We start from the raw sequence: 144,179 nt of genomic DNA on the forward strand, positions 1-144,179 counted from the left end.
TGTAGCCTGCTATCTCAAAAGCTTTGAGGTTGAGAGGTCCTCCTTCGGTCCCCTTCTTTCCCATCACCACAAGATACACAGACTCTATCTGAACTATAGTCACTGCCTGGCTACTTCGACTTTGGCCTTTGGTACGAAAGTCCATGCTGTTGCCTTGGGCGAGCAAGTTGTCTCGGATCAACAGGCATTTGATTCCAGCAAGGGTGATTCCCTGGAGAAACAGTTTTTCTCTACCCTCTCTTGCCAGTAAGGTCTGAATTTCTTCCTGGGTGATCTGAGTAAAGTTTCCTTCAGTAAAAGAAGCTAATAACCAGGGTGGAGAGTTGGTGATAATTGCTGCATCACTGCACAACTCAGATTGTAGGCACATTTCGACACAGTCTTGCCAGATTTCTTGGCTGACATCCTCTATACTCTGCATAGGTGAAGTATGCTGTCTCTATTCGGTGAATAAAAATTTCCTAGAAGGTTGGTCTTCACAGCAAGTTTGATAATAGCTGGCTCAAGGAGTATGATCAGATAAGACTGGCAGAAAGTTCAAAAAAAAAAAAAAAAGCAGCTCAGTCTGGTTCTTAAGGCTTCTCTGAGTGGCAGGTGGCAGGTTGGTGGAGTCTTGGGTGAAGCTGTGCCCCAAGCTGACTGTTAATAATTTTGAAGCAGGAGTTACTTCACTGTGGCTTTATGACTTGCATAGTAGTCATAATTCATTACATCATCAGAACGCTCTGGTGGTGACATTCTGGGGCTGTCCTTATGGTCAGTAAGACAAGGGAAGTAAATCTACTTCCCCGATTACTATGGGAAGAACATAGCTTCCAACAGGTAAGTAGAGTAGAAACACGTAATAACTGAGTTGTAAGCTTGAGTATAAAGCAAGACAGGTGAAACTTACTATAGTAAATGGTGTTTAACAGGTAATATCATCTTTTAGAGACCTGAGCACTAGGTAGAAAGCAAAAGAGTTTACTTGCTTAGCACTTCACATCTTCTTATGGGATGACATCATCCTTTTAGCTTTTCAGTTTTTCTAGCCTTTATTTTACCCTCTAGTCTACATCAACTTTAAATTTAGAGTGATTTTCTATCATCACTTGTTCAACGGGGTATTGAGCATGTAGAATTTGCCAAGTACCTTCTTAAATACTGGGGTAGTGAATCAAATAAACAGACTTCAGGAATAATGTAACTGACTTTCCAAATGACAGAAAAGATATTATTTACTGAAAATATTTTAGGAACCTAACATTTTTTTCTGTTTTCTCATACATTGCCTGGATTTCTTACTCTTGTGAAAGTTGCTTTCTGAATTCTGACACCCCTATATTTGTTGTTAAGACATTCTTCTCTAATATGTCTTAAAGAGAACCACTATAAGGAACCACTAATACTAATAGTGTTAAAAATCTGTGGTAGTTCTGAATATTCATTCATTTAATATGTACTTATTAATTACTGCATACTAACTACTGTAAACTAGGCTTCTTTCAGAATTTAGATTCTGTCTTCATGAATATGACTTAACAGAAAGAAAAAAATAAATAACAGATGATAGATACATTTATATTTTATCAAATGACATTGACAATCTTGACAAAAATGAGGGAAGTAGAGAATGTTAGAGCTTTATTTATTATAAGGTACTTAGATAAGGATTCTCTGATACAAAGCCTTTTAGTCAATAATCTTAGATAGATAAGTGAATAAATACATGCATTTCAGAGGAAAAAAACAACCTAGTCAGGAGGAAGTAGCAAATGTAAAAGCCTTAGGAGAAATGGCAAGGAACCCAATATGACTTGAGCAAAGAAAAAGAAAAGAGTAATGGAAGATGTTTCTGAAGGTACTTGGTTAAACTACTATCTATATCTTCATGGGTTATGATTAAACATTTAGCTTGTGTTTAGAAACAGGGAGCCATTATAAGGTCTTATTCAGAATACTAACATCATTTTAGATTACAGAGTCTAAATGATTCTGTGTAGAAAAAAGACTCTACGGGGACTAGGACCAAAACATAAAGACCAACTAACATGCTGTGACAACAACACAGCCAAAATGTCTAGGCCAGGATGCAAGTTGAAAAATGATTAGATTTGGAGTCCATTGCAAAGGAAGTGTTCATTAAATCATCTGTGCTACAAATGAAATAAGAGAAAGATAATACCTCCAAGGATTTGGGTCTGAACAATTGTGATATGGTTTAATACGTGTGTAACTTCTGAAAGTATGCTGAACCTTAATCTCCAATTTGAAAATATTGAAGGTTAACTGTGATATTGCATGCTTATAATATCAGTACTTGCGAGTCAAGAAAATAGTGCATTTCAGACCCAAACAGGTTATATAGTTTGACCCTGAGTAAAACAAGCAATATCAATAGCAAAACTATTCAGAGACAAAGCCTTTAAGAAGTAAAGGGACTCAGCTAATAGGATCTAGTTAGGCCCTTTTTCTTTCTATCCTCTAATTCTACATGAGTCCTAAACATTCAATATGACCTTACTCACATGAGACCATGTCTCAAATACTAAAATCCAAAAACAAACAAAAACATCAAAAAGGGAACCTGGGGAGATAGCTCAGTTGATAAAGTGTTTATAAAACAAACCTAAGGACCCGTGTGCAAAGAAGTCAGAGATGGTTCTGTTCAATTATAATCCCAGTTCTGAGGAAACAGAAACAAACAGGATCCTGATGTGCTCCTCTCTCTGACTAAAAACATAACATGAGTGACATCTGAGATTAATTTTTGACCTTTACACATGTATGCCCATTCACATATGAACACAAGCACAAGGCTGTCTTGAAAACAGAGAAAACAGTCTTCACAAACCTTTTTCACTATCTCAAACAACTGCAAGGTAATGTTTTCATTGAGGAACTAGAAATGGGACGGTTGGAAAACTTGAGAAACAGCAGATGGCTCAGGTAGGAGAATGAAGAAACTAACCGGGAGGTGTGAAGGGGAACCCATGTTTGATGAGAGCTCTCTGGCCTTTAATGTGCTACCAAGCATATAGAATGGAACTCTTAGTTTGAGTTAATATGGTTTGAGATATAATTGTGGAACCTCTATCAAAGAATAAAAGTTGAATTTGTAAAAGAGCTGGGCAGCGAAAGAGACCAGTTGAGGGCATCGTGAGTCTGCTTTATAACAAAAGCCAAGGGAAGAAAGAATGTTGAATGAGAATATCACACAACCATGTCAAATATTGAAAACAAAATAAGTACTGAGGCAAAAGTGTATTAAGCAACTAGTATTGAATGGATATAAAAGATCAAGTGATTAAAATGATCAGGATGGTAAAGTCCTGGTGTAAAGATGGTAAGCAGATTTTTTTTCTTTTGGCATTTGAACAGTGCAGCCTGTGGGCTTCTTCTTTCATAAGACTCTTTGTAGTTCAGGTTTTAACTAGAGAGATGGCAGTAGGCATATGAAGGTAGGGAATAGAGAGAACACAGCTTCAAAAATTATTCAGTATTGACTAGCCCAAGGTTTCATCACAGAAGAGCTCTTTAGAAGGTCAGATCCTAGCATCGATAGCCTATCATCTTCTATCATGACCTTATAATTAATATCAGCAGAAATGCAAAAGGGGCTGCACTATTCAAATCTGTGGTCCATTTTGTTGTTGTTGTTGTTGTTTGAAACATGGTCAGAAACCTGCTCTGTAGTCAAGAATGATATGAACTGTTGGTTTTTTGCTTTCACCTTCCAAGAGTTGGGATGACAGGCATTTACCACCACGATTGGTTTTATGCAGAATGGAGAAAGAAACCAGGAAAACCAGGGCCTTGTGTATGCATCGTACTTTGCAGTCTCTATAATAAACGAGGTATATCTCCAGACTTAGAATCTGGAGTCTTAAGAGCTGTGCCAAATCTTGATCCAGAACCAGAACAATTAGGAGCAGAATAAAAAAGGCACCTGCCAGAAATTAAGATTCCAGCATAAGTATAGAAGTGTCATGATAAGAGCCTTTGTTAGTATCACAAGATGAGACTTTGATCAAGGGCAACACTAAGAAGCACTGGATCAGAGAAGCTACAGCGGGCTATTGCTGGCAGCATCCTTAGTCATGAACCATTCCATGATGCCTGAGGTAAGTTAAAGAGTTAACTTGGACCTGGAGTCAAGGGCTTTCTGCCAGTGTTCAGCTTTGATCTCTGCCTCACTCCCCTATACTTCTCAGAGTGCTCTTTAACACCCCTGTACAGCACCGGCATCTGTGTTTGCTTTCTGAAACTACAGCACCTTTCAGCCAAACTTCTCTGCTCTTCAGGGCTCACTTGGAAACAGCAGCAGTGGAGCAGGAAAAGGCAGTTTGAGTCCTTGTCTGTTACATACTCGGTGAGTGTTTCGTGCTTTCCTACTGGTTCAGTCTGACGCCTTACACACTGTAAGCTGGTACCTCTTATCATCTTTACCTTAGCTTCTTAAGTTGGACTGCCTTTAATAAAGATGCCTGTCTTAGGGATTTTTATTGCTGTAAAGAAACACCATGACCAAGGTAACACTTATAAAGGACAGCATTTAATTGAGGCTGACTGATGCCCTTATTACCAATTAATGTTATTTATACTAGGTTTCCTGGCATGGCATAAGGAATATTAGCATCATTAAATAGCAAAGATCCTTCAGTTCTGCTGTAGCCATACTTCTCCCAATCTATGTATACTTGAGCCACTGTATGTACCCAGCTCAAACTCAGCTTGTTTGAATACACATTTTACTTTTCCTTATTTTGTCCAGGCAAAGAGAAGGCAGTGGAACTGCCCTGTTTTTTGAATGTTAAAATATTAATATTATCTGGGTGCATAGGTGGAGGTGGATTAAAGCTATAAACTGGCTGGTAAGTACAAGAAAGAATAACTGATCCAGAAAAATAATAGTGCTTGAGACATACTGAGTGTTTAAGTATGTAGCAGGCTCAGTGCTCAGTAGTTTTCATGAATTTGGTCATCACTCCTTTAAAAAGTCCATGAAATATATTATTATTAGTAGTAGTAGTATTAGTATTATCATTATATTACTCTAAGAAGCAAGCAGAGGGCTATAGTACTAAAATGGCTTGTTTAATATAGGAGTATTCAGTTTTAGAGTGATATAAAGATAAGATTTCTGTTCAAGAAAACTTATTGGCATAATGACATATGTTCATAGATTATTAATTTATATAGCCTTTTAAACTGGACATACCCACACATTTAGTATGAAGAAAGATATTTCTTCTTCTACTCAACCCCCAACCCATGGATAAAACCCTTTCCTGATATCTAGGAATATATCAGTTTTACTCAGCCACTCCTTGTGTTTTTTAAAGACAGGGTTTCTCTGTTATAGCCCTAGCTGTCCAGGAACTAGCTCTGTAGACCAGGCTGGCCTTGACATCAGAGATTCTCTTGCCCCTGTCTCCTGAGTGATAGGACTAAAGGCATGTGCCACCATGTCTGGCTTTTTAAGAACATCAGAATGGATTCGCACAGCGTACACTCTATTGTTTGAAAGATTTGTCCTCTTCTTTCTTGTAGTTACAGATAATACTCATTGCTCTATGTGATTTGGTTTTGTTAGCATGCCACTGTTGATGAGGAAGTTTTAGATTTTAGGATTACCAATATAATTTTCTTGTGATGAATATGTTTGCATTTTGGAGTAATATGTATTCAAATAGAGTTTTTGGATAATGGCCATTGTTCTGCTAGATAGGATTAATTTACATACATTCCTATTGCCTATGTGTAAGAAAAGACCTGCCCTTGAATTTAAAATTTAGGGTTCAATGACTATTTCTGTAGTATTTCCTGTCTGTCATAAATTTTATTAACTCTCTTGTTGGAATCAGCTTACTCTTTATGTTTTCTCTATTGTCATTACTTAGTGTCATTTAGTACCAAGTTCTTAATTACCTTTATTGGAATGGAACCTTATTAAGTAAGATTTATTCTGTTATCAGTTATTGACTTCAAAGAAAATTTACTGAGATCAACTGTGCATACTTTGACACCTGGCTGAATTTATGCCTCATCTCTGATTATTAAATAGCTTTGTGATCTTGGGTATATTTAACCTCTCTATGCTGTAGTTTTTTTATGATTATTGTCATAGTTCCTATCTTGTAAAGTTATTTTAAGCATTAAATGAATTAGTTATGAGTTGTCATTGTTTATGGAAACATCCCTATTGAGGAGTGCAAAGCTAACTTAGTCATAACATCTAACCTTTTAGTTGCCTTAATTAAATGATAAGAGATACAAACCAGTAAGTCAAAGAAGGAAGTCAAAACAGAAATGAGACTGGCAAAAGAGACATGATTAGAGCTTAAAAGCAAAGAACATTTAGTTCCAGATGAGTATGAGGAGTGTAAAATGAAAGCTTTATGGAAAGAACCTGGATCTCCTCTATTTATTTTCCCTCCACAGTGTGGTTTTCTCCTTTTCTTTTTTTTTTCTTTTTTTTTAATTAGGTAATTTCCTCAATTACATTTCCAATGCTATCCAAAAAGCCCCCAATACACTTCCCCCCCCAGTCCCCCACCCACCCACCCCCACCCCTTGGCCCTGGCATTCCCCTGTACTGGGGCATATAAAGTTGGCAAGTCCAATGGGCCTCTCTTTCCAGTGATGGCCGACTAGGCCATCTTTTGATACAAATGCAGCTAGAGACAAGAGCTCTGGGGTACTGGTTAGTTCATAATAATGATCCACCTATGGGGTTGCAGTTCCCTTTAGCTCCTTGGGTACTTTCTCTAGCTCCTCCATTGGGGGCCCTGTGATCCATCCAATAGCTGACTGTGAGCATCCACTTCTGTGTTTGCTAGGCCCCGGCATTGTCTCACAAGAGACAGCTATATCTGGGACCTTTCAGCAAAATCTTGCTAGTGTATGCAATGGTGTCAGCGTTTGGAAGCTGATTATGGGATGGATCCCTGGATATGGCAGTCTTTAGATGGTACATCCTTTCTTCACAGCTCCAAACTTTATCTCTGTAACTCTTTCCATGGGTGTTTTGTTCCCAATTCCAAGAAGGGGCACAGTGTCCACACTTTGGTCTTCGTTCTTCTTGAGTTTCATGCGTTTAACAAATTGGTTTTCTCCTTTTCATTAAAGAACTTCAATTTGTTCTACCCCTACTCCAGCTTGCCATGCTTGGCCTGATGATTAGGATCATTCTGTCCCTGACTATTCCTGGGATGGGAGTCTGGTGCTAAGTAACTCCTTGAGGATTTCTAGTCTCCTTTTGGGTGTTAGTGTCAGGACATACAAGACAGCAGATCCCCCTCAAGAACCTCAAGAAGAGGGAGAGGAAGAGAGAGAGAGAGAAGAGGAAGAGTGAGAAGAGGAAAATGAAGAGGAAGAGGAGGAGAAAGAGGAGGAAAAGGAGGAGGAGGAGAAAAAGGAGAAGAAGAAGGAGGAGGAGGAGAAGGAGGAGGAGGAGGAGGAGAAGAAGAAAATTGTTCCATGTCTAATCTGATTACAACTTAATATGCCATGTTTGGTTGATATCCGTGGGATGCCTGCCTTTTCTGAAAGGAAAAGGAGAAAGAGTATGTGGGGAGAGAGGGGCAGTTTTTAGGAAAGGATTGTTAGGAGAAAAGGGAGGTGAAACTGTGGTTGGAATATAATATATGAAAGGATAAAAAAAGACAAACAAACAAACAAAATGAATGTGGATCCACACATGAAAGAAAACATGTTAACATATTTTTTATGAGTTTTGAGGACCCTTCATCCTGATGTTCTTAGCTTCTGAACTTTATTTATACATATACCAGCAGTGAATGGGGGTTCCTCCTCTTTCACATATTAATTAGCATTTGTTGTTTATTTTCTTGATAGTAGGATGTTTTTTTTTTTTAGTCAAATATTTAATGTCTTTATACATGATTTACTTACACTCATTGGTAATTATGTAAAGGTGACTTGAACTCAACGTTGCTTGGAGTTCTTGTTGTCTCTTGATAACTAATCAAATATCTCCTGGATGGTGTCCTTATTTAAGGAAATTGAATTACAAAGCACCTCAGAAGAGGTATGGGAGATTTCTAGTACATTTTACTTGAGTACATGAGTTTTATTATGTTTGAAAGGCAGAAATTACTCATGGTACAGAAGATGGGAATAGAATATGGCATTAAGATCTGCTATTATGAAATTCTTTCATTTTTTAAATTTTTAATATTTTTATTACATATTTTCCTCAATTACATTTCCAATGCTATCCCAAAAGTCCACCATAGCGCCCCCCACTTCCCTACCCACCCATTCCCATTCTTTTGGCCCTGGCATTCCCCTATATTGGGGCATATAAAGTTTGCAAGTCCAATGGGCCTCTCTTTCCAGTGATGGCCGACTAGGTCATCTTTCGATACATATGCAGCTAGAGACAAGAGCTCCGGGGTTCTGGTTAGTATATCATGTTGTTCCAACAATAGGGTTGCAGATCCCTTTAGCTCCTTGGGTACTTTCTCTAGCTTCTCCATTGGGAGCCCTGTGATACATCCAATAGCTGACTGTGAACATCCACTCCTGTGTTTGCTAGGCCCCAGCATCGTCTCACAAGAGACAGCTATATTTGGGTCCTTTCAGCAAAATCTTGCTAGTGTATGTAATGGTGTCAGCGTTTAGAAGCTGCTTATGGGATGGATCCCTGGATACGGCAGTCTCTAAATGGTCCATCCTTTCATCACAGCTACGAACTTTGTCTCTGTAACTCCTTCCCTGGGTGTTTTGTTCCCAATTCTAAGAAGGTGCACAGTGTCCACACTTTGGTCTTCATTCTTCTTGAGTTTCATGTGTTTAGTATATTGTATCTTATATCTTGGGTATCCTAAGTTTTGGGCTAATATCCACTTATCAGTGAATACATATTGTGTGAGTTCTTTTGTGATTGTGTTACTTCACTCCAGATGATGCCCTCCAGGTCCATCCATTTGGCTAGGAATTTCATAAATTCATTGTTTTTAATAGCTGAGTAGTACTCCATTGTGTAAATGTACCATAATTTCTGTATCCATTCCTCTGTTGAGGGACATCTGGGTTCTTTCCAGCTTCTGGCTATTATAAATAGGGCTGCTATGAACATAGTGGAGCATGTGTCCTTCTTACCGGTTGGGACATCTTCTGGATATATGCCCAGGAGAGGTATTGCTGGATCCTCCGGTAGTACTATGTCCAATTTTCTGAGGAACTGCCAGACTGATTTCCAGAGTGGTTGTACCAGCTTGCAATCCCACCAACAATGGAGGAGTGTTCCTCTTTCTCCACATCCTCGCCAGCATCTGCTGTCACCTGAATTTTTGATCTTAGCCATTCTGACTGGTGTGAGGTGGAATCTCAGGGTTGTTTTGATTTGCATTTCCCTGATGATTAAGGATGTTGAACATTTTTTCAGGTGCTTCTCTGCCATTCGGTATTCCTCAGGTGAGAATTCTTTGTTCAGTTCTGAGCCACATTTTTTGATGGGGTTATTTGACTTTCTGGAGTCCACCTTCTTCAGTTCTTTATATATATTGGATATTAGTCCCTTATCTGATTTAGGATAGGTGAAGATCCTTTCCCAATCTGTTGGTGTTTTTTTTTTTTTTGTCTTATTGATGGTGTCTTTAGCCTTGCAGAAGCTTTGCAGTTTCACGAGGTCCCACTTGTCAATTCTCGATCTTACAGCACAAGCCATTACTGTTCTATTCAAGAATTTTTTCCCTGTGCCCATATCTTCAAGGCTTTTCCCCACTTTCTCCTCTATAAGTTTCAGTGTCTCCGGTTTTATGTGAAGTTCCTTGATCCACTTAGACTTGACCTTAGTACAAGGAGATAGGAATGGATCGATTCGCATTCTTCTACATGTTAACAACCAGTTGTGCCAGCACCATTTGTTGAAAATGCTGTCTTTCTTCCACTGGATGTTTTTAGCTCCCTTGTCGAAGATCAAGTGACCATAGCTGTGTGGGTTCATTTCTGGGTCTTCAATTCTATTCCATTGGTCTATTTGTCTGTGACTATACCAGTACCATGCAGTTTTTATCACAATTGCTCTCTAGTAAAGCTTTAGGTCCGGCATGGTGATTCCACCAGAGGTTCTTTTATCCTTGAGAAGAGTTTTTGCTATCCTAGGTTTTTTGTTATTCCAGATGAATTTGCAGATTGCACTTTCTAATTCGTTGAAGAATTGAGTTGGAATTTTGATGGGGATTGCATTGAATCTGTAGATTGCTTTTGGCAAGATAGCCATTTTTACAATGTTGATCCTGCCAATCCATGAGCATGGGAGATCTTTCCATCTTCTGAGATCTTCTATAATTTCTTTCTTCAGAGACTTGAAGTTTTTATTATACAGATCTTTCACTTCCTTAGTTAGAGTCACGCCAAGATATTTTATATTATTTGTGACTATTGAGAAGGGTGTTGTTTCCCTAATTTCTTTCTCAGCCTGTTTATTCTTTGTGTAGAGAAAGGCCATTGATTTGTTTGAGTTAATTTTATATCCAGCTACTTCACCGAAGCTGTTTATCAGGCTTAGGAGTTCTCTGGTGGAATTTTTAGGGTCACTTATATATACTATCATATCATCTGCAAAAAGTGATATTTTGACTTCATCTTTTCCAATTTGTATCCCTTTGATCTCCTTTTGTTGTCGAATTGCTCTGGCTAGGACTTCAAGTACAATGTTGAATAGGTATGGAGAAAGTGGACAGCCTTGTCTAGTCCCTGATTTTAGAGGGATTGCTTCAAGCTTCTCACCATTTACTTTGATGTTGGCTACTGGTTTGCTGTAGATTGCTTTTATCATGTTTAGGTATGGGCCTTGAATTTCTGATCTTTCCAAGACTTTTATCATGAATGGGTGTTGGATCTTGTCAAATGCTTTTTCCGCATCTAAGGAGATGACCATGTGGTTTTTGTCTTTGAGTTTGTTTATATACTGGATTACGTTGATGGATTTCCGTATATTGAACCATCCCTGCATCCCTGGGATGAAACCTACTTGGTCAGGATGGATGATTGTTTTGATGTGTTCTTGGATTCGGTTAGCAAGAACTTTATTGAGGATTTTTGCATCAATATTCATAAGGGATATTGGTCTGAAGTTTTCTATCCTTGTTGGATCTTTTTGTGGTTTAGGTATCAGAGTAATTGTGGCTTCATAGAATGAGTTGGGTAGAGTACCTTCTGTTTCTATTTTGTGGAATAGTTTGTGAAGAACTGGTATTAGATCTTCTTTGAAGGTCTGATAGAACTCTGCACTAAACCCATCTGGTCCTGGGCTTTTTTTAGTTGGGAGACTATTAATGACTGCTTCTATTTCTTTGGGGGATATAGGGCTGTTTAGATCATTAACCTGATCTTGATTCAACTTTGGTACCTGGTATCTGCCTAGGAACTTCTCCATTTCATCCAGGATCTCCAGTTTTGTTGAGTATAGCCTTTGGTAGAAGGATCTGATGGTGTTTTGGATGTCTTCAGGATCTGTTGTTATGTCTCCTTTTTCATTTCTGATTTTGTTAATTAGGATGCTTTCCCTGTGCCCTCTAGTGAGTCTGGCTAAGGGTTTATCTATCTTGTTGATTTTCTCAAAGAACCAGCTCCTTGATTGGTTGATTCTTTGAATAGTTCTTCTTGTTTCCACTTGGTTGATTTCGCCCCTGAGTTTGATTATTTCCTGCCGTCTACTCCTCTTGGGTGAATTTGCTTCCTTTTGTTCTAGTGCTTTTAGGTGTGTTGTCAAGCTGCTAATGTGTGCTCTCTCTAGTTTCCTTTTGGAGGCACTCAGAGCTATGAGTTTTCCTCTTAGAAATGCTTTCATTGCGTCCCATAAGTTTGGGTATGTTGTGGCTTCATTTTCATTGAACTCTAAAAAGTCCTTAATTTCTTTCTTTATTCCTTCCTTGACCAAGGTATCATTGAGAAGAGTGTTGTTCAGTTTCCACGTGAGGGTTGGCTTTCTATTATTTATTTTGTTATTGAAGATCAGCCTTAGTCCATGGTGATCTGATAGGATGCATGGGACAATTTCAACATTTTTGTATCTGTTGAGGCCTGTTTTGTGACCAATTATGTGGTCAATTTTGGAGAAGGTACCATGAGGTGCTGAGAAGAAGGTATATCCTTTTGTTTTAGGATAGAATGTTTTGTAGATATCTGCCAGATCCATTTGATTCATAATTTCTCTTAGTTTCTTTGTGTCCCTGTTTAGTTTCTGTTTCCATGATCTGTCCATTGGTGAAAGTGGTGTGTTGAAGTCTCCCAATATTATTGTATGAGGTGCAATGTGTGCTTTGAGATTTACCAAAGTTTCTTTAATGAATGTGGCTGCCTTTGTATTTGGAGCATAGATATTCAGGATTGATAGTTCCTCTTGGAGGATTTTACCTTTGATGAGTATGAAGTGTCCCTCCCTGTCTTTTTTAATGACTTTGGGTTGGAAGTCAATCTTATCAGATATTAGAATGGCTACTCCAGCTTGTTTCTTCATACCATTTGCTTGGAAAATTGTTTTCCAGCCTTTCATTCTGAGGTAGTGTCTATCTTTTTCTCTGAGATGAGTTTCCTGTAAGCAGCAAAATGTTGGGTCTTGTTTGTGTAGCCAGTTTGTTAGTCTATGTCTTTTTATCAGGGAGTTGAGTCCATTGATATTAAGAGATATTAAGGAAAAGTGATTGTTGTTTCCTGTTATTTTTGTTTTTAAAGTTGGTATTCTATTCTTGTGGCTGTCTTCTTTTAGGTTTGTTGAGGGATTACCTTCTTGTTGTTTCTAGGGCATGGTTTCTGTCCTTGTATTGTTTTTTTTTCTGTTATTATCCTTTGAAGGGCTGGATTCGTGGAGCGATAATGTGTGAATTTGGTTTTGTCGTGGAATACTTTGGTTTCTCCATCTATGTTAATTGAGAGTTTGGCTGGGTATAGTAGCCTGGGCTGGAATTTGTGTTCTTTTAGTGTCTGTATAACATCCGTCCAGGATCTTCTGGCTTTCATAGTCTCTGGTGCAAAATCTGGTGTAATTCTGATAGGCTTGCCTTTATATGTTACTTGGCCTTTTTCTCTTACTGCTTTTAGCATTCTATCTTTATTTAGAGCATTTGTTGTTCTGATTATTATGTGTCGGGAGGTATTTCTTTTCTGGTCCAGTCTATTTGGAGTTCTGTAGGCTTCTTGTATGTTCATGGGCATCTCTTTCTTTAGATTTGGGAAGTTTTCTTCTATAATTTTGTTGAAGATGTTTGCTGGTCCTTTGAGTTGAAAATCTTCATTCTCATCCACTCCTATTATCCGTAGGTTTGGTCTTCTCATTGTGTCCTGTATTTCTTGGATGTTTTGAGTTAGGATCTTTTTGCATTTTACATTTTCCTTGATTGTTGTGCCAATGTTCTCTATGGAATCTTCTGCACCTGAGATTCTCTCTTCCATCTCTTGTATTCTGTTGCTGATGCTGGTATCTATGGTTCCAGATTTCTCCTAGGGTTTCTATCTCCAGTGTTGCCTCATTTTGGGTTTTCTTTATTGTGTCTACTTCCCTTTTTAGGTCTACTATGGTTTTGTTCATTTCCATCATATGTTTGGATGTGTTTTCCTATTTTTCATTAAGGACTTCTACCTGTTTGATTATGTTATCCTGTTTTTCTTTAAGGATTTGTAACTCTTTAGCAGTGTTCTCCTGCAATTCTTTAAGGGATTTTTGTGCTTCCTCTTTAATGTCTTCTACCTGTTTACCAGTGTTCCTTTGTATTTCTTTAAGTGTGTTATTAAAGTCCTTCTTGAAGTCCTCTACCATCATCAGGAGATATGCTTTTAGATCCGTGTCTAGCTTTTCCGGTGTGTTGTGGTGCCCTGGACTGGGTGAAGTGGGAGTGCTGGGTTCTGATGATGGTGAGTGGTCTTGGTTTCTGTTAGTAAGATTATTATGTTTACCTTTCGCCATCTGGTAATCTCTGGGGTTAGTTGTTGTGGTTGTCACTGTTTAAAGATTGGAGCAGAAGCTGTGTTCCACTCACCAGCAGTCTCAAAATCCTGTGGCGGGGGTCGTGGGTAGCTGGCGGTACCCCGGTGCTCGTCCAGCCGGAAGAGGCCTGTGGTCCTACTCAGGCCAGTTTTCTGCTTCCCTAACTAATGCAGTCTCAGGTCCTGTGCACAATTGGGTTGGAGCAGAAGCTGTGTTCCACTCACCAGAAGTCTTAAGATCCTGTGGTGGGTGTTGTGGGTAGCTGGCGAGTGTCAGCCGACCCTGTGCCCTAGCTATCCCGGTGCTTTTCTGACTGGAAGAGGCTTGTGGCCCTACTCAGGCCGGATTTCTGCCTCCCCAACCAAAGCAGTCTCAGGTCCCGTGTGATTGGACTGGAGCAGAAGCTGTGTTCCACTCAACAGCAGTCTCAAAATCCTGTGGCGGGGGTCATGAGTAGCTGGCGGGTGTCAGCCTACCCTGCGCTCTAGCTACCCCGGTGCTGGTCCGGCTGGAAGAGGCCTGTGGCCCTACTCAGACCGGTTTTTTCGATAGTAGGATGTTTAACTCAAGTGATATGTGATCTCAAAGCAGTTTGAATATGCATTTTATTGATGACTAGGAACATTTCTTTGTACTCTTTTGCACAATTATCATTTGTGTTTCCTTTTTGAAAACTGTCTGTTCATTTCATTAGTCCATTTATTGACTAGAAAAATATGTTTTGTTGCTTAATTTTTGAATATATATATTATTCTAAACATTAACATACTATAAGAAGTATAACTGGCAAACATTTGCTTCCATTTTGTAGGCTGTCTTTTCAATCTTTACTATTTCCATTGTTGGGAAGAACCATTTCAATGTAATATAATACCTTTTTAACAATTCTTGTGATTATTTCCTATTCTATTGGAGTCCTTTCAGAAAGATCTTTTTAAAACTTTTTAAGATTCTTCTATTCTATTTTATCTGTGAATGTTTTGCCTGCATGTATGCATGGCATCACATTTGTGATTGAGGCCCACAGGGCCCAAAGAGGGTGTTGGATACCCTGGAACTGGAGTAACAGATGGTTGTAAACCACCATGTAAATGAATGCTGGCAATTGAACTCAGGTCCTTTTTAAGAGCAACAAATTTTCTTAAGTGTTGAGACATCTCTCTAGTGTAAAAGTAACTTTTATTCATCAGGTGTAATTTCTGTCTTGGAGGCTTACTGCTGAATAAACTCACCCCTTTTAGTTTTTTTTTTCCCCCTAAACTCTGGTTGGCTGGTTCAACTCAGTTGTTTTGGCTCAAATCTACTCTCCAAGATGACTGATTCAAACTGACTGATGACTGATTCTCAGGTTCTCACTGAATTGCTCTACTTGGTCTTGAACTATCTCTGACAATCTATTCTTATCTTTTGGCTCCTCATTCTCTGGCTTTCTGTCTTCACCTACAACCTGTCTTTGTAAAACAGTTCCAGGAAAACTGCCTCTTCTCACCCCCTCTAATAGTCTCTGGCTTCAACTTCCTCTGCTCAGGAACTCAACTACACTCAACTGACTGAACTCAACTGTTCTCTCTCTCTCTCTCTCTCTCTCTCTCTCTCTCTCTCTCTCTCTTTCTCTCTCTCTCTCTCTCAGCAATGTCCTTAGTTTCTCTTTCCTGTACTGTTCTGAGAGTTGGGCCTATCTTATCCTTGACTCATTCTGTCAATCTGTCAAATCTTTCTCTGACTGACCACTTTGTCTATCCCTCAATTAGATATCACTTTTAATTGTGGCTGCTTCCTTCTACAAACTAACCTTACCTACATTGTTTGGAATTAAAGGAGTATAAGAAGGGTTTGTCTATATTCCAGCAAGAGAGATTAAAGGGGTGTAGTTCACTTGGAAGAATACTTATTTATCCTTCACAAAGCTTTGAGTTTGACCCAGCACTAACATAAAAGCAGATGTGGTGGCACATGACTATAATCTAAACACATGGGAGATGGAGACAGAAGGACCAGGAATTCAAGGCTAAGCTTATTATAAAAGTTTAAAAAATTAGTTTCAAGCTATAGATTTTTAAATGAAAATATCAGTGTCAGGCATGGGCTACATCTGTATGAGTTACTATTGGCCAAGGAAGATACAAGGAAATCAAGCTCTAACTGAGATAGATGCCTCATCCCTGTTTGTTAGTATTCTTATTGCCAGAAAAGCAATCAACAATCCTATCCAGCTATGAACCATACTGATATTCTTACTAATGAAATAGTGACATAAATGCTTTGGAGTTAATGTCTTTCATATTAGAAAAGCTGGTATAGTAAACCTGGTTTAAAAAGTCCATGACTGGGAGTTCAGAGGCTTTAGGGTAGAATCTATTACTGCTTTTTAAACAAAGGGACATGTATCCAGAATACCTTCTAAGTATTTGGCTTTGTAATCCAAATGAGTGCTCCTATCAGCCTAGGTCAGAGATGCTTATTTTGCAGTGGACAGTGAATAACACAGAGACACATGACTGATCAAAATGATGAGAGTAAATGACTATTGAGTACTCAGCCTTAAAGAGAACATATATATCACCTCTCGCAAGGCCTAGGGAATATTGTGGAAGAGGGAGAGGAAAGATAGTAGTAGACAAAGAATGGGAGAAACACTATGAATAGTTGTCTATTGGATATGTCATGGTTTTTGTAGTCACAAATACACAGCATCTGTGATTACCTGCAGAAAATTGGTTCTAAAAGCAGACATGAGAAAGGTGGGAGGAAAGTTTGGGAGAAGTGGGCCAGCAGGATTATTAGGGGGATTAAAAATGGTGAATGGGGTGAATGTAGTCACAATGCATTGTATACATGCATGAAATTATTATATATATATGCATATCACATGTGAGTAGGGCTAAACCAACTTATTTATTTCTCATCTCTATTCCATTTACTTCCTTTCTTGTGTTTTAGCTAAACATTGAGCACTATGTTGATTAAGAGTGGAATGGGCACTCGTGTTCCAGGTTTTTGAAGGAGTGCTTTCACATTTAGTTCTTCAATCTAACACAACACTGATTATACGTCTGTCGTATATAGCTTTGGATTTGTTGAGATATATACAGAGTTCCATTATGTAGCCCCAGCTAGTTTTTAACTTGCTATGTAAACCAGCCTAGCCTGGAATTCAGAGGTCTGCCTACCTCTGCCTCCCAGGTGCTACCATTGAAAGTGTAAGCTACCATGCCTGGCTCTACACATTTTTTCTTTTAAATTTAAAAGAAAAACTTTTATTGACTGTAAGTTTCATATCATGCACCCCAGTTCCACTTATCTCCCCCATCTCTTCCTATCTGCCCTCTACTCTTGCATTCTCCCCCTCAAAAGAAAATTTTAAAAGAAAATGAAAATAAAAGCAAAACAAAACAAACCATAGAAAACATCTCATCATGGAAGTTTTAGTGTGTCATAATATGTCACACACTATACCCTTTTGTCCACACATCTTTATTTGCAAATGTTCACTGCAATGGGACATTGGTCTGGTTTGAGGTTTCTGGCTTCTGGATGGCCACAGAGACTGCTATCAGTTAAGCAATTATTGCCTTGTGTCACGGATATCCTGAAGCTTTGGATCTGCAGGACTGGCCCTTTCTCACACTCCAGGAGTTCATAGATGAGATAGATTTTGGGGTGAGCCAACTTAAAACCCTTGATCTGGGCCATCTCTCTTGCTCTTATACCCTTGGGGCTAGCTTACCAGTACCTTCTCCATCAGACTCCTTAGTTTCTTTATACTTTTCTCTTTCTTTTTTTATTTATTCTCTTTACATCCTGATCACTATCCTCAGATGTTGAATTTTAACAAAGGCCTGTTTAATCTATCTATCTATCTATCTATCTATCTATCTATCTATCTATCTATCTATCTATAGATTCTTATTAATTTTTCAAACAATATATTAACAACAGGGGGCACTTCATCTTTAGGAGACCATGGTAGCTAACTGAATTGCAGCTTGTTTTTTTGTTGTTGTTGTTCAGTATTATTAACAATCATTTTATTTTTGGCTACATATTCCCACTGGAACCACTGAAAACAATTCCTCTGTGTTTACTCTGCTCTTTGTAGACTGTACACTGGTTATAATCCAAACTCTGGTGTCTTCACAGGCTCTAAGATCAATCAGACAGGTGATTTATTGGAGCTATAGGACTGTTTTAGAGAACTTTTGTTCCATGGGGCCAAGTTGATCTGGAGACAAGGACCAAAATATCAGTTGCCCTTTTATGCCCTATGTTCTTTCTGGCTTTGGCCTCCAAGTATAGTTACTGGACACACAGAATTCAGTATCATTAGTATTGAAGAAAAAAGTGTAATTAAAACTTTAGGTGTTGTATAATACTTAGATAAAAACTTGTTAAGGAGAGGTTTTGAAATAAACCTAAGCTCTATTAAGACTTAGTCTCCTAAGCCAAAGCTATTTCAATCTTCAATCCAAATTTATAATTTGAAAGACATTTCTCAATATAAATTAAGTTGAACTCTTGATTTTACGGACACATATGCTAACCAACCATATCATTGATAAGGCTTTAAGTAAGTTGAAAAGGCACGCAAAACTTGTCTGTTTGTTTATATTTATTTATTTTTATTTTATGTATCCCAGTGTTTTGTCTGTGTGCATGTATGCATACCATGTGTGTGCCTGGTGGACACTGGGACTAGAAGAAGGTGATAGATCCCCTGAACTGGCATTATGGATAGTTGTGAGTTGTCATGTGGGTTCTGGGAATGGGACTCAGGTCTTCTGCAAGGGCAGCAAACATGCCTAACTGTTACACCTGTTTGGTCATTTAAAAAACAGCTTGTTTTTAAATGACCTCTTTTTAAATTTTTAAATAGAACAGGATAAAAACCTTGAGAATTCTTCACCACTATTTTTTTTCTGAAAGAGGAGGGGGCAGGTTTTGTAGTGCAGTGTCACAATTATGAATTAAAATTACTCTTAAACTACTCAGCAATTAAAAACAATGAATTTATGAAGTTCTTAGGCAAATGGATGTATCTGGCTGATATCATCCTGAGTGAGGTAACCTAATCACAAAAGAACACACATGATATGCATTCACTGATAAGTGGATATTAGCCCAGAAACTTAGACTACCCAAGATACAATTTAGAAAACACAGGAAACTCAAGAAGGAAGACCAAAATGTGGATACTTCGGTCCTTCTTAGAATGGGGAACAAAATACCCATGGAAGCAGTTACAGAGTCAAAGTTTGGAGCTGAGACAGTAGAAAGGACTATCCAGAGACTGCCCCACCTGGGGCATCCCATATACAATCACCAAATCCAGACACTATTGCATATGCCAGCAAGATTTAGCTGACAGAACCCTGACATAGCTCTCTCTTGTGAGGCTATGCCAGTGCCTGGCAAATACAGAAGTGGATGTTCACAGTCATCTATTGGATGGAACACAGGGCCCCTAAAGAAGGAGCTAGAGAAAGTAACCAAAGGGCTTGTGAGGCTATGCCAGTGCCTGGCAAATACAGAAGTGGATGTTCACAGTCATCTATTGGATGGAACACAGGGCCCCTAAAGAAGGAGCTAGAGAAAGTAACCAAAGGGTTAAGTAAGCTAAAGGGGTCGGCAATCCTAGAGGATCAACAATATGAACTAACCAGTACCCCACAGCTGCATATGTAGCAGAGCATGGCCTAGTCAGCCATCAATGGGAGGAGAGGCCCTTGGTCTTGCAAAGATCATATGCCCCAGTACAGGGGAATGCCAGGGCCAGGAAGCAGGAGTGGGTGGGTTGGGGAGCAGGGCGGGGGGGGGTTATAGGGACTTTGGGGATAGCATTTGAAATGTAAATGAAGAAAATATCTAATAAAAATGTATAAAAATTACTCTTAAAGCTGTAAAAATATTAGTTATTATTATTTTAAGTCATTTTAAGTGGCTATTGGTGATATCATCATTTCCATTACATGCAGTATAAGCTTACCTAGATTTTGAGTATTACTGTTTATTGAGATTATATATGCTATGATTTTTATCATGAAAAGAAAATTAACATAAAGATCTTCAACAAACATATGTGTTAGTTTGTATGTATCACAGCCCTAATAAAAATCTTAAACTCATTATTTGCATTCAAGAATATTCCTGAAAGAGAAATGCATAACAATTAGTCTAATAAAAAATTTCTTGTATATTACTTGAGATATTTTGGTTAATGCAAATCATTTTAATTATTTCTTAATTTTGATTTTAGTTTTTTTGAGACATGGTCTCTCTACATTATCCTGACTGTCCTGAAGCTTATTTTTCACACTATCCTGGTCTTGAATGCACAGAAATTTGCCTGCCTCTACCTCACAAGTGCTTGGTTTAAGGGCACATGCTACTACACCCAGGTTATATTTTTAGTTTATACCTATTGTACACTATATATACATATATATATATATATATATATATATATATATATATATATGTTTGTGTGCTTTGTGATATGAGTTAATAACAGTAATTAAGTCTAGGATAAAAGAACCTGCAATTCACCCACCCACATATGTGTATGTGAGTGAGTTAAATAACACTAATAAAAGTATTATTTATTTATATACATATAAAATATTCTTTATATGCATATTATACACCCATATAGCACTATTATATATATCATTATTTTTGATATGTATGATGAGATGTATATCATTACTTAACATATATACATATGTATATATATTTATGAGGTACTGGAGACATTAGTCCAGTTTGAAAGTGAAACTATGGAGTTTAGCTGGTAGGTGAAAGGCTGAGCCAGTCTAGAGCAAGACAAATAGGTAAGTGAGTAGGCAATGGAGTAGGCTGTATCAACATCAGAGTACCCTTTGGATCCAAAGCTTCAGAAACAGTTGGGGAGGCCTTAGTCCTTAACGGGCACTGAAGTATCAGATGGGAGGCTAATATTGGACCATGCTATAACAGTGTTATGCCGATTACTTAATGAGGTCCAGGTCTGGGAGTTATTCTACTTCCTTGATCTATCAAGCTTGCTAAGTTCTTTCACCTGGTTTCTTTTATGATTTTAATATACCCATGTGCTATTACAGTCTCAATTCACCTCAATAAAGGTAAAGGCTGGATTCCATTTGTATATCCACATATGGATCATTTGTTACTCTGAATTGGATGAGTGATGTCTGACAGAGGTGCCATTTCTGGGTCTGCTCAGGGGCTACAGTCATCTTCCCCTTCCCTTAAATTGGAGTCATAAGTTGCTTGTAAAATAGAATCTTACAGCAATACAAATCCTGAAAAAAATGTTTCCTACAATATGGAGTAAAGTAGAGGATTGTCTGATCCCAACAAGTCTTTTATTAAATATGTAGATATTGAGAAAAGGAATTTTAAAAGGGGTCTAGTGTTCCTGAGTCCTTCATCAGGGTGTAGCAGAGAAGCTTTGGATTTAAATAGAGAGTAAGAAGTATGCATAATTAAGCAGTCCTGATCAAGGTCTGGTCCTTCAAGATGTCCTATATTGGTTCAGGGTAGAGATGATTACCTCTGTTTCACTTTATGGCCTTCCCATCATGATAACTGCCTTCATATGGAGGGACAAAGTCTAAGAGTCTGTGGGGAGATTCTGCTATTCTGGGAATCTAGAGTGTCTGGAAAAGAGGTTAAGAACAGTCTTTGTGCCTCCCGACAAAGTAAAGGAGCCAGATGCAGCATAAAGGAAGGGATCTAAGGCTTTTGGGTCTACTGTTAATTACCTGTACTCCTAAGTGAGAATCAATGATTTTTAGAAAAGGGGAAGTTCCTGTTTTAGTTTACTCCAGAGAGGAGGGGGAGTAAAAAATTGCACCAAACATAGATCTAATTGACTTTTATTAGCAGGTAATGAATAGATGAGTCCCCATTAAACAAAACAGAATGAGAGCTCCCAGGCAACAAGAGGACAGAGGGTTTTGTATGATGAGAACAAAAGAAATGGCACTGGGGGGGGGAGGAGAAAGGAGAAGGAAAGGAAAGCTACTGTGCCTTGGGGTTGACTTGAATTTTGTATTTTCAGGGAAAAAAATGTTTTTGTTACATGGGTCTCTATGCATCCTTAATGTTTTTGTTTAACTGACATATGGCATGAAGGACTCCACTGTGGTTTGATCCTGTCAGTTGTGCTAGCCACTGAGTAGACACAGCACTTTCAGGGGCATTGCACTTTCAAAGAGTCTTTCTGTTATTTATGGTGCACGGTGAGTATGCTCAGAGGCATTGTCGTCTGTTTCCCTTTTATATGTTTTTACCTTTTTAAATGTGTTCACTTACTTTGTATGTGGTGGGGCACTCATGTGCTACAATGTGCACAGATAGGGAGAGGGCTATTTGGAGTTTCCAGCAGTTCTGTACTTTACTATGTGGATTCCAGAGTTCACACTCAGATCCTCAGGCTTTTAGACCAGTACCTTTACTCTCTGAGCCATCTTAGTAGCCCCAGTGGAATCTTCAAAATGTTTGCTCTACAACCTTACCTGAACATGCTCAAAGTAACTCCTGAAGAAAAGTCTGCTGTTCACTAAATGTAATAAATGCAATAAAGTGATGTTTTATAAAGAATTTGCCAATAAACTTGCTTAGAAAATATTAAGTTACATGAAGGTAAAAACTTTCGCTAAAGTGATACTTGACCTTTGTCAAGCAGTTTAGCAAAAACAAAACATAAACAAACAAACAAAAACTTAAACATCCAAAAGGAACCTGTCTTCAGCCTTCTTATATTATTGGAGACAAGTCCCAAGTTATTATAAGGAATATCTTCTTGGATCCACCATTGTCCTAAGACAACTGGGACCATTTTAAATCTTTGTACAGCAGTTGCCACAGACTGGTGAATAGTCTAGGACTCTTTTGCCACAAAATAGACATTTTACAACAGAATGACAACTGGGAAGATTAAGGAAGTATACAAAGTGTCAGCTATAAACTTCCATGGGTCTGGAAAACTGAGAGGTTAATTACCATTCATGCTGACACAAAAGTTTGAGAGGTGAAAAAGGAGTCTTGAGTCTGGAAGGGGAAAGATCAGAGTCTTTGGAGCCAGCAAAAGCTCTAGTTGTGAGCAGTTTAAAGTTTGGTAAAACAGTGATCATTTTCCAGCCTGCAAGCCTGCATAGAGGTTAAGAAGGTCCAGTGGAAAATGCAGCATCGTTTTAGTTTGTTTTATATTTCAGAACCCTTAAATATGTAGTTTGTACAGTTTCAATGGTATAAATCACCAAAATGAAGGTTTTATCTGGAAAAATATAAATAAACAAATGAATAAGATGGTATGACAACTAGCCATTCATTTGAGCCTTCTCTTTGATTTCCTGGGCCCCTGACAGAGATGGAAGAAAACAGTGACAATCGGGAGATCTTTTTGGGACTTTTCAAAATCAGAATTTGGGATTATTACTATGCATATTCAGATATCATGTTTAGACATTCTGTCTTAGCCATGATATTTCCCTTTGTCTAAGAATTTAATTTTTATTGTTTCTTCCTTTGCACTTTAAAAGCCAGTCCTCAGATTCCACAGCTATTCATCTTAACCTTTTTGTGATACAACCACAGAAACGAGGGCAAGGCATGAGGAGGAGGAAATGAGGTGGTTCTACCACTTGTCCTATCCTTGAAATAAGTTATCTGATCCCTTCAACTTTGGTAACAGAAAAAAGTTCATTTAGGGTATAAGAGATAACAAAGCGGTCTGCCCTTCTGGCATTTCTGGCCCCAGGAAAGACAGAATATTTCCTGCTTCTAGTCAAGGACAAGATTCAGCCTGGTTCTTTTTGAAGTCAAATGACTAGTTTCTCTGTCTCTTGCTCTTATCACCACTCATGGGGAAAATGACTCTGGCTAATTTGGAGATTTCATAAAATAGTATTTCAAATTGGAAATTTAAAAAAGGACTCATAGAAAGATAAAAAGAAAGGATTAAGTAATGGAGAGAAAGTTCTTATATATAAGAATGTATTTTAATTAAAACTTTAAAAAATTATAAAAATTTATTAAAACTTTGTTGTAAAGAACTTACAAATAAATAACATCATGCAGTGATATTAGCTAGACCCAAGTCTATACATTTCAGTGGACTTTTGTAAGATCAGGCTAGCCATCTTGAAGCTGTCAATCTTCACATTGGATTTATACTTACCATAAATTGTGTTTTTTATATACTTATACTTATCCTGAAAATAACATTTTATTCTGTTTTTGTGGTGTTTTTTTTACTAGATATTTTCTTCATTTACATTTCAAATGTTATCCCCTTTCCTAGTTTCCTCTCCGAAAACCCCCTATCCCCTCCCCTTCCCCCTGCTCCCCAACCCACCCACTCCTGCTTCCTACCCTAGCATTCCCCTACACTGGATCACAGAACCTTCACAGGACCAAGGGCCTCTCCTCCCATTGACGACCGACTAGGCCATCCTCTGCTACATATGCAGCTAGAGACACAAGTCCCTCCATGTGTTTTCTTTGATTGGTGGTCTAGTCCCAGGGAACTCTGGGGTTACTGGGTAGTCCATATTGTTGTTCCTCCTAGGGGGCTACAAACCCCTTCAACTCCTTGGGTACTTTCTCTAGCTCTTTCATAGGGGACCCTGTGCTCCTTGCAATGGATGTCTGTGAGCATACACTTCTGTATTTGCAAGGCACTGGCAGAGCCTCTCAGGAGAGAGGTATATCAGGCTCTTGTCAGCAAGCACTTGTTGGCATCTGCCATAGTGTCTGGGTTTGGTGGTTGTTTGTGATCCACAGGTGAGGCAGTTTCTGGATGGTCCTTCCTTCCATCTCAGCTCCAAACTTTGTCTCTGTAACTCTGTCCATGAGTATTTTGGTCCCCATTCTAAGAAGGAATGAAGTATCCACACTTTGGTCTTCCTTCTTCTTGAGTTTCATGTTTTACAAATTTTATCTTGGGAACTTTGAGCTCCTAGGCCAATATCCACTTATAATTTAGTGCATATCATGTGTGTTCTTTTGAGATTGGGTTACCTCACTCAGGACGATATCCTCGAGATGCATTCATTTGTCTAAGAATTTCATGAATTCATTGTTTTTAATAGCTGAGTAGTACTCCATTGTGTAAATGTACCACATTTTCTGTATCCATTCCTCTGTTGAGTGACATCTGGGTTCTTTCCGGCTTCTGGCTATTATAAATAAAGCTGCTATGAACATAGTGGAGCATGTGTCTTTCTTACCGGTTGGAACATCTTCTGGATATATGCCCAGGAGAGGTATTGCGGAATCCTCTGGTAGTACTATGTCCAATTTTCTGAGGAACCGCCAGACTGATTTCCAGAGTGGTTGTACCAGCTTGCAATCCCACCAGCAATGGAGGAGTGTTCCTCTTTCTCCACATCCTCGCCAGCATCTGCTGTCACCTGAATTTTTGATCTTAGCCATTCTGACTGGTGTTGAGGTAGAATCTCAGAGTTATTTTGATTTGCATTTCCTTAATGATTAAGGATGTTGAACATTTTTTAGGTGCTTCTCAGCCATTCAGTATTCCTCAGATAAGAATTCTTTGTTTAGCTCTGTACCCCATTTTTAATAGGCTTATTTGGTTTTCTGGAGTCTGACTTCTTGAGTTCTTTATATATATATATTGGATATTAGCCCCCTGTTGAATTTAGGATTGCTAAAGATCTTTTCCCAATCTGTTGGTTGCTATTTTACCTTACTGACAGTATCCTTCTCCTTACAGAAGCTTTGCATTTTTATGAGGTCCCATTGCTGTTCTATTCAGGAAAATTTCCCCTGTGCCCATATGTTTGAAGCTCTTCCCCACTTTCTCCTCTGTAAGTTTCAGTGTCTCTGGTTTTATGAGGAGTTCCTTGATCCACATAGACTTGACTTGAGCTTTGTACAAGGAGATAAGAATGGATCAATTTGCATTCTTCTACATGATAACTGGCAATTGAGCCAACACCATTTGTTGAAAATTCTGTCTCCTCCCCCCGCTCCCCGCTGGATGGTTTTAGAACCTTTGTCAATGATTGAGTGACCTTAGGTGTGTGGGTTCATTTCTGGTTCTTCAATTCTATTCCATTGATCTACCTGTCTGTCACTGTACCAATACCATGCAGTTTTTATCACAATTGCTCTAATGTACAGCTTGAGGTCAGGCATGGTGATTCCATCAGAGGTTTTTTTATTGTTGAGAATAGTTTTTGCTATCCTAAGTTTTTTGTTATTCCAAGTGAATTTGCAGATTGCCCTTTCTAATTCATTGAAGAATTTAGTTGTAATTTTGATGGGGATTGCATTGAATCTGTAGATTTCTTTCGGCAAGATAGCCCTTTTTACTATATTAGACCCGCCAATCCATGAGCATGGGAGATCTTTCCATCTTCTGAGATCTTCTTTAATTTCTTTCTTCAGATACTTGAAGTTCTTATCATACAGATCTTTCACTTCCATAGTTAGAGTCACGCCAAGGTATTTTATATTATTTGTGACTATTGTGAAGGGGGTTGTTTCGCTAATTTCTTTCTCAGCCTGTTTATGCTTTGTGTAGAGAAAGGCCACTGATTTGTTTGAGTTAATTTTATATCCAGCTACTGCACTGAAGCTGTTTATCAGGTCTAGGAGTTCTCTGGTGGAATTTTTGGGGTCACTTATATACTATCATATCATCTGCAAATAGTGATATTTTGACTTCTTTCTTTCCAATTTGTAACCCCTTGATGTCCTTTTATTGTCTAATTGATCTGGCTAGGACTTCAAGTACTATATTGAATAGGTAGGGAGAAAGTGGGTAGCCTTGTCTAGTCCCTGATTTTAGCGGAATTGCTTCAAGTTTCTCTACATTTAGTTTGATGTTGGCTACTGGTTTGCTGTACATTGCTTTTACTATATTTAGATATGAGCCTTGAATTCCTGATCTTTCTAAAAGTTTTATTATGTACGGGTTTGGGATTTTGTCAAATGCTTTCTCAGCATCTAACAAGATAATCATGTGTTTTTTCCTTTGAGTTTCTTTATATAGTGAATTACGTTAATGGACTTCCATATACTGAATCATCCCCGCATCCCTGGGATGAGGCCTACTTGATCATGATGGATGATTGTTTTGATGTGTTCTTGGATTCGGTTTGCTAGGATTTTACTGAGTATTTTTGCATCGATATTCATAAGGAAAATTGGTCTGAAGTTCTCTTTGTTTGTTGGATCTTTGTATGGTTTAGGTATCAGAGTAATTGTGGCTTCATGGAGTCAATTGGGTAGAGTACCTTATGTTTCTCTTTTGTGGAATAGTTTGAGGAGAGTTGGAATTAGGTCTTCTTTGAAGGTCTGTAAGAACTCTGCACTAAACCCATCTGGTCCTGGGCTTTTTTTGGTTGTGAGACTATAAATGGCTGCTTCTATTTCTTTAGAGGATATAGGACTGTTTAGATCATTAATCTGATCCTGCTTTAACTTTGCTACCTGGTATCTGTCTAGAAAATTGTCAGTTTCATCCAGGTTTTCCAGTTTTGTTGACTATAGCCTTTTGTAGTAGGATCTGATTTTTTTTTTTTTTTGGATTTCTTCAGGATCTGTTGTTATGTCTCCCTTTTCATTTCTGATTTTGTTAATTAGGATGTTGTCCCTGTGCCCTCTAGTGAGTCTAGCTAAGAGTTTATCTATCTCATTGATCAATCAATGAGATTGATTGATATCTCATTCAAAGAACCAGCTCCTGGTTTGGTTAATGCTTTGTATAATACTTTTTGTTTCCACTTGGTTGACTTCAGCCCTGAGTTTGATTATTTCCTGCCAACTTCTTGGATGAATTTGCTTCCTTTTGTTCTAGAGCTTTTAGATATGCTGTCAAGCTGCTGGTGTGTGCTCTCTCTAGTTTCTTTTTGAAGGCACTCAGAGCTATGTGTTTTCCTCTTAGGAATGCTTTCATTGTGTCCCATAAGTTTGGTTATGTTGTGGCTTCATTTTCTTTTTCTTTTTTTTTTTTTCTGTGGGCATAATTCAAAATCTTTTAATGTGTAAATGGACAGAATGAACAAATACATCACACATGAATAGTTCAAAGAATGTTGCTAATTGTTCAGTTGACACAGTCAAACCTTATTTTTTTAGTTGTCATCTTACACTGAGCTTGGCTTCTAAGTGAATAATCATCTTGTATTTTGTCATTAAGGAATTCAGGCTTGGCAAGCTGTTACTTTCAACCCTTAGTGACCATACAAGTATTTTTTTTTTGAAACATAATATAATATTTTAATGGTATGATGGTTAGTTTGTTTATATTCTAGCTATCAGAATAGTTTTTTTTAAATATTTTTATTACATATTTTCCTCAATTACATTTCCAATACTATCCCAAAAGTCCCCCATAGCGCCCCCCACTTCCCTACCCACCCATTCCCATTCTTTTGGCCCTGGCATTCCCCTATATTGGGGCATATAAAGTTTGCAAGTCCAATGGGCCTCTCTTTCCATTGATGGCCGACTAGGCCATCTTTCGATACATATGCAGCTAGAGACAAGAGCTCCAGGGTTCTGGTTAGTACATCATGTTGTTCCAACAATAGGGTTGCAGATCCCTTTAGCTCCTTGGGTACTTTCTCTAGCTTCTCCATTGGGAGCCCTGTGATACATCCAATAGCTGACTGTGAACATCCACTCCTGTGTTTGCTAGGCCCCGGCATCGTCTCACAAGAGACAGCTATATTTGGGTCCTTTCAGCAAAATCTTGCTAGTGTATGCAATGGTGTCAGCGTTTAGAAGCTGATTATGGGACGGATCCCTGGATACAGCAGTCTCTAAATGGTCCATCCTTTCATCACAGCTACGAACTTTGTCTCTGTAACTCCTTCCCTGGGTGTTTTGTTCCCAATTCTAAGAAGGTGCACAGTGTCCACACTTTGGTCTTCATTCTTCTTGAGTTTCATGCGTTTATCAAATTGTATCTTATATCTTGGGTATATCTTGGGTATCCTATGTTTTGGGCTAATATCCACTTATCAGTGAATACATATTGTGTGAGTTCTTTTGTGATTGTGTTATTTCACTCAAGATGATGCCCTCCAGGTCCATCCATTTGGCTAGGAATTTCATAAATTCATTGTTTTTAATAGCTGAGTAGTACTCCATTGTGTAAATGTACCATAATTTCTGTATCCATTCCTCTGTTGAGGGACATCTGGGTTCTTTCCAGCTTCTGGCTATTATAAATAGGGCTGCTATGAACATAGTGGAGCATGTGTCCTTTTTACCCCCTTCTAAGATGGATAGAAGTATCCACACTATTATGGTCTTCCTTCCTCTTGAGTTTCATGTGGTTTGTAAATTTATCTTAGGTCTTCCAAACTTCTGGGCTAATATCCACTTATCAGTGAGTGCATATCATGTGTGTTCTTTTGTGATTGGGTTACCTTACTCAGGATGATATACTCCAGATCCATCCATTTGCCTACGATTTTTTTTTTTATTGGCAGATTTTTTATATTAGGTATTTTCTTCATTTACATTTCCAATGCTATCACAAAAGTTCCCCCATACCCCCCACTCTCCCCACCAACTCCCACTTCTTGGCCCTGGCATTCCCCTGTACTGAGGCAGATAAAATTTGCAAGACCGATGGGCCTCTCTTTCCAATGATGGCCGACTAGGCCATCTTCTGATACATATGCAGCTAGAAACACAAGCTCTGGGGGACGGGGTACTGGTTAGTTCATATTGTTGTTCCACCTATAGGGTTGCAGACCCCTTTAGCTCCTTGGGTACTTTCTCTAGCTCCTCCATTGGGGGCCCTGTGATCCATCCAATAGCTGACTGTGAACATCCACTTATCTGTTTGCTAGGCACCGGAAAAGCCTCAGAAGAGACAGCTATATCAGGGTCCTTTCAGCAAACTCTTGCTAGTGTATGCAATGGTGTCATCGTTTGGAGGCTGATTATGGGATGGATCCTCGGGTATTTGCCTACAAATTTTATCAAGCCCTTTGTTGTACCTTTTATAACACTTTAGCTGTCTAACAAAGCTGTGAGAAAATAGTCTGAACAATCTATCTTTGTTACTTCAGTGGGATATCATGAGTTTCATTGATACAGTTTTTTTTGGACAACAACAGGTTTGGGTATTTCATTTCTAATGTGTGATTGCTAGTATCATGATTTAAAGTTATGCCTAAGTGTGGTAGCTATACCTTTAGAAAACTTCCTATCTCATTTTTGTGGTATCTTAGTGGTTGTTCTCTAGACTCTTTGGATTGACTGGGCCAAAGGGAGAAAATAATTTTCCTTTCTAATAAGTCATAATCTTCTGTTTGCTCAAAAATGTATCTTTTTTCCAGCTATAACTGTGTCTGATATTCTGATATGAGAGTTTAATAATGTCTGTTTCTTTCATAAAGATTAAATAATCTTAAAATTGTAAAGAGGAAGAAGCTTCTTTTTGTAGCACAGAAAATTACAGAAAGCCACAACTAGTTAAAATGAAGAGAACGACAAATGTGGGCTGCTCAGTTCCCATTAATATATCTGTACATAATCCAAAAACTTTCTTTTCTTTTATTGAATATTTTCTTTATTTACATTTCAATGATATCCTCTTTCCTGGTTTCCCCCCAGAAACCCCTTATTCTATCCCCCTCCCCCTGCTCATACTCCTACCCACCCACTCCTACCTCACTGCCCTGGCATTCTCTTATACTGGGGAATTGAGCCTTCACAGGACCAAGGGCCCCTACTCCTATTAATGCCTGACAAGGTTGTCTTCTTCTACATATGCTGCTGGAGCCATGGATGCCTCCATGTGTACTCTTTGGTTGGTGTTTTGGTCCCAGGGAGCTCTTGGAGGTCTGGTTGGTTGATATTGTTGTTCCTCCTATGGGGTTGCAAACCCTTTCAGCTCCCTCAGTCCTTCCTCTAACTCCTCCATTGGGGATCCTGTGCTCAATCCAATGGTTGGCTGTGAGCATCTGCCTTTATTTCTCAGGCTCTGGCAGAGCCTCTCAGGAAACAACTATATCAGGCTCCTGTCAGCAAGTGCTTCTTGGCATTTGCAATAGTGTCTGGGCTTGGTGTCTGTATATGTGATGGATCCCCAGGAGGGGCATTCTCTGGATAACCTTTCCTTCAGTTTCTGCTCCACACTTTGTCTCCATATTTCCTCCTGTGGGTGCTTTGCTCCCCTTTCTAAGAAGAACTGAAGCATTCACCCTTTGGTCTTCCTTATACTTGAGCTTCATGTAGTCTGAGAATTGAATCTTGGGTATTCCAAGTTTTGGGGCTAATATCCACTTATCAGTGAGTGTACACCATGCCTGTTCTTTTGTGATTCAGTTGGAAAGATCTCCCATGCTCATGGATTGTCAGGATTAATATAGTAAAAATGCCCATCTTGCAGAAAGCAATCTGCATATTCAAATCGATTCCTATCAAAAGTCTATACTTCATAGACTTAGAAAGAGCAATTTGCAAATTCATTTGGAATAACAAAAGACCCAGAACAGCAAAAACTATTCTCAACAATAAAAAAACATCTAGGGGAAGCACCATCCCTGACCTCAAGCTGTATTACAGAGCAATTGTGTTAAAAAACTGCATGGTACTGGTACAGTGACAGACAGGTATATCAATGGAATAGAACTGAAGATCTAGAAATGAACCCACACACCTAGTGTCACTTGATCTTTCACCAATGGAGCTAAAACCATTCAGAAAAAAAAAAAGACAGCATTTTCAAGAAATGGTGCTGGTTGAACTGGAGGTCAGCATGTAGAAGAACACAAATCAATCCATTCTTAGCTCCTTGTACAAAGCCCAAGTCAAAGTGGATCAAGGACCTCTACATAAATCCAGATAGATACACTGAAACTAATAGAAGAGAAAGTGGGGAAGAGCCTCAAACACTTGGGCACAGGGGGACATTTCCTGAACAGAACACCAATGGCTTATAGTCTAAGATCAACAACTGACAAATGATACCTCATAAAATTGCAAAGCTTTTGTAAGGCAAAGAACACTGTCAATAAGACAAAACTGCAAGTTTGGGATAAGATCTCTACATCCAATAGAGGGCTAATATCCAATATATACAACGTACTCAAGATGTTAAACTGTACAATCCTTAAACTTATGGCATCATAGAAAAGGGAAGAATATTAAGAGCCAGAGGACCAGGATCTCTGCTCTTTATAAATATCTATAAATAACATGGAATTACAAATATCAAATCCTAGTATTTTCATCACCTAAACAATTATGGTGGTGAAAATGAGGATGGCCTCCATAACTTCATATATTCGAATACTTGGTGAAACTGTTTCGATGGGATTAGAACGTGTGGCTGTGTTTGAGGAAGTGTGTCACTGAAGGCAGACTTTGAGGCTTCAAAGGATCAGTTGGCTCTCCTCTCTTTGCTTGTGTATCCGGAAGTAAGCCTTAAGTTACTGTTCCAATGCCATATCTGCCTGCCTGCCTGCCTGCCTGCCTTGATGTTCCCTACCATGATTGTGAACGCACTCCATTTATGGACCTAATAAACTTTTCTATAAATGGCCTTGGTCATGATGTTTCACCATAATAATTGTAAAGACACTAAGAAAGCAGTGTGGATGGGGCAAATCTTAGAAGATCCCATCACTACATGTAGATATGGGCATCTACTGGCAAGAGAGGGAGAACCAGTCTTCAGAAATAATCCCCTGACAGGTATCCAATCTCAAATGGCCTTCCTTAAACAACTATACATACAAGCAACACCAAATGGACTCAGCAGATTGTATACATACAGAAATATGTCTAGGTATAATATGTATATATTTATAGTTACATATGTAAAATGTACATATTGTATATATGTATAAATGTGTATAAAGGTATATATGTATTTGGTTTTGTACTTTATAAATTTTGTTTTTAAAAATTTGCAAACTAAAAAAAATACACACAGAAATTAATCAGAGTCTGTGTATCTCAGTGAATGCCTGTATAGTTAGAATAATCATTCTAAAGCTGTGACTCTTCACATTGAACCTTATATGTTCACTACTGAATAAATTTTTATGTGCTTTCTACCACCAAAATTGAAAAATCCATAACAATATTAGAACGTGAAAAGTAATTAGTTTAATATCCCCTTTTACAGCTAAGGTCCATTACTTTCATTCAGTCCTTCCTCATCCCCTAATACTTACCCTCTCTTAGTCTCTTCGTTTCATGTTATATATCTATATGCGACAAAAATAATGGAAGAGGAAACGGCCATGAAGTGGAGGGGAAGAGGATACATAGGAAGAGTCTGAGGGGGAGAATGTGACGTGAAAATTATATAAGTATAGAACTCATGTATGAAATTATAAGAAATGGTAATATCAAAATATAAAATAAATGTTAACAAAGGAAGAAACTCAACAATGTTTTAAAAATGGTGTTGAAGTCCAGAGGTGGTGGCTCTTTAATTCCATATGCCATTAAACCCAACACTGGGGAGGGCCAGGCTAGTCAAAATTATATAGTGAGATCCTGTCTTAAAAAGAAACCCGAAACACAAAAATCATAATCAAAGAAAACAAAATGGCAAGGAGAACTACACTAAGCATTTGAAAAAACTGAAACTTTGGTGCATTTTCTCAAGTGCAACACCAGAAAGTCACTTTTTTCATCTAAGAGTCCACCACCACCACCACCACCACCATCATCATCATCATCATCTAATCTTTTCTTACAGTCCAGTCATTATCTACCTCCTGGTATGCCCTTCAACAGTTCCTCATCCCATTCCGCTTTCCCAGTCTCCAAGAGGATGTCCCCATCCCTCACCCCCATACCTCTCCACTCCCTGGGACCTCCAGTCTCATGAGGGTTAAGTGAATCTTCTTTCATTGAGGCCAGACCAGGTAGTCCTCTGCTGTATATGTGTAGGGGGCCTCATATCAAATGGTGTATGCTGCCTGGTTGGTAGCTCAGTGTCTGAGAGATTTCAGGGATCCAGTTTAGTTGAGACTGCTGGTCTTCCTATGGGGTCACCCTCCTCCACAACTTCTTCCAACCTTTCCCTAAATCAACCACAGGGGTCCCTGGCTTCTGTCCATTGGCTATAAGTATCTGCTTCTGTCTCATCAGCTCCTTGTTGGGCCTCTCAGAGGACAGCCATGCTAGACTCCTAGCTGTAAGCATACCGTAGCATCAGTAATAGTGTTAGGCTTTGGAGTCTTCCCTTGAGAAGGATCGCAATTTGGGCTTGTCACTGGACCACCTTTCCCTCAGTCTTTTCTCCATTTTTGTCCCTGAAGTTCTTTTAGACAGGAAAATTTCTGGGTCAGAGTTTTTGACTGTGATAGGATAACCCCATTCCTCCACTTGATGTCCTGTCTTTCTATGGGAGATGGACTCTACAAGTTCCCTCTCCCAACTGTTGGGCATTTCATCTAAGGACTCCCATTGAGTCGTGAAAGTCTCTCACCTCCCAGTGTCTGCTACATTCTAGAGAGTTCTCCCACACCCCCTACCTCCAGAGGTAGCCTGTTACAAATTCTTTCTGCTGGCCCTCAGGGCTTTACTCCTCCTCCTCCTCTTCCTTCTCCTCCTCCTCCTTCTTCTTCCTCTTCTTCTCCTTCTTCCTCTTCTTCTTATTTCTTCTTCTTTTTTTGGTTTTTCGAGACAGGGTTTTCTCTGTATAGCCCTGGCTGTCCTGGAACTCACTTTGTAGACCAGGCTGTCCTCGAACTCAGAAATCTGCCTGCCTCTGCCTCCAGAGTGCTGGGATTAAAGGCGTGCACCACCATGCCCAGCATCCATGGTTGCTTTCTTCTTCCTCCCAAGTGGGATTGAGGCATCCTCACTTGGGCACTTTGGCTTGTTAAACTTCTTGAGTTCTGTGGATTGTATATCCATAGCACTAAGTGTCCTGGTAAAGAAATTTGAGAGATCCTACACTAGCAATTTAACAGCATACCTGAGAGCTCTAGAACAAAAGAAGCAAACATGCCCAAGAGGAGTGGACAGCAGGAATTAGTTAAACTCAGGGTGGAGATCAATCAACTAGAAACGAAGAGAAGGATACAAAGAATCAACAAAACCAAGAGGTGGTTCTTTGAGAAAATCAACAAGACACATAAACTCCTAGTCAAACTAACCAAAGAGTCCATAGACAGTATCCAAATTAACAAAATCAGAAATGAACAGGAAAACATAACAACAGAAACTGAGGAATTCTTTTTAAAAAATCATCAGATCGTACTACAAAAGACTTTACTCAACAAAACTGGAAAATCTAAATGAAATGGATGAATTTTTAGACAGATACTATGTACCTAAGTTAAATCAAGAGCAGAAAAAACTACCTAAACAGGGCCATATCTCCTAAGGAAATAGAAGAAATCATTAAAAGCCACTCAACCAAAACAAACAAACAAACAAACAAAAAACCAGCCCAGGACCAGATGGCTTTAGTGCAGAATTCTATCAGACCTTTTAAAGAAGACCTAATACAAATACTCCTCAAACTATCCCACAAAATAGAAACAGAAGGAACACTACCTAACTATTCTATGAAGCCACAATTACTCTGAAACCTAAACCACATAAGGACCCAACAAAAAAGACAACTTCAGACCAATTTTGCTTATGAATATTGATGCAAAAACACTTAATAAAATTTTCACAAACTGAATCCAAGAGCACATCAAAAGTATCATCCATCATGATCAAGTAGGCTTCATCCCAGGGATGCAAGGTTGGTTCAATTACAAAAATCAGTTAACATAATCGACTATATAAACAAACTCAAAAAAATCTCTTAACTTCATATTTCTCAAATTCAAGAAAGTCAAGTTCTGCCTCTCTCTCTCTCTCTCTCTCTCTCTCTCTCTCTCTCTCTCTCTCTCTCTCTCTCTCCCTCCCTCTCTCTCCCTGTGTGTGTGTGTGTGTGTGTGTGTGTGTAGTATTTACCTACGTGCATCCATAGAAAATGCAAGCAGGTTAATAGGCTTAGGGATATGTAGACAATTTCTTTCTTTCTTCTAAATGCCTAGACCTATACTAGTTCAAATTATACCATGCTTACAAAATTTTGTTCTTAGAAGTCCTACAAGTCTGAAATCAAATCATGCACTCAACCTGTATTAATATTATCTTAAACAAAATGATTTACCTGTATGAACATATTTTCTTATGGTGGTGATAGTAGTATCGACATTCAGAGACTATACTCACAATTTAGTGAGTAATTATATATAACATGTATAAAGGGTCTAGCACAATGTCTGACAAATATTACATCTCTTCTCCATTTAAATGTGTGTGTGTGTATGTGTGTGTCTGTGCAGGGCAGATATATTTTCAGAGAGCATGGTACTATCTTGAGAATGTTAATAATTATTGCTTTGTTTTCTGAAGCCTCATTTATAGCAAACTTCTTTGTTTTTGTGCTTTCATAGGTATTCATTTTATATTTATCATCAATTTAGTGAAAATCAACAATATCCTTAGTGTGATAAAGCACTATAGTTATTATTATTACATTTCTCTGCTTTAAAACATTGACTTTTTCCCAATGTAAATTTCACTATTATCTCTGAGGAAATACACAAAAACATTTTTCTCGGTTCTAACTATCCCAGGGCCTAGGCCAGGAAGTTTCTAGCCTCGTACAATCTAATCTTCCAAGATGACTGATTCAATCTGTCTTCTCTCAGATTTTGACCAAATTGTTCTGCTTGGCCTCATACTAACTTTGGCAACAAGTTGTGATCTTCTGGAGCCTTCTCATTCTGTGACTCGTTTTGTTTTCACCTGTGTCTGGCTTGTTCTGTCTACCACCTGTCTCTGTAAAACCAGTCCACTAAAACTGCCACACCCTTTTTCTCCCTGCATTGCTCTTAATTGGCCTTTCCTTGTTTGCTCTCCTGAGAGTTGGACATATCCTATTTCTGACTCAGTCAGATCTTTCTCTGATTGACCACTTTGTCTTCCCCTCAATTAGATGTCACTTTCCAACAGAGCTGCTACCTTCTACAAATTAACCTTATCTTCATTTTTAGATAGTAAAGGATGTCTTACACAGATCATACTGTAATCCAGGGCAGGTCTGCATTACAGCCCTGTAACATAGTCCTAGAAGGTCTATGTAGATGTGATCTCTTGCCAGAGCAGTCATGTTGCTGGATTAAAATTTCTCTACATGCCTCTGATTAATTTTTGGTTTGAGGTTTTTGTGTTACTTTCCATTAATATAAAAACTATACCTTGTCCCCGTGCATACTCTTCTTGACTTCTGAGGTGCACAATACTGGGAGACGAGAATACTGGCCCAGACAACAGAAAATCATTTATTGAGATGGTCTTCATCACGGATAGTATCTTGATTGCTTTGTGCTAATTGTATTCATATTTCCTTTCTGTAGATTTTATTTTATTTATTTACTACCTGTGTCATTGTTTTTGTGACCAAGGATGCTGTGGTCATCACAACTTTAATACTATGATAAAGCAGCTCTTGCAAGTTTCATTTAAAGAAAAAAAAAATTGAAAAAGGGTCTCTCCTGGACTTGAACTCACTGTAGCTGAACCTGGCCTTGAATTCCTGATCCAGATCCTTATATATGAAAGGTATGTCATCATGGGTAGGCCAGAGATTATGGTTTTCTATTTATGTAAGCAAAATGTATGCCTTATATAGAATGGAATGTAAAAGCAAGCAGATGAGCAGAGTCCACTATAATATATCTGTGAGCCTTGCTGCCATAGTATGTGAATTCTATCAGTGTTGGCCTGGCAAGTCGTTTCTTGAAGTATATCTGAATCAAACCATGGAAATAAATTCTCTCCATAGAATTACAGAGGTTAGTGTTCAGGGTTGGGTAGACTAATGTACATGTATGAAATGTAGTTGTTTTTCTAAAACCACTATCCAGGATTCCTTAATGTTGTATGCTAACTGAGAAAAAGGGAAACCTGTCTTATAAGGCACTTTTAACTCTGTTGCTCCTTCTTTTCTTCACCTTTGTCTTCCAGGACCTCTCCTGTATATGTATTCCTTGTTAGATCACTTGTCCTTACTATAAATCTCTTTTAGGTTACCATCTCTTTTGCTTTGGTTTCCTCCTGATTTCTTTTTAGCCTCAAAATATTCTATAAGGAAGATTACTAGTTTTAGACTTTTTTTCAGTCAAAAATATTGCTCTTTGCTGGATAATCAGGACAAAGAACATTATACTTAGTGTAAATGTTTTGAACATGTTAGGGCAGCACATGACTCCAGGAATAGATTGAGGTGGAAGAGAGATACACCCTGAAGAAGTTGCATCAGTGGGTAGGATCGAGAATCACATGTCTTCTAATTAGAGCACTTTTGAGCTATTTCTTACAGGGACTGACTGAATCGTTCAGCTTTCTTCTTGAGAAAATTTTGAGGGGTTAGGTGCAGATTCTCCCACACAAGAAAGCAAAGTTCCTCGCCGGAAGATCCAGTAGTCTTTAGTCCCACACACTATATAGATTCCAGTTGTTTAATCATTTTATACTGTGGCATACCCATCTATCCAAAATGGAGAGCCACTCTTTTCTGTATCTTGATGGATAGACAGGGGTGATCATCAGTTTCAATCTCTGATTCCTTTCTGCCTTAGTTTGTGAATTGGAAATTTCAAGGAATGAATTTCTTAGCAGCCTAGCAAGTTTAGAAAAATAAGTACAAGGGTAATAAACCAGAGTTTAAGAATTTGCCTGATTTGAATTAGAGGAGGCAGTAGTAGTCAGCAATAGTGGAAAGACTATGAAAAAGGAAGGTTTAGGATTCAGCTTTGCTAGTATTTCATCCTGGGTAAATCTATTTCTTATTCTCTTAGTTTTTCCATCTCTAAAGGAAAGTGGTTGGAATAGAATGAAGGATACACATAACTCTTTGAGAATATGATAAAACTCCCCCTCCTCCACTCCCCCTTCTCCAGAATGCATATGTAAGATGGAGCTCAGTGTCAAACATTCTTAGGGTAACTTCTGGTGGTCCTTAAAACTCAATTACTCTCTGATATTTCTATGTGTGTGTGTGCATGTGTATCCACAGAAGACATTTAGAATGTGCATTTTCTTATTTTGAAGTTTTGTTTTTAGATACTTCTACATGACAACCCCACTCTTTAGTAGAAAATTTTTAAAAGATTTCTTTCAAATGATAATAGAAAGCAAATGTGATTGTGCATGTGTGTGTGTTCAGAAGCATATTTCTGGCATGATAGTTTTCAAGTAGGGGCTATAAAGATGGCTAAATGGTTAAGAGCACCAGATGCTCTTACAGAGGACTTGGGGTAGATTCCCAGCATCCAAATCAGGAGGCTTATACTGGCCTGTACTGTAAATCCAGTTAAAGGACATCTGTCAGTCTCTTATGGACTTTATACACACACACACACACAGAAAGAGAGAGAGAGAGACAGAGAGACAGAGAAACATTATTCCTAAAATGTAATAAAAGAAGTATGCATAATTAACTGTTATAAATAATCCAGCTGTAACCTTTTTACTTTTTTAGTTTTGTGTACTGTTTTCATTGTAATATTATTACCATTTACATCGTGGCTATGTTGGTTGTTTTAAGCCCTGTGTTCTAACCATTTTGCTCACTGTTAATTCTTCATATATCTTATACCTAAATATCAATATATTCTTTATCAACACACATTTACTGGACCAAAGACAATAAAGTTGGAGTCAGGACAAATGCATTGGTAGTAAAATCGATTAATATTCATTGAGTTTTTCTAACAGAGGGAGTGGGACTATTTCTGATGCTTTTGTCTGCTTTGGGGACCTTTGTCCTCATAGTGGGTTACCTTGTTCAGCATTAATATGAAGAAATGTGCCTAATTTTATTGCAATTTGATATAATGTGTTTGTTTGATAAGCCTGAGAGACTTGTCCTTTTCTGAAGAAAACAGAGGGGTGGTTAGAGAGGGAGGAAGAGAGGGGTGGAGGGACAAAGAGATAAATTAATAGAAAAAAATGGTCGAGTTAAAATTAGTAGGCCAGACAAGCAAGGTGTCAGATCAACCTGACAACCTTTTTGGCCAAAAACTCAGTTTCCATGTAACCCACTCTTGGCACTAGACATTTCTCCTAGCTGAAAATGGTGTCTAGTTGAGGGTATCCTCTCCCCTAGCCGTTTAGTGAGTTCATTTAGATTTCTTTCGTGTTTAAATATATTTTAAGAAGCTTCTAGAGTAGAAAGTTTGCATATGACCCTTTAAATGGCCCTTAGTGTTAGTTGTCTCTCCTTGTATTCCCTCCCTAATCTCCCTTCTTGGTTTAGTCATCCTGTTTCAGTCCCCTGTCTGTCTATAACTATATAGTCTATTTACCCTAACTTTAGAGATCTCCCCTTCCCCAGTCCCTTATTCCATACTTAACCTCTGTGGTTATATAGATTGCAGCATGCAAAATGAAGGTTTAGAAAAAGCTAACCTCAACATATAAGTGAGTACATACTATATTTATCTTTCGGGATCTGGTTTACTCCACTCAGGATGATTTTTTTCCTCCATCCATTTACCCTAAAATTCCATGATGTCATATTTAAATAGAAATAAATGTGGATGTGCAAATATCTCGGTGGCGTCACTAGTGTTTCCTTTCTTCAGTTACTAATGGACATTCATGGTACTAGAAGTTCTGTCACTTGTCTTCCTATATTAAAAACTAATTTCCTCTCTGTCTGTTGTCCTTACTTGTTATCAAATGGAAGGCATGTCAGTAGGCAGACTTGGCGACAGGAGCAGGAAGTGAGAGATCATATCACCGACCACAAGCTGAAAGCAGAAAGAGCAAATTGGAAGTAGAGCAAGGCTTTCAACTCTCAATTTCCATACTTTCTCCATCCAGTAAGGCTGCACCACCTAAATTTCCCTCAATGAGTGCCAGCAACAGTGGACCAAGTGTTTAAATGCCTGAGCCTGTATAGGGCATCTTTCTTTTAAACCATCATAGGTAGGAAAGGCTCACAAAAGATTGTAAAGTTGGATGGATAGCATATACATAGGCTGGTTTCTGGGCTCATCTGTCTGAATATTAGACTTGTTATTTTTTTCTGGTTCAGATTCCAAGACTTCTTTTTGGTCTTTTTGGCCTTTTTTTTTTTTTTTTTAACAGAACTTTACCGGAGAACTTTATTTGTTTAGAATGGGCTCGTGGTCTCCAGAAAAGGTAAAGAAACCCACAGTACTGGTTTATCCTTACTAGAATTTTCTTTCTAATGTGCTCCATATTAATTCAAATACTGCTTTGTATTTCTGTTGCCAGAGATTGGCTTTCCCATTATTTATGTTCATCAGAATTGTATTTAGTTATGATTTCATAGTTTGTCATGCATTGATACATAATAATTTATTATAAAATCACAGGAAGTGTAAAAGGCATCCTGTACATACCTACAGTTGGAATCAGAAAAATAATTTGTTATTATTTGGAAAATGAACTTGATTAATAATTCAACCATCTCACCAAAGTATATTGATACTCTTTGGGCGGGGGTAATTGATTTTATGGTTTTTCTAACATAAACACTTCCTTTTGTAGAAAAATGAAGACCATAATTTCACCTAGATAAGGTTTATCAAAATCCAAGTATGTTTTTGTATAGAACAAAACAGGAATTTAATGTGACCTTAAAATTTTTCATTAAGGAACGATTCTTCTGAGGTAGGTATATGGCTTATTGATGAAACACTTGCCATGCTGCTCTGGGTTCTGAACCCAAAGAAAGCAGAAGTAAAGCCACAGAGATATGCGTATATTCAGAATAATATATACTGGAATAAAGAAATGAGTGAAGCTGAGCCTGATGGTGCAGGCCTATTTTCTCAGCATTCAGAAGTAGCATTAAAAGGCTCACATGTTCAAGGCTTAATTAGCTACATAGTGAGTCTGAGGTTAACTTGTTATACACAAAATTCTTGTCTAAAAAAAAAAATCCAAAAAGAAACAAAAAAAGAAGCAAGTAAATAAACATTCAAGGACACTCTAATATAATGTTTACATTGAAGGGATGGAGATAACTATATCAAATTGTTAAATAAAAATCATCATGATCCACTGACAAAAATGGCTTGACTTTGGCAACTGAAGATGTTCATTCAGATAATGGAGGGGGAAAGAGGAGCCTCAGGGAGTACAACCAGAATCAAAGTTTAATGCAGAACTGTGAAATTTTTAATGGTTAAATAGGTCACTGCTTCTTTAAATAATCCTCCCAAGTTGACCATCTATATTGGTCAGGGGAATGGATGAGGGGTTTTCAAACCATACTAGGGTTTTTGTTTTGTTTTTTTGTTTTTTGTTTTTTGTTTTTTTTTAAACAAGAAACTGAACCTCAGGGTAGGAGAAAGGATGCGTTCCCTTCTAAGTGACAATCAGCCTTTCCTTTCCTGACTGAGTAGATCTGGTGAAAAATGGCCACCGATAAGCCCCAACATGTGCCTTACATTTTGGAATACTCTCTAAAAGGGATAGTGTCTTCCTTTAGAGTCCTGAGAAGGACTATACACGTGGCTTTATTCGCCAAAAACAGTGTTTCCCATTTATCTAAATGTTACATTTATCAGTTTTACCAAGGTCTAAATGTTCTCATGAGAGTGTGGTGCCGCTTTGTCATTCCTTCAACTTGAAGAACTCCCTTAGTGTTTTCTACAAGGCAGGTCTTGTAACAAATCCCTCCATTTTTATCTGTCCCAGAAACTAATTTTCTCACTTTAACTTTTGAAAGACAACTTTACCTCCTATTGCATTCTTGAGTGGCAAGTTTTTCTGCCCATTTTCAGTAATTTGAATGTATCATTCCAATAGGAGGACCTACTTCTGGCATTTTAGAGATTTTGTTGAATCATTACATGAAAATTTCCTTCTCATACAACTTAGTTTCTCTCATAGTTTCACCATTTCCTTTTGTCATTGACTTCTAATAACTTGACTATTATATACCTCAGTGTGGATTTCTTTTAATTCATCGTGTGAGTGTGTGTGTGTGTGTGTGTTCACTTTCTAAACCAGGATATCTATTTATTTTCTTGCATTTACAGAATTTTCAGGGTCTCATTATGTAGACTACTAGCTTGGAACTCTCTATGTAGACCAGATTTGTCTGGAACTCACAGAAATCTGCCTCCTTTGTATTGGGATTAAAGGTGTGAGTCACCATGCCTGGACAATTTTTCTGCTTTAGTTTTTGTTTGTTTGTTTGTTTGTTTGTTTTGTTTTGTTTGTTTTTGTCTCTCTTTGTAGCCCTGGCTGTCCTGGAACTCAATCTGTAGACTGGACCTGAAACTCACAGAGATTCTCCTGAGTAATGGGATTAAAGGTGTGTGCCACCACTACCCAGCCGCCTGGCCAATTTTTTTTTTTATTACATATTTTCCTCAATTACATTTCCAATGCTATCCCAAAAGTCCCTCATACCGCCCCCCACTTCCCTACCCTCCCATTCCCATTCTTTTGGCCCTGGCAATCCCCTATATTGGGGCATATAAAGTTTGCAAGTCCAATGGGCCTCTCTTTCCAGTGATGGCCGACTAGGCCATCTTTCGATACATATGCAGCTAGAGACAAGAGCTCCGGGGTACTGGTTAGTTCATCATGTTGTTCCAACTATAGGGTTGCAGATCCCTTTAGCTCCTTGGGTACTTTCTCTAGCTTCTCCATTGGGAGCCCTGTGATCCATCCAATAGCTGACTGTGAGCATCCACTCCTGTGTTTGCTAGGCCCCTGCATAGTCTCACAAGAGACAGCTATCTTTGGGTCCTTTCAGCAAAATCTTGCTAGGGTATGCAATGGTGTCAGCGTTTAGAAGCTGATTATGGGATGGATCCCTGGATACGGCAGTCTCTAGATGGTCCATCCTTTCATCACAGCTCCGAACTTTGTCCCTGTAACTCCTTCCCTGGGTGTTTTGTTCCCAATTCTAAGAAGGGGCACAGTGTCCACAATTTGGTCTTCATTCTTCTTGAGTTTCATGCGTTTAGCAAATTGTATCTTATATCTTGGGTATCCTAAGTTTTGGGCTAATATCCACTTATCAGTGAATACATGTTGTGTGAGTTCCTTTGTGATTGTGTTACCTCACTCAAGATGATGCCCTCCAGGTCCATCCATTTGGCTAGGAATTTCATAAATTCATTCTTTTTAATAGCTGAGTAGTACTCCATTGTGTAAATGTACCATAATTTCTGTATCCATTCCTCTGTTGAGGGACATCTGGGTTCTTTCCAGCTTCTGGCTATTATAAATAGGGCTGCTATGAACATAGTGGAGCATGTGTCCTTCTTACCGGTTGGGACATCTTCTGGATATATGCCCAGAAGAGGTATTGCTGGATCCTCCGGTAGTACTATGTCCAATTTTCTGAGGAACCGCCAGACTAATTTCCAGAGTGGTTGTACAAGCTTGCAATCCCACCAACAATGGAGGAGTGTTCCTCTTTCTCCACATCCCCGCCAGCATCTGCTGTCACCTGAATTTTTGATCTTAGCCATTCTGACTGGTGTGAGGTGGAATCTCAGGGTTGTTTTGATTTGCATTTCCCTGATGATTAAGGATGTTGAACATTTTTTCAGGTGCTTCTCTGCCATTTGGTATTCTTCAGGTGAGAATTCTTTGTTCAATTCTGAGCCCCATTTTTTAATGGGGTTATTTGACTTTCTGGAGTCCACCTTCTTGAGTTCCTTATATATATTGGATATTAGACCCTTATCTGATTTAGGATAGGTGAAGATCCTTTCCCAATCTGTTGGTGGTTTTTTTGTCTTATTGATGGTGTCTTTAGCCTTGCAGAAGCTTTGCAGTTTCATGAGGTCCCACTTGTCAATTCTCGATCTTACAGCACAAGCCATTGCTGTTCTATTCAAGAATTTTTCCCCTGTGCCCATATCTTCAAGGCTTTTCCCCACTTTCTCCTCTATAAGTTTCAGTGTCTCTGGTTTTATGTGAAGTTCCTTGATCCACTTAGACTTGACCTTAGTACAAGGAGATAGGAATGGATCGATTCGCATTCTTCTACATGATAACAACCAGTTGTGCCAGCACCATTTGTTGAAAATGCTGTCTTTCGGACTTCTGGCACCCTCCCAGCCGGAGGACAGAGACCTGCCCTGCAGAGAGCGCCATCTTGGCTCCGGGACTCCACCAAACTTAGTCTACAGGTTAGAGTGAGGACCACAGAGGCAGACAGCTTCTGGGACAGGCGGGAGACACAGAGCCGCTGAGGCAGCACCCTTTTGGGCCCGCAGACATCTGGCACCCTCCCAGACGGAGGACAGTGACCTGCCCTGCAGGGAGCGCCATCTTGGCTCCGGGACTCCGCCGAGCTTAGTCTGTACAGGTCAGAGTGGGGACCACGAGGGCAGACGGCTTCTGGGGCAGGCGGGAGCCACAGAGCTGCTGAGGCAGCACCCTTTAGGGGCCGCAGACATCCGGCACCCTCCCAGTCGGAGGACAGTGACCTGACCTGCAGGGAGCGCCATCTTGGCTCTGGGACTCCGCAGAACTTAGTCTGTACAGGTCAGAGTGGGGACCACAGAGGCAGACAACTTCTGGGACAGGCAGGAGCCACAGAGCTGCTGAGGCAGCACCCTTTTGGGGCCGCAGACTTCCGGCACCCTCCCAGCCGGAGGACAGAGACCTGCCCTGCAGAGAGTGCCATCTTGGCTCCGGGACTCCGCTGAACTTAGTCTACAGGTTAGAGTGAGGACCACAGAGGCAGACAGCTTCTGGGACAGGCGGAAGCCACAGAGCCGCTGAGGCAGCACCCTTTTGGGGCCGCAGACATCCGGCACCCTCCCAGTCGGAGGACAGTGACCTGCCCTGCAGGGAACGCCATCTTGGCTCCGGGACTCCGCCGAGCTTAGTCTCTACAGGTCAGAGTGGGGACCACGGGGGCAGACGGCTTCTGGGACAGGCGGGAGCCACAGAGCTGCTGAGGCAGCACCCTTTAGGGGCCACAGACATCCGGCACCCTCCCAGTCGGAGGACAGTGACCTGCCCTGCAGGGAGCGCCATCTTGGCTCCGGGACTCCGCCGAACTTAGTCTGTACAGGTCAGAGTGAGGACCACAGAGGCAGACAGCTTCTGGGACAGGCGGGAGCCACAGAACCGCTGAGGCAGCACCCTTTTGGGGCCGCAGACATCCGACACCCTCCCAGCCGGAGAACAGTGTCCTGCCCTGCAGGGAGCACCATCTTGGCTCCGGGACTCCGCCGAACTTAGTCTGTACAGGTCTGCTGACAGAGGATACTCAGAATCCCCAGAAGAACAACCTCTGAACAGAAACAACTATAACAACTCCAGAGATTACCAGATGGCGAGAGGTAAAGGTAAGAATCTTACTAACAGAAACCAAGACCACTCACCATCATCAGGACCCAGCACTCACACTTTGCCCAGTCCAGGGCACCCCAACACACCTGAAAAACTAGACCTGGATTTAAAAGCATATCTCATGATGATGGTAGAGGACATCAAGAAGGACTTTAAAGAACTACAGGAGAACATGGCTAAAGAGTTACAAGTCCTTAAAGAAAAACAGGAAAACACAACCAAACTGGTAGAAGTCCTTAAAGAGAAACAGGAAAACACATCCAACCAGATGATGGAAATGAACAAAACCATACTAGACCTAAAAAGGGAAGTAGACACAATAAAGAAAACCCAAAATGAGGCAACACTGGAGATAGAAACCCTAGGAAAGAAATCTGGAAACATAGATGCAAGCATCAGCAACAGAATACAAGAGATGGAAGAGAGAATCTCAGCTGCAGAAGATTCCATAGAGAACATGGGCACAACAATCAAGGAAAATGGAAAATGCAAAAAGATCCTAACTCAAAACATCCAGGAAATACAGGACACAATGAGAAGACCAAACCTACGGATAATAGGAGTGGATGAGAATGAAGATTTTCAACTCAAAGGACCAGCAAACATCTTCAACAAAATTATAGAAGAAAACTTCCCAAATCTAAAGAAAGAGATGCCCATGAACATACAAGAAGCCTACAGAACTCCAAATAGGCTGGACCAGAAAAGAAATACCTCCCGACACATAATAATCAGAACAACAAATGCACTAAATAAAGACAGAATACTAAAAGCAGTAAGAGAAAAAGGCCAAGTAACATATAAAGGCAAGCCTATCAGAATTACACCAGATTTTTCACCAGAGACTATGAAAGCTAGAAGATCCTGGACAGATGTTATACAGACACTAAAAGAACACAAATTCCAGCCCAAGCTACTATACCCAGCCAAACTCTCAATTAACATAGATGGAGAAACCAAAGTATTCCACGACAAAGCCAAATTCACACATTATCTCTCCACGAATCCAGCCCTTCAAAGGATAATAACAGAAAAAAACCAATACAAGGACAGGAACCACGCCCTAGAAAAAACAAGAAGGTAATCCCTCAACAAACCTAAAAGAAGACAGCCACAAGAACAGAATGCCAACTTTAACAACAAAAATAACAGGAAACAACAATTACTTTTCCTTAATATCTCTTAATATCAATGGACTCAACTCCCCGATAAAAAGACATAGACTAACAAACTGGCTACACAAACAAGACCCAACATTTTGCTGCTTACAAGAAACTCATCTCAGAGAAAAAGATAGACACTACCTCAGAATGAAAGGCTGGAAAACAATTTTCCAAGCAAATGGTCTGAAGAAACAAGCTGGAGTAGCCATTCTAATATCAGATAAGATTGACTTCCAACCCAAAGTCATCAAAAAAGACAGGGAGGGGCACTTCATACTCATCAAAGGTAAAATCCTCCAAGAGGAACTATCAATCCTGAATATCTATGCTCCAAATACAAAGGCAGCCTCATTCATTAAAGAAACTTTAGTAAATCTCAAAGCACACATTGCACCTCATACAATAATAGTGGGAGACTTCAACACACCACTTTCACCAATGGACAGATCATGGAAACAGAAACTAAACAGGGACACAGTGAAACTAACAGAAGTTATGGATAAAATGGATCTGGCAGATATCTACAGAACATTTTACCCTAAAACAAAAGGATACACCTTCTTCTCAGCACCTCATGGTACCTTCTCCAAAATTGACCAAGTAATTGGGCACAAAACAGGACTCAACAGATACAAAAACATTGAAATTGTCCCATGCATCCTATCAGATCACCATGGACTAAAGCTGATCTTCAATAACAAAATAAATAATAGAAAGCCAACCTTCACGTGGAAACTGAACAACACTCTTCTCAATGATACCTTGGTCAAGGAAGGAATAAAGAAAGAAATTAAGGACTTTTTAGAGTTCAATGAAAATGAAGCCACAACATACCCAAACTTATGGGACGCAATGAAAGCATTTCTAAGAGGAAAACTCATAGCGCTGAGTGCCTCCAAAAGGAAACTAGAAAGAGCACACATTAGCAGCTTGACAACACACCTAAAAGCACTAGAACAAAAGGAAGCAAATTCACCCAAGAGGAGTAGACGGCAGGAAATAATCAAACTCAGGGGTGAAATCAACCAAGTGGAAACAAGAAGAACTATTCAAAGAATCACCCAATCAAGGAGCTGGTCCTTTGAGAAAATCAACAAGATAGATAAACCCTTAGCCAGACTCACTAAAGGGCACAGGGAAAGCATCCTAATTAACAAAATCAGAAATGAAAAAGGAGACATAACAACAGATCCTGAAGACATCCAAAACACCATCAGATCCTTCTACCAAAGGCTATACTCAACAAAACTGGAGAACTTGGATGAAATGGAGAAGTTCCTAGACAGATACCAGGTACCAAAGTTGAATCAAGATCAGGTTAATGATCTAAACAGCCCTATATCCCCCAAAGAAATAGAAGCAGTCATTAATAGTCTCCCAACCAAAAAAAGCCCAGGACCAGATGGGTTTAGTGCAGAGTTCTATCAGACCTTCAAAGAAGATCTAATCCCAGTTCTTCACAAACTATTCCACAAAATAGAAACAGAAGGTACTCTACCCAACTCATTCTATGAAGCCACAATTACTCTGATACCTAAACCACAAAAAGACCCAACAAAGATAGAAAACTTCAGACCAATATCCCTTATGAATATTGATGCAAAAATACTCAATAAAATTCTTGCTAACCGAATCCAAGAACACATCAAAACAATCATCCATCCTGACCAAGTAGCTTTCATCCCAGGGATGCAGGGATGGTTCAATATACGGAAATCCATCAACGTAATCCAGTATATAAACAAACTCAAAGACAAAAACCACATGGTCATCTCCTTAGATGCGGAAAAAGCATTTGACAAGATCCAACACCCATTCATGATAAAAGTCTTGGAAAGATCAGGAATTCAAGGCCCATACCTAAACATGATAAAAGCAATCTACAGCAAACCAGTAGCCAACATCAAAGTAAATGGTGAGAAGCTTGAAGCAATCCCTCTAAAATCAGGGACTAGACAAGGCTGTCCACTTTCTCCATACCTATTCAACATTGTACTTGAAGTCCTAGCCAGAGCAATTCGACAACAAAAGGAGATCAAAGGGATACAAATTGGAAAAGATGAAGTCAAAATATCACTTTTTGCAGATGATATGATAGTATATATAAGTGACCCTAAAAATTCCACCAGAGAACTCCTAAGCCTGATAAACAGCTTCGGTGAAGTAGCTGGATATAAAATTAACTCAAACAAATCAATGGCCTTTCTCTACACAAAGAATAAACAGGCTGAGAAAGAAATTAGGGAAACAACACCCTTCTCAATAGTCACAAATAATATAAAATATCTTGGCGTGACTCTAACTAAGGAAGTGAAAGATCTGTATAATAAAAACTTCAAGTCTCTGAAGAAAGAAATTATAGAAGATCTCAGAAGATGGAAAGATCTCCCATGCTCATGGATTGGCAGGATCAACATTGTAAAAATGGCTATCTTGCCAAAAGCAATCTACAGATTCAATGCAATCCCCATCAAAATTCCAACTCAATTCTTCAACGAATTAGAAAGTGCAATCTGCAAATTCATCTGGAATAACAAAAAACCTAGGATAGCAAAAACTCTTCTCAAGGATAAAAGAACCTCTGGTGGAATCACCATGCTGGACCTAAAGCTCTACTACAGAGCAATTGTGATAAAAACTGCATGGTACTGGTATAGTGACAGACAAATAGACCAATGGAATAGAATTGAAGACCCAGAAATGAACCCACACACCTACGGTCACCTGATCTTCGACAAGGGAGCTAAAAACATCCAGTGGAAGAAAGACAGCATTTTCAAAAAATGGGGCTGGCACAACTGGTTGTTAACATGTAGAAGAATGCGAATCGATCCATTCCTATCTCCTTGTACTAAGGTCAAGTCTAAGTGGATCAAGGAACTTCACATAAAACCAGAGACACTGAAACTTATAGAGGAGAAAGTGGGGAAAAGCCTTGAAGATATGGGCACAGGGGAAAAATTCCTGAATAGAACAGTAATGGCTTGTGCTGTAAGATCGAGAATTGACAAGTGGGACCTCATGAAACTACAAAGCTTCTGCAAGGCTAAAGACACCATCAATAAGACAAAAAAACCACCAACAGATTGGGAAAGGATCTTCACCTATCCTAAATCAGATAAGGGACTAATATCCAATATATATAAAGAACTCAAGAAGGTGGACTCCAGAAAGTCAAATAACCCCATTAAAAAATGGGGCTCAGAACTGAACAAAGAATTCTCGCCTGAGGAATACCGAATGGCAGAGAAACACCTGAAAAAATGTTCAACATCCTTAATCATCAGGGAAATGCAAATCAAAACAACCCTGAGATTCCACCTCACACCAGTCAGAATGGCTAAGATCAAAAATTCAGGTGACAGCAGTTGCTGGCGAGGATGTGGAGAAAGAGGAACACTCCTCCATTGTTGGTGGGATTGCAAGCTTGTACAACCACTCTGGAAATCAGTCTGGCAGTTCCTCAGAAAATTGGACATAGTACTACCGGAGGATCCAGCAATACCTCTCCTGGGCATATATCCAGAAGATGTCCCAACCGGTAAAAAGGACACATGTTTCACTATGTTCATAGCAGCCCTATTTATAATAGGCAGAAGCTGGAAAGAACCCAGATGTCCCTCAACAGAGGAATGGATACAGAAATTATGGTACATTTACACAATGGAGTACTACTCAGCTATTAAAAAGAATGAATTTATGAAATTCCTAGCCAAATCGATGGACCTGGAGGGCATAATCTTGAGTGAAGTAACACAATCACAAAAGAACTCACACAATATGTATTCACTGATAAGTGGATATTAGCCCAAAACTTAGGATACCCAAGATTTAAGATACAATTTGCTAAACGCATGAAACTCAAGAAGAATGAAGACCAAAGTGTGGACACTGTGCACCTTCTTAGAATTGGGAACAAAACACCCAGGGAAGGAGTTACAGAGACAAAGTTCGTAGCGGTGATGAAAGGATGGACCATTTAGAGACTGCCATATCCAGGGATCCATTCCATAATCAACTTCTAAACGCTGACACCATTGCATACACTAGCAAGATTTTGCTGAAAGGACCCAAATATAGCTGTCTCTTGTGAGACGATGCTGGGGCCTAGCAAACACAGGAGTGGATGTTCACAGTCAGCTATTGGATGTATCACAGGGCTCCCAATGGAGAAGCTAGAGAATGTACCCAAGGAGCTAAAGGGATCTGCAACCCTATTGTTGGAACAACATGATGTACTAACTAGAACCCCGGAGCTCTTGTCTCTAGCTGCATACGTATAGAAAGATGGCCTAGTCAGCCATCAATGGAAAGAGAGGCCCATTGGACTTGCAAATTTTATATGCCCCAATATAGGGGAATGCCAGGGCCAAAAGAATGGGAATGGGTGGGTAGGGAAGGGGGGGCGCTATGGGGGACTTTTGGGATAGCATTGGAAACGTAATTGAGGAAAATATGTAATAAAAATATAAAAAAAAAAAAAGAAAGATGGCCTATTCGGCCATCACTGGAAAGAGAGGCCCATTGGACTTGCAAACTTTATATGCCCCAATATAGGGGAATGCCAGGGCCAAAAGAATGGGAATGGTGGGTAGGGAAGTGGGGGGCGGTATGGGGGACTTTTGGGATAGCATTGGAAATGTAATTGAGGAAAATATGTAATAAAAATATTAAAAATTAAAAAAAAAAGAAAATTATATGATAATTGATTCATAACATTTTTTAGGTTATAAGAAAATTGCACTTTTAGCTACTTTTTAGAATAGTCAATTTAACACTTAAATGAATAATTGAAGGAACTGTTATATATAATTTTTAAAACAATGAAATTATTATTTGAGGAAAATTATATAATAAAATACAAATTATATTGAAAAAAAAAAAAAAGAAAATGCTGTCTTTCTTCCACTGGATGTTTTTAGCTCCCTTGTCGAAGATCAAGTGACCGTAAGTGTGTGGGTTCATTTCTGGGTCTTCAATTCTATTCCATTGGTCTATTTGTCTGACACTATACCAGTACCATGCAGTTTTTATCACAATTGCTCTGTAGTAAAGCTTTAGGTCTGGCATGGTGATTCCACCAGAGGTTCTTTTATCCTTGAGAAGAGTTTTTGCTATCCTAGGTTTTTTGTTATTCCAGATGAATTTGCAGATTGCACTTTCTAATTCGTTGAAGAATTGAGTTGGAATTTTGATGGGGATTGCATTGAATCTGTAGATTGCTTTTGGCAAGATAGCCATTTTTACAATGTTGATCCTGCCAATCCATGAGCATGGGAGATCTTTCCATCTTCTGAGATCTTCTATAATTTCTTTCTTCAGAGACTTGAAGTTTTTATTATACAGATCTTTCACTTCCTTAGTTAGAGTCACGCCAAGATATTTTATATTATTTGTGACTATTGAGAAGGGTGTTGTTTCCCTAATTTCTTTCTCAGCCTGTTTATTCTTTGTGTAGAGAAAGGCCATTGATTTGTTTGAGTTAATTTTATATCCAGCTACTTCACCGAAGCTGTTTATCAGGCTTAGGAGTTCTCTGGTGGAATTTTTAGGGTCACTTATATATACTATCATATCATCTGCAAAAAGTGATATTTTGACTTCATCTTTTCCAATTTGTATCCCTTTGATCTCCTTTTGTTGTCGAATTGCTCTGGCTAGTACTTCAAGTACAATGTTGAATAGGTATGGAGAAAGTGGACAGCCTTGTCTAGTCCCTGATTTTAGAGGGATTGCTTCAAGCTTCTCACCATTTACTTTGATGTTGGCTACTGGTTTGCTGTAGATTGCTTTTATCATGTTTAGGTATGGGCCTTGAATTCCTGATCTTTCCAAGACTTTTATCATGAATGGGTGTTGGATCTTGTCAAATGCTTTTTCCGCATCTAACGAGATGACCATGTGGTTTTTGTCTTTGAGTTTGTTTATATACTGGATTACGTTGATGGATTTCCGTATATTGAACCATCCCTGCATCCCTGGGATGAAAGCTACTTGGTCAGGGTGGATGATTGTTTTGATGTGTTCTTGGATTCGGTTAGCAAGAACTTTATTGAGTATTTTTGCATCAATATTCATAAGGGATATTGGTCTGAAGTTTTCTATCTTTGTTGGGTCTTTTTGTGGTTTAGGTATCAGAGTAATTGTGGCTTCATAGAATGAGTTGGGTAGAGTACCTTCTGTTTCTATTTTGTGGAATAGTTTGTGAAGAACTGGGATTAGATCTTCTTTGAAGGTCTGATAGAACTCTGCACTAAACCCATCTGGTCCTGGGCTTTTTTTGGTTGGGAGACTATTAATGACTGCTTCTATTTCTTTAGGGGATATAGGGTTGTTTAGATCATTAACCTGATCTTGGTTCAACTTTGGTACCTGGTATCTGTCTAGGAACTTCTCCATTTCATCCAGGTTCTCCAGTTTTGTTGAGTATAGCCTTTGGTAGAAGGATCTGATGGTGTTTTGGATGTCTTCAGGATCTGTTGTTATGTCTCCTTTTTCATTTCTGATTTTGTTAATTAGAATACTTTCCCTGTGCCCTCTAGTTAGTCTGGCTAAGGGTTTATCTATCTTGTTGATTTTCTCAAAGAACCAGCTCCTTGATTGGTTGATTCTTTGAATAGTTCTTCTTGTTTCCACTTGATTGATTTCGCCCCTGAGTTTGATTATTTCCTGCCTTCTACTCCTCTTGGGTGAATTTGCTTCCTTTTGTTCTAGTGCTTTTAGGTGTGTTGTCAAGCTGCTAATGTGTGCTCTTTCTAGTTTGTTTTTGGAGGCACTCAGAGCTATGAGTTTTCCTCTTAGAAATGCTTTCATTGCGTCCCATAAGTTTGGGTATGTTGTGGCTTCATTTTCATTGAACTCTAAAAAGTCCTTGATTTCTTTCTTTATTCCTTCCTTGACCAAGGTATCATTGAGAAGAGTGTTGTTCAGTTTCCACGTGAATGTTGGCTTTCTATTATTTATTTTGTTATTGATGATCAGCCTTAGTCCATGGTGATCTGATAGGATGCATGGGACAATTTCAATGTTTTTGTAACTGTTGAGTCCTGTTTTGTGCCCTATTACGTTGTCAATTTTGGAGAAGGTACCATGAGGTGCTGAGAAGAAGGTGTATCCTTTTGTTTTAGGGTAAAATGTTCTGTAGATATCTGCCAGATCCATTTGATCCATAACTTCTGTTAGTTTCACTGTGTCCCTGTTTAGTTTCTGTTTCCATGATCTGTCCATTGGTGAAAGTGGTGTGTTGAAGTCTCCCACTATTATTGTATGAGGTGCAATGTGTGCTTTGAGATTTACTAAAGTTTCTTTAATGAATGAGGCTGCCCTTGTATTTGGAGCATAGATATTCAGGATTGATAGTTCCTCTTGGAGGATTTTACCTTTGATGAGTATGAAGTGCCCCTCCCTGTCTTTTTTGATGACTTTGGGTTGGAATTCAATCTTATCTGATATTAGAATGGCTACTCCAGCTTGTTTCTTCAGACCATTTGCTTGGAAAGTTGTTTTCCAGCCTTTCATTCTGAGGTAGTGTCTATCTTTTTCTCTGAGATGAGTTTCCTGTAAGCAGCAAAATGTTGGGTCTTGTTTGTGTAGCCAGTTTGTTAGTCTATGTCTTTTTATCGGGGAGTTGAGTCCATTGATATTAAGAGATATTAAGGAAAAGTAATTGTTGTTTCCTGTTATTTTTGTTGTTAAAGTTGGCATTCTGTTCTTGTGGCTGTCTTCTTTTAGGTTTGTTGAGGGATTACCTTCTTGTTGTCTAGGGCGTGGTTCCTGTCCTTGTATTGGTTTTTTTCTGTTATTATCCTTTGAAGGGCTGGATTCGTGGAGAGATAATGTGTGAATTTGGTTTTGTTGTGGAATACTTTGGTTTCTCCATCTATGTTAATTGAGATTTTGGCTGGGTATAGTAGCCTGGGCTGGAATTTGTGTTCTTTTAGTGTCTGTATAACATCTGTCCAGGATCTTCTGGCTTTCATAGTCTCTGGTGAAAAATCTGGTGTAATTCTGATAGGCTTGCCTTTATATGTTACTTGGCCTTTTTCTCCACTGCTTTTAGTATTCTATCTTTATTTAGTGCATTTGTTGTTCTGATTATTATGTGTCGGGAGATATTTCTTTTCTGGTCCAGCCTATTTGGAGTTCTGTAGGCTTCTTGTATGTTCATGGGCATCTCTTTCTTTAGATTTGGGAAGTTTTCTTCTATAATTTTGTTGAAGATGTTTGCTGGTCCTTTGAGTTGAAAATCTTCATTCTCATCCACTCCTATTATCCGTAGGTTTGGTCTTCTCATTGTGTCCTGTATTTCCTGGATGTTTTGAGTTAGGATCTTTTTGCATTTTCCATTTTCCTTGATTGTTGTGCCCATGTTCTCTATGGAATCTTCTGCAGCTGAGATTCTCTCTTCCATCTCTTGTATTCTGTTGCTGATGCTTGCATCTATCGTTCCAGATTTCTTTCCTAGGGTTTCTATCTCCAGTGTTGCCTCATTTTGGGTTTTCTTTATTGTGTCTACTTCCCTTTTTAGGTCTAGTATGGTTTTGTTCATTTCCATCATCTGATTGGATGTGTTTTCCTGTTTCTCTTTAAGGACTTCTACCAGTTTGGTTGTGTTTTCCTGTTTTTCTTTAAGGACTTGTAACTCTTTAGCCATGTTCTCCTGTAGTTCTTTAAAGTCCTTCTTGATGTCCTCTACCATCATCATGAGATATGCTTTTAAATCCAGGTCTAGTTTTTCAGGTGTGTTGGGGTGCCCTGGACTGGGCGAAGTGGGAGTGCTGGGTCCTGATGATGGTGAGTGGTCTTGGTTTCTGTTAGTAAGATTCTTACCTTTACCTCTCGCCATCTGGTAATCTCTGGAGTTGTTATAGTTGTCTCTGTTCAGAGGTTGTTCTTCTGGTGATTCTGAGTATCCTCTGTTAGCAGACCTGGGAGACAGGCTCTCTCCTCTGAGTTTCAGTGGTTAGAGCACTCCCTGCTGACAAGCTTTCCTCTTAAAGGGAAGGTGTACAGATATCTGGCGTTTGGACCTCCTCCTGGCCGAAGAAGAAGGCGGAAAACAGGACCTTTCCCAGATGCTGTGTTGCTTTGGCAGGTCACAGAAGCTGTAGGCTTCTGTGGTACACACTCTCAGCTGTGCAGACTAAGTTCCTAAGTTCAGTGGAGTCCGGGATCCAAGATGTGCTCCCTGCTCCTGAGGCAGAGGGCTCCTGTGCAGGGCAGACCACTGTCTTCCAGCTAGGAGGGTGCCGGATGTCTGTGGCCCCAAAAGGGTGCTGCCTCAGTGGCTCTGTGGCTCCCGCCTGTCCCAGAAGCTGTCTGCCTCTGTGGTCCTCACTCTGACCTGTACAGACTAAGTTCGGCGGAGTCCCGGAGCCAAGATGGCGCTCCCTGCAGGGCAGGTCACTGTCCTCCGGCTGGGAGGGTGTCGGATGTCTGTGGCCCCAAAAGGGTGCTGCCTCAGCGGCTCTGTGGCTCCCGCCTGTCCCAGAAGCTGTCTGCCTCTGTGGTCCTCACTCTGACCTGTACAGACTAAGTTCGGCGGAGTCCCGGAGCCAAGATGGCGCTCCCTGCAGGGCAGGTCACTGTCCTCCAGCTGGGAGGGTGCCTGATGTCTGCGGCCCCAAAAGGGTGCTGCCTCAGCGGCTCTGTGGCTCCCGCCTGTCCCAGAAACTGTCTGCCTCTGTGGTCCTCACTCTGACCTGTACAGACTAAGTTCAGCGGAGTCCCGGAGCCAAGATGGCGCTCCCTGCAGGGCAGGTCACTGTCCTCCGGCTCGCCAATTTTTAAAATAATTTTTTTCCTTGTTTCTTTCTCTAAGATTTCTACACTGAATATACTGGACTGTGTGATAATGTTCCATAGTTCACTTAAGTTGACTTCCCTGTTGTCGTTATAGTTGTTGTTGTTTTGTTTCATTTTGTTTTGTTTTATCTATTTTTGTGTCTCTGAATGAAAATTTCAAATAATCTGTATTTTTAATTTGCTGATTCTTTCTTATGCTTCTTCTAGGCCCCTGTATTCAATGTTGAGTTAATTTATTCCTTTTTATTCAAGAATTCTGAAGTTCTCATATTTTTTTAACATTATTTTATTGAAATGCTTTTTTGCCTATTCATTTTTCTGATCTTAGTGGACTTTTCTATAATTATTTTTAAACTGTTAAGGAATCAGTATTTTCTTTTTCTTTGGTTTATGCTTCTCTTTTTCTTCATTGTCCTTGACCATATTTGTATCTTAACATTAGCAAAAACTCGGTCCTGTGAGTTGGCTTTGTATAAAAGACTTTTCAGCAGTTAATCTGATCAGAGGGTTTGAACTGGTAATAGTGTATCCCAGGTATTCAGACCATGTCCAGTTCTATCCACACTCCTCCACAAATTCTACAGATGACATTTCTTTCAGATGCTTGTAGAGAAGTTAGAATATTGGATGCATGCCTGAACTCCCTCCTGCTTTGGGGAGAATCTGAGTTAGAAGTTTCAACCACTTCTTTCTTCAGCTCAGAAAAAGAGTTTTGCTGAATGCCTGCCTGCTAGTTAAAGCTGTCATTCTCTCCGGTCCTTACTGAGATGCAAGGGTCTATTAGCTCTAAGACATGGAAGAAGCCAGCCATTCAGGTAGGACCCAGAGAAGTTGGGATAGTAGATGCATAATTCAATTCTTTTTTAGAATTGAGATTACAGCTCAGGCAGAAGCTGAGAATTGACATTCCTTCCTATCTAGAGCATCTGCTTGCAATAAGCATTATGAGTGGATGTTTCTGCTTTTCTCATTAGTTTTAATGTGGAAAGTGTGACACTTCTTATAGGAACAAGACCCTATCATTTAGTGTCTGGATTTCTCACAAAGGGATTTGTCCTCCCATTGCCATTGAATAGGTGTAGCCACACAGGGAAGGAGAAGACACACCTTAGTATTCTGCCATTTTACTGTTACTCCTCCCACTTTTGTCTTAAAACTACATGAAATCTACAATTTTCTCAAAAGTTTAACTTGATTTTTAAAAATAACTTTATGTTCATTGAAGTCCAAGTGTCTTCTTCTGCAGGGATCTTTTTACTGGAGTATTTATTCTTCAATTATTATATTAATCTTGAAACCTACCTACCTACACTACTGCTTTCTTGGCATACAAAATATTGGTGATTAATTCCAGCTAAACTACTTCACTAGCCCATTTTTTGCTTTTTTTTTCTAAGATGCAAATGTAGGATATATAATATCTTTTGCATAGGCAGCAAGACCAAAGACAGAGTATATCAAGGAGCTTTTGAGAAATTAAAATATCAGAGCAGTGCTTGAGACAGATGTGAATGAACTAGAAAAGGTAAATAGAAATTTCCCCAAAGGAGATTCTCAGCCATGACCCTCACCAGATAGGTTAGATGTCCTGGGAACTCCACTACTGCTGGGTACTTCTGTTGCCCTTGCCTGTACAAGTTAGAGACCTCAGGACTTCCAGCCTCGGAGAACTCTTCTATTGGTCTGCTGTGCTCACACCAACAGGACAGATTAAGAGTCCTTAGGTCTCATGTATCAGGACTCCTGCCCTCAGCTGCATACTCCTTGCAACCAAACGAACCAAGTAGGTCAGGCTGGAAGTGATTATATATACTGTGCAATTTCTGGCCTTATGTCCAGCCCAGCCAGATAGATTAGAGGTATTACAACCTTTTGTCACCAACGAACACTGCTTGCTCCATTTGCTCCAATGGACCATTTGCCTCCCATGAACCACTCTGCTTTTTCGCAATGCCCCCCCCCACCCCTGCCACACACTGCACATTTCCATCTCTCCATTCCCAGTATATGCAGAATGGTTAGAAGCCATGGAACTTTATTTTTCTATGCATACTTCCAGTGTTCTGCCTGCTTATTCAGGCTTGACAGGTTAGAGATCGTGGGACCTCTTTGTGTGCACTCCTGCTGTCCAGTTCCCAACCTGGCCAATAGAAAAGATAATTTGCTACTTATAAATAATAGAAGCAGGATCCCTGAAGGCCATTTTTTTCTTTTTGGTTCTTTTTTTTTTTAATGCCATTCTTTTTCTGGAGATAGAAACTAGAAACCCATGATGAGACACCAGAAGAGGTGTCAGTTAAGGAATGCATTGCGTTAGTACTCGGGAAGTCTGCTAATCCTTGTCATTAAGTATCCGTGGAGGTCTAAATAGCACTCTGTTCAGAGGAATCCTTTGATCAGATAGATCAAGCAAAAGTCCAGTGTGCAGACCTCCATCCTGACTGCTGTGAGATCATAAATAAGCCTCTTTATGACCATAAATGGACCCTTTGGGAGTGTGGTTATCTCCAAAGCCATGGGAATCTCTGGGAACACAGACACATTTAAGGTTTGGGAATCTCTAAAGGCTTAGTATCCCTGGGAACATGTATATTTCTGAGGCAGAGGCTTCCCGGAAGCATAGATTTACTAGTAGGCATGAACATTGTGGGTGATATGTTTGTCTCTGAAAACAAATATGGATATCTCCAGAGACCACAGTTATCCTTGTCACAAATAGGGTTATGCTGCTCTTTTAGTTGGTTTAAATTGGTAAGAGTAGGGCAGCCCTGCCCTCTAGAAGGGGATTTGGGGCCCTTACTGATTTAGTGGCCAGTGTAAACTGTCCAGAATGTAATTAAGAAAATAACATGTTATTAATTTTTAAGATGGGCTTTAAGTTTAGAAACATTGCCTTTCGGTTGAAATGCCTGCTTCCTTAATGATTATGATTACCCATCCCTGCTTCTCTACCCTCATTGCTCTAGCCTGAGGTTAAAGTAAAAATATCACAGGGGAAAATTACAACCTTGTTGCAAAGGTGAAGAGGCGTTATGCAGAAGGTATCCATGAAATGCAAAATATTTTAAGAGAAAATTTACTTTCAGATGTATTTGAATAATAGCCATGTTAGCATGAGGGCATGCGATGCTTAAAGATTTGTAACACAAAAATATTTTATTTATACCAGTCACAATTCCCCAGCCTTTACCTCAACTCTGTCTTGTTACAGAACTCTCTTAGCTTAGTTTATTTATTTATTTATTTTTTATTTATTTATTTTTGTAAATAGCTCACAGGTAAACATTTAATCCACTGTAGTCTAAAATCATCAATTTCAAATCAGTGGGGTCTGCACTAGTATTGATTAATCACATTCTTTTTAGCTTAATGTGTCTTATTATATTTTTATTCTTTTCTGTGCATATGTCAGGGGTATAAGGTGCATGTCGCGGTGCATATACAGATGTCAGAGGACAAATTGCAGGAGGTTTTCCTTTTACCATAGGGATCCCAAGGTCAAACTTAGGTCATCAGACTTGGTAGCAAATGTCTTTACTCTCTAGGACATCTTGTTAGCCCCAAAGTTAAATTTTTATATAAGTTTTGAATCTCTATTCACTCCATGATTCTACAGGTAAAACAAGCAGGACAAAAACTATGGTTCTTGCTCTCTTGAACAATCAGCACTCTTGGTGTTCTTGATAGAGTCCCACACGCAACTGCGAACCTTAGTGCTCTGTCCTCTATTGAAACATAATTTGAGTGTTTATCCAATTGCTTTGCAAAACAAGCCATTTTAGGACCTCTTATTTTCTCATCTAGTTATCACATAAAGTTTGTAGGTTTTTATACAGTTGACCCAATTTTTAAAATGTACTAGGTTTTATAGGCATGGTCAGTACATACTTATAATCCCAACACTTTGGAGGTAGAGGAAAAAATAAGGATTTCAATAGCCAGCTTCAGCTACATAGAGAGTTCAAGTCCAGATAGGCCTATATGAGACCACACACACACACACACACACACACATAGATATATATACATATATACATATATACATATATATATATATACACATATATACATACACATATATATATATATATATATATAACTTTGGAAAAGAACTTCTGTGTGATTGTGTTCTTTTAAAAACATAATTCTCTCACTTGAGGTTGATACATTTGCTAGTTTTACAGTTTTTAATACTGTATTTTCAGTCATGTCTTTTTTCCCAGTTCCTCTTCAAAACAGAAAAGATCTTTAGGAGAAGATGCCCAAACAGGACAAAGCAAGATACGATAAGACAAGGCAAAAGCTGGACAAAGCAACCCAAAAAACAGAAAAGAGCCTCAAGAGCAGGCAAAAGAGTCAGACACATACCTACTCCCACTGTTAGGAGTCTCATAAAAACACCAAGCTATCAGCCAAAACATGTACACTTAAGACCTAGCGCAGACCTATGCAGGTCCTATGCTTGCTGCTTCACTCTCTGTGAGCCCTGCTTAGCAGATTCAGTGGCCATGTTATCCTGGTAGCCTCCATTCCTCTGACTCTTAAAATCCTTTCTTCCCCTCTTCTGTGGAGTTCCCCAATCTCTAATGGGAAGAACCTAGTGTACTGGCTATTTTTGTGTCAACTTGACACAGCTGGAGTTATCACAGAGAAAGGAGCTTCAGTTGAGGAAATGCCTCCATGAGATACAACTGTAAGGCATTTTCTCAATTAGTGATCAAGGGGGAAAGGCCCCTTGTGGGTGGGACCATCCCTGGGCTGGTAGTCTTGGGTTCTATAAGAGAGTAGGCTGAGCAAGCCAGGGAGGCAAGCCAGTAAAGAACATCCCTCCATGGCCTCTGCATCAGCTCCTGCTTTCTGACCTGCTTGAGTTCCAGTCCTGACTTCCTTTGGAAGTGTAAGCCGAATAAACCCTTTCCTCCCCAACTTGCTTCTTGGTCATGATGTTTGTGTAGGAATAGAAACCCTGACTAAAACAACCACCAATTTAGACTCTATCTGCATAGTATCTGGCTGTGGGTCTTTGCATCTACTCCCATCTACTGCCAGAGAAATCTTTCTGTTGGTTAAGGCATGTATCTATGAGTATAGCAGAGTATCATTAGGAATCATTTCATTGATTTTCATTTGCCAGTCTTCAGTTCCTGTCTATCCAGGCAGTGTAGGCCATGGGCTCCATCTCAGGGTGTGGGCCTTAGGTTAAACCAAACATTGGTTATCCACTTCCACAAGTTCTGTACTATCATGGCCCCAGTATATCTTACAGATTATAGGCCAAAGGTTTTATGGCTAGGTTGGTGTTCAGGTTTCTCTTTATGGAGCCAGCAGAGTACTTTTTCACACCAGAGACTACAACATAGAGGTGAAGGCTCCAAGGTTACACCAGGTAGATCTCTCTATGTTCAAAGAGCTGACTGAAAGTTGTCCTTGGAAATAGGGCTCTTCTATCAGTTTTCAGAAGACTATTTTCTATCCTAGCATCAGCATGGTTTGTTTAAGGATCTCCACAGGACCTCCTCAGCCAACATCTAAAGCTATTGTAACCCAGTCCCACCACTGGAAGCCCCGCCTGGCTACAAAAGATGAGCAGTTCAGACTTCATATCCTCCATTACTAGGAGTCCTTGCTAGGGTCATCCTCACAGATTCCAGAAAGTCTCCACTACACTGGGTTTCTACACATTCCACCCAATGCCCCCAAGTTCCAGCTGTTTTTCCCTGTAATCTCTTCCTCCACCCTCCCCATGTCCTGCCTCCCATTCTTGTCCCCACCTGCCTAGAGTCTATTTTGCAGAATCTATTCTATTTCCCCTTCCCAGGGAGATCTATGTGCTTCTTCTCCCAGCCCTTCTCTTTATTTAACCTGAGTCTGTGGTTTATAGATTGATTATAATTTTCTTAACAGCTAATATCCACTTATGAGTGGATATAAATCATATTTGTCCTTTTTGAGTCCAGGTTAGCTTAGGACAATTTGCATAATACTCCATTGTGTAAATATAAGTCATTTTCTTTATCCATTTTTCCATTAAGGGATATCTAGGTTAATTCCAGGTACTGACTAATATGAATAAAGCTATAATGAAAATGGTTGACCAGGTGACTCTGTGGTAGGATGGAGCGTATAGCTGGGTCTTGAGGTGTATCGATTCCTAACTCCCTGAGGAACTGCCACATTGATTTCCATAGTAGCTGTACAATTTTGCATTCCCGCCATTAATGGAGGACTGTTCTTCTTGTTCCACATCCTCAACAGCATGATAGATCTCTTCTGATACCAATTTTAGCCATTCTGACAGGTGTAAGGTGAAATTTCAAAGTAGTTTTGATTTGCATTTTCCTGGTGACTAAGGATATTAAACATTTCCTTAAGTATTTCTCAGTCACTAATTTTGATTTGAAGTCTGTTTGTTAAATATAAAAAAATGTTTATGTCAGCTTACTTCTTGGGTCCGTTTGCTTGGAGTAATTTTTTTCACCTCTTTACCCTGAGGTAATTGTTATCCTTAATGTTGAGGTATTTCTTGTGTACAGCAAGGATGAATCCTATTTTCGTGTCTATTCTGTTAAATTATGTCTTTTTATTAAGGGAATAGAGGCCATTTATATTGAGAGATATCAGAGAATAATAATTATTTAATTCTTGTTATTTCATTGTTGTTGTTGCTGCTGCTGCTGGTGGTAGTGGTAGTGATGGTGGTGGTCATGATGGTAATGGTGGTGGGGTCTGTGTGTTTCCCTTCTTTTGGTTTTGCTGATGTGAGATTATTTATTTTATTGTTTTTCATGGGTGTAGTTAACTTCTTTGGTTTGGATTTTTTCTTCTAGCACCTTCTGTAGGGCTGGATTTGTCAACACATGTTGCTTAAATTTGACTTTATTATAGAATATATTATTTTCTCCATCTACAGTGATTGAAAGTTTTGCTGGGTACAGTAGTCTGTGGTCTCTTAGGATCCACAACTCTTCAAGCCCTTCTGGCTTTTAAAGTGTCCATTGAGAAGTCACATCCAATTCTAATAGGTCTGCTTTTATATGTTACTTGGTCCTTTTCCTTTGCAGCTTTTAACATGCTCTTTGTTTTGAATGTTAATTGTTTTGATTATTACAAGGTGAGGGGATTTTTTTTCCTAATCCAATCTATTTAGCGTTTTGTGTACTCCTTCATTCTCTATGGGCATCCTCTTCTTTAGGTTAGGAAAATTTTTCTTCTGTGATTTTGTTGAAAATATATTCTGGGACTTTGTGTTGCTAGCATTCTACTCTTCATCTATTCCTATTGTCCTTTCATAGTGTCCCAGATATTTTGTGCCAGGAAATTTTTAGATTTAACATTTATTTGACCTATGTTTCCATTTCTTATCTTGTGTCTTCAGTGCCTAAGATTCTTCATTTCATCTTTTGTATTCTGTTGGTGAAGCTTGCCTCTGTGGTTCTTGTTTGAATACCTACATTTTTTATTTCCAGTATTCCTTCTGTTTGAGTTTTTTTATATTGTGTCTCTTTCCATTTTCAGTTCTTGTACAGTTTTATTTGTTTCCTTCTACTGTTTGGTTTTTTCTTGGCTTTCTTTAAAGGGATTCACTCATTTCCTCCAATTGTATTTTCCTAGCTTTCTTTGAGGGATTTATTCATTTCTTCCAATTGTTTCTTTGTGTTTTCCTGAGTTTCTTTAAGGGATTTATTCATTTCCTCTTTATATACCTCTATCATCTTCACATAGTTGCTTTTAAGGTCTTTTTCTTGTGCTTTCAGCTATGCTGGGAATATTCAGGGTCTGCTGTAGGTAGGATAGCTGGGCTTTGGTGGTAACATATTGTCCTGACTGTTGTTGTGTTCTTATGTTGGCATCTAGTTATCTGGGTTTTGGGTGATTATAGGTCTGGGAGCTGTATTCTGGGTTTGTCTTTGTTATGTAGGGTTCCCCGCCTCTTCGTTTCTGTCTCCTCTCTGGATATAGAGATAGTGTGTTGGCTGAATGTTGACTGTTTTATGGGTCTGTTTGACTGGTGTGTTCATGGGAGAATTCTTGCTAGTACTGGAGGCTGGGGGAAGGGAAGCCAGTGGGAGATGCTCTGAGGGATCCACAGGAAGCATGGACAGAGTTAGGGAAGTTGCCTCTGGTGTTCTGTTTCAGAACTAGGGGCAACCCTGAGAATTGAGTCCAGGGTAATAGTGAGAGTGGAGGAAGTCTGTGGGCAGCCTACCTAATGTTTTAGTAGGTGAGGCCTGTGGTTGAACAGGGTGTGTCTGCTAGGTTGGGGGCTGGGGCACAGCAATGAATTGGGAAAGGAAAAGTAGTGAATAATCGTCGGTGAAATCCACAAGAAGTTTGCAGAACCGGGAAGGGAAGTTGCAGCTGGTATTCTGCTGCAGTGCTAGAGGCAACCCTGAGAACTGACACTGGAGTAACAGAGAGTGAGGAAGGTCTGTGGGCAATGTACCTGGTTTTCTGGAATTCATCTAGTTTTCTGTTCTCAACTCAAATCTATTAGGGTATTTTTAATTTATAAATAAAAATCAAGTGAAATATTTGTAAAGAAGAAAAGAAAATAAGAATAAGTTCAATTTGTAGCAGTAATCAGACATAGAATAAATACACCTCATGCAGTTGTTTAGTTACTGAGTTGATGTCAGCAGCTGCAGGGATACAGGCTTACTGACTGTTCTCTCAAACACTTCAAAAACTAGAAGAATAATGGACTCATTTACAAATTAAGTAAATTGTAAGACTATTTCATAAATCAGTAATATCCCTTAATATAAAATATAGAAATATAAGAATTTCAGTCTGTCACAAGTGAATCTTGAAATAACTCAGAGTATCCTAGAAAAATAAAACTTTTTAAGATAAAAATGTCAAGGCAGTGCTATAAAAATAGCTTAGACCTTCAAAGCACAATTTCAAAGGATGCCAAATTAAAGTATTCTTACTAATACAATAAAAATAAAGCAAGTCATTATCATTGCTTGGTTGTTAGGATAGTGCATTTATCACAGTAAAAAAAATCTTAAATAGTAAACAGGTAAATGCTAACATTCTGACTTTTTGGAAAAAATAAATCCAGCTATATGCTGTAATTTAGACTTTAATCTTAGTACAAGTGAGACTGAAGCAGGACGATCGTGAGTTTGAAGCCAACCTGATCTATAGTAACACTCTATTTCATAAAGAAAAAAAAATTCAGAAATAGGGTTAGCTTTAATGTAGGAAAACCTGAAACTCCCATAGCAAACAGAGAGAATTTAAAGCTTATGGTACACATGGTAGGTATGTGTATTTTTGTAAAGTTACCTTGGAAATTTTGTTACACTTATCACCAAGTAAATTGTTATCACCTGCAAACATGCAATCTTTTGTCTGAAACACACCTCCTGCGGCACAAAGTAAGACCTTGCCCAATAGCCCAGATGGGCCTTGAACTTGGAGTACTCCTCCCTCAACTCTTGTATCTGCTGAAAATACAGGTGTGAAACACCATACCAGGCCTGAATGTTTTCTTTCTCTTCCTTTTCTCCCTTTCCTTCCTTGTATTGTTTTTTTTTTTTTTTTTTTTTTTTTGGTGGGGGGGGGCGTTGTTTTTGTTTTTTGAAGACAGACGGTCTCTACTGCAGGCTAATTGTGAACTTCCTTATATACTGAGGATGACCTTTAACTTCCACGCCTACTCCGTCTACCTTCTGAATGCTGACTTCATAAGCGTGTAGCACTGTTCTTGGTTTAAGTGATACTGGAAATAGATCATGTGAATGAATAGTAGTGAAGTACTATACCAATTTAGCTACATCCCAACCTCTGTATCTAAGCAATTTTTCTTTAAAAAGTATTTATTCATTGTTTTGTTTTATTTTACTTTATTAAATTTTTATATAATAAATTTAATCATGTCTTCCCACTTCCCACACTCCTCTCAGATCTTGCCCATCTCCCTACCAACCCAGCTCCATTTTTAATCTGTCTCTTCCCATCAAAAGCCAAAAATTAAAAAATATAAACAAACTACCAGAGAGGAGAAAGGTAATCATTAGTATCACCCAGCTACAAAGCTGCAAACTACACCAGCAACCTACCTGCAAGATATACTTCTTCAATAGTGGAACAAATATTACGGGAGTAACCAATCAATTTTGATTGGATTTATGGCCCACTTCACAAGATGGAACATATACCTGAAACTGCTAATGTGGCCAAGATCCTGAGCCTAGATATGTCATGGTCCTAGGAGAAAACCTACTATAACTCTACTAAAGGAAAATAGCAATAAAATGACTTCTAATAACATACTGCTGTACCCATAAATCAGTGCTGCAATCAATCCTCAACAAAGAAGTTTCTTTTTGCAGTAGATGGATGTTAACAAAGATAACCATAATTGGACAATGTAAAGAAAGTCGTAGACTTTGGAGCGTTTAGTCCTAAATGGGGTGGGTGTCTTTCATGAAACCCCTCCTGTCAACATTCAGGGATCTATGTGAAAAAGGAGGCAGAAACATTCTAAGAGTCAGACAAGGCCGTGGATGACTCCAAGGAAACAATATCTTTTAGACATAACAGGAGAGATGCACACAGGAACTCACAGAGACTGATAGCACTCACAGCACCTACACAATCAAGCCAGACAAATCACTGCCGTGAAAAGAGGAAGTAGACACACAGTCCTGCCATTAACCAAGAAATTTGCAATTGATGCTTGCTGGGAAATGGGAAAATTAATTTTTTCCAAAGAAGTGTCACTGGGTGTACCAACCATACTCCATGGCAGGCCTCATGCCCACGAGTAGTTGGACAACACAAAATGGGCTCCATGTATTTTGTGTCAGGGGAGGGATTTTTGTTTCATTTTGTTTTATATTGGCGTTTTTAAGACCTGAGTGTTTTAAAGGAAATTTTCAAATTAAGCTTGGTCTGAACGTAACATAAAGAGATGTTTGTAAACTAAAGAAATTCATGTAATCTTTCTGTTATCTGTTGGCTTTCATTAAACATACACCCTTTTGACACAATTAGGCTTTTGATATAGTGTTTAAAATCTCTCTATAGAGGCCCCTTGGTCTTGCAAACTTTATATGCCCCAGTACAGGGGAACGCCAGGGCCAAGAAGTGGGAGTGGGTGGGTAGGGGAGCAGGGGCAGGGAGGGTATAGGAGACTTTCGGGATAGCATTTGATATGTAAATGAAGAAAATACCTAATAAGAATTGGAAAAAAATCTCTATAAAATTTATTTTGTAAAGTGGCCTTTTTCAATTGTGTTGGAAAATGAAATAATCTTTAATAAAAAATACTCTAAAGAGAGTTTACTCTGTTCTATAGTGTTCATGCCTGGATAGTTTGTTCTCTCAACAATTTAATAATAATTATAACAAAGTTTAATTCTATATGTGATACAAGCAGGTATGAATGCAACTAATTCACATTTTCTCCTAGCCAAATATAGAAATTATTTTCTATAAAAAACATTTTAAAATGAACTAAAAGCAGACAAGACTTAAGCTCTGATTTTTTTTTCTTATGAACTTGTTTTTATAAAATTCGAAGAAATGCCTGGCCTGTTAGGTGACACCAAACAAAGGACAAAGGAAAGAAGAGAGATCATAAAGGATTCTTGCTTTATTATCTTTTAAAGGACATCCTGTTTTTCAAAGTCTCTGGTGATAGCATAGAATGTCGCCTTTCGAAAAGCAAAAATGTTCCTTTTGAAGTCCTAGAGAACATGTGTTATGTTCCCCTCCAGCTGTGAAACTAAAAGTCTGTGTCTGCTTCTTAAACAGAAAGTACTGGTATTATTGCCAATTATGGTATCCCACATCCCCTTTAGATACCAGTGAAAGTAAAAGATGTTACAGGCTTTGTGATTTTTTTTTTTTTTACTTCACAGAAGATGAGTGTGCTTTGAAATTAGTCCTGTGTGTCTTGCAAGGGCTGAACAAAACATATTCATGAATTGGCATGTGAGAAAGTGATGCAGTCCATATTAAGACCAGTGTCCTATCCCTTGGTGTGTTCTAAAGCTGTGTGAGTGAGTGAAAAGCTGAATTCTCTCCCAAAGCTCTGTTGCCTTTCAACTATCTTTATGGCCTTTAAAAGATGTTTTCTCTTTTGAAGACCACACATCAACCTTCACAGAATCCCACTTGTGGATAAGGTTACAGGAGAGAAGAGAGGGTAATAAATATGCTTGACCAGTTAAATCTTATTCATGCTTAGAAACTAAATTGTTTGCAATAAAATTTAAAACCAGTATTCTCTGAGAAGTACTGTAGTTAAACTATTTTTTCCTAAGGAACTTTTGTCAAGAAAGCCTTGAGATGTGTGTTTTCCTTCTCAATACTCTTCTCTGGTGGATTGCATGTTCTTGGGTTTTCTTTTAGAGAAAGGGGTTCTCAAACTGTGGGTTGCAATCCCTTTGGCAAACCTCCGTCTCCAAAATTATGGTACTAGTAACATTACAGTTATGAAGTAGCATCAAAAATTTTGTTATAGTTGAGGGTCACCACAACAAAAGGAACTGTATTAAAGGGTCACAGCATTGGGAAGGTTGAGAACCACTGTTTTAGAGAACCAAAGTGGGTGGCTTTATTTCCTCTTAAAATATCCCCAATGCACATGAGTCAAGAACTCTTTATTTGCTTCTTATAGCTAAAGTATCATTGGCTAACTCAGCCGTCAGGTGAAAATATATACACCAAAATCTCTAGATGATCAATGTCTAATGATGTATGTCTAATGCTGCCTCTCATATAATTGACCATACACCAATTAACATAAAGTATCCCCAAGTGTTCACCTTAGTCACACTTGCAGACTTCATGGTTTGTCTGTTTTGTGAGTCCTAGAGAGAAAAAGAAAGCACATATTCTGGTCTTGAAACACAACATGTTCTATATTCTAGTTTAGCATTACTTAAGTAGAGTTAACAAGTTTAGTGCTTTTAGAATAACACATAGTAATGCTATTTGTATATATCTGTATAATTTTCTTACCATGTGTCTCATAGATCATTTGGCATTCAAATGAAGAAAATCTGTTCACTAATTAAGGATCTTGTATTGCTAAACCATTGGCTGATATTGTACAGCTGAATGTCTAGAGTACTTTTGGACATGGTAAATCCTAAGGTTAGAACCAGGATTATGGTTAAGGTTAGGACTAGGGACGCAATGCTGACTGAAATCTATGGCTAAGGCCTAAGGTTAGAATTAGGAAAGGACTAAGGCAGGTCTAGGACAATATTAGGCTAAGGCTAAGGCTAAGGCTAAGGCTAAGGCTAAGGCTAAGGCTAAGGTTAGAGTTAAGTTTGTGTTAGAGCTAGGGCTACTATTCAGGCTTAATATTTTGTTAGGATTCCCATTAGGATTATGGTTAAATATAGAGCTATGGTTAGTCTTTCTTTGGTTTAGGCTGCTAGCACTACATAAAAGGCAAGGCTGAGATTTGGCTCAATGTTAGGGATTGGTGTCTAGTTAAACCTGAAGAGGAAAGGGTTTGTTTCATCCTAAAATTCTCCCCATCACTGAGAAAAGTTAAGGCTGGAACCTGGAGGAGGCAGGAAATGAGGCAAAGGTCTTGGAAGAACACTACTTACCTGCTGACTGGGTTTTTCCCCATGGCTTGCTCAACCTACTTTTTTTTTTTTTTAATACAACTCAGGACCACTTTCCCAGGAGTGATAATCCCCACCATGGGCTGACTCCACCATGGCCTTACTCAATCATTAATCAAGACAATATCCCCAGAGACTTGCCCACAGGATACTTTCTTTTAAAAGGGAAAAACAGTTTATTCTGGCTCACAGTACAGATTATAGGCCATTATACAGATTATAGATTATAGGTTGTAGTGAGAAAGTCATATCATCAAGGGCTTGAGGGAGCTGCTCACATTAACTCATAATAAAGAACTAGAGAGCAACAAAACATGCATCCTAGTATTGGGCTCACATTCTAAATTGTATATAGTCTAGTAGTCCCTGCACAGGAAATGACCCCTCCAGAAATTAAGATGAGTCTTCCTATATCAATTTTTAAAAATGAAGCCATTTTCACATACATGCTCGGAGACTAATTTTCCATGTGATCCTAGAGTCTGTCAAGTGGATTGTGCAATAGGGAAAGCACTTGTATGTGCAAATCTAAATGTGAATGTGGGATTCTTCAATAGCTTCTGAATATTATTTTTTTTGAGACAGCTCTCACTGAACCTGGAGCTTAAAGATTGTCTAGAATGTACAGTGAGCTAGATTCAGGAATCTCCCTGTATCCATTATAGCCGGTTTTAGGGTTGAAGTTATATTGTGCTGTGCATAGCTGTTTATGTTGGTATTGAGGGTCTGAAATCAAGTCCTCATACTTGTGTTGCAAATACTTTACTGAGTCATCCCCTGACCCCCACTATATGTCATTTTAAGTGTTTTTTTCTTTTTCTCATTAATTTGTTTACTCAATTTATATATCAATCGCAGCCCCTTCCCTTCTCTCACCCCAGTCCCATCCTCACACCCACTTCTTCCATTTTCCCCTCTTCTCCCTCCCTGGTTCCAACCCACACTGGAACATCAAGTCTCATCAGGAAAAAAGGACATCCTCTCCCACTGAGGCCCAACAAGTCAAACAAGATAAGGGGAAAGGATCCAAAGGCATGCAACCGAGTCTAAGTCACAGAAAGCTCCTGCTTCAATTGTTAGGGGTCGCCACATGAAGACCAATCGGCACATTTCCTACATATGTTTAGGGGGTCCAGGTCCAATCCATGCATGCTTTTTGGTTGATGGATCAGTCTCTGTGAGCCCCCCGAGTCCCAGGTTAGTTGACTCTGTAGGTCTTGTTGTGGTGTTCTTGACCTCTCCAGCTCTCTCAATCCTTCTGACTCTTCCACAAGGTCCTGAACTCTGCTTAATGTTTGGATGTGGTATTTGTTTCCATCAGCTGCTTAGATGAAGCCTCGCAGATGACAGTTATACTGGGCTTCTGTCTGCAAGTATAGCAGAGCATCATTAATAGTGTCAGGGGATAGTTCTATCCCATGGGGTTGGCTTCAATTTGGGCAACTCATTGGTTGTCCATTCCCTCAATCTCTGCTCAATCTTTAACCATGCATATCTTGTAGGCAGAAAAAATTTGGGGTTGATGTTTTGTGGGTGGATAGATGTCCTCCTCTGCCACTGGAAGTCCAGCATGGGTATAGAAAGTGACCACTTCAGGCTCAATATCCCCTACTGCTAGGAGTCTTAGTTATGGTCACCTCCATATCCTCCCAGGAGCCTCCCCAGTCTCAGGTCCCCAGCTTGTCCCAGAGATGCCCTTACCACCAATTTCCTTTCTTTTTTCCAGCCCTTTCACCCCACCCCCATTCCCCTCTCCACCCTTTTGTTCACTCAGTTCTCACTCTCCATCCACTTTCGGTAATTTCCCCTTCTGAGTGAGATTCAAGCATCCTCCCTTCAGTCCTCCTTATTACTTAGCTTCTTTGGGTATTGTATTTTAGCTTGGTTTTACTGTACTTTATAGACAATATCCATTTATAAGTGAGTACACACCATGACTGTCTTTCTGGATCTGAGTAACCTCTCTCAGGATGACATTTTCTAGTTCCAGCCATTTTCCTGCAAATTTCATGATGTCATTGTTTTTAATAACTGAGTAGTATTCCATTACAAAAATGTGCAACATTTTCTTTATCCATTCTTCAGTTAAAAGATCTGGGTTGCTTCCAGTTTCTGAATATTACAAAAAAAGCTGCTATGAACATAGTTAAGCAAAGTGTCTGGTGGTATGGTGGAGTATCGTTTGGTATATGCCCAGGAATGATATATTTGGGTCTTGATGTAGAACAATTCCCAATTTTCAGAGAAACTGCCAGATTGGTTTCCAAGTAGTTAAGCAAGATTGTACTCACACCCACAATGGAGGAATACTCGCCTTTCTCCACATCCTTGCTAGCATGTGATCTTAGCCATTCTCATGGGAGTAAGGAAGAATCTCGGAGTGGATTTGATTTGCATTTTCCTGATGACTAAGGACATTGAACATGTTTTTATTTAATTTATTTTTTATTAGGTATTTTCCTCGTTTACATTTTCAAAGCTATCCCAAAAGTCCCCCATACGCACCCACCCCCAATCCCCTAATCACCCACTCCCCCTTTTTGGCCCTGGGGTTCCCCTGTACTAGGACATATAAAGTTTGCAAGTCAAAAGGGCCTCTCTTTCCAGTGATGGCTGACTAGGCCATCTTTTGATACATATGCAGCTAGAGACAAGAGCTCCGGGTTACTGGTTAGTTCATATTGTTGTTCCACATATAGGGTTGCAGTTCCCTTTAGCTCCTTGGGTACTTTCTCTAGCTCCTCCATTGGGGGCCGTGTGACCCATCCAATAGCTGACTGTGAGCATCCACTTCTGTGTTTGCTAGGCCCCGGCATAGTCTCACAAGAGACAGCTATATCTGGGTCCTTACAGCAAAATCTTGCTAGTGTATGCAATGGTGTCAGCGTTTGGAAGCTGATTATGGGATGGATCCCTGGATATGGCAATCACTAGATGGTCCATCTTTTCGTCACAGCTCCAAATTTTGTCTCTGTAACTCCTTCCATGGGTGTTTTGTTCCCATTTCTAAGAAGGGGCAAAGTGTCCACACTTTGGTCTTCGTTCTTCTTGAATGATGTGTTTAGCAAATTGTATCTTATATCTTGGGTATCCTAAGTTTCTGGGCAAATATCCACTTATCAGTGAGTACATATTGTGCGAGTTCCTTTGTGATTGGGTTACCTCACTCAGGATGATGGCCTCCAGGTCCAGGAATTTCATTGCCTAGGAATTTCATAAATTCATTTTTTTAATAGCTGAGTAGTACTCCATTGTGTAAATGTACCACATTTTCTGTATCCATTCCTCTGTTGAGGGGCATCTGGGTTCTTTCCAGCTTCTGGCTATTATAAATAAGGCTGCTATGAACATAGTGGAGCATGTGTCCTTCTTACCGGTTGGGACATCTTCTGGATATATGCCCAGGAGAGGTATTGCTGGATCCTCCGGTAGTACTATGTCCAATTTTCTGAGGAACCACCAGACTGATTTCCAGAGTGGTTGTACAAGCTTGCAATCCCACCAACAATGGAGGAGTGTTCCTCTTTCTCCACATCCTCGCCAGCATCTGCTGTCACCTGAATTTTTGATCTTAGTCATTCTGACTGGTGTGAGGTAGAATCTCAGGGTTGTTTTGATTTGCATTTCCCTGATGATTAAGGATGTTGAACATTTTTTCAGGTGCTTCTCTGCCATTCGGTATTCCTCAGGTGAGAATTCTTTGTTCAGCTCTGAGCCCCATTTTTAATGGGGTTATTTGATTTTCTGGAGTCCACCTTCTTGAGTTCTTTATATATATTAGATATTAGCCCCCTATCCGATTTGGGATAGGTAAAGATCCTTTCCTAATCTGTTGGTGGTCTTTTTGTCTTATTGACGGTGTCTTTTGCCTTGCAGAAGCTTTGCAATTTTATGAGGTCCCATTTATCGATTCTCGATCTTACAGCACAAGCCATTGCTGTTCTATTCAGGAATTTTTCTAATGTACAGAATTGTTTTCACTATACTAGATTTTTTGTTTTTCCATATGAATTTGAGAATTGCTCTTTCTATCCCTGTGAAGAATTCAGTTGTAATTTTGATGGGAATTGCACTGAATTTTTAGATTGCTTTTGGTAGCATGGACAATTTTACTAAATTAATCTCACCTATCCATGAGCATGGGAGATCTTTCCATCCTCTGATATCTTCTTCAAATTCTTTCTTCAGAGACTTGAAGTTCTTGTCATACAGGTCTTTCACTTACTTGGTTAGAGTTACACTAAGATATTTTATCATTATTTGTGGCTCCAGTGAAGGATGTTCTTTCCATGATTTCTTTCTCAACCCACTTATTATTTGTACATAGGAGAGAGAGTTACTGATTTTTTTTAAGTTAATTTTGTATCCAGTCACTTAAATAAAGTTTTTTTTCCCATCTGTAGGAGTTCTCTGGTAGAATTTTCAGGATCACTAATCTATACTATCATATCATCTATAAATAATAAAACTTTGACTTTTTCCTTTCCAATTTGTATCCCCTTTATCTCCTTTAGTTGCCTTATTGCTCTGGCTAGAACTTCATGTACTATATTGAAGAGATAGGGAGAGAGTAGACAACCTTTTCTTGTTCCTGATTTTAGTGGAATTGCTTCAAGTTTCTCCCCATTAATTGATGTTGTCTATTGGCTTGTTGTATATTGCCTTTATTGTGTTTAAATAAGTGCCTTGAATCTTTGATCACTACAAGGCTTTTATCATGAAGGGGTGTTGGATTTTGTCAAAAGTTTTTTTCAGCATCTAATGAGATGACTGTGTAGATTTTCCCCTTCTGTTTATATAGCAGATTATATAGTGTTGAACTATCCCTGTATCTCTGGGATGAAGTCTACTTCATCATAGTGGATGATATTTTTTAATGTGTTCTTGGATTCAGTTTGTGGGTATTTTATTATTTTTTGAGTATTATTATACTCTTTTCAAAAGGGTTCATGAACAACCCTTTTGTTCATAAGGGAGATTGGTCTGAAATTCTCGTACTTTATTGTATCTTTGTATGGTTTAGTTATTAGGGTGACCTCAAATAATTGGTTTGGCAATGTCCCTTCTATTAATATTTTGAAGAGTATTAATTCAACTGTTCTTTAAAAATCTGGTAGAATTCTGTGCTAAAACCATCTGGTCCTGGGCTTTATTTATTTATTTATTTATTTATTTATTTTTGTTAGGAAACTTTTGGTGACTGCTTCTTTCCTTAAGGTTAATAAGACTATTTACACTTGATTTTGGTTTTATTACATCAGATCTCGATTTAACTTTGCTAAGTGGAATCTATCAAGAAAATCGTCCATTTTGTTTAGATTATTCAATTTTGTCAAGTACAGGTTTTTGGTATGAGACCTAATTATTCTTTGGATTTCCTCAGAGTCTTTTCATTTTTGATTGTCTTTTTTTTATTTTATTTTAGGTTTTTCAAGACAGGGTTTCTCTGTATAGCCCTGGCTGTCCTGGAGCTCACTCTGTAGACCAGACTGGCCCAAACTCAGAAATCTGCCTGCCTCTGCCTCCCAAGTGCTGGGATTAAAGGCGTGTGCCACCACTGCCCAGCTGATTGTCTTAACTTGGATTTTGTCTCTCTACCTTTTAGTTAGTTTGGCTAAGGGTTTGTCTATTTTGTTGATTTTCTCAAAGAACCAGCTCTTGGTTTCATTGATTCTTTGAATTGTTCTCTTTGTTTCTAATTTATTGATTTCAGGCCTGAGTTTGATTATTTTCTGCTATCAAAATTTTTTTGGGTGTATTTGCTTCTTTTTGTTCTAGAGCTTTTAAGTGTGCTTTTAAATTGCTAGTATGAGATTTCTCCAATTCCCTTATGAAGGCACTTAGTGCAATGAACGTTCCTCTTAGCATTGCTTTCATTATGTCCCATAAGTTCAGGTATTCGTGCCTTCGTTTTCATTGATTTCTAGAAAGTTTTTAATGTCTTTCTTTCTTCCCTCACCCAGTGATCATTAAGTAAAGATTTGTTCAGTTTCTATGAGTTTGTAAGCTTTCTGTTGTTTCTTTTGTAGTTGAAGTTCAGCCTTAATCCATGGGGGTTTGATAAGATACAAGGAGTCATTTTGATTTTTCTTGTATATGTTGAGGTATGCTTTGTAGCTGAGTATGGAAAAGGTTTCATGAGGTGCTGAGAAGAAGGTATATTTTTTTGTGTAGGTATATCTAATGTCTATAGATATCTGTTAGGTCCATTTTATTCATAACATCTGTTAGTTTCATCATTTCTCTCTTTTTAGTTTCTGTCCAGATGTCCTGTAGATTGGTGAGAATGAGGTGTTCAAGTCTCCCAGTATTAATGTGTGAAGGTCAATTTTGGATTTATGCTTTAGTAAATTTTCCTTTACAAATGTGGGTGTCTTTGTATTTGGGGCATAGATGTTCAGAACTGAGATGTTATCTTGGTGGATTTTTTTTCTTTGTTAAGCATCAAGTGTCCTTCCCTGGTAAGGAAATTTCTAGTTTCTTTGGAGACTCGGTTGTGTCATATGGTATTTTTCTGGAAAGTGTCTAATGAGAGAATTTTTTTTTTCTGAAGCAAACACTTGGGAGGATATTTTGCTGAGAACAGACACATAGTGTTTTCTGGAAGCTGCTTGGGAAACAGGTATGTGATGTTTTGTTAGAGCAGATGCTTGAGAGAACACATGATGATTGGAAAGGGTATAAATATAACCCAACAGACAGTGCATGACCCTTTGTGATACTGGTTTGCCTTGCCACTCTTTGCTGGTCTTTGCTAATGATGCTGTGGCATTGGTTTGCCTTGCCATTTTCACTGATCATCATTTATATTTAGAGAAAGAAACACACCAACAATCTTCTGGTGCTGTTCTGGTGGCTTCTTGCAGTTTCATCAGACTCTGGCAAATTGGCAGAGCCTTGGAAGGTTTCTTCTGGATCAAACTGCCTTTGCTGTTCGCAAGTGGATTGAACTACCACTGGTGATTCATGTGAACTGAATTGCTGATATATTAACAACACAGATTGGATTCACCCTAAAAAAGTCTTTCTAAACAGGTCTGTATTCTTCTTTGCCCTATTAACCTTTCCTTTCCACTCCCTCTGGTGGGCTGGAAGGAAGGTTAAACCATTTAAGTACACTTATTAAAGCAGGTTTTGAAAAATATGAGTCTACACTTCTCCATCTCTTTTGATCAATTTTGGCTGAAAGTCTATTTTATTAGATATTAGAATGACTACTCTAGCTTGCTTCTTGATTCTGTTTGTTTGCTTTGAAAACCTTTTCCAGCCTTTTTCTCTGAGGTAAAGTCTATCATTGCTATTGAGGTTTGTTTCTTATATGCAACAGAATGATGGATTCTGTTTTTTCATCCATTATGTTAGTCTGTGTTTTACTGGTGAATTGAGTCAGTTGATGTTGAGATATTAAGGTCCAAATGCTTATTAATTCCTGTTATATTGATGTTGTTGTTGGTGGTGGTAGTAGTAGTAATAGTAGTGTGTGTGTGTGTGTGTGTGTGTGTGCATGAGTGCAAACACGCATGTGCAGGCACATGTGTGTGCCCATGCTTCTCATCTTTTGGCTTTCCTGGTATGGGATTATTTATTTTCTGTTTCCTTGGGTGTAGTTAACTTTTTTGGGTTGGAGTTTTCCTTATAGTATTTTCTGTAGGGCTCGATTTGTGGATAGATATTGTTTAAATTTGGCTTTATCATGTAATGTTTCGTTTTCTCCATCTATTGTCATTAAATGTTTTGCTGGGTGTAGCAGTCTGGGATGACATTTATATTCTCTTATGTCTGCAAGATATCAGTCCAGGCGCTTCTAGGTTTTAGAGTCTCTGTTGAGAGGTTGGGTGTAATTCTGATAGGTCTGCCTTTGTACGTTACTTGTCCTTTTCCCCTTGCAGCTTTTAATATTCTTTCTTTCTTCTGTACATTTAGTGTTTTGATTATTATTTTGCAGGAGGATTTTTCATTTTGGTCCAATGTATTTGGTGTTCTGTAAGCTTCTTGTATGTTTATAGGCATCTCTTTCTTTAGACTGTGGAAGTTTTTCTTCTATGATTTTGTTAAAAAATATTTTCTGGGTCATAGAGCTGGCACTCGTCTTCTTTTTTTTTATTATTTTCTAAATCTTTTTTTTACAGTCCAGTCTTTATCCCCCTCCTAGTCTGCCCTCGGACTGTTCCACATCCCATACTTCTTCCCCCTGTCTCCAAGAGGATGTCCTCACCACACCAGGTCTCCCCACTCCCTGGGGCTTCAAATCTCTAGAGGGTTAGGTATATCTTCTCTCACTGAGTCAAGGCCCTGCAGTTTTCTGCTGTATATGTATTGGGGGGGGGGTCTCATACCAGCTGAGGTATGCTGCTTGGTTGGTGGCTCAGGGTCAGAGCAACCTCAGGGGGCCAGATTAGTTGAGACTACTTATCTTCCCATAGGGTTGCCCTCCTCCTCAGTTTCTTCCAGGTTTTCCCTAATTCAACCACAGGGGTCACCAGCTTCTGTTGTATGTAAATATCTGCATCTGTCTCAGTCAGCTCTTATTGGGTTTTTCAGAGGGCAGTCATGCTAGGCTCCTATTTGTAAGTATACCATAGTATCAGTAATAATGTCAGGCTTTTGGGGCCTCCTCTTGAGCTGGAGCCCAATTTGAGTCTTTACTGGACCTCCTTTCCCTTAGGTTCTTCTCCATTTTTGACCCTGCAGTTCTTTCAGACAGGAACAATTCTGGATCATTTACATAATGGAATAATACTCAGCTATTAAGCAAGAGGGCATCATGAGTTTTGCAGGCAAATGGAGGGAATTAGAAAATATCATCCTGAGTTAGGTAACTCAGACCCAAAAGTACATACGTGGTAGGTACTTACTAATAAGGGGATATTAGCCAAAAAACATACCCAAGATACAATCCACAAAACTCAAGAAGGTTAACAAGCTGAAGGGTCCAGGTAGGATGCTTCAACCCCACTTGGGAGGAAAAAAGCAATCATGGGGGTGGGGTGAGGGAGGGAGGGATCTTGGTGGGAAAGGGGGCAGGAAGGGGAAGAGGGGAGCATGATCAGGTATTGGGGGGAACAGGACTGAAGCCCTGAGGGCGAGCAGAAAAAGTGGAAACAGGCAACCTCAGGAGGTAGGAGGTTGGGGGGATCCACTAGAATGTACCAGAGACTGGGAAGGTGAGAAACTCCCAGGACTCAAAGGGTGAAATGTCCTACAGTGAGGAGAGAGATCTTGTAGCACTTCCAGTAGAAAGACAGGGCATCAAGTGGAGAGATGGAATTACCACCCCACAGTCAAGAAGTCTTCTCCTTCTTCTATTCCTATTATTCTTAGGTTTGATCTTTTCATAATGTCCCAGATTTATTTGATATTTTTATGTCAGGGAGTTTTTATATTTAACATTTTTTTCTTCAATCTTATCTTTTATGCCTGATATTCTCTTTTCCATTTCTCATATTCTGTTGGTAATGCTTGCAGCTGTTGTTCCTGTTCTCATCCCTAGGCTTCCCATCTTCAGATTTCCCTGGGCTTGTTTTTTCTTTATTGCTCCTATTTCCTTTTTCAGGTTTCGAACCATTTTATTCTATTTCTTCACCTGTTTGATGTTTTTTCCTGTATTTCTTTAAATAATTTATTAATTTCCTCTTTAAAGGCCTCTATCATCTTTATACACTTGGATTTAAGGTCATTTCCTTGTGGTTCAGCAGTGTTAGGATATCCAGGGCTTGCTGTGGTAGAATATCTTGGTTCTGGCAGTGCCATGTTGCCAGGGTTCCTGTTGGTTGTATTTTTATGCTGGCCTTTAGTGATCTGGTTGTCCTTGGTGTTGGCTGGATCTTACTGATGCCAACAAGACTTCTCAGGCAGTCAGGCAGAGCCTCGGGCCTGAAAATTGAGCTCAGGGAACAGCACTCTGCTCACGGATGCTGGCTTTGCCTCAGGTGGAACTGTATGTTCCCTGGGTCAGACAGGCCTCCTCAGGAAGGGAGGCAAAGCCATGGTCCAAGATGGAGCTGTGAGAACAGAGCACAACTCACCTCTGCTGGCTGTGCCCCAGCTGGATTAAGCAGGAAGGAGATAGGCAGGGCAGGGTCTAGCCTGGGTGTTCCTGGGTCTGGAAGGTCTGGGTGTTCTTGGGGCCTGGCAGGACTTCTCAGGAAGGAAGGTGATGGAGCTCAATGGGAGGGGGGAAGGGGCAGCATGCTGCCCACCTCCTATAGGCTTGTTTAATGGAGGTGTTTTCTCAATCATAATTCCCTCTTCCCAGATATGTGTCAAGCTGGCAAAGCCAACCAGCACAATAGGTATTACATAGGACCAAACTCAGGGTTTTGGTTAAGATTAGGATAAAACTAATTCTAGAGTTAGTTCTGGGTTAGCTTTCTAGTTAGAAATGGGGATGGGATTGTGCTTAGGGCTTTGATGAATGCTAATTCCAGACCAAAAATAGGGTAATTCTAGGGTTGTGTGTATTATTAGTTTTAGGGATCATGCTATGGCTATGGCTAACATATGACTAGAGCTTTGTTTACTATAATTAGGATTTGGAGTATGGTTAATGTTTGGACTTGGTTTAGGGTTAGGACTATGTCTATGACTAGAGTTTGGATCAGTGTTAGAAATAGAACTAGGTTGAGCATCTGGGGGTATGGCTATGTAAAGCTTATGGCTATGATTGTGCCGGGATTCAGACTATTGCTAGGAAGAGGTCTAGGTTAAAAGTTTCAGCAAGGGGGCTAGAGAAATGGCTCAGCAATTAATAGCAATTGCTGCTCTTTCAAAGGACCTATATTCAGTTTCATATACCCATATGGCAGGTTACAACCATCTGTAACTTCAGTTTTAAGCCATTGGACATCCTCCTTAGGCAGGCAAAACACTCACATATAAAATAAAAATAAATCTTTTAAGAAAGGTTATGTTTTAGGCTATGGCTGGAGGTTTGGTGTGCTATAATTACACCTAAGTCTAATGCTATAATTAATATTAGGCCTAGGATTTGGTCTAATTCTATATTGTATTTAGGGTTATTGTTATGTGGCCAGGGTTAGGTCTTAGGTAAAAGTTGGAGCAAGGAATAGGGTTCATGTTAGGGCTAATTTTATAGTTAAGTCTAGGACTATGGGCAAGGGTTAGGCTTTGAGCTAGGACTAAGGAGAAGTCTAGGTTTAGAATAAGGATAAAGCTAGAGTTAGTTTCATGGTCATGTTTAGGATTGGGATTAATTTTGCCTATACAATTAAGTAAATATTTTCATCTATTCTGGGACGTAATTTTTAGTTTTGTTTGGGTGTATAACTCAAGCTGAAGTTTAGTCCTATGATTAGGATTAAGGTTAGAGACAATATTAGGAATAGTGCTAGAGTTTTGGTTAGGATTCATATTTGAGCTATGGCCAGGGTTGGGGTAAGAAATACGTCTAGGCTAAGATTAAGTATAATGTTTAATGTCATTAGGTAGGGGGTTAATTCTAGGGCAAGGATATGGTAAGTTAGAGATAAAGATAGCAGTAGTTCTTTGGGTTTTCTTAGAGCTAAACTAGAATGGTTGTAAAGTTAAATTTAGATTTGAAGCTATCCTTAGGATTAGGTCTAAATTTGAGATTAGGATTGGAGGAATGTTAGATAATGTTTTTAAGACAGTGTTAGGGGTAGGCTAATAGTAAGTTTGGGGTTTACATTTGGAACAGGGCTGGTATTAGGGTTAAGGTTATAGTTGGAGGTTGGGCTAGGATAAATATTTTGTCTAGAGTTTAGAATATAGTGCCAGCATGGGATAGAGTTAATATTAACACTAGGGATATGGCTAGTTTAAGGCTTAGGGTTGGGGTTATGCTTATGGTTGTCAGTAGGTCTTGGGTTTAAGTCTTCTAGTTTTATTTCTGTTGCTTTGATTGAAAACTGGAACCAAAGGTATGTTTAGAAAGAAAAGATTTATTTGGTTTACACATGTAGATTATGGTGAACATTTAACATTCCAATCTCAACAACAACCAAATTAAGGACATTTATCTCTAACCTTCTCCACCTAGGCATTAGTCAGCCAGAAGATCGCCACAATAATCAGTGATCCAAGAAGCTTTGGGAAGCCCACCTCCACAGCCTGCAACAACAAGTGAAAAGATAGAGAAACATTTTAGTTCATCAGGACCTTCAATCCCAACACTAGCTAAGACACAGTGAAAACAACGAAAGCTTTTCCATCCCTAATAAGCAGCACAAAGAAAACAGGTAAGAAATTCACTAGTAACACATAAACAAACAGGAAAAAATAACATCAGTAAGGACGCTAAAATTTAAATTTCCACTAGGACTACAGCTAATAAAAGTGATTTTATAAACCATACTTGATAACTGAAACAGTAACTGTAACAGCAAGAAGTAAGTCATCATGGGAAAAGGAAAGAACAGACTCAGTTCCACCTCAAAATGGCAAGAGCAGACATGACCTGAGAGGCTGGCATCTCCAAATACTTTGGTTTATATCCAAGGGTAGAGAAGAATACATTACACAAGGCTTCAGAATCAGATTTTGTAGAGGAGAATAGGGTCTGGGAAGGGACTGTGTAGCCAGACTTTGGCTACATTGTGGGTCCTTCTTTTTTCCACCCTTTTTCACCCTTTCCTTCTACCCTTTCAACTCCCTAACACTAGATAGGAGAGAAATAGGGATAGAGGGGGAAAGGAAAAAGATCCCCGAATAAAGTCCATGGTCAGAAAGGGGGTGATGTAATCATACTACTTCCTGCTGATTAGGTACATTCTGTTCCTCGGGCCAAGTTTGATCTTTGCCATCAGGATGTCTAATTTCTTCTTGTTGTTTCTTCTTTATACACAACTACTTAAAAAAAACAACAACCACCAAGCAACCAGCAACCTACCAAAAAAACCACCCACCTATCAGGGCTCTACCCTCTGAAAGTTCTCAGAATTCCAAACGCAATCACAAAAACTATTTGCAGCTGGCAAAATCATGCCCCTGCTAGAGCATGACACAAATCATAGTCAGCTGTTGTGGACAATCTGAAGCAGGTCCATATCCCACATCTGGGATTCAAATGAAAACATATTCTTATAGTATTTATGTGTTGCTTTCTCCATTTATTTATTTATTCATTTTACATCCCAACTGAAGCCTTCCTCTCCTCCCAGTCTTCCTCCTCCCATTCCCCTTCACAGGCCTCTCCCCATTACCCTCTTCTCCTCTGAGGATACCAACCCACCCTGGCAAATCAAGTCACTGCATATTCTCTCCCAGTGATGGCAGAAAAAGCAAGCCTAGGTATGGGAACAGGCAGGCAATAGTCAGGGACAGCACTTGCTCCAGTTGTTCAGGACCCAAGCTGTTCATCTACTACATATGTGCAGGGGTCCTAGGTTTAGTTTGTGTATGCTCTTTGGTTGGTGGTTCAGTCTCTGAGAGCTCCCAAGAGTTCAAGTTAGTTGACTCTGTTCTTCTTCCTGTGGGGTTCCTATTTCCTCAGAGCCTTCACTTCTTCCTCCAACTCTTCCATAAAACTCCTTGACCTCAGTCCAATGCTTGGCTATGCGCCTCTGCATCTGTTTCAGTCAACTGCTGGGTAGAGCCCCTCAGACAAGAATTATGCTAGGCTCCTATCTGCAAGCATAACAGAATACTACTAGTACTAAGTCACAGATTGGTGCTTGACCATGGGGTGGGTCTCAAGTTGGACCACTCATTGGTTGGCCATTCTTTCAGTCTCTGCTCCATCTTTGTCCCTGTGCTTTTTGTAGGCAAGACAAATTTTAGTTTTGTGTGTGGGTTGGTGTACTTATCCCTCCACTGAGAGTCCTGCCTGACTGCAGGAGGTGGCCACTTCAAGCTCCATACCCCTCACTGGTAGGAGTCTCAGCTAGAGCCACCATCATAGACTTCCTGGAACCTTACCCATCCCAGGTCTCTGGCATGTCCTAGAGTCCTAGAGATGAGCTCTCTTTCCTCATCCCACCAATATCAATTCTCTCTCCCTCCCTGCTTCCCTTGTCACTCTCTCTCTATTCACCTCTGATGGCTTAGTTAGTTAGTTAATAAGTTAGTTATTGTCTGTGTTTTTAAAAGAAACAAAAACTCTCACCATAGGACTGAATTCTACTGGTTCAGAAACTGCCCCCTTTGTGTAAACTGCAGAGAGATAATTCAGAGTGCCTGTTGCTGTAATTTTTAGGCTCATGGGCATGATGGGGTTGGTTGTTTTCTAGAATTCCTTGGGCATCAGGCTTTGTAAAGTCTCTGGCCTGTTTCATAGCGCGGGTTTTGGTGTAGAAGATTTCCTTTATTTTATATCCTTTACATATAAAAGATAGGAGGAGCTGTTTTCTGTCCAGCTACTTTGTGCTAGCAGAAGGGACTTCTTTCAGAAGTTTTTGGTTTTGAGTAACTTTATGAGAAGCACTGTTTTTAATTTATCCTGTGTAGTGGATCTAGTAAGAACTGTGATTCTATAAACAGTTTAAAGGACAGTGTAAAAATATATCTATGGGGATAATAAGGAGGAAAGGAGTGATTAAGGGGAAGAGTCAGGATTAGAGAACAAAAAGCCCATCCAGAGGAAGAGGCCTTTTGTAGAATTTTTTTTTGAGTCTTTGGACTCTGTCTTGAACCAGGTTGAGTCTTCTGGTGTAGAAGCAAGATTGCATGTAGAGAAGGGCACATTTCACTAGTTAGGAGATATAACTATTTTTAATTTTGAAGAACCATCGCAGTTAATGAGTCAGTTTGGTCCTGAAAGATGTAAAGCTGATCTGAACCTAACTGGTATTAGAGGTTTCAGGGTACAGACATTTTAACTACTTCAGAGCTAGCAAAAAGGGCAATGTAGAAGGGGCAGGAGTTAGAGTGCCTCAGAGGAGGGTCCATCTTAGGAGCCATAACAAAACTTAACAAATGGAAAAATCCAGAACATAAGGAAGCCATGTAATGACAGTATGCATCCTTGGAATATGCTATGCAAGTGAGGTAGCATCTGTAACATACAACACTTGAGACTAGCAGTACTATTAGAATTCTTACTGAGAGAGTACTTTAAAAACATAGTTTGGTCCTTTCTCTAGCTCCTCCATTGGGGACCCTGTGCTCAGTCCAATGGATGGCTGTAAGCATCTACCTCTGTATTTGTTAGGCTCTGTCAGAGTCTCTCAGGAGACAGCTATATCAGGCTCCTGTCTCCAAGCATTTCTTGGCATCCACTAGAGAAAGGACCCAAGGAGCTGAAGGGGTTTACAGCCCCATAGGAGGAACAACAATATCAACCAACCAGTACCCCCCTCCAGAGCTCCCAGGGACTAAACCACCAACCAAAGAAAACACTTGGTGGGACTCATGGCTCCAGCTGCATATGTAGCAGAGGATGGCCTTGTGGGACACCAATGAGAGGAGAAGTCCTTGGTTCTATGAAGGCTTGATGCCCCAGTGTAGGGGAATGTCAGGACAGGGAAGCAGGAGTTAGTGAGCAGGGGGAGGGGAGATGGATGGGTGGGGTTCAGAGTGGAAATGAGAGAGAGGATATCATTTGAAATGTAAATAAAGAAAATATCTAATAAAACAGTGACATTATGTTTGCCTGGAAGGAGAGAGACCATGATCAAGAAGTTGGCATTAAAAACTTAATAGCCAGCTCTCTGTCTGCTCTTGATAGAAGTTATTCAAACTGCCATATATTTGGATATTTTAGTATCTAGGGATGGGGATGAAGCTCATAATAGAGCACTTGCCTAAGATGTGCTAACCCCTGGTTTCATGCCATAATAATAATAATAATAATAATAATAATAATAATAATAATAATAATAATAGTTGGGACAGCATTTCTCTTATTAGAGAATGAGAACAGGCAAGAAAACCACTTAAAGAACACTTTATCGTAGATATTAGCAAGACCGATTTTGTTTTGTCCTGTACCAGAGTCCTGTTAAAGATCAGGTAACCAAGTAATCAGCTGTTTATTATGACAGACTTTGGTGTAAGGAAACTTTGCAAAGGAAGTCAGTTAAAATCAGCATCTAGTTGATAACAAGGGATAAAATGAAATCCTGTTGGTTCCTGTTTATGAAATTGTCCAGAAATGTCCCAAGGACACCAGTCCTTGAATAATTTCCTAAAAACCTATGAATTTGAGGATGGAGTATCTAGTAGTCTGCTTTAGTTAGGAAGACTGTGTGATAAGAGTGTAGAAAGTCCTAATGACATTTAAGAAGATAGGGTGTGTGTGTGTGTGTTTAGCCGCAGGTAGATACTGCAGTGTTAAACTGAGCCAAGGTCTTGCCTATGTATGATACACACACACATTTTTCATCAAGAAGAACCTTATTTTGTGAAAATAGTTCTCCAAATAACATCTAATATGATTAAATATAGTATTTGAATACTGTTAAAGAAACATGTGGATCATTTTAATTTTGGTTATACTTTCCTGCTAGGTGTTAAAAAACCATGTAGGTGTCCAGAAATTTTTCCTCTTTCTTGACTCTCCTCTTGGTAGAATGGACACTAGTTAGAATTTACCTTAGAGGACAAGGAGCAAATATTCCCCCCTTTAACTTTTCTGATCACATTAGTATAAGCTTCCAAATAAGGTTATTGAATACCTAGAAGGTCAATTATACCAGTTTGGTACTTTTAAAACTTTTAACTACTGCATTATATTTTAACTTCCAACTACTTTTAGCTACTGTATTGTATTTTAAACACTTTAAATAAGCTTTTATTAAACATACATTTCATCTAGTTCCTGTAATTGTTGATCTTTGACCTTAGAAACTTTAATACCATATGTGTTATCTCTAAGTCTCAACCTTTATGTACCTTAAATATCTTACTCAGACTTTCATATCTTGTGTAATCTATCTAGTCTTCCATTCAGGAAATATGTAGACATTCTAATTTTCATATATAGAATCTATTCTTTACTGAAACAAAGTCCATATTGCTATTATTCTAGCATGTCCATTTATTTACTAATTTCCTTTCTTAATACTGTGAGACATAATAACATTAGTAAATTAATTTACTCTCTATGTGTAATTCTTTCTTCCTGTGTGGTGGCAAGGAGAGCTAAGTGGTATCTATATCCCATGCTCATAAGGTTCCACTGACAAACCAAAGCCCCATTTCATCAGAGTTCCCCCCAGGGGAACCAATAAGTTTATTGGGCTTACAGAGAATTGGTAAGAGGTTACTGAGAGGAGTTTTGATGACTCAAAAGCCATCATACTGAATACTCTTCTCTCTCTGTATATATGTGGTTTTCTCTTAGCCACATAGGTAAATCTTCCTTTCTCTAGCCTTTCCTAGTTTATCACCCTAGATCCTCAATAAAACCTTGAGATCTCATGTTATTAGAGCCTAATTGTATCCAATTGGCTGGGGGTGGCCCTGTCTCTTTCATCTTTCTGTGAAGGAATATATAACATTTAACAAGTTCAGGTATGATCATTTTAGGAAGGTTCACCTAAAGGTACAGCGGTTTAACAGAGGATAGAACATGTCTTAGTCATTGTTCTCTTACTGTGAAGAGACACCGTGACCAAAGCAACTCTAATGAAAGCATTTAATTGGGAACTTGCTTACAGTCTTGAACATTTCATTCACTCTCATCATGGTGTGGGATGTGGCAGCATTCAGGCAGGCATTGGTGCAGTAGGTGAGAGATACATGAGAGATACATAGACAGAGAGACAGAGGCAGACCAATTGGGCCTAGCATGGCCCACCCCCAATGACACACTTCCTCCAGCAAGACCATATCTACTCTGGCAAGGCTCCATCTCCTAATCCTTATAGTCCTCTCAAATAATGCTAGACCCTGGTGAGTAACCATTCATATACAGGAGCCTCTGGGAGCCATTTTTATTCAAAGCACCACAGAACAGAAGCTCTGCATTCCATGTGCTCGATACTGGTTTTCTTTTAACCTCATCTGTAGGACAAATCAATGAAAGAAGCACCTGCTGTCAAAGAAATAGAACTCTATTTTTAAAGCTACATAATGGCTTAAGATCTGGCTGTTAGCTGTGATGTAAATCAAAATAATCTTTTCTCTCAACAATGAATCCTGAGCAAGTGACAGCTAATAAAAAGGCCCTGGCCTGACATGAGCTCTGAAAATATTGGGGACTTGGGTTAAGGAGGATAGGAAGTTGCATATTGTTCCTGATGAAATAGAAAGGAAAACATTAGATAAGAAAGCAAGCTCTTCAAACACTCAATGTAACTTGGGGGGGGGGTTGTTTGTTTGTTTGGGTTTGGGTTTTTTTGTTTGTTTCTTTGGAATTTTGTTTGTCTGATGTGTTTATTTTAAAGAGAGCAATCTAGATTGGAAAAAGCCTATGAATGTACCATGGAAAAATTATCAAAATTAGAACAAACAAAACATTAAAAATGACAAAAAGAAAGCAACCTGGAGCCCCGGTGTTTACCTTCTTAGCCTAATATAAAAAGGGCTGCAGTGATCCTCTGATGGCTCAATAGGATGGGGAAGTTATATGGTGCTGCCATTTTGTTTTATGCCATGTAGTTCCATCAGTGAGATCGTGTTGGTGTCATATGATGCTCATCCATTACATTTTGTTATTAGCCAAGGTGGTAGTAAGCCATATGCTTGCTTTCTGATCATGGTGAGCTCAGTTCCATGGTAAAGTGAGCACACTTGTCATCAGAGCACAGGTCCCTCTGGGTTTCACCATCTCACAGAATAAACGTGGACCATTACATACTTCTTCTTTAGAGATACCTTAGTTGGTTTAGTATGGATATATGAAGAGTTGGTACTTATGGCCTAGGCAGGTGAGACCAAAATATCAAATAAACAGAGGAAGGAATTCCATGGTCTCAGCTCAAGGAAGCAGAGTCTATATGTAGTTGTTAGAATGGCTAGAATCAGTGTGATTTGTCTCAGTTATTTACTTTTAGTTGAAAACAATTCTCTCTCTCTCTCTCTCTCTCTCTCTCTCTCTCTCTCTCTCTCTCTCTCTCAGTTTAGAAAGAGACAGTTTAGTGGGAGATACAGCTGCTTTGAAAGATCCAAAGATTAGCTTGCCTCCAGGTGGAAAGGAACTTTCCAAATCTCACTAAAGAATGGCCTTCCATCTGGCACTTGGATCAGGTCACACCCTGACCAGTGTGAGGTAGCATTACTGTGGAGACAAGCTTTAGATTAACAATGTAGTTTTAGTTACTATCCACAGGTCTCTTGTCATCAAACACTTAAACAACCATTAATGTTAAAAGGAGGGGTACCTAAGGAAAACTTTCTTGGTTTTTTTTGTTTGTTTGTTTATTTTTTTATTTTTTTAATTAGGTATTTTCTTCATTTACATTTCCAATGCTATCCCAAAAGTCCCCCAGACCCTCCTCCCCCCACTCCCTTACCCACACACTCCCACCTCTTGGCCCTGACTTTCTCCCTTACTGAGACATATAAAGTTTTCAAGACCAAGGGGCCTCTTTTCCCAATGATGGCCAAGTAGGCCATCTTCTGATACATACACAGCTAGAGACAGGAGCTCCAGGGGTACTGCTTAGTTCATATTGTTGTTCCACCTATAGGGTTGCAGATTCCCTTTAGCTCCTTGGGTACTTTCTCTAGTTCCTCCATTGGGGGCACTGTGATCCATCCAATAGCTGACTGTGAGCATCCAGTTCTGGGTTTACTAGGCCCCTGCATAGCCTCACAAGAGACAGCTGTATCAGGGTCCTTTCAGCAAAATCTTGCTAGTGTATACAATGGTGTCAGCATTTGGAAGCTGATTATGGGATGGATCCCTGGGTATGGCAGTCTCTAGATGGACCATAATTTCATCTCAGCTCCAAACTTTGTCTCTGTAACTCCTTCCATAAGTGTTTTATTCCCAATTCTAAGAAGGGGCAAAGGGTCCACACTTTGGTCTTCATTCTTGATTTTCATGTGTTTTGCAAATTGTATCTTCTATATTGGGTATTCCAAGTTTCTGGGCTAATACCCACTTATCAGTGAGTACATATCATGTGAGTTCTTTTATGATTGGGTTACATCACTCAGGATGATGCCCTCCAGGTCCATCCATTTGCCTAGGAGTTTCGTAAAATCGTTCTTTTTAATAGCTGAGTAGTACTCCACTGTGTAAATGTATCACATTTTTCTGTATTCATTCCTCTGTTGAGGGGCATCTGGGTTCTTTCCAACTTCTGGCTATTATAAATAAGGCTGCTATGAACATAGTGGAGCATGTGTCTTTCTTACAAGTTGGAACATCATCTGGATTTATGCCCAGGAGAGGTATTGCAGGATCCTCCAGTAGTACTATGTCCAATTTTCTGATGAACCACCAGAATGATTTTCAGAGTGGTTGTACAAGCTTGCAATTCCACCAGCAATAGAGGAGTGTTCCTTTTTCTCCACATCCTGGCCAGCATCTGTTGTCACCTGAATTTTTGATCTTAGCCATTCTGACTGGTGTGAGGTGGAATCTCAGGGTTGTTTTGATTTGCATTTCCCTGATGACTAAAGATGCTGAACATTTTTTCAGTGCTTCTCAGCTATTCAGTATTCCTCAGGTGAGAATTCTTTGTTCAGCTCTGAGCCCCATTTTTTAATGGGGTTATTTGACTTTCTGGAGTCCACCTTCTTGAGTTCTTTATATATATTGGATATTACTCCCCTATCTAATTTAGGATAGGTAAAGATACTTTCCCAATCTGTTGGTGGCCTTTTTGTCTTATTGACAGTGTCTTTTGCTTTACAGAACCTTTTTAATTTTATGAGGTCCCATTTGTTGATTCTAGATCTTACAGCACAAGCCATTGCTGTTCTATTCAGGAATTTTCTCCCTGTGCCCATATCTTCGAGGCTTTCCCCCACTTTCTCCTCTATAAGTTTCAGTGTCTCTGGTTTTATGTGGAGTTCCCTGATCCACTTAGATTTGACCTTAGTACAAGGAGATAGGAATGGATCAATTCGCATTCTTCTACATGATAACAACCAGTTGTGCCAGCACCATTTGTTGAAAATGCTATCTCTTTTCCACTGGATGGTTTTAGTTCCCTTGTCAAAGATCAAGTGACAATAGGTGTGTGGGTTTATTTCTGGGTCTTCAATTCTATTCCATTGTTCTGTTTCTCTTTCGCTATACCAGTACCATGCAGTTTTTATCACAATTGCTCTGTAGTACAGCTTTAGGTCAGGCATGGTGATTCTACCAGTGGTATCTTTGAGAAGAGTTTTGCTATCCTAGGTTTTTTGTTATTCCAGATGAATTTTCAGATTGCCCTTTCTAATTCATTGAAGAATTGAGTTGGAACTTTGATGGGGATTTCATTGAATCTGTAGATTGCTTTTGGCAAGATAGCCATTTTTACTATATTGATCCTGCCAATCCATGAGCATGGGAGATCTTTTCATCTTCTGAGATCTTCTTTAATTTCTTTCTTCAGAGACTTGAAGTTCTTATCATACAGATCTGTCACTTCCTTAGTTAGAGTCATGCCAAGGTATTTTATATTATTTGTGACTATTGTGAAGGGTGTTGTTTCCCTAATTTATTTCTCAGCCTGTTTATTCTTTGTGTAGAGAAAGGCCATTGACTTATTTAAGTTAATTTTATATCCAGCTACGTCACTGTAGTTGTTTATCAGGTTTAGGAGTTCTCTGGTGGAATTTTTAGGGTCACTTATATATACTGTCATATCATCTGCAAAAAGTGATATTTTGACATCTTCCTTTCAAATTTGTATCCCCTTGATCTCCTTTTGTTGTCGAATTGCTCCTGCTAGGACTTCAAGTACTATGTTGAATAGGTAGGGAGAAAGTGGGCAGTCTTGTCTACTCCTTGATTTTAGTGGGATTGCTTCCAGCTTCTCACCATTTACTTTGATGTTGGCTACTGGTTTGCTGTAGATTGCTTTTATCATGTTAGGTATGGGCCTCGAATTCCTGATCTTTCCAAGTCTTTTCTCATGAATGGGTGTTGAATTTTGTCAAATGCTTTCTCCGCATCTAACAAGATGATCATGTGGTTTTTTTCCTTGAGTTTGTTTATATAGTGGATTACAGTGATGGATTTCCGTATATTAAACCATCCCTGCATCCCAGGAGTAAAACCTACTTGGTCAGGGTGGATGATTGTTTTGATGTGTTCTTGGATTAGGTTACTGAGAATTTTATTGAGTATATTTGCATCGATATTCATAAGGGAAATTGGTCTGAAGAAATTGCTCTATTTTTGTTGGGTCTTTCTGTGGTATAAGTATCATAGTAATTGTGGCTTCATAGAATGAATTGGGTAGAGTACATTCTGCTTCTATTTTGTGGAGCAGTTTGTGAAGTAATGGAATTGGATCTTCTTTGAAAGCCTGATAGAACTGTGCACTAAACCCATTTGATCCTAGACTTTTTTTGATTGGGAGATTATTAATGACTGCTTCTATTTCTTTAGGGGATATAGGACTGTTTAGATCATTAATCTGATCCTGATTTAACTTTGGTATCTGTCTAGAAATTTGTCCATTTCATCCAGGTTCTCCAGTTTTGTTGAGTATAGCCTTATGGTGTTTTGGATTTTTTCAGGATCTGTTGTTATGTCTCCCTTTTCATTTCTGATTTTGTTAATTAGGATGCTGTCCCTGTGCCCTCTAGTGAATCTGGCTAAGGGTTTATCTATCTTATTGATTTTCTCAAAGAACCAGCTCCTGGTTTGGTTGATTCTTTGAATAGTTTTTGTTTCCACTTGGTTGATCTAGCCCCTGAGTTTGATTATTTCCTGCCATCTACTTCTCTTGGGTCAGTTTGCTTTCTTTTGTTCTAGAGCTTTTAGGTGTGTTGTCAAATTGGTAGTGTGTGCTCTCTCTAGTTTCTTTTTGCAGGCACTCAGAGCTATGAGTTTTCCTCTTAGAAATAGTTTCATTGTGTCCCATAAGTTTGGGTATGTTGTGGCTTCATTTTCATTGAACTCTAAGAAGTCTTTATTTATTCCTTCCTTAACCAAGGTATCATTGAGTAGAGTGTTGTTCAGTTTTCACGTGAGTGCTGGCTTTCTATAATTTATGTTGTTATTGAAAATCAGCCTTAGTCCATGGTGATCTGATAAGATGCATGGGGTACTTTCAATATTTTTTAATCTGTTGAGGCCTTTTTGTGACCAATTATATGGTCAATTTTGAAGAAGGTACCATGAGGTGCTGAGAAGAAGGTATATCCCTTTGTTTTAGGATAAAATGTTCTGTAGATAACTGATAAATCCATTTGTTTCATAACTTCTATTAGTTCACCATGTCCCTTTTTAGTTTCTGTTTCCAAGATCTGTCCATTGATGAAAGTGGTGTGTTGAAGTCTCCCACTATTATTGTGTGAGGGGCAATGTGTGCTTTGAGCTTTACTAAAGTTTATTTAATGAATGTGACTGCCCTTGCATTTGGAGCATAGATATTCAGAATTGAGAGTTCCTCTTGGAGGATTTTACCTTTGATGAGTATGAAGTGCCCTTACTTGTCTTTTTTGATAACTTTGGGTTGGAAGTCGATTTTATTCAATATTAGAATGGCTTCTCCAGCTGGTTTCTTCAGACCATTTGCTTGGAAAATTGTTTTCCAGCTTTTCACTCTGAGGTAGTGTCTGTCTTTTTCCCTGTGATGGGTTTCCTGTAAGCAGCAAAATGTTGGGTCCTGTTTGTGTAGCCAGTCTGTTAGACTATATCTTTTTATTGGGGAATTAAGTCCATTGATATTAAGAGATATTAAGGAAAAGTAATTGTTGCTTCCTATTATGTTTGTTGTTTTTATTGTTGGCATTCTGTTTGTGTGGCTGTCTTCTTTTTGGTTTGTTGAGGGATTACTTTCTTGCTTTTTCTAGTGCGTGGTTTCCGTCCTTGTATTGTTTTTTTTCTGTTATTATCCTTTGAAGGGCTGGATTCGTGGAAAGATAATGTGTGAATTTGGTTTTGTCGTGGAATACTTTGGTTTCTCCATCTATGGTAATTGAAAGTTTGGCTGGGTATAGTAGCCTGGGCTGGAATTTGTGTTCTCTTTATGTCTGTATAACATCTGTCCAGGATCTTCTGGCTCTCATATTCTCTGGTGAATAGTCTGGTGTGATTCTAATAGGCCTGACTTTATATGTTACTTGACCTTTTTCCCTTACTGCTTTTAATATTCTATCTTTATTTAGTGCATTTGTTGTTCTGATTATTATGTGTTGGGAGGAATTTCTTTTCTGGTCCATTGTATTTGGAGTTCTGTAGGCTTCTTGTATGTTCATGGGCATCTCTTTCTTTAGGTTTGGGAAGTTTTCTTCTATAATTTTGTTGAAGATATTTACTGGCCTTTTAAGTTCAAAATCTTCATTCTCATCTACTCTTATTATCCGTAGGTTTGGTCTTCTAATTGTGTCCTGGATTTCCTGGATGTTTTGAATTAGGATCTTTTTGCATTTTGTATTTTCTTTGATTGTTTTGCCGATGTTCTCTATGGAATCTTCTGTACCTGAGATTCTCTCTTCCATCTCTTGTATTCTGTTGCTGATGCTTGCATCTATGGTTCCAGATTTCTTTCCTAGGGTTTCTATCTCCAGCATTGCCTCTCTTTGGGTTTTGTTTATTGTGTTTATTTCCCTTTTTAGGTCTTGTATGGTTTTGTTCAATTCCATCACCTGTTTGTTGTGTTTTCCTGTTTTTCTTTGAGTACTTCTACCTGTTTGGTTGTGTTTTCCTGTTTTTCTTTAAGGACTTGCACCTCTTTAGCAGTGTTCTCCTGTATTTCTTTAAGTGAGTTATTAAAGTCCTTCTTGATATCCTCTAACATCATCATGAGATATGCTTAAATCCGGGTCTACCTTTTCGGGTATGTTGCGGTATCTAGGACTGACTGAGGTGGGAGTTCTGGGTTCTGATGATGGTGAATGGTCTTGGTTTCTGTTAGTAAGATTCTTATGTTTGCCTTTAGCCATCTAGTAATCTCTGGAGTTAGTTGTTATAGTTGTCTTTGATTAGAGCTTGTTCCTCCTGTGATTCTGTAAGCCTCTATCAGCAGACCTGGGAGAGGAGCTCTCTCCTAAGTTTCAGTGGTCAGAGTACTCTCTGCAGGCAAGCTCTCATCTTGCAGGGAAGGTGCGCAGGTATCTGGCGTTTGGACCTGCCTCCTGGCAGAAGATGAAGTCCCGAAACGGGGTCTGCTCCATAAGCTGTGTGGCTTCTGCCTGTCCCAGAAGCTGTGTAGCTTCTGTAGTCCACACTCTTACCTGTGCAGACTAGTCTCAGAGGGGTCTGGGAACCAAGATGGCTCCCCCAGGTGCTCTGGCAAAACCCTTCCGGGTGGGGCACACAACTCTTCTCCAGCAGGGAATGTGCCCAGATGTCTGGAGCCTGATATGGGGTCTGCCTCAGAAGCTGTGTGGCTTCTGCCAGTCCCAGAAACTGTTAACTTCTGTATTCCACACTCTCACCTTCACAGACTAGTCTCTGAGAGGTCCGGGAACCAAGATGGCTCCCCCAGGTGCTCCCGAAACCTTTCTTGTTACAGAGAAGAAAATACAATTACCAGCGCCACTCCAGGGTCAGGGAAAGGGTGCCAGCAGCTCAATAGTTACACCTTTGTATCCTTGTACTAGAGCTGTTTTACTATGAACATGTCTATATAAGAAAAGTAATGATAGTAAGCTGCACTGGAAATAGTTCATCCATTAGCTGTCCATATGGGCACAATGTCTTTACTTCTTGGGCTGTTTTGTTGTTTTTGTTTCTCCCAGACTGACACAGGATAAGGGTTTTGGAGGACACTGAGACAATATAGTCACAGAGCCAAATCCCATCTCTCCAGCCAGCTTCTAATCAAGTTTAAACAGCATGGGATAAACCTAACCCATGCATGATTATTTTGTTTCTACCTTCACTATTTTTGCTCTAGCTCTCTCATTTAGTGCCATAGCATAAATAAAATGCTACTGTAGTACACCTGGGGTAACTTAGAATGACCAGGAATCTTACAGTCCAGAACCATCTTCTTTTTCTGGGAAGGACTTAAGTGGTCCCTCAGGAGGGAGAAGTTCTCAGATATCAATTGGACTTCTTGTGGCAAAGAAAAAGAGATCCATGGGACAGCAGTTCATACCCGAGGAATATAGGGTGAGCTCCAGGGCTTGAGGGAGAGAATAAGGAGAGCGGTGGGTAGACTAAATATGGAGTTGTGGGAGAAGAGAAGGTGTGTGTAGAGAAGCAAAGTGACGGAAAGTTTGATTGGGAGAGATCAAATGGCCAGGTCAAATGTGTGAGAGGATTTTTGGGAACTGGACTTAGAAGTTTGATAGAAATGGTAGAACAAAACAAAAGCCATGAGTGTAGCTAAAACTCTCTCCACTCGTGTTGCAATAAGGCTGCAAGTAGTCGTGGTCCCACATAGTTGAGGTCTCTGGGTTGTGTACCAGCCACAGTTCAGCCACAGTGAGCTTGGAGAGTTGGATAGCTCTTGGAAGGGTCCAGAAAGATGAGAGATGGGAAGTGAAAAGAAGCTCCTGGCAAAGAAAGGGGTCTGGTCCAGCTGGATCTACCTGGAAGCCCTTTCCAGGGTTCTGCACCAAATGTAAGAAACTAGTTGGTGGAGGAAAATGAAAGAATAGACTTGATCCAACTTCAAAATAAGAGCAAAATTTGAGAGGTTGGTGCCTCCAAACTCTGTGACTTAGCATCCGAGGGCTCAGGAGTGCATCTTGCAGGACCAGGGAAACATTTTTTGTGGCTGAGAGTAAGGAAGGATGGCCTGGCTTTAGCTCAGACACTGCCTTTTGTTAATAGAAACCACAGGATGGGTCATAAGTCAGACTGCCAAGTTTGAGATGTCTTGACTCCACCATATGTGATAAGATTTGGGGACTTTCAAGGTTTTTTATTTGGTTATTTTATTTGTTTATATTTCAAATGATATCCCCCTTTTCAGTTAAACTCCCCATACCCTCCCCCATACCCCCTTCCTCTATGAGGGTGCTCTCCCACCCCCTCCCTCCTCAGTGACCTACTATTCCCCTATGCTGGGTCATTGACCTTCCACATGACCAAAGGCCTCTCCTTCCATTGATGTCAGATAATGCCATCCTCTGCTACATATGCAGCTGGAGCCACGAGTCCCACCATGTGTACTCTTTTGGTGGTGATTTAGTCCCTGGAAGCTTTGTGGGGTCTGGTTGGTTGATATTGTTGTTCTTCCTGTGGGGTTGCAATCCCCACAGTACTTCCCTTAACTGTTCTACTGGGATTCCCATGCTTAGTCCAATGTTTGGCTGTGTGCATCCACAGCTGTATTGGCCAGGCTCTGGCACAGCCTCTTGGGAAACAGGCTCCTGTCAGCAAGTGCTTCATAGCATCAGCAATATCTTCTGGGTTTGGTGTCTGTGGATGGGATGGATCCCTAGGTGGGGCAGTCTAAGCCTTTGGGCCTCCAAACCTCAGTTTGGAGGTATTGTTGTTTGTAGTAATACCATCTGATATCTAAGACAATGTTATCTAAAGGAGGTAAAGAAATTGAAACCGATGTCATGTTTCTATATTTTAAAGAGTAGTAAAACACTAATACTAATTGTGATTAGTCATATATCATACTAAGTGCAGGAATATTTTAATATTGTTTGCAACCTCTACAAAAATAATGCAAGTACATAATACAAAAAAAACATATCAGGTAATGTTCATGAAGACAGAATGAGAATCAGCATAAACAATATCCAGATTAAAATACTTTACATATACTACAGGAGAATAGCAGAGACTATTAAAGCAAAACCTTACCATATATTGAATATAAGTAACTCGCTTGACATTCTACATAGGTAGAGTAATAGAAAGCCAGATTTGGTAGCACATGTGATTCCAACGCTCATTAGGCAGAGAGTGGAGACTCATTACTTTCATACCAGAACCTGCTAAATAGTGACATCTTGGCTCAAATAATAAACAAACAAACAAACAAAAAACCAAACAAATAAGATAATTTAAAGTTTAAAGACCAGGCTGGGCTACACATTAAGAACTGATCTATGTCAAAAATAATGGAATGACAGGGTGGTGCAAGTCTTTTCTCTCAACACTCAAGAGGCAGAGGCAGACAGCTCTTTAATTCTGAAGCCAGCCTGGTCTACAGAGAAAGTTCCATGATAGCTAGGAATACAGAGAAATCCTGTCTCTAAAAACTATAAATAAATAAATAAATGAAAGACAAGATGAACATTTGTAACCAGCATGCAGGAGGCCTAGTCAGGAGGATGACAAACAATAAAACATAGTATGGAAAAACTAACCAGGGAAAGAAAAAGACATTATGACCCCAAACGAATATAAATCCAACAATACATAAGAACAAACCCTGATAGAAGTGAAATGAGGAATAATTATAGTTAAAAACTTTAACATTCATATTTCAGCAACTCACAAAAATAATAGAAAATTTAAAATATAGTAAGGGGGGATGCTCCAGCCAACAAAATCTGGTATATGTCTCCAACAGCAGAATACATGTTTTCAAGCTCTGATATAACATGCCAAAGGAAATTACATCCTTATCCCTAAAACAAGCCCTAACAACTCTAAAGGAATGATAGTCATGTAGATTGGACAGTCTCATCACAAGTCGTAAAACTAGACATTTATAACAGAAAGATAACAGCAAAAGTCTCTAGTCGATTTGTTATCAAAACATTCTATATAATCTATGAGGCCTCAAAGGAACTGTAAAACCTTAAAAAGGCTTTCCTGTTTGTAATTTAGCATGGGAAAATCTTGGAAATTGTCATTTCAATTTATACAAGAAGAAAAGAGGTAAGCAAACAAAATTAACCACTTTTCTTAAATCCATTAAATGACTGAGTTTGACATCAAACTTAGGGAGTCACATTCTGTGCTCCAGGCCAAGTTTTATTACCCACCCTCAATAAGCCAGTTAGTGGAAAGCAGAGGAAGGATATTTATTCAATGTGGTCACACTGGGAAGACTGACAAAGAGATCCATTAGTTTCTTCAAGTCCATCTTGAGGTCTTGGAATAAGATTAAAGTTTAAAAAGAGGGTCAGAGATATCCATATTTGAGCTGTTTCTGGAAAAGGTATGGCCCTACCTGCCATTTACCCTTCATTGTCTGGGCTTCAGTCTAATCCAATAAAGTGGTCTGACAATTTGTTAGAAATCTATGAAATCTCTTCCTGGGAGATACATTTTCCATTGGGCTGGTGTGTTTCCTTCTACCAACATAAGATTCTTAGGGCAATTCCTATTTCTTTAGGATCCATTGTTTGAATAGTCTGTCAGATTGAGAAAGAAAAGTGTCTCTAGAATATCTTGAATATTTGCTAGTCCAGTAACAAGATCATGGAACAAAACACTAGCCTTTAATTTGGAGGGATAAACACATAGATATAAAGGAATCATGGCTTATCAAAGCACAAGTCTGTGAGCAGAAACCTCAAACAAGAACTTGACAGTAGAAAAAAATGGTCTTTAATTGAAGAATTTTTGGAGATTGGTGTAGGCAGATTTAGGAGTTACAAGAAATACTTCTAGACCTATTATACCATATGTTACTAGATATACCATAGCTGGTGATGACAGTGTATTCTCTTTTATATACTATCCTGCTATGTCCTTTTAAAAATATATACTTACATGGTGATTCCACCAGAGGTTCTTTTATCCTTGAGAAGAGTTTTTGCTATCCTAGGTTTTTTGTTATTCCAGATGAATTTGCAGATTGCACTTTCTAATTGGTTGAAGAATTGAGTTGGAATTTTGATGGGGATTGCATTGAATCTGTAGATTGCTCTTGGCAAGATAGCCATTTTTACAATGTTGATCCTGCCAATCCATGAGCATGGGAGATCTTTCCATCTTCTGAGATCTTCTATAATTTCTTTCTTCAGAGACTTGAAGTTTTTATTATACAGATCTTTCACTTCCTTAGTTAGAGTCACGCCAAGATATTTTATATTATTTGTGACTATTGAGAAGGGTGTTGTTTCCCTAATTTCTTTCTCGGCCTGTTTATTCTTTGTGTAGAGAAAGGCCATTGATTTGTTTGAGTTAATTTTATATCCAGCTACTTCACCGAAGTTGTTTATCAGGTTTAGGAGTTCTCTGGTGGAATTTTTAGGGTCACTCATATATACTATCATATCATCTGCAAAAAGTGATATTTTGACTTCATCTTTTCCAATTTGTATCCCTTTGATCTCCTTTTGTTGTCGAATTGCTCTGGCTAGGACTTCAAGTACAATGTTGAATAGGTATGGAGAAAGTGGACAGCCTTGTCTAGTCCCTGATTTTAGAGGGATTGCTTCAAGCTTCTCACCATTTACTTTGATGTTGGCTACTGGTTTGCTGTAGATTGCTTTTATCATGTTTAGGTAGCTTTACTACAGAGCAATTGTGATAAAAAACTGCGTGGTACTGGTATAGTGACAGACAAATAGACCAATGGAATAGAATTGAAGACCCAGAAATGAACCCACACACCTACGGTCACTTGATCTTCGACAAGGGAGCTAAAAACATCCAGTGGAAGAAAGACAGCATTTTCAACAAATGGTGCTGGCACAACTGGTTGTTAACATGTAGAAGAATGTGAATCGATCCATTCCTATCTCCTTGTACTAAGGTCAAGTCTAAGTGGATCAAGGAACTTCACATAAAACCAGAGACACTGAAACTTATAGAGGAGAAAGTGGGGAAAAGCCTTGAAGATATGGGCACAGGGGAAAAATTCTTGAATAGAACAGCAATGGCTTGTGCTTAAGATCGAGAATTGACAAGTGGGACCTCATGAAACTGCAAAGCTTCTGCAAGGCAAAAGACACCATCAATAAGACAAAAAAACCACCAACAGATTGGGAAAGGATCTTTACCTATCCTAAATCAGATAAGGGACTAATATCCAATATATATAAAGAACTCAAGAACGTGGACTCCAGAAAATCAAATAACCCCATTAAAAAATGGGGCTCAGAACTGAACAAAGAATTCTCACCTGAAGAATACCGAATGGCAGAGAAGCACCTGAAAAAATGTTCAACATCCTTAATCATCAGGGAAATGCAAATCAAAACAACCCTGAGATTCCACCTCACACCAGTCAGAATGGCTAAGATCAAAAATTCAGGTGACAGCAGATGCTGGGGAGGATGTGGAGAAAGAGGAACACTCCTCCATTGTTGGTGGGATTGCAAGCTTGTACAACCACTCTGGAAATCAGTCTGGCGGTTCCTCAGAAAATTGGACATAGTACTACCGGAGGATCCAGCAATACCTCTCCTGGGCATATATCCAGAAGATGTCCCAACCGGTAAGAAGGACACATGCTCCACTGTGTTCATAGCAGCCCTATTTATAATAGCCAGAAGCTGGAAAGAACCCAGATGTTCCTCAACAGAGGAATGGATACAGAAATTATGGTACATTTACACAATGGAGTACTACTCAGCTATTAAAAAGAATGAATTTATGAAATTCCTAGCCAAATGGATGGACCTGGAGGGCATCATCTTGAGTGAGGTAACACAATCACAAAGGAACTCACACAATATGTATTCACTGATAAGTGAATATTAGCCCAAAACTTAGGATACCCAAGATATAAGATACAATTTGCTAAAGGCATGAAACCCAAGAAGAATGAAGACCAAAATGTGGACACTGTGCCCCTTCTTAGAATTGGGAACAAAACACCCATGGAAGGAGTTACAGAGACAAAGTTTGGAGCTGTGATGAAAGGATGGACCATCTAGAGACTGCCCTATCCAGGGATCCATCCCATAATCAGCTTCTAAACGCGGACACCATTGCATACACTAGCAAGATTTTGCTGAAAGGACCCAAATATAGCTGTCTCTTGTGAGACTATGCAGGGGCCTAGCAAACACAGGAGTGGATGCTCACAGTCAGCTATTGGATGTATCACAGGGCTCCCAATGGAGAAGCTAGAGAAAGTACCCAAGGAGCTAAAGGGATCTACAACCCTATAGTTGGAACAACATGATGAACTAACCAGTACCCCGGAGCTCTTGTCTCTAGCTGCATATGTATCGAAAGATGGCCTAGTCGGCCATCAATGGAAAGAGAGGCCCATTGGACTTGCAAACTTTATATGCCCCAATATACGGGAATGCCAGGGCCAAAAGAATGGGAATGGGTGTGTAGGGAAGTGGGGGGCGCTATGGGGGACTTTTGGGATAGCATTGGAAATGTAATTGAGGAAAATATGTAATAAAAAATATTAAAAATAAAAATAAATAAATAAAAAAAAATATATATATATACTTACACTTTGCTCATACTTCATATCCCTCTGCTATCTTCTTTCTTTCCTCATTCTGGTTATCTTCCCATCACTACCCCCTTCTTCTTTCCTAACATATGGATGTACGCATATACATTGTTAACTAAGATTCCTCATATGAGATTTTTTTCTTCTCATTATTCTCTCATTACACTCTGCCATTCCCCCATTAGAACTCCCCCTTTATCCTTTATAGTTTCATCTACACACACACACACACACACACACACACACACACACACACACACATACACAGTTAAATTTAGGTCCTACATGTTAAATTTATCTTTCTGAATATGGCTTATTTATTTTGTTTAATTACATGATAGTCTCCAGTTCTTTTCAGTTTCCTCCAAATTTCATTATTTCATTCCTCTTTAGACTTAATAAAACTATGTTTTGTGTAAGTCACATTTTTTAGTCACAACTCTTGTTAAACATAAAGGCTAGTTTCATATCATGCTATATTGTGAATAATATGGCAATAAGCATGTATATTCCAGGATCACCGGCATTCTGACTTAGAATTTGAGTATATACCCAAGATTGGAGTAATTGGGTCATATGATGGTTCTGTTCTTAGTGTTTCAAAGACATGCCAGCTTACATTCCCACCTGCAGTTAGTAAGAACCACCTTTCTCTAAATCATCAGCATTTATTATCATACGTACTCTTGGTAGCCATTATGACTAAGTTTTCATTTAGATTTTTCCTTTGTCTAAAGGTGTTTAAGAATTCTCAAGTATTTATTGGCCATTTATCTTTCTTAAGAACTTTGTTCAGTTCATTTGCTCAAGTATTGATTAGATACCTTTGTTTTTAAAAATATTTTTGAGATTATAATATCATTGCATCGTTTCCCACAAAAGACCCTGTGTTGTCCAAAATGATTCTGAACAAAGAGAACAGTGCCGGAGAGATTACAAGTCTCAGTCTTAAGATTTATTACAGAGACAGAGTAATAAAAACAAAATAGCATTGTTGCTAAAACAGATATGTAGACCAATGGAACAAAATCAAGGACCCAAACATGGACATACATAACTTTAGCCACTTGATATTTGACAAATATGCCAAAAACAAGCTGGAGAAAAGAAGTAATCTTAAATAAATTGTGTTGGGAAAACTGGATGTCCACATACAAAAGAATGAAATTAGACCTGTATCTATCACCTTACACAAAAACTAACTCCAAGTGGATCAAAGACCTAAACATGAAACACTGAAACTCTTAGAGGGAAATGTAAGCAGTACCCTATGTGATATAGGTGTAGGAAAGAACTTCCTGATAGAAGTACATTTTCCCAAGAATCAAGGCCAACAATTAACAAGTGAGGCCTCATGAAACTAAAAGGCTTCTGCACAGCTAAAGAAACTATCAAGTAAAGAGGAAACCCACAGAGTGGGAGAGACCCTTTGCCAGCTAAACACTGACAGGATTAATATACAGAATATATAGAGACCTCTAAAAAAATGGTCAAAAGATCTGAACAGAAAGTTCCCAAAATAGGGACTAAAAATGACTAAGAAATAAATTAGCATGTATAAATTATACACAGCAATAGGTGTCATTATTTCATTTTTATGCATGTACATTTTCATAATGTATCTCAATCTACTTCACCTCTCATTATCCTCACAGCCTTCTCCTGTTCCTCTTCCTCTTCCCAGCAAGTGCCTCTCTTTACTTTCATGTCTTGTCTCTTTTTCTTTTCTCTTCTCCTCTTTTCTTTCTCTGTCTCTCCTCCCCCCTCTGTCCCTCTGTCTCTCCTCTGCCCCCCTCTCTCTCTCTCTCTCTCTCTCTGTGTGTGTGTGTGTGTGCCCCATCCCTCTGAGTTTCATTAGGGTTAGTTACCCAGGAACATGGGTGAGAGTTTGTTTATAGGAACGTGGGAACACGACCAGAAATGTCTTTCCTTTCCATAGCAACCATTAAGTGTTACAAATCCTCCCATAAGCTCCTTCTGCAATGAGATAGGCTTTTGATAGAGCTCAGTGTTGTGCATGTAATCATATCTATTGTGAATTCTGGAGTGCAACAACCAAGTCTGATTCAGGCCAAGAAGGCAGAATTCCTTACCATTCCCCTCTCTTGCTCTGGCTCTTTTATTCTTTCCAACATTCCTTTCATTACATTCCCAAGCTTTGAAAGAGGTGATATTGATGTTGCATTTGGGGCTCAGCATTCAACCATCTCTTCTTGGCTTCTTGACCAGTTGAGTTTGTGCAGTTCCTGGTGGTCACTGCAAAAAGAAGCTTCTCTGACAAAAGCTCACAGCAGCGCTGATCTGTAGGCATAAACAGTTATTCAGAAGACAATGTGATGGGAATGTCATAGCCATTTATAACAGCAACAGAAGATTTCCCACTAGGACTTATGACCTCTTAAGCCACAGGCTTTTGACCAGGTTTATAGTACCATACATAAATTTCTATCTAAGGAATGTGTCGCAAATCCTGTCAGAAAGGCTGGTTTTTAATCCCAGAGGGAGGCAGGATGCTGGTTCCACTTTTGTTTGTGCCATTTAAAATTGATGATGTAGCTATTTGTAAAAATGAGTTTTGTGCTATTTCCATCATTTAAAAGTAATCAGAGAGAGAAAAATTATACACTTAAAAACTGTGATTTGACTAAGTTCCTAGTGCTGCACACATTAATCTCGCAGTGTTGCCTCTTAGTAAGAAGAGTAGAGGTTGTTGGCATTTTAATTCAGACTGAACCTGATAGATGAGTAGATGAGGAAATTCTATAAGACAGCAAGATTTGCTTAAGTATTAAAAAAGATGATCGAGAGCTCATTCCAGGATGAATTTTCCCCCTTCCAATCTTTCTCTTCACTCTATCGATAATGGGGTGATATATTGCAGAGCCCTAAAGAAGGGAAAACACAGAAAGTTTCATTTGGGAGGAGAAAGTAAATGGGTTGCAGCACGGAGGAAGGTGAGGAAGTGAGTTAAAGCTGGGGTTTCTCTGGCCCCTTTGTGGTACATAGGAATGTTTATTGCTCAGAGCACTTATCTGAGTGTCCTAGTGAGCACTGTGGCAGAGTATGTGAGGACATACTGAGAGCATGCTTTAGTCTTACCAGATGCCTATCTGTCAATCAGCCCTTCTGGGACTACCCTGTGGCAGCCCCCCCGCCACTGGGATCACTCCCAGAATGTCACTGGCAAGATAACACAGTCAAGGGAGGGAGAAGGAGGGCAGACTAAAAATAGCCACCTAGAATAAATCAGCCTAAGGACCAATGCCCAGTCTTTCTACTGGGAACAGAGGTCCCAAAGAGCTCTAGCCTGGGGTGGTAGTTGTTCTCTGAGGAGGGCCCACCAGGACCTTTGAGCTTCACAGAGAGACTAGAACTGCAACTCTCCATTGAGCGCGAGCTCCAGCTGAAGTCCTGTGAGTACCTCAAACCTAACTTTCAGCTCTGTCCGGGACATTAAAGTCCTGCTCTTCTTGTTGGACCAAGCATCTAGGAGTGCTTAGAAGGTGGAAAGGGAAGAACCTTTAGAAGGGAGAAACGATTTCATGTAAGCTTCCTGCCTTATCTGTCCCAAAGTGTGTTTGTAATATTCTGTTACTTTGTTTTGTATTGTTTTGGTTTCAGCTTTATATTTTATTTTTATTTTTTAATATTGTTTGTTTGATTTTGGTGGTTGTGGTGGTGATTTTTAATACAGGGTCTCACTCTACTGCATTGTCTGGCTTTGAACTTCTTCAAACTGGAAATCCTGCCTCAGGCTTCCTAGTACTTGCTTACAGGCATGGGTCACTGTATGTGACCGCACTTACCTATTTAGAATATGTGTTTATCTGCTGCAGAGTGGGCTTAAAGGCATAAGGACAGAGTTTCTCAAGTTGGAATAAAGAAGGTGAAGCTTTAAAATAGTCTAGTAATGTCTGAAGGAATGTCCTAGCGCCCACAAAAACCAAACTCCCCTGTAAGAGTTTTTACTCTGAGTTCACAATTCTAAGAGGGCCTTAGATAAAATAAGCAAAGAAGATAAGTTTTGTTCCCTAACTCCTAACCTCTGACTGAAGTTTGCCATCTTTTTCTAAGATGAATATAGGTGGCAAGTAGTGGTAGTGTTATGTGTTTGTGTGACTTGGTCTTACCAGAATAAATTGCAAATATATCATATTACAATGTGGCAGAGGTCCTGAATTACATTGACCATCAACCACCACTTACAAATTATTAATAGATCTTGTTTACTATTTCATACAATTTTTAAAATGCATCCATAGCAACATTTCAAGATAGTTGCTTCTTTAATTGTATATATTTTACTTTATGTACCAAAACCACAATGAAAAGAACCACAGTCTTTGACTTTATCACTATCGGTGTCACAAAGAAAATCTTTCAAATACCTTCACTAAGGGGATCCAAAAGAAGCTCTTTGTTTACAGAATGCATATACTAACTTTGAATAATAATCTAGAGCAATGTGAAGCTACACAATAGACTAGCTGGATTTTCTTGTCCATATCTAATTGAGCCATGGCTTCATTTCTATTTGGAGGTTCATTATAATATAGACTGTACTATGGAATCACTGTGTGATCTAGGTGAGAACTTCAGCATTTCCCCCATCAGCTCCAAGTCCCCAAAATGAAATAAGAAGGGAATCCCTGTGGAATGTCAGGAAAAAGAATATGTGACTGAAACTTCTGTTACAAAAGTTCTTGGAATTCATTATGGCATTTAAAGGCTAAACTCTGTAGTATAGCTAAACGTGAAGCAAAGGCAAGGAGGGTATGTATGTTTCATCTTGTAATCCAAAAAAGGGGTCAATGGAAACTAGGAAAATCAAGATTTTATTTTTAGCTCTGGTAGGATGCATCTGGTTGCTGGAAGGCACTTCACAAACATTTTAACTTCTAAGCTCTAGTTTCTACCATTTTCAAAACGAGAGTATTATTTATGTAATGATGTGAAATATATTTGAAAAGTGCAAGGTTATAGATGTGTTCTGGGTTCATTATAATATGATGAACCACAATAACAATGACGTAATATTAGAGAAGTACCTGCTACCTGCTAATCTTCAAATTCCCTATCTCTAAGGTGAAGAAACTAATTTATCTATAAGATTCACCTTAGTTCTGAGTTTTGAAAATATTAAGTAGGTAGCAATAAATCATATAAAAACATAACATATATACTATAGGTTTTTTTTCTATTTTCTTCTGTAAAGTAGTTGTGAAGAAATAGAAGGAAAATAGTATAGAAATAATTATTTATCCTAAAAGCCCCATGAAGCATGGACTATCATTTGTGCCTATAGATAAGTAAATTTAACCACAAAATACTCAACAAAATCAATAGTCAAGATCAGGCTTGATGATGTAAGTTCCATCATTGGGGAGCCAGAGGGAGATAGACTTCTGCAAGTTCTACACCAGCCTGTCTATATAGCACATTCCAAGTCAGCCAGTGTTGTGCAGAGTGACTTTGCCTTAAAAAAGGAAATAATCAATAATAAGTATAATTTAAATTATATTTAAATTTTCCTTGTTAGCACATACTCATCACCCACAGTGTTTGGTTTCAAAAGGATGTTTTCATCTGAATGTGTTGTGTCCTTTGACCATATTCACGGGACTATCCTCTTTCTCCCACCCCTTACAACCCTCTTTCTCTATTTCATTTCCTTCTCCCAGAAAGTCTATTTCTACTTTGAAATATATACTTAAATGATTTTATGCATCTATATAAAACCTTTAGGATCCACAAGTGAGAGAAAATATATTTCTCTGAGTCTGATTTATTTTGCAAAATATGATGTCCAGTTGTATCCATCTTCTTTCAGGTGACATAATCTTGTTCTTCTTTATGGGTTAATAAAGCTACATTTTTACATAAACTACAGTTTCTTTATCATCCATCTATTGTTGGATGCCTAGGTTGATTCCACAATGTGGCTACTGTTAATAGCACTATTACCAACATAAAAGTGTATCTAATTCTGGCATGTTGATTTAGGGTACTTCAGGTATGTACCCATGAGGAATTTTACTGAGTCACATAGTAGTCCTATTTTGAGTTTCTTTTTGTTCTTTTTTATACTCTGTTAGATGCATAGCTAAGCAAATATGTTCTCCCATTCTGAAAATGTGTCATCACTCTATTAATAATTAGTTTCTTTTACTTAGAAGAACCTTTTAATTTTATATAATTATATGTGTCAAGTTTTGTATTTTCTGTCCTATTGAAGTCCTTTTCGGAAAATCATCGTCAAGGCCAATTTCTTGAAGTGTTAGTCTTATTTTTCTTTTAGCAATTTGAGAGTTGCAAGTCTTACATTAATGTCTTTGATACACTTTGAATTGATTTTTATATAGGCTGAGAGATATGAATCTAGCTTCATCCTGTTACATGTGGATATCTATATTTCCCATCACTAAATGTTGAACAGGTTTTATTTTCTGTGATTTAGGGCTTTTTGTTTGGTTGGTTTTTATTTCACCTTTGTTAAGAAATGGGTGGCTGTAGTGATGTGGGTTTAGTTCTAGGTCTTTTATTCTGTTGGTTTATGTGTCTGGTTTTTTACCAGTACCATGCAGATACCACATAGTACCATGCTCTATCACTGAGCAATAGCATGTACAGAGCTGTATGATCAATCCTCAGAACTGAAAAAAGAAAATAAAGCAAAGAAAGGAGAACTTATTAACTGGTTTAGAATAGATCATGTTTGTTTTATGCTTGTTTGCTCCCTTCCATCTCTTACAGCTTCTCTATGTAACAGCCCTGGCTGTCCTGGAACTAGCTTCATAGACCAGACTGGCCTAAAACTCAGAGAGACCCATTTGCCTCTCTGCCTCTCTACCTCTCTGCCTCTTTGCCTCTCTGCCTCTACCCCTCTGCCTCTGCCTCTACCTCTGCCAAGTGCTGGGATTAAAGACATGTACCACCACACCTGATCATATTTGTATTTTTATGTTACCATTTTAGGAATCTAGTTAGGAGATAACTATAACAGTTGAGGCAAGACAGTGGAGACCTAGACAGAGTAATAGAAAGGGTATGAAACTCTAAGAAAGATAGATGGTCTGGAAGAGTGTCTAGGGAGCAAAATTTGACTTAATCAAATTGAATGGGAATAGTAAGAGATAGGGGACTAAGATATGTCATGGGGATTTAGTTTGATACATGATGAGGAACTGATAAATGAATTAAGTCTTATGGTAGTAATGGTCCCAGTGATAAGTACCTTTAGAAACTCAATGGATACATACCTGGAGCTGAAAAGAGACCTGGAGGAGAAGTGGTGTTGTAATAGACTAGATTGGAATAAATATGAGGGCTAAAGCTATGGGACCAAAATGAAGAGGATGGAGGAGAAAACAGGGGAGCATAAATATTCCAGTGAAGAACTGTAAGGAGTAATATTAGCTCCTTAAGATGCTGATGTGGTTTTAGATGATAGAACATTCAGTAAAGACAGATACTTTAGAAAAGTCTGCAAAGTGAGCAGAGGGTGGTAAAGTGCTTGTCTAGCATGCATGAAACCCTGGGTTCAATCCCAATAACAGGAAGGATGGAAGGGAAGGAAGGAAGGAAGGAAGGAAGGAAGAGAAAATGTAAGTGAATGGAAGGAAAAGAAAGAAACAAAATGAAGACAAAAAAAGATTTTCAAAAATCCTCATAGATTTACTTACAACGATTATCTTTTTAAGTGCTTTTTATGATTGAAGGTGGATGCAGCCACACTGCACAGAGTAGAGAAGTATATAGGAGTTTGGTATGTGAATGATAGATTTCTGTTTGGATATGTTTGGTAAAGAAAAGTGATTGAGAAAAGGGTTTTACTTACTAAGTTAGTTGAAGGAGAGGACCTAGTGTAAAGAGGTTTAAAATTTTATACACTTTATCTTTGAAACTCTTTTTGTAGAAGTAGTTATCTTTATCTTAGCTGCCCTGGGAAGCATGGGTTACTATTTCTGTCTTGTAGCTGAAGAAACTAAGTCACAAAAGAGAAGAGAAGTGACTTGCTCGAGGTGCCTTGTTAAGATATTGGAGAGCTGAGTTACAAACTTCGGTCTGATTGATTCCCATAATTCTATTTATATTGGACCCTAAGAATACATATTCAGATCATATGCTAGCAAGTGAGAACAGGGCTAAAGTTGAGGGTGACCTCACCCATTTAACTCATAATATTCTTTAAAGAGGTATGTAACAAAGAGGGGTAGGCAGTGAATTAATGGAAGTATGAGTCCCTGAGTCCTAAGCTAAAATACCTGGGAAAGTAGGGAGATCTGAGCTTTGCAAACCCTGCCATCTCACCCAGATAACATTACAACTATGGTGAGCAAACTTTACTTAGAGAAAAGACTTAGAGAGAGGGACTGGAATGGTTAGGGTTTAAGCTGAGTTCATCATTGAGGTGTAAAGATTACAGAGAGAAGAGGAGTTGAGGTTTGAGTCAAAGCTCTAGACTGTATTTTACAGAGAATGGAATAAGGCTTGAGTCAAAAGATGGAGAATCAGAAGGCTCTAAGGAGGTATTAGAAATCAAAAGGAATTCTTGGTTTAAAATAGTACTGGGAGTAGGGAAGCTAGTCATTATCAGAGAGAATTTACTCTGGAGACCTGCTGTTCCTGCCATCAATTTGCCTTCATTTTAATTCTATTCTTTGTGATGCCACCTCTTCATTTAATCAGCCAATACCCTTAGCATCAATTTGTTAGGTACCTCTGTTCTAGAACCCCATGGGGTCTTAGTTTGAAACAAGGTTACAAAAAACTCAAGAGATATTTCTTTAGTCGGGGATGAGGGGATGTGTAGGAGTTTAAATTAATCTAAAATGTCAAGAGGTGGTGTTGTGAGCTTACCCACGAGATTGTTATTAGAAAGCTCATGGATGACAGTTTGATACCAAAAATTCTTGTTCCATTAACGTCCTAACTGCCAGGCCTAGGCATTAATGTCACATTTGAAACTTAGGAAGATATATCTCCGGAGTCTCCATCTGTGAGGTATGCCTTATTAGCAATACTGGAAATACCAGATGGATATAGGATCCTTGCCATACACTTGATTTACTAATGGCACAAAGGTAAGTATGAATGTGTCTGTTTGTAGATGAAATCTAATTATGATCATTTGAAATCTCCAGGTACTCAAGGAAATCTTCCCAGGCGTTTCAAGGGCAGGCAGAACAGTTTATGCTAAGTCTCCAAGCTATAAAATGACCTGACTTTTTTTTTTTTCTTGTGTCTTAAAATAAAATTGAAACTGGGAAACAGACACCCATGGATGAGTACCCTAATGGTGAATGTCAGAGAGTAAACATAGAGTCTAGCATTGATAAGGATGCTTAGTCTTTCCCCCTCTTTTTTGTTACCCTCAGATCTGGAATTTCCTCCTCCTTGCAATGAGAATAGCGCTATTCGAATAAACCAGAATGAACCTCATGGATATCGCCAAGATCTTTTCTCTTCTGCAACCTGAAAAGGAGGAGGAGGACACTGACACCGGGGAAAAACAGGCTCTCAATCAAGCTGTATATGACAATGACTCCTGTACCCTGGACCACCTTCTACACCAGGAACGTTATAAACGGTTCATCAACAGCAGGAGTGGCTGGGGTATACCTGGAACACCCTTGCGTTTGGCAGCTTCTTATGGTCACTTAAATTGTGTGAAGGTCCTCCTGGAACATGGTGCTGATGTTGATAGCTTGGATGTCAAAGCACAAACACCACTTTTCACTGCTGTGAGCCACGGTCATCTGGAGTGCGTGAGAATGCTTTTAGAAGCTGGTGCCTGTCCTAGTGGTAGCATCTACAACAATTGCTCTCCTGTTCTCACTGCCTCACGTGATGGGGCTTTTGCCATCTTACAGGAGCTCCTAGGGCATGGTGCCGAGGCTAATGTCAAAGCTAAACTACCAGTCTGGGCGTCAAATATAGCTTCATGTTCTGGGCCCCTCTATCTGGCTGCAGTCTATGGGCACCTTGATTGTTTCCGCCTGCTTTTGCTCTATGGGGCAGATCCTGATTACAACTGCACTGACCAGGGCCTTTTAAGTCGTGTTCCACAGCCTCGCACACTCCTTGAAATCTGCCTTCATCACAATTGTGAGCCAGAGTACATCCAGCTTTTAATAGATTTTGGAGCTAACATCTACCTTCCATCTCTCCCTGTGGACCCAACTTCACAAGATGATAAAGGCATCAAATTGCTGCTACAAGCCCGAGGTGAGAAGTGATCAGGAATACCTCATAGGCTTTTTTATTGTAGGTCTCGGGGTTCCAAATCATCATCCAAGACCTTCCCTATGGGTTGACCTAGAAATAGCTCCATCATTCTCTTGGGGTCCCTGTGGAGAAAAGGTTAAAGATTACACAAGAGTGAAAGGGTTACTGAGATGAGGTGTGTAGAAAGCATTTATACATTCTCTGGTCTTAGATCTGCTAACGACAGACCCTTCTGATGCCCTGATAGGCCTCAGTATATGTTATCATGCATTGGGAGATGGTTGAGACAGTTCTTAGAAGGGAGAGGGCATTACTATAATAGCCATGGAAGAATAGATGTACACTTGGACAGAATAAGTGCACTGAGAATTGATGCTCATAATCTGTTTCTCATTGTTGCAGCCACTCCACGGTCACTCCTGTCCCAGACCCGTTTAGTTATCCGCAGATCCCTATGCCGGGCGAACCAGTCACAAGCCACCGACCAGCTGGATATCCCCCCTGTGTTGATTAGCTACCTCAAACATCAATGATAAGTTTTCAACTTTCTCAGGAACCTAATGCATGATACCTCCAAAAATAAACCTGGTAACCCAGGTTACTTGAGTGAATAATACACCTCATAACGCTTCTGGCGTATTATTTTCCACAACAAAATCCTCAGCACAGTGGTGGTGGTGTCTTCTGTTTATATGTGGGAATGGGAGAGGACCACTGGGGAAAGGGTTTGATTAGCCATAGGGAAGGAAGACCATACGCCTGGCCCTGACAAGCACATGGATCTTGACTGCTCAAAAATGAAGAGAGAAAACAGACCTATTGTGATACCTTCTCAACAAGGCTTTCAGTAAGAGTTTGCTGTCCTGGTTTAAAGGTTTTGAAAAATCTAAGAATGTGAAAGAATCCAAGTGGGCTTCTGAAATTGGTTTTTCTAGGATCTACTCTAGCCCATGATGACTATCCTCAAAGCTGAAGCTTTGGGGAATTAGAAGTTAATGTCAGTATCTCCATGTGGTTTAGGGTCTAGAAAAGTCCACCCATTTGAATAGGACACAACAGAATGGCCTCTTTTAGGCATGTGAGACATATTTTCTGGTTGACCCATGAAAGCATATGGACAATGGGTATTTCAAAAGCCTTTGAAATCGAGACTAATATTGGTACATATCAAATTTTGGACAATGAGGAGGGGCTGAAATAGCCCTGTTTAGTACATGAGGTGACTGAGACACTGAAAAACTTGAATATGTTTGGGGTAATCCAGCTCTCCAGGTTGCTTCTACGTGTTCTTTTTCTATTTCCATTGCATGTGAAAAGTCGAAAGCTTGATGCCCCAATGTAGGAGAATGCCAGGGTAGGGAGGTTGGGGGGAGCACCCTCATAGAAGCAGTGGGAGGGGGGATGGGATAGAGGATTTCCAGAGGGGAAACTGGGAAAGGGGATAACATTTGAAATGTAAATGAATAAAATGTCCAATAAAAATAAAAAAGAAAAGTTTAGTGGCCCTGTCCTTTCCTCTCCCCAGATCTCACTAGTCCCTTGTAGACAGTAGGTCAAGGGTTGGATTAGATCATCTCAAATTCTAAAAACTCTCCGAGAGTATCTTCCCTATGAAGTATGAGAAGTTGAGAACATTACTAAATACAATCTTCCTTTGGCATTTTGTTTCTTGTCACTGACCCTCAGAGAGAAGAATCTAGGACCTCCATTCCCTCAGCTGCTTCTGCCCACTTTCACAAGGTTAAGCCTTAAGTATGTTATACTTTAGGGGAGCTCTTAATGTTTCCCTCTTTGGGAAAAAACAAACAAACAAACAAACAAACAAACAAACAAAACTATTATCTATCATCCAGCTTATAGCCTGCCTACTAGCTCCTTGATAGCCAGTCCAATAAGGAGACTTTCTTTATTCATTATAAAAGCAGTGCATGATACTCTTAAGAGTGGGATCTGGTTCAGTGACCACCCTCTCTAGTGTTCTGGCTTGTAGCTAAACTGCTTCAATGCTACTACTTTGTTTTAGAAACATTTACCTCACTTAAACATTAGTGATTTTTTTTCTAGTCAGAATTGCCCTCTTTTTGAGAAATTATATTCCTAGAACCTTATGGCTTAGCCCCACATGGTCTCTCTATTCTGGGCTAAAGTACTGTATTTCAGAAATCAAATGACTCCTCGTTTCTTTTCCATCCCCCTTCCTTTGACTTATTCCCTGTCATTTTTCTCTTTATTTACATGTTCAACCTTACATTTATTTTTATCTATATGTAAAAACATAAAAATATGCATGTGTATGAAGTACATGATATTTCAATACATTTATACATACATGGTCTAATGTTTAAATCAGGTTAAGAGTATTAGTTCCTTAAATATTTATAATTTCGTGGTAAAGTTTTCAGTTTGTCTAGCTTTTTGAAATGTTTAGCCGGGTGTGGTGGCACACGCCTTTAATCCCAGCACTTGGGAGGCAGAGGCAGGTGGATTTCTGAGTTCAAGGCCAGCCTGGTCTACAAAGGGAGTTCCAGGACAGCCAAGGTTATACAGAGAAACCTTGTCTCAAAAAAACCAAAAAAAAAAAGTTTATATAGTTCAACAATACTATGTATAGTTAATATGAATTAGAAAAGCAGAATTATTTGGCCATTTTATAACTACTATTACAATTTTGTTCTTAACTTCTATGAGATATAAACTTCTTTTTCTAATCCGCATATAAGTTAGAACATTGCTTCCTTTTACATGCCTGAGCTATTTCTCTACCAGAGGCCGAGGGCATGGGGAGAAACAGAATGGGGAATTACTGATCAAAGGAATATAATTTTCACATAGACAGGAGACTTTGAGATCTGTTGTATACAAGGGTGACTATAGTCAATAAGTCTGCAGTATATTTTTCAAAATAACTAAAATTAAAATTTACATGCCAAGCCATAAAGTGATAGGAAAATGAGATGATGGATATGTCAGTCATCTTGATGTAATCATACTACATCTAGTGAAAATATTACATTCTCCTTTGTATATAAAATTATCATTTATCAATCAAGTATAATATTTTTAAGAGTTACTTCACTCAAATACTTTTTATATGATGGGGAATGTGCTCAAATAATCATTTTGTGTAGATTAACTTATCTGATTTAACATCCTTATCATATTCGTGTCCATTTTATAGATTAGAAAACTGAGATCCATTGTTGCTAAGTGGTTCAAAGAAAAGAGTAGGCCCTCACAAACCTATGGGGTGAACGTAACTACCTAGATAACATACTACGTGGGCCTTTATTAACTAGCCATTTTCTAAAATAGTGATGTTTGACCCTGTGTAGTATTATCAAGTTTTCTTAAAATCCTGCCCCCATGTACTGATTTTCTTCTCACTATCAAATTTGAACTATAGTGTCTCCTAATTTCTAGAGCAGGTAGGTAAAGAATCTTTAACTTTTGTGTCAACATACTACTGAATCCTAGTCTTCTTTTTAACCAAGACTAACTCATCTTTAGGTACTCTGGATTCCATCTATCACCAACCACACACATTTTCAACAGATTAACCTGCTTTCTTTTTATTTTAAATCCCATGTATTTGATTTATTTCTTGAGTGTATACCATAGCACATATGTGGAAATGAGAGGACAATTTTGTGGTGTCATCTCTCCTTCCACCTTTAAATGTGTTGTAGGAATGGAACTTGGGTATTTAGGCTTAGAGGCAAGCACCTTTACCCACTGAGACAGATTCTGTATTTTCTAATTAATTGATCTTTTTCTCTCAGCATACAAACAAATTCACATTCTTTGAGCATGTAAAAACAAATGGCCTGCTCCAGTCACCACCTTTTGTTATTTTTTTTAATTTTTTTATTACGTATTTTCCTCAATTACATTTCCAATGCTATCCCAAAAGTCCCTCATACCCTCCCCCCCCCACTTCCCTACCCACCCATTCCCATTTTTTTGGCCCTGGCGTTCCCCTGTACTAGGGAGAGACCCATTGGACATGCAAACTTTATATGTCCCAGTCACCACTTTTTGTAACCAAACGTTAGCAACAAAGAAATTATTTTCTGGACCCATACTGCTAGGTGTCTATTGTACTTCTGCTTCCAGCTAGTGTTGCCCATATCCCAAGTAAATTTCTAAGTTCATACCCAAGGATCTATTTTCTGCTCTTTTTTTTTATAAGTAAATATTTCTTTTTTAAAAAAGAAATATTGCCAGGCAGTGGTGGCACACGCCTTTAATCCCAGCACTTGGGAGGCAGAGGCAGGAGAATTTCTGCGTTCGAGGCCTGCCTGGTCTACAGAGTGAGTTCCAGGACACCCAGGGCTACACAGAGAAACCCTATCTCGAAAAACAAAAACAAAAACTTATTTATTTTTGTATATGAGTACACCATTGCTTTCTTTAGACACATCAGAAGAGGGCATCAGATCCCATTACAGATGGTTGTGAGCCACCATGTGGTTGCTGGGAATTGAACTCAGGACCTCTGGAAGAGCCATCAGTGGTCTTAACCACTGAGCAATTTCTCTAGTCCTATTTTCTGCCTTTATCTCAGAGTCTTGTGAGTACTGCTTCTCATACAATCTTTGTCTAAGATGTCATCACAGTGTTCAGCTACCTCTGTTTTCAGAACACAAGCCGAATCCAAATTCTTCTCACCACATCACTGCCTTCCCCCTGGATCATTAATAGAGCCTCCTTCCTAATCCCCTCACTTTTTGACTAGCTGCAACACCTCCCTAGATATTTCACTAAATAACAAATTTCCACAGATCTAGGTTCAGCAAGTTCAAAAGTATTTCACATGACCTACAAAACCATGTATCACCTGCCCCTGTATCTTCTTTGACCCTCTCTTCTCCTTTTGTGTTTCATCATTCTATTCCAGCTGCACTGTCTTGTCATTTCCCTAATGTCCTATGTAATGTAGTTGATCTTATTACAAAGAACTGAATTGCCTCAGGGATTTTGTACATTTTGTTGCCTCTGCTTCTTCATCCTTCTTCAAGATATCCTTATCTTTTGTTCTCTCCATTCCTACAATCTTTACTCAAATGCCACTTTCTTGAGATATGACTCAAACTTCTTGATTCCAACAGCACCTCTTAGGTTTAGGGAGATGACTAATCAACGAAGAGCACATACAGTTCTTTCAGAGGACCAAGTCTTACATAGAACCCAAGTTTGGTACCCAGAACTCACATCAAGTGGCTCACAACTTCCTATACTTCTAGATTCAAGAAGATCCAACACAATGTAATGTTCTCTCAGTGATAGGCCCTGCAAATTGATTTATAAGAGGAATATGGAAGAATTTGGAATTGTGGGCTACAGAAGTCCAAGAACATTATAAAAAGAGCTTAATCATAAATTCTGATCACAATTGGAAAAAACAGAATACTACTAGAAATGTGGATTGGCTGATGGAAACCAGAAACTTGGCTACAAACTATCTGTGCTATATTCTGGCAAAGAATTGATTACGTTCTGCCCATGTCCTAAAATCTTCAGGCTGAACATAAACGTAATGGATTAAGTTGTTGCAGAAAAATGTAGTGCAGCAAAGCATTCATCCTCATTGCTCTTAGCAAGACAGCAGATTTACAGTGCTAGAGAACAAAAGTGGAGCCAAAGTGTATGAAAAATGTGTAGTTGGCAAGGAAAGGAGTGCTAGAAAGGAGAGTGAGCTCTTTCAAAGGCACGAGCAGACTAGCTGCAGAGAGAGACAAAGAGGTAGTAACTGTTAAAGTGATTAGTGCAAATGAAGACAAACTATTCACTCTACACTAAGACAATTAGAATAATGTCCTCCCCATTTGAAAGCTCCTGGGCTATGATAGTTATTCTTCATTGCCAACTTGACTGGATTTGGGATTATCCAAGAGACAAACCTCTAGATAATTATTTTCCAAGCTTCAGTCATTAAGGCCCACATAGGCCTCTGCATCTGCCGCCAAAAGATGGTAGACTATTATAACTCACGCTAAAAATAGAAATTGTCATCATTATCCACATATTGCTCATTTTGCACACATGAGAAATGCCAAGAGTCACGAGGTCATAGAGGACTACACCAAGGTTCAAAAAGTTGCTAAGAACAGCAAATGTATTTCAGAGCCAAAGTCCCTGCAAGGAACTCCTTAGAGACCTTTGTATGGATGCCAGCAAGATGACTCTGTGGGTAAAAGGAGCTTGACACACAAGCCTGGCAACCTAATTTTAATCTCCAAATCCACATAAAGGTGGAAAGAGAAAACTGACTCTACAAAGCTATCCTTTGACCTCCACAATTTGTGCCTTGGTATACATTTCATCCCTACAATAACAATAAACAATGAAAAAGTAAAAAAAAAAAAAAGACTATTGTATGAAGCTCTGAAGGTGAAGTCTAAGTTGCAATAACTGAGATGCTGAAGTACCAACAATATTGAAATCTCTACCAAGGAAAACTGCACAGGCACTCAATGGAATCTGCCTAAACAAGAACCTGTAATCCATGGTAGGTGGCAGAGCTGTGGGTACAAAGCTACTTGGAGTCCAAATGATGTTATCATAAACCTCAGACATGGATATAAAATGGCAGAGTTTGTATTTGTGCTGTAGGGTTTCTGTCTTGCTTTGGTCCAGTATTTCTTTCTTTCTCTTCCTTCCTTCCTTCCTTCCTTCCTTCCTTCCTTCCTTCCTTCCTTCCTTCCTTCCTTCCTTCCTTCCTTCCTTCCTTCCTTCCTTCTTTCCTTCCTTCCTTTCTCTCTCTCTCTTTCTTTCTTTCTTTTTCTTTCTTTCTTTCTTTCTCCTTTCTTCTATCTATCTATCTATCTATCTATCTATCTATCTATCTATCTATCTATCTATCTATTTATTTATGACAGGTTCTGTGTAAACCTGGCAAGCCTTGAACTCACTCAATCTGTCTCTGCCTACTGAGATCTGGGATTGAGGACTGAAGTTCCCAGCTGGTCCAAAATTTCCTTAACATACATCTTTTCTTCTGTTTTGGAATGGGTAACCTTTTCTTTGCTATGTATATTAAAAGTTATGTAATTATTTACAATAGCTCGTTGCTAAGAGTCTCACAAGAGACTACATTTTGAACAGCATTGGGGCTGCTCAGACTATGAGGACTTGTGAAATTGAGCTGAATGCTCTTTATATTGCCTTTGGGTTTAATGCAGAAGTTACAGTTTGAATATGAAATGTCCCCTAAAGTGTTTAAGCACATGATCCCCCATTTGTGACACTATTTTGGGAGGATATAGGATCTTTAGAAAGTGGAGCCTATGTAGAGGGATTGGGTATCTTGGAGAAAGCACTGAGGTCAGCCTGACTTGATTCCTGGGGCAAACATTCTCCTTCTTGTCAACACTATAGAACTAACACCTGTCACTGTGGCCATGAGTTACTCTTGTTGTCATGCCTTCTTCAATACGATGAACTGTACCTGCTCAAACTAAGAGTCAAAATAAAGCCTTCCTTTTAAATTGTTTCTATTACAGTGATCAGAAAAATAACTAATAGAGATGGTATCCTTATTAATATAGAAGAGTAAATTAAGACTCAAGATGATTAACATTTCCAGATAGGTTGTACTGACCCTAAGTGATAGAGCAGTTTCTTAGTCAGCAGTTACTATTGCTATAATGAAACACTATGACCAAAAGCAACCTATGGAGGAAAGAATTTTGCTCATACTTCCACATCACTGTTCATTATTTGAGGAAGTCAGTACAGGAACATAAGCTAGGCAGGAAACTTGAGGCAGGAGCTGATACAGAGGAGCCATGGAGGAGTGCTGCTTACTATCTTGCTTCCCATGGCTTCCTCAATCTGCTTTCATATATAGAACCCTGATCACCTGCACTTTCTATAAAATTCCAAAATCCCTTTAAAAGTTAAAAGTCTCTTGAATGTGAGGTCCTGTAAAATCAAGAATAAGTTAACTTTCTTCAAGAGGGAAGAGACAGGGCATAGCCACAATCTAAACAAAGCAAAACCAAACTCTAATTGTGTAAATAACTTAGTCTCCAATGTTTAGGATCCACTTATGATCTTGTGAGCTCCCTGAAGAGGGCTTGGGTCACTTCTCTGCCTCCACCCTTGCAACACATACACACACAGAGAGAGAGGGGGGGTGGAGAGGGAGAGAGAGAGAGAGAGAGATTGTCTCCTTAGATCCAGCCGCTCCATTTCACATCTGCTGATGTTCTTGGTGGTCATCCCATGGTACTCACTTCTCCAAAATGCTGATATCTCTTGCTGCAACTGGGTTACACTTTTAACAAGAGCCTCTCCTGGGATCTCTTCATAGAATCTAACACTGCCACAGAGTGCCAACCCTCGGCTTCTCTCCAAGACCCTTTCCTGTCTTAAAAACTAGTACCAATTGTGTGGCTTTTACACTACCAAGTTCAGCTGCCAGCACAAGGTACAACCTTGGTAACCTATGGAACACAGTGTGCTTGTGCTGATCATGAGGAAACAATTCCCAGAAGATTTTACCTCAGTGATGCTGGTCTTTTCTTAATTACTGCTAATTTTCTCAGCTCTAGCTGACCAGCATCATTGTCCCAGTAAAACAAAGGTTTTACTTCACCAGTACTTGTTAATCATGGCTGATTCTTCAGTCCCAGGTGACCAGAACCATCAATTCTTACTTCAAACTATACAATAACCCTGAAAGAGTCTTTAAGTGACTCTCAACCTTCCCTCTGGAGCTTCAGAAGCCAGGACTCTATTATCTGCATTTCTAACATTGTTCTCTTCCAAGCTCCTACAGTTCACCAAGGCTAAATACTCAATGGCTTTTTAGACCCAAGATTCCAAATTATTTTCACAATCCTCCCCCAAACATGGGGAGTCTGTCCCCCGAAATGGTCACGTCTGTCACAACAATAAAGTCCTAGTACCTATTTCTGTCTTAGTCAGGGTTACTTTTGCTGTGATGAAACACCATGACCAAAAGCAAGTTGGGAGGAAAGAATTTATTTGGCTTACATTTCCACATCTCTGTTCAACACCGAAGGAATTCAGGACAAGAATTCAAACAGGGCAGGAACCTGGAGGTAAGAGCTGGTATAGAGGCCACAAGGGAGGGGTTTGGGGGTTTCTGCTTACTGCCTTGCTCAGTCTGCTTTCTTATAGAAGCTAGGACTGCCAGCCCAGGGATGACACTATGCACAATTGGCTGGGCCCTCTGCCACCAATCACTAATTAAGAAAATACCCTACAGAGTTGCCTACAGTCAAATATTATGGAGGCATTTTCTTAATTGAGGTTTCCTCCCTTCAGATGTCTCTATCCTGTGTCAAGTTGCATGAAACCAGCCAGCATGAGCTAGTATCCCAGCCCAGGGAGTCTGCTACACTTTCTCTATTGCTTCCAGGGAAATGATAAAATTAGCTAACTGGGCGTGAGTATGCCCAGTTAGTCATGTGTCTTTACATTTTGGCTCCAAACTATTTTTCTAGTTTAATTTTAAGCTTGTTTTTTTCCTCCCCGCTATTACAAATACAAATGTAGTCGGTCAGAATTTTAGCTCTTGCTCAACCCAGTGTACCAGCTCAAGGCACTGGGCATTTTTTACTTTGGGCAACAATCTTTCCTGTACTTTTGTGACTTGACTCCATTACCAGGGTCATCTTCTATTGAACTTTTTTCCCCCTAGTGCTCCTTACCAATTTGTAAAGAAGAAATCATCCCATTTGTATTTCTCCAAAGCACCATTGCCTGATAACTGATTTAGCTTTCTGGTCCACTCAGAATCTCATCCTCACGTTCCCTAAGAAGATTAAGATGGAAACTTCTAAGAAGTACCAGGCCCAGGATGGTACTTTGCTGGAATGCAAAGTAGTGGGCACTGTAATCATGCATGACGTCAAATTGTTTATGGACTTGCCACCACCCATCTCTCTCTCTCTCTCTCTCTCTCTCTCTCTCTCTCTCTCTCTCTCTCTCTCTCTCTCTCTCTCTCTCTCTCCATCTCCCTCTCTTCCTCTCTCCCTCTCCCTCTCTTCCTCCCTCTCTCCCACTCCCCCCCTCTCCCCCCCTGGATTGCAGTTTCCCAGTCCTCACCCCACTCCACCTCCCCTTTACCCCAGATCCACGCCTCCTCTGGTTCTCTTCAGAAAAAAGCAGGCCTCCCAGACATATCAACTGAACACAACAAAGGTTTTTCACTGAAACTAGAATATACTGTGTAACAAAGTATAAAAAAAAGGTGGTGTGTTTCAAAAATGAGAGAGGGTCATACAGGACTCTTTCCTGCCACCGAAGCAGCATAGTAGTACCCAGGGCTTTTTCTTTTTCTTTTGGGTTTTTTTTTTGGGGGGGGGGAGATATTTTTTATTTTATTTTTAATTTATTTTTTACACTCTATATTTCATTACTGGCCCCACATCCACCCCCTGTCTGCTCCACATCCCACACCTCCTCCCTACCCCACCCCATCTCCATGTGAATCTCCCCACCCCTCACCCCACCTGACCTCTAAACTCTCTGGGGTCCCCAGTCTCTTGAGGGTTAGGTGCATCATCTCTGAATGAACACAGACCCAGCAGTCCTCTACTGTATGTGTGTTGGGGGCCTCATATCAGCTGGTGTATGCTGTCTGTTTGGTGGTCCAGTGTTTGAGAGATCCTGGGGGTCCAGGTTAATTGAGACTGCTGGTCCTCCTACAGGGTTGCCCTCCTCAGATTCTTTCCTCCTTCCCTAATTCAACCACAGGGGCCAGCTGCTTTTGTCCATTGGTTGGGTGCAAATATCTGCATCCAACTCTTTCAGCTGCTTGTTGGGTCTTTTAGAGGGCAGTCATGATAGATCCCTTTCTGTGAGTGCTCCATAGCCTCAGTAATAGTGTCAGGCCTTAGGACCTCCCCTTGAGCAGGATTGCACTTTGGGCCTGTCACTGGACCTACTTTCCTCAGGCTCCTCTCCATTTCCATCCCTGTAATTCTTTCAGACAGGAACAATTATGAATCAGAGATGTGACTGTGGAATGCCAACCCCATCCCTCACTTGATGTCCTGTCTTCCTGCTGGAGGTGGGCTCTGTAAGTTCCCTCTCCCTACTGTCTGGCATTTCATCTAAGGTCTCTCCCAGGTCTCTGGTGCATTCTGGGGATCCACTCAACCTTTTATTTCCTGAGGTTGCCTGATTACGTTCTGCTGGCCCTCGGGGCTTCAGTCCTTTTCCCTCACCCAATACCAGATCAGGTTTCCCTCTTGCTCCCCAGTCCTCCCCCCCACCTAAACCCCATCCACTTTCCCTCCCTCCCCACTTGTGATCACTTTTTTCTCTCTCCCAAGTGGGACTAAGGTGTCCTCACTTGGGCACTTCAGCTTGTTGACCTTTTTGAGTTCTGTGGACTGTATCTTGGGTATTCTGTACGATTTTTTTTTCTTTTTGGCTAATATCCACTTCTTAGTGAGTACATACCTTGCATGTTCTTTTGGGTCTGACTTAACTCACCCAGGATGATATTTTCTAGTTCCATCCATTTGCCTGCAAAAGTCAGGATGTCCTCGTTCTTTATAACTGAGTAGTATTCCATTGTGTAAGTGAACCACTTTTTCTGTATCCATTCTTCTGTTGTGGGATATCTGGGTTGATTCCAGCTTCTGGCTATCACAAATAAGGCTGCTATGAACATAGTGGAACACGTGCCCCTATGGCATGGTGGGGCATCTTTTGGGTATATTCCCAAGAGTGGTATTGCTGGGTCTTCAGGTAGATCTAGTAACAATTTTCTGAGAAACCTCCAGATTGATTTCCATAATGGTTGTACCAGTTTGCAATCCCACCAGCAATGCAGGAGTGTTTCTCTTTCTCCACATCCTCTCCAACATGTGTTGTCACCTGAGGTTTTTATCTTAGCCATTCTGATTGGTGTAAGGTGGACTCTCAGGGTCATTTTGATTTGCATTTCTCTGATCACTAAGGACATTTAACATTTATCCTTTGTATAAAGGAAGGTTACTGATTTATTTGAGTTAATTTTATATCCAGCCACTTTGCTGAAGTTGTTTATCAGCTGGAGAAGTTCTCTGGTGGAATTTTTGGGGTCGCTTATGTATACTATCATATTAACTGCAAATAGTGATACCTTTATTTCTTATATACAAATTTGTATCCCCTTGATCTCTTTTTGTTGTCTTATTGTTCTAGCTAACACTTTGAGGACTATATTGAATAGATATGAGGAGAGTGGGAATCCTTGTCTTCTCTGTGACTTTAGTGGGATTGCTTCAAGAATGTCTCCATTTAATTTGATATTGGCTGTTGTTTTGCAGTAAATTGCTTTTATTATGTTTAGGTATGGGCCTCAAATTCCTGATCTCTCCAATACTTTTAACATGAAGGGATGTTATGTTTTGTCAAATGCTTTTTTTTTTTTTTCCCACCTCTAAGGAGATGATCATGTGATTTTTTTTTCTTTGAGTTTGTTTATATAGTGAATTACATTAATGAGTTTTCGTATATTAAGCCAACCTTGCATCCCTGGGATGAAGACTACTTGATTGTGGTGAATGATGGTTTTGATGTGTTCTTGGATTCGGTTTGCAAAAATTTTATTGAGTATTTTTGCATTGATATTCATAAGCAAGATTGGTCTGAAGTTCTCTTTTTGGGTTAGGTCCTTGTGTGGTTTAGGTATCAGAGTAATTGTAGCTTCATAGAATGAGTTAGGTAGGTAGTGTTCCTTCTGTTTCTATTTTATGGAATAGTTTGAGGAAAAATTGGTATCAGGTCTTCTTTGAAGCCCTAGTAGAATTCTGCACTAAATCCATCTGACCCTGAGCTATTTTTGGTTGGATGGTTTTTAATGACTTATTCTATTTCCTTGAGTAATATGGGCCTATTTAGATAGTTTACCTGCTCTTGATTTAACTTTGGTATGTGGCATCATTCTAGAAAAACATCCATCATCTAGATTTTCCAGTTTTGTTGAATATAGGCTTTTGTAGTAGGATCTGATGATTCTTTGAATTTCCTCCATTTCTGTTATTATGTCTTCCTTTTGATTTCTGATTTTATTAATTTGGATACTACCTCTTGGCCCTTTAGTTAGTTTGGCTAGGGGGTTATCTATCTTGTTGATTCTTTCAAAGAACCAGCTTTTGGTTTTGCTGATTCTTTGTATTGTTTTCTTTGTTTCTATTTAGTTGATTTCAGCTTTCAGTTTGACTATTTCCTGCCTTCTACTCCTCTTGGGTGAGTTTGCTTCTTTTTGTTCTAGAGTTAACAGGTGTGCAGTTAAGCTGTTAGTGTAAGATCTCTACAGTTTCTTTACCAGGGCACTTAGTGCTATGAACTTTCCTCTTAGCACTGCTTTCAACGTGTCCCATAAGTTTTGGTATGATCTGTGAGCATTTTCATTACATTCCAGGAAGTCTTTAATTTCTTTCCTTATTTCTTCCCTGACCAAGTCACCATTGAGTAGAGTTGTTCAGTTTTCACGTGTATGTGGGCTTTCTGTAGTTGTTGCTGTTATTGAAGACCAGCCTTAGGCCATGGTAATCTGATAGGATGCATGGTATTATTTCGGTCTTCTTGTATCTGTTGAGGGTTGTTTTGTGATCAATTATATGGTCAGTTTTGGAGAAGGTACCATGAGGTGTTGAGAAGAAGATGTATTCTTTCTTTCTTTTCTTTTCTTTTCTTTTCTTTTCTTTTCTTTTCTTTTCTTTTCTTTTCCTTTTCTTTCTTTCTTTCTTTCTTTTTCTTCTTTTTTTTTTTTTTAGGGTGAAATGTTCTGTAGATATCTGTTAAATCCATTCGGTTCATAACTTCTATTAGTTTCAGTGTGTCTCTGTTTAGTTTCTGTTTCAATGGCCTGTCCATTGGTAAGAGTGGGGTGTTGAACTCTCCCACTATTATTGTGTGGGAATCAATATGTGTTTTGGGTTCTACTAAAGTTTCTTTTATGAATTTGGGTGCTCTTGCACATGGAGCATAGATGTTCAGAATTGAGACTTTCTCTTGGTGGATTTTCCCCTTGATGAACATGAAGTGTCCTTCTTCATCACACTTGATAACTTTTGGTTGAAAGTCTACCTTATTGAATATTAGGATGGCAACTCCTGCTTGTTTCCTGGGACCATTTGCTTGGAAGACCTTTTTCCATCCTTTTACTCTGAGATAGTGCCTGCCTTTGTTGTTAGGTGTGTTTCTTGTGTGCAGCAAAATGCTGGATCTTGTTTGCATATCCAGTCTGTTAGCATATGTCTTTTGGGGGGGGCGGGGCGGTTTCCAGACAGGGTTTCTCTTTGTAGCCCTGGCTATCCTGGAACTCACTCTGTAGACCAGGCTGGCCTCAAACTCAGAAATCCACTTGCCTCTGCCTTCCAAGTGCTAGGATTAAAGGTGTGTACCACCACTGCCCGGCAATGTATGCCTTTTTATAGGTGAGTTGAGTCCATTTGTATTGAGAGATATCAAAGAGAGATGACTGTTGGTTCCTGATATGTTTATTTTTGTAGGTGGTTTTATGATCTTGTGGCTCTCTACTTTTGACTTTGTTGTGATAAGCTTAATATCTTGTCCTTTCTTTGATGCAGGTATCTTCCTTGTGTTGGAGTCTTCCCTCCAGGATCCCTTGTAGGGCTGGGTTGGTAGATAGATACTGTTAGAATTCATTTTGTTTCCCCCTGGAATATTTTGGTTTCTCCATCTATGTTGATTGAGAGTTTTGCTGGGTATAGTAGCCCCATCTGGCATTTGTGTTCTTTTAGTGTCTGCATGACCTCTGGCCAGGCTCTTCTGACTTTCATAGTCTCTGTTGAGAAGTCTGGTGTAATTATGCTAAGTCTAACTTTGTATGTTACTTGGCCTTTTCCCCTTGCAATTTTAATATTCTTTCTATGCTCTGTGCTTTTAGTGTTTTGATAATTATGTGACAAGAAGCTTTTCTTTTCTGGTCCCATTTATTTGGTGTTCTCTAGGTTTCTTCTGTGATTTTGTTGAAGACATTTTCAGGTCCTTTGAGCTGGAAATCTTTGTTCTCCTCTATTTTGATTATCCTTAGATTTGGTCTTTTTATTGTATCCTAAATTTCTTGGATGCTTTGGGTTAGGAGTTTCTTATGTTTTGAATTTTCTTTGACAGTTGTGTCAATCTCTTCTACCTTATTGTCTACACCCGAGATTCTCTCTTCCATCTCTTATATTCTGTTAGTAATACTTACACCTATAATTCCAGACCTCTTTCCTAGGTTTTCCATTTCCAGGAAAACTTCCACTTTTAGGTCCTGGATAGGTTTATTCAATTCCTTCACCTGTTTACCTGTGTTTTCCTGTATTTCTTTCAGTGAGTTATTGATAATCCTCCTTAAAGGACTCTATTATCTTTATGAGATAGGATTTTAGGGCAGATTCCTGATTTTCAGGTGTCTTTGTCTATTCAGGGCTTGCTGTGGTGGGAGAACTGGGTTCTGATGATGCCTACGTATGTTGGCTTCTATGCTTATGGCCTTGCGCTTGCCTTTCACCATCTGGATATGCCTGTTGTTTGTTGATCTGGATGTCTATCTGGAGTCTGCCTCTTTTGTCCCTGGGTTGCTTCAGGTCTTCTGTTAGGCTTGCAGTTCTGGCTATATCTGACCACCTGTGGGGTCTTCCAACTGGGAGGGGGGCTCTTCCCAGGGGCAGAGAAGCTTCTGCTTTGTTGTCCTGGCTGCAGTAGATCTCCTGGGAGGCCTTCAGACGGTTGGGTCTTCAGTGGAGCAGTCAAGGTGTTATCCAACTGGGCTGAGTGCAGCTGAGCCTCAACTGCTCTGAGGGCAGAGGATCCTCAAATGATCAACTGCTCTGAGTGCAGTGGGTCCTCTAGGGGGAATCAGGATATGGAGTCTTCACGGGAGCAGACCAACTAGGAGTCTGTCCCAGCAGCAAGGACAAGGCAGAAGGGGTAGAAGGGACAGAAGGAAGGGGAGTGGTATTCGGGAGGGTGGGGGCTTTGGTAGGTGATGGGGCCCAAGTTCACCAGGCTCCCAGAAGCAGCTCTGGGACTGGGGGGGCATTGAGGGGGTTTCTTACCAACTGCTCTGAGTGCAGCGGTTGCTCTAGGATGGGTTGAAATATGGAGTCTTCACAGGAGCAGACCCGCTCAGGGCTTTTTCAAGGCCACAATCTGGTTGTTTTGCACATGTTCTCACAGCCAGGATTGTCTTGTCTTTTGTTTCCCTGGACTCTATATTTTCAAACTATCTTTTCCAAATAATAATCTTGGTCTAATTAAGAAAAAAAAAAAACCAAAGCAAGGATCTGTTTGAAATATGAGCAAGTTTCAAATGACAGAGACACAGGTTAGCAGAGTATGATAGAGTATGAAAAGGAAATACGGCATGTCCAGCCTAACAAATGAGAATTGGGGTTTTGCAAAGCTGGAAAGCAGAGACCCAAGGACATGTTATAGTCCAGCCATTCAAAGCAGGCTGGGGGAACAATTTCTACAGCGAAGCTATACTGAGTTAGCAGTAGGTTGCCTGCCATTCAACGTTTACTGAGATCCAAGCCTAGGACTCTGATTCTGATTCATATTGCAAATTCTTGGTGAAGATATCTAGAATCTCATTGAAGGTCATGGGATATTATAGAAAGGATTGAGTTGAACTGATCAAGCTTCTTCCCTCTTTGGGAAAATCGAATAATTGGCTCCAGTGGGAGACCAGGTTTGCCAAGGTCTCATAGCAAGTCTGAGGCAGAAAGGAGAGTAGATAGATGCCAGCCCTTAACAGCCACATCAATTCCTTAGCTTCACAGAGCCCTTAACAGCCACATCAATTCCTTAGCTTCACACAGGTAGTGGCAGCAGTCCATGCCTCACTAGTTCAGCTTCTGTGTATTTACAAGGTAGACAAGATCCAACAGGGCAACAGGTGACTCTTCATTGGGGGGGTGGGGGTGGGGACTGCCATTGTTTTCTAATCCTTCTCTGATCCTCACCCTCAATTCATTTCTCCCTCCCCTTTTAGACATTGAAGGAGTTTTCAAGCTGGGATTTCGGTACATTCCAGAGCTGGTTATACAACCGGATTCTTTGTTGCTCCAGCTCACCTGGCACTGGCAGTTCCTAATGCCACTTAATGTCTTTAGGCTAGTTAGAGGCCTAAGCTCAGCTGGCCCGTTGCCACATTCCAGACACAGTAGCCTGTAAGGCTGGTCTGACAGGCCTCCTCAGTGTTCCTCGGTATGACCTCTGGTTAGGGCTCACACAAAACTTCTTTCCCTATCTGGAGTAAGGGATCTGCACAGACCAGACTCACAATTGATGAAGTGTGGAGATCTTTGTTTGTTTTTGTTTTTGTTTTTGGAGACAGGGTTTCTCTGTATAGCCTTGGCTGTCCTGGAACTCACTTTGTAGACCAGGCTGGCATCGGACTCAGAAATCTGCCTGCCTCTGCCTCCCGAGTGCTGGGATTAAAGGCATGTGCCACCACTGCCCGCCTGGAGATCTTGAGAATCATTCCATGTTCGTTGGAAGGTATGGAATTTAGGTGAGAGGCCAACTATTGAAACAGTATACTCTAAAAACAGTTATTTTCCTAGGGAAGAAAAGTGAAAGGTACCCCGAAAGGTAAGTATAGGTCTATATTCCAAATATGTCCCAGTCACTGGCAGTCTAAGTAACGGAGGTGAAGTGCCTTTTCCCGGGCAGCACTGATGATAGTTGACCTCAATCTTGCCTTCCCTAAGGGCCTGGGGCAAGAAAGGAAAGTGCAGGGCTAAGGAGCCAGGTGGTGTGGCTGTGGGAGGACCAAGAGGCAGGTCACTTTCCTGACAGGTGATTTCCTCTCTGGGAAGACCAGCCACCTGGCCCTGCTGCCACTCTTAATAATTAGCCAACCATGGTGCTAAAGGTTTCTGCAGGCCCCACAATCTCTGGATCCTTCCTTTTCTCCTCCACTTCTCACAGTTAATCTCGAACTGAGTGGAGAAACTCTTTGGTAGCAACCTGGGAGCAGTAGCGCAAAAGCACCAAGTTAAGGAATGAGGAATGTATGCAAAATCGAAACCGAGTTCCAAAAGTCTGGCAAGTCCCATTTGGGCGGGACTAGCTCCGGGAGCAGGGTGTGTAGCCACGCTGAAACCCGCCCCGCGTGGGAGCGGAAGTAGGGAGTCCCTGCAAGGGGTTCGGCAACCTCTCCGCCCCCCTGCCAATACCACGCCTGGCTTATTTGCATTTAAAGAGAGAAGCACCAAGGAAAACAGTGGGCGGGCGAGGGCATGCCTTCCAGCCGTCATGATTGGACTGTATGCCTGCCAATCATATCACGGACGTCCCACCCTATAACTGTGGAGTCCGGGGTGAAGGGGGTATGGGGGAGCTGCCCAGAGCCTGGAGAAGGGTAGTCGGCGCAGAAGACTGCTGTAGTCCCGGTGAAGGCTGCGGCAGGAGCAGTGGTGGCGTTCTCAGCAGAGGCTCCAGCTCAAATCGGAGCAGAGCAGCAGACAATAAACAGCGTTGGGAGCTGGACCTGGCAGGGTAAGCTTTGCACACAGCTAGGAGCCATCCTGCTGAAGGTCTAGTGCATCCCCGCGTGCTCCGCTCTGGTCTCCTGGACTAGGGTTTCCAGAGCCTGGCTGATCGGAGTCCCAGCCTCTTGCTGGCCTTTCTTTGAACTCGCTTTGCGTACTGTCCAGCGAGGGGCCCAGCGGCCGTTAGTATTTAGGGTCCAGGCGACCGTGGCTGGGGGGGGGGGTGGGAGGGCCGGAAGGCGGGCGGACTATCCTGGGCTACGCCTCTAGGTTGTAATGGGAGGCTGGGATGGGCCCACACGTGCTGTTGCGTGGTTCCGGGAAGGGCGCCGCTAGCCAGCACCTCAAGAACGCATTTGCAGGCCGGGAACTCCTTAGCTTTGTTTGTAGTATTTTTTCTGGAACAGCTGTTAGGCCGGTGCTGCTCACCCGCGAGGCCTTGCTGTGGCCCCTCCCCTCTGCGGTGCATCTCCTATGTCTCTCCTCTGCAGAGGAAGCTGGCGCGCTCGCTTATGGCCAGACTGAGACTGGCTTTAGGGTGGATAAAGATATCCACAGCCTGTTCCTCCTCAAGGGAGCACAGTTGGGTTTCTGAACTTCCCACTTATCCTGGAACCTTGGTCCTGTGGTCCCAACCAGCCGCACCCCCTCCTGGGCCTCCAGTCTGTCGTTTGGCTCCCACCCCCATTGCAGGCGGGCTGGACCAGGAGCTCTTACTGGCCCTTGGGTTAAGCTGCAAGGCCGCTTTGTTGCCGCCCCCACCCCCTACGCGCCTCTTTTCCCTTGTAGGGCATAGGGCGCGTTTTTTTTTTTTCTCTCCAGCCTTTGGTTTAAAATAGCAATAGGCACAATATTGTGGGGGGATTTCCCTGCTAGAGGCGGAGGGGGCCGTCGTTGTAGTAAAGAACACACAGTATATGTAAGGCAGACAAATCCTACAACTTCTCAGTTACTTAAAATACCCAGCCTGCCAGACTGCTGTCATTGTCTGCTGCAGACACCTCTGACACTGGTGACCGCCCAAAGGCGTGATTTCTCCTGAGCTCCCCTTTGAGGGGCTAAGCTTGCCAGATGAGCCATGGGAGGCAGAGGCGGCAGTGGGGACTAATACAGCAGGACCATCCTCCCTGTCGCTGGACTCCCCTTGAGAGAAGTGTAGACAGCCCTATTCGCATGTCTTCTGCGTCTCTGGCTGGCCTGCCTCAGCAACACTGGTATGGACTGGTCTCAGGGCACTGCATTGTTGGACTTTCTGTCCTACCATTGGAGATTCCAACAAAGCCCATTCCTTCGAGTGCCCTACTCTGTGCACCACTCTGGACTATTAAGGCATTCCTGAAGAATAAGAGAGGGGATTTGACTAAGGGACTGTGCAGGCTGGACAGCTTTATAGTGGGGCATTGAGACCCAGTAAATAAATCTCTTACTTTGTAACATTAACATGGGATACACACACACACACACACACACTCACACACACAGAGGCTAGGATTGGGGATACCACATTATTTTCACCCCTACTAATTGACCAGACCTCAACACATCTTTGAAGCTGGTCTTTTATTTCCAGCATCTGACTCTCTCCTGCTTTGACTTCAGTCCAGCACCTTTCCCACACTCAAACACTCTCATCCTACACTTGTCCAAGCCCCTCCCTTTCAGGCCTCAGTTCTCAACCAACTTTCTCTTTGGGGCATTTCAGGCTGCTTCTAGATGAGCAGACCTCTTGGAATTCCTGTACAGTTAAGTTTCCCTCACTCTGCTTTGTTTCTCTTATATAGGTATTTAGATTCTCTCAGAACCCTCATATGGGTAAATAAAGCCTAGGCCTCAGCTGCAACCCTTTAGGATCCTAGATTTATAAAGCAATTAATGAGTGAATGTTCCAGAAGGACTTTCTGTCTTTGTAGAACTTTAGAAAAGACCTTTATCCTCCCAACTTGTGTTTGCCTTAATCCATAAAACATAAAGTAAACGTGCCTAAGGCTCAGATATGGATATAATATACCTAATGTGGGTGGAAACAGGGATTGGGTTGCTACTACATTAAAAAAGAAAGTCATAATTAGTTCCCTCTATTATCAGGGTCTGGACTGCTCAAACCCTGGAGCTCTGCATACTTTTGGTTGCTGATTCATGAGCCTACAGGCAAAGTGCCATGGAGAGATCTCTCTCTGCATTTGGAAAGCAGCTGGGAAGTACAGGAGTTTGGTAGAGAAAGAATAGACAGAAAGAGAAATGAAAGGGAGTGCCCGGCAGGCAGGGTGAGTGGCGAAGGTGGCATAGCTCAGAGGTGCAAAAGAGTTTAAGACCCAGTGGTGGGAATTGCCAAACATCAAGCCTTGAAATGGTGATCTAATCTTTTTAGGAGAAGATCGTTAGATCATTGAACAAAGGCTGGTTAGGGTCAGGGGCTCGGGGTGGTGGATGCCTTTGAACCAGTGATAAGAATGGAGGGGTGTTTGATTGTTTGGGGGTATTTGTATTGGGGGAATTGGGGGTTTTGTTATTATTTTGAAACAGGATTTCACTAGGTAGTCCCAGCTGTTCTGGAATTTGCTTTGTAAGCCAGTGCCTTTGAACTCATCGATATTTGCCTGTGTTGAATGCTAGGATTAAAGGGGTGTACCACCACCAGCCCAATAATAGAGTTTTTGAAAGGGTTTTTAAATGGGGTCTTAGAGATTGAAAGCATCCTACAAGTTAGGTAGGTAACAGGTTACCTCTAAAGTTCTAAGTAGAGGTGTGGGGAGGGGCATGCTATCACAAGAGGGAAATTTCACACTGTAAGATTCCTTTTGGCATTTCATAGGTTGGGGAGGAGCACCTGGGCCTAAATACTTATTTGCTAAAGGCTAAAAAAAATATCCTTCAGGCCTCTTTTTACCCCCCACATCTCTCAGCTACACAGGTTTTTGTGTGGACTAGCAGTTAAGCCCCCTACGGTCATAGACGTGGCCTAGAAAGCAAGCAAGACACAGCAATTAGAGGAGATACAGCCTATTGCCCTTTCGTGGTAGTCCTTTATGTTGTGCCCAAGGCCTCCAGGAAGCACCACTCAGTCAGTGCACATTTGATGAACTACTACTCCCTCCTCCCACTATCCTATTCCTTAAAAGTGAAAGCTGCCTGGGTTTATGTGGCAGTTGCATCCTGGGAACACCTTTTTTTTTGCCTCTCAGTCAAGAGATTAAGGCCTGCAGGCTGCTGGGGGCTGGAAGTATCTGGAGAAGGGAAGTGTTTGGGAAAAGTTGGCACCTCAAGAACTGTAATATTTGCACTCAGTGTATGGAAGAAATACCTCTGCTTCACTAGTCCAAAGAAATAAGGAAAACAGCAGCAGGCTTATCTTCTCATGAGTTTACTTGTAGAACCGTTGCTGTCTAGGGGTCTTGATCAGGTTTGTTCTCTCTGCCTGTTAAATAATTTAAAGGCAGGAAAAATCTTGAACATGCAGCTAGCAGTGGGAAAATTCTGGAACACAGCACAGAGGAGCAAACAGCAATACAGTGCTTGTAAAGAAATGCTTGTATGACAGGTATGAAACAGAGATACACACAGCAAGCATGCACAGGGGAAGACCCATCACAAAATAGAGGGGTACTCAGGGAGCCAGAGCTCAGAGGCTCCTTAGGGGCTTCGTTTTGTTTATTTGGTTGGTTGTTTTTTCTTTCTGTTGTTGTTGTTGGGTTTTGTTTTGTTTTGTTTTGTTTTTCTTGGTAAGTTTCTGAAGGGTCTTCCTTCCCTAATTTAGGATTGGTCAGCTTGAAGAAAGGCCAGATGGCTGATTGACCCATAACTGTTGTGTAAACATGTCCTGATCTGGCCTTAAACTTGTTGAGCCAGTCCATCAGCAAGGGGCCTTCTACCTGGAGAAAAAGCCTGCAAGGCTTTTGTTTTAAGCTGCCAGGCTCTTGTCTCAGGTCTGCAGGGTGAGGAAGTTCACCATCTTTATCACCTAGCCATGGACTCCCTGTCTTTCTGTTTTATCAGGGAATATTTGTAACTCCCCAGAACCAAAGACAGAGAAGGGAGTTCTAGCTCTCTCACTCCTTCACAGTTAGGCTACCTGAAACGGAAAAGGGAGGCTCTGGATGTCATCTCCTGAGTTTCTCTGTGCAAAGCCAGTTTAGGCAGATGAACTAGGTGATAAAGTTTTAGCCCCAAGAGGAAATATTTCCTAGCCTTTCTGAATAGATGGAGCAGGTACAGCCTGTCTCTGACTTTGCCTTTGCTTGGCTAGTACTGACACACTGCAGGGAGTGGGGGGGGGGTTGTGCAGACTTAGCTTCTACTTGGTAAACTAATGTCTCTGATGAGACTCAAAGGCAGGGGCAAGTAAGTGGATCTTAAAGATCCTGATTGTGAGCCGAGAAATGATCAAAGCTGAGGCATCAGGATGCTCCTCAGGGGTGAAGTGGGGTGGAGTGGGGCTGAGTATTAGAATACTGTCCCAGCACATATGAGATGCTGTGTGTATTCCCCCAGCACCAAAACACAAACAACCCGGAAATAAAACAGAAAAAAAGAAACCATCAAGAAGGCTCATTTCAAGGCTGTGTTTTGGTACCCTGTCTTCTGAACTGAATAAGATCCCTGTATATTCTGAGACCTTGGGGTAGAGAAATAAAGCTGAAAAACTTTCAGTGGGCGTTTGGGAAAAGCAGATATTGAAGGTCAGACAAAGGAGTTTGATTAGAAAGCTTGTATCAACTTCAGAGGACTCCGGTTGGGGGACCAATTGACAAATAGAGACAAGCAGCCTCATCCAAAGAGCCCATTATGTAGTTATCTGCTCCATGCATAGTAAACAGTTTGCCTTTGCATCCATAGTGTTTACTCCATAACCAGTTTTGCAAGGTATGGTGTATTTTTCTCTTCATTTCACACATGCGGGACACTTCTGTCTCAGAGAGATACTTTCTCAAATGGTTTTGCCTGAAAGGGGTGAGAGAAAGGGGTGAGACTGGCATTCCAGTTTCAGGCTGGCAAACTCCGGCTGAGTTAGAGTCCAACTGAACCAGCATCCCAAGCACCTGCTCCGTGGTAGATGCAGTGACTGAGAGAGGCCTTGAGAGAGAATCTCAGTGGACAAACTGAAGCCTGCCAGAAAGAAGTAAGCAAGGATGCATGTGTGAACAGGACAGCTGAAGACAGAGGGAATCAAGGCAGGGATACAAGGCCAGCTTTGGGATTTGTGGATCATCCAGAACGGATGAGTTGTTTTCTGAAAAGAAGGTGGGGTGTCCCACAGCAAGAATGCTGCAAATTCGGAAAGAAGAGTGGTGCAGGAGTGGGTAAGAGGGACTCTTTGGATCATTTCCACTGTTCCAAACCAGGAGCCCTTCTTTCATATCATGAACATTTTGACCTCAGGTGTTTATGGGCACCAGTAAAGTGCTACTTGAGTACCAGAGGACATTTTGTTTAAGTAGGTCAAACTTTTCAAAATTGTCCACTGTGTTAGCTTTCTATTTCAGCTTTTTTTTTAATTTTTTTTTTTTTTTTTGGTTTTTCAAGGCAGGGTTTCTCTGTATAGCTCTGGCTGTCCTGGAACTCACTTTGTAGACCAGGCTGTCCTTGAACTCAGAAATTCACCTGCCTCTGCCTCCCGAGTACTGGGATTAAAGGCATGCGCCACCACGCCCGGCTTTTTTTTTTAATTTTTAAAATTTTTTTGTACCTCAAACTTCTCTCCCAAGGAAACAAAACAGAAGATATGTCCTGTAGTTTGAAAGGAGTGGTGACAGCATTTATTGATGAGGGAAGAGGTCACCAGCTGAATAGATAGCACCTGAGTACTGAAGTCATCAGGGGCTTTTGTTTTTTGGTTGGTTGGTTGGTTTTGTTTTTTGAATGCACTGGGTAAGACCAAAAACAGCTATAGACAAGAAACCCTTCAGGAAAAGTTAAACTGAGCTGAGACAGGGTAGAATGATGAAAGGAACTGGCTGCTATTCACAGGTATAAAGGGAGCCTTCACATTTCTCCTGGCCCAGTACTTTAAAAACATGTTCTACTGGTTCTTTGAAAATTTCCTAAGTGTGTTTTGATCATATTCACACTCCTCTAATTCTTTAATTGGGGGCCCAGCACAAGTGAAGCAGAGTGCCAGGGAAGTGGAACTCAAGAGGCCTCGAAGCTACTCAAGTTCTCTCATGATCCCATCAGAGACCTTAGACAAATCTTTCCCCAAGTCCGGGCACAATTTTCTTTTCTGTGACAAGGCTTTACCATCTGCCAGGACCAGGGAATAATGGGGTACTGGGAAGAAATAGTGGGAATAGTGAATAGGGAACGCCTCGTATACTGGTAGGTACTCATGGTGGTTGGAGAGTGTCTGTTAATTACATTTCTGTTGATTGTGGCACTTTTAGCTCAGTTTAAAATGTTGATCTTTCTGGTTTGGATCCTATCTGGAATCTCCCAGATGATCTAACATTGTTAGCTCCCTCAACATTAAAAGTTGGTCTAATGAGCAAGTAAGGCTTCCTGTGGTATAACTACATAATCACCATAATTTATATTTAGGGGAAACTGAAAAGGTTTCAGAGATACCTATAGAGCTTTGGAGAATGCCTGATTGGGGTTGATTTACTGCTAGAAATTGTCCAGCCATACATCATTGGAATACACATTAATACAATTTGCCATAACGTTTGAGCTTCTGCTGTGCAATGAATTTTATTTGGTACTTTACATGCGTTGGGTTTGTTTCTACAATAATCTCAATAAGTAGAAATTCTCAATAGCCCCATTTCACAGTTCAGGAAATTGAGGGTCAGACAGGTTGGATAACTTGCTGAATTCTCCCAGTGTGGCAGAGTTAATTCCAGTGAAGAACTGTCTAGCTCTCTAAAGGGAGGATACTCAGCATTTTTATATCTTCTTTACCCTCTCTCCACTAATATACTGAGGGAGTGGATAAATTAAGACTGCTTGGAATGAGTCTGGAAACTATAATGGGTAAAGGCCATGCCTCTGAAGCTGTACCCTGGGTTCTTCCCTGAGCCTAGTCTTTCCTGTCTATTAAACTGATCTCTTGAAGGTAGGCCAAGAACAGAAAATGTGAAGGTTGAACTAAAGCTGTTTCTTCCTCAAGAGAAGTGTCTCAGGTGAGTCTGTGGCTATTCTTCTACTTGGGGTTTAAGTCGAGGTGAAAAGAAGGACACTCTTCTTTAGGAGCCAGCTTTGCTTGTCCCAGAATGGCCTGAGGTTGCTTCTTGGATCTTGAGTGGTTCCATCATTTTCTTCCACGGCCTGTACTCTGCTACAGTCACAGTGACTGCAGCTAGTAGCCTCTATCTGGGAATATCAGATATCTTGGTAGGGTTCCCAACAGCCCATCTAAAAACAGCCAGCCACACTGACTGAGAAATCTGAGTGTTGAGGAGCTCTGCATTTGGCAGGACCACTTTCTTGGCAAGAGCCTAAGGGAAGCCAGTCTCAGCCTAAGGGAGCTTTAGAGTTTGTCCTTTGCTGTTCCTTATGTTTTGGGCTCCAGTTCTCTCTCCTGAAGGACTTCTTCTTACCCTAAGTCAAAGCAGAATAGCATGTTTTAGAAGGACAGTTTGAGGACCATGATAGATTAATAAGGAGTGTGAAGAAGCCTTAGGGTAGAGATAGCTAAACAAGACCAGATTAGGGAGCTTTGATCTATATAATATTTCTACTATACTCCTTCAAGGTGTTCTGTGGAACACAGGCAAAGATGCTGTGAGCAGCTTTGAGGGAAGGGCATGGTTCTGGAAGGGAAAAAAACAAGAGAGAGATATAACATAGTTTCAAGATTGATCCTTGCTTAGCAAAACATAACCTGGGGTCTGGGTAAGAGGGAGGTCTACATTGGAGTAATAGAATCTCTGTCCCAGGGTAAATGAGATATCCTTTATAGCCTCGGGCTTTTGAAGCTTTGGCGAGCATTAAGTTTCCTGGTGATTCTTTTTTCTTCAAACTATACATTTTATAATTCCTTCTACCCTACTTGCTATTTTTTTGTTGTACACCTGCATAAAAGTCACTATGAATAACCACAACCGAGATTCAGTATTATTGCTACCTTGAAATTTCCTCCACCGAAGAAATTAGTATATTATTCTTAAATTTAGCCTCAGGAAAGTTCTTATGACAAAGGCAGAATGAAAGCAGATTCTTTGCCAAAGAAACACAAAAGTTCTCTCTAGCATAGTAGCTGCTGAAGTCTTTGCTTCCCTCTGAAACATCCTGAGCCAGGCATCTCGAGTTTGTTTTGATCTGAGCACTGTCTCCAGGCTCAGTCCATTAAGCTCTGCTTATACCATTCAACTGCTTTTTTAGTCCAAAGAAATCTTCCACATTCAAAAACAAAAACCAAAACAAAACCAAAAAACCACCCCAAAACAGAAAAACAAAAACAAAACAACAACAAAAAAACCAACTGAAACAAACAGAAACCAAAAAGAGTTTATTTAATTTATGGTTCCAGCAGTTTAGAATTCATAATGATTGGGATAGCATGGACAGTAGTTAGCAGGCATAGCAACAACAACAGGAAGCTGAGAGTTCATATCTTGAGCTTCACACATAAAGCAGAGAGAACCAACTACAGATGGCATAGTCTTTATAAACTCTCAGAGCCTGCCTCAGTGGCAAAACTTACTACAAGAATCTTATACCTCTTAATCCTCCTCAAACAGCGCCAACATCTGGTGGTGTTTAGACATCTGAGTCTATGGGGGATACTCTCATTCTAACCAGTACTGCTCCCTGGGCCTGATTGAATCCACTAGAATGAGTCCCTTTTGATGGATAAGAACACATACCTCATCTAGATCACTGCAATTTCCATTCTCTACTGCTTGACAGAGTCCAGACTGAAGCTTCTTCCTCCTCAAAGCATCTTTACTTTCTTTTCTCTTTTTTATCATCTATCTATATATCAATATATCTATCTGTCTACTTGTTTTCTACCTACGTATCTGTTGTTTGAGAATTTCATACATGTGTAAAGTGATTTTGACTATACCCACCTATCATTCCCCTCTCCTCCCCCAGGACCCATCTTCCATCTCCCTTACAACTTAATGCCCTCTTCTTTGTTTTCTATTGCAATGAGTCCAATTAGTGGTGCCATACATGTGTGGATATAGGACTATCCACGGGAACACAAGCAACACACTAGGGGCCACACTTCTGAAGAAAGCTGACTCTCTCTCCCCACAGCAGCCATCACTACCTGCCATTAGTTCTTCATGCAGGACAGGGGGCTCTTGAGTCCTTTACCAATCCATGCTGAAATTTTGGCTGACTTTATCTACTGCAGGTCTTGGACATGCAGTCACAGTTGCTGAAAGTTCATGTGTGCAGTAGCTTTAGCATATCCAGAAAAGATTTTGCAATATCCTTCCATTACCTCTTGTTCTTACAGTATTTCTGCCCCCTCTTCCTTGATGATCCCTGGATTTTGGGGTAGGAGGCATGATACAGATTTATCTTGAGAGATGGGTACTCTATAGCATCTCATTAATCACTGTCTACTTCAAAAAGAAGCCCTGATGGGGGGTGAGAGCTGCACCGATACTTAGAAAGCAATTTGGTAGTGAATCCATTTAGCAAAATAATAGTAGGAGTAGTAGGAGTAGTAGAGTAGACTCCTAAGGTCTGGGATCTCCCCAGCAACAGGTTTTGGGACAAGGCAACTTTTCTGAGCCCAGGGAGTATGTTTTACCTTTTATTTTTATCTAAAGGCTCATTAGCAGAGTATAAAGACTAGCACTCCATTACTTAGTTTGAAATAACAGGGCATCTTTAATCCCAGCTCTTGGAGACAGCGGCATGAAAATCTCTGTGAGTTTGAGGCCAGCCTGATCTATATGACAAACTCCAGGAGAGCCAGGACTATGTAGCGAGACCCTGTCTCAAAAAACAAACAAACAAAAAAACTAAAACAAAAAAATTCAACCAAACAAACAAACAAAAAGAAATAATAGGCTATTCTTTGAAGGCCTATATTATGCTGTATCTTCAAACTTCTGTAGATAAGATTCTCTCCCTACTAGCCTATAAGCTCTCTAAAGCTAGGACTGAGAGTTCCACTTCTTAGTGTTGCCTGATGCACCGACTTTATAGTGTCTGTCACTTACTGAATGTTGAGAGAGATTTAATTTACAAATTACACACCAGGAAATACAGTTTCACATATAACTTCACTGTTGCCACCCCCATCCCCAGTGCCATAATGGCAATCCTGTTAGTAATTTGAAGCCTGAAGTGAGAAGATTAATACTAAGGAATTCAGGGACATGCTTGGCCCATATTTTCATTATTACATGAGGCACAGAATTCTAGGTAGTCTTGTGCTTAGTGGTGATGGTACTGTCTGTTCATTAGAGAGCTGAGTGTTGAGAGTGTAATGTCAAGATATATGGCACAGAGAAATGCATAACTTGAGAAAATAGCAATTTAAATCTCTGTACTGAGAAGATCAGATGAGTTTTTCTCTTATCTCTGTAACTCTGTCAGAAGTGTATGACTCTGGTTGTTTAGCAAAGCACTGGAACTCGGGTAACTCTGATGATTTAAGTGTGCCAAACTAAGTGAGGCACCAGGCACGAAATTGTAGTAGGAGAGATTTGTCTAATGAAATCACAGGCTAGAGTATAGTTGCTAGTTTCTCTTCAGCCCCAGTGCTGGACTACATTATTTTAACTGTGTGAATCTCCTTAATGTAGCATTCAGTCACTGGACCAGTGTTCTGGCCAGCGATTCCTGGGACTGCTGCAGTCTCACTCTCTCCCTTCCCCTGCTGTTTTAGCATCTTGCTCTCTCAATCCCAACAGCTGTTCTGTCTCCCTTTGTTACTCTAGATCTACAAAGAGGGTTCAGAGAAGGGATGGGCTTTCTAAGAAAGGATTGCTAGATTTCTGAAGGCTAATCACTGGTTTAAATGCTAGATGTTTACTGTCACTGGAAAATACCAGACTTGTCAGGAACCAAGGGAATGATGGGATGTGTTGGTGTAGAAGGTGGTTAGCCCTTCTTTTTAATTCCAGTTCTATTGGCATTGGGACTAGGTAGCCTTGAGCAGAATTGTGCAGCTTACACTAAGTTTATTTACTTAAATATCTCCTAGGCTAGGAGCATGAATCATACAGAGTTGTGTGTTCTCAAGTTCCATTTCTAGATAGCAACCTAGATGGGGACCAAGATATTAAGAGGAACAAAGTAGAAGAAATTTTTGCCTTACAGTTCTACAGTAGAATCTGGTGCTTCCACTTGCCAAGAAGAGTCAGTAGAGATTCTGGTCTAGATCTACCCCTCATATAGTCTTTATAAGGGGCTACTGAAAGAGGTAGATGCTGGTAAGCTTCTTGGACAGAGGATACAGGAGCCAGGATGATATATTTTCTGAGGCTACTGTGACATTTTACAGGTCCTACATTACAGCTCTGATCTGCAACTCAATGTTGTTTCTTCTCTGGTGTTCCAAAGGTTTGGCCATTGTCCTAGGGGCAATTAAGAGAACCTCTAGGCAGAAGATAAAGCTGTAGATACACTTGTCTTCCCAGCTCTCAGAAGAATGTTGCTGATAGTACAGGTTAATGTTCAACTAAGGTCTGGATCCAGTAGAACCCAATGAAGGCTCAATGAGCAACTCCCCACACACAATTTTCAAAACTTCAGTGATGCTAGAAGCAACCTCTCTACTCCTTTCCTGACCCCAACCTGATAACTGATAAGCTTCCTCATAGACAATTGCGCAACTGGGCTTTTGCACACCTACAATTGCCTCTGTCAAATCCTGGTCACTACTTAAAATAGTCTAAAGGGAGTGGATTAGTGAGGGGGTAGCTAATGAGCTGCCTGTTGCTCATTGTAGGGTTTAAAATGCCCTGGGGCTCAGAAGAAGCTAGACCAGCAAACAAAACATATGGAATAGATGGTTTTTCCAGTGTTTACTTATTTTCTCTCTTTTCTAATTAAATCCTGAGACAGTAAGCACCCATAAAAACCAACCTAGCCTGTGTACTTGCTCACTAGTATCTAACTCTGTCTTTGTCTCTCTTATCTCCTTCAGACCCCACTGTGATGCTTCCTGACTGATCATGTTATAAGTGTGCCTGGAATCCAAAGGCAGCATATCCAGTGGAAGAATTGTCTTCATCATGGAGAGTCAACAGGATGAAGCTGTTCAAACCAAAGGAGCATCAACTTCTAGCGATGCCCAAGACCAGGGAGCTGAAAAGGGAGCCAAGAATAAGACAACTGAGGCAACAGAAGGACCAACATCAGAGCCTCCCTTATCAGGCCCAGGTAGGCTGAAGAAAACTGCCATGAAACTCTTTGGTGGCAAGAAGGGAATCTGTACTCTGCCTAGTTTCTTTGGGGGT

General features: G+C 39.9%; 3 protein-coding genes across 5 annotated transcripts in view; 2 read left to right on the plus strand and 1 right to left on the minus strand.

Moving 5' to 3' along the window:
* LOC115030076 (profilin-1-like) overlaps positions 1-620 on the minus strand; it is a 677-nt gene extending 57 nt beyond the window's left edge. The window contains exon 1 of the mRNA XM_029473030.2: positions 1-620. This exon is cut by the window's left edge and continues 57 nt beyond it. Within this exon, the coding sequence (XP_029328890.2) occupies positions 1-421 (421 nt within the window). The 5' untranslated portion in view covers positions 422-620.
* Positions 621-4,293: 3,673 nt separating this feature from the next.
* Positions 4,294-114,684, plus strand: Asb12 (ankyrin repeat and SOCS box containing 12). Of its 3 annotated transcripts, XM_021153858.3 has the most exons (4): positions 4,294-4,351; positions 82,861-83,059; positions 112,483-113,332; positions 113,735-114,684. In XM_021153858.3, the coding sequence occupies exons 3-4, from the start codon at positions 112,537-112,539 to the stop codon at positions 113,863-113,865; spliced, it is 927 nt and encodes a 308-aa protein (XP_021009517.1). In that variant the 5' UTR covers positions 4,294-4,351; positions 82,861-83,059; positions 112,483-112,536; the 3' UTR covers positions 113,866-114,684. The 3 variants fall into 3 exon arrangements, with proteins under 3 accessions (XP_021009517.1, XP_029329261.1, XP_029329262.1); XM_029473401.2 differs by lacking the exons at positions 4,294-4,351; positions 82,861-83,059 and adding an exon at positions 106,399-106,518; XM_029473402.2 differs by lacking the exons at positions 4,294-4,351; positions 82,861-83,059 and adding an exon at positions 106,526-106,649.
* Positions 114,685-131,639: 16,955 nt separating this feature from the next.
* Amer1 (APC membrane recruitment protein 1) overlaps positions 131,640-144,179 on the plus strand; it is a 20,573-nt gene continuing 8,033 nt past the window's right edge. Inside the window, exons 1-2 of the mRNA XM_021153396.2 lie at positions 131,640-131,818; positions 143,867-144,179. The exon at positions 143,867-144,179 is cut by the window's right edge and continues 8,033 nt beyond it. Of these exons, the coding sequence (XP_021009055.1) occupies positions 143,955-144,179 (225 nt within the window). The 5' untranslated portion in view covers positions 131,640-131,818; positions 143,867-143,954. The remainder of the gene's footprint in view (positions 131,819-143,866) is intronic.

The sequence above is a fragment of the Mus caroli genome, unplaced genomic scaffold (genome assembly GCF_978045245.1).
Source record: "Mus caroli unplaced genomic scaffold, Mus_caroli_1 scaffold_5, whole genome shotgun sequence".
Taxonomy (NCBI): Eukaryota; Metazoa; Chordata; class Mammalia; order Rodentia; family Muridae; genus Mus; species Mus caroli.

Coding starts and splice junctions, on each gene's coding strand:
- Asb12 (XM_021153858.3), top strand. CDS start 112,537: ATGAACCTCATGGATATCGCCAAGATCTTTTCTCTTCTGCAACCTGAA. Junction 113,333..113,734: donor ATTGCTGCTACAAGCCCGAG/GTGAGAAGTGAT, acceptor TCATTGTTGCAG/CCACTCCACGGTCACTCCTG.